Source organism: Dasypus novemcinctus, chromosome 9, assembly GCF_030445035.2.
Source record: "Dasypus novemcinctus isolate mDasNov1 chromosome 9, mDasNov1.1.hap2, whole genome shotgun sequence".
NCBI classification, from domain to species: Eukaryota; Metazoa; Chordata; class Mammalia; order Cingulata; family Dasypodidae; genus Dasypus; species Dasypus novemcinctus.
In genome coordinates this window covers 108,268,023-108,406,925 of record NC_080681.1, presented here as the reverse complement: position 1 = coordinate 108,406,925, position 138,903 = coordinate 108,268,023, and the positions used below count along the sequence as shown (strand labels likewise).

The following is a 138,903-nucleotide window of genomic DNA, read 5'->3' as shown; positions in this document are numbered from 1 at the left end:
TGACTGATTTTATTTGTTTTTTACTTCATTTACCTGTAAGCGAAGTATAGGCTCCAAGTCTCCTGTGTCCCCTGAGGCTGGAGCTTGACTTTGGAGAGGGCAAAAGAAACCTGGAAGCCTGATGAAGAGGCTGAGGTGGGTTAAGAGCTTTTCTGTTCCCAACTCTTCTGCATGTGGTGGGAAAGTAGAGGAAGAGAAAAAGACTTGAAATAAATGTGGCATAGAGAAAGAGCAGCCGCGTGAGGTTGGCTGTGCCGGCCGGCTTCTAGCCTTTCTCTTGATTAAGCGAGTCATATTGGAAATGTTGGATGGCTGCTCTCTTGGGTTTTCAGGCGCTTGCCTTTGAACTGAATTTTCCTGAGCTAACTGGTGTGGAGTTGGCGCCTCCCTTCCTGCCGGCTTCCTGGTGCTGGAGTAAGCAGAGGGCACCCTCTTGTGCTGAGAAAGGGTACTTTTGCTATTGGCCAACCTTGCTCCCTTCCTAGGGAAATTTTATTTTCCTGTGACTTCTGTAACTGTCTTCTTGCTCTTAACATGAGATATGGTGGAAAGAATGCTTGTGGCAGTGATTTTGCATTCAGAGCCACTTTGCTGGTGATGCCATATCACTCATTCAGAACCCAGGCTGAAAGGGCCTGTTTGTATGCTAGGCCCTGGGAAAACAGTAGTGAGCAAGGTAGACAGAGCCCCTGTCCTCATAGAACTTCTAATCTCTTAGGGCTCACAAGCAGCTAAATAAGCAATAGCAATAAACATGACAAGGCAGAGTGCAAGGGGAGCATATCACATAGTCTAGTGAGAATCAGAGTAGTCCAGAAACAAGTGATGCCTTGAGCTTATGTAAGTATTATCCAGATAAGAGAAAGAAGAAATCTTCCAGTTCTCTGTATTAATTTCTCAATTTAAGCACTTTTTTTCCCCTTAGGGATAGCTTTTCTTCACCCCATACTATCAGCTGCCTGTGAGGCTCTTGTCCCCCTTCTGATTTCCCAGACTGGTGTTTGAAAATTCTGTAGGTACCATTGCTACTTCTTTTAGCCCAAGGAATTGGGGGAGAAAAAAAAAAAAAGGCCTTAAAATGCATTCCTTGTCTCAGAATTTCTTTGCAACTGTTTATACATTGCTGTCATTACAAAAAGAGATGGGTTTTCTTCATCCTTAGCTGTCAACCCTGTCTTTGTCTTAAGTTTGTTTTAGCAACATGAGCTGACTGAGTGGTGGTTTTCTTTTCCTTCTTCACTGAATTTAATAGACCAGTTGAACACACTTCAGAGAACTAAGCTGCATTGTAGTCAGTATATGGCTTCCAGTACAGTTCTCTTCCTCCCTTTAGGGACTCTGGTTGGGGACCTAGTTATTTATTCTGGGCAAGAAGAGGGCACAAACCAAATAATAGCAGGCACATCATAGATTTGTGAGGTGCTCTTTCCCAGTTTAGTTTCTTTCACCATCATGACAACTTGGTGAGATAGGCAAAGTGTTCTGTGCATAATGAACTGAGGCTCAAAGGGACTAAACGAGAACTTGTAAAAGACAGAAGCAGGACTTGAACCAAGGTCTTTGGTTCCTGCACAGGGGCACTCAGCAGGCTCTTAAAGATTTTCTGCATGCTTGGCTTTCTAGCTTCATGCCTATCTGTTTGGAACTCTTGCTGGGAAAACACAGTGCTTCAAAGTGATACCAAGTGGTCCCATCAACCTTCAAGGTGCTTTCCCCTCATCTGGGCAGTTAGGTGATTAAGCCTGCCACAGAAATGCTGAAAGGGGAGGTTCCTGTGAAGAACGCTTTCAAGAATTTGCCTTTGGCCTATGTGTGACTTTTCCTCATTGGGTTTTGTAGCTTAGAAGCCTGCAAGAGCTGAGTTCTGGTAGCAACACCCCTGGATTCCTGGTGGTGAGAACATGTGGTCCCGGGACCCATGCCGGAAAGAGGTGCTGAGATTTGCATTCAGCTGCCGCGTCCTGACTCTGGTGCTGCAGGTCAGTCTCTGATCCTTGTCCCTAACGTGCCACTGCTGCACGACTGGGCTAGACACCAAGAGTTGTTCCCACCTCCTTCCCATCTCCCAGAGGAACACAGCCTGTGCCCCTCCCTGTGGTTGGAGCCATAGAGACATAGACTTTATAACTGAAAAGCAGGCAGAAATCCCACAAATGAGCTATTAATCCCTAATTTTACACATGAAGCTACAGAGGCCCAAAAAGGTTAAGTGACTTTCCCAAAATCACATAGTAAGTTAAAGAAGGGCCAGAATTAGGCCCCAGGTTTCCTAGCTCCTGAGCTAGTGATCTTTCCAGCAGTCCAGGATGTTCTGTAACCTGAGATGCCCTGAGGGCTTGACAGCCCAAAACATTGCCCTGGGTCCCCTTGCAGAAGACCAAGCACTGTGTCAGTTGAGTGGGAAAGAGGTGGCACTGTTCATGTCCTGAGAGGTCCGGGTGTTCGTGGAATCAGTCTTGTCTCCTCTTCTCATCGGCGTTCCCCCCGCCCTGTGCTGCCTCACCCACACACAACCCTCAGGATGCATTTGCCCCTTTATAACTGCCTTTCCCCTCCAAGGCTGTCCTTGATAGATATTTTAATCAGTTTCCCATAGATGTGAGTTATATCTGATGCTTAGCAGTGCCTAGTGCCTAATAGGCCTCAGTCTGTGTTCATAAATGAAGGACTGTTGTGTGTATATCAACACCCTGGAGATGTTACATTAGCAGAATTTTATATGCCTTTTATTGTCAGCACTACTCTTTCTAGAGGAGAGGTTCTTAACCTTTTTTTGTTCCACAAACCCCTTTGCCAGTCAGGTGAAAACCACGGGCCCCTTCTCAGAATGTAGTGGCAGATAGTTTTATGACATTCAACATCGGAAGTGAGAGAAAATAAAGATAATCAAGTTGATTTTTCTTTTTTCACTTCAAGTTCACAGACCCCCTGCAATCTTTCCCTGGACTCCTTGGGAGTCTGTGGACCCCCTGGTTAAGAACCCCAACTCTTGAGGTTCCTTTGGGGAAACCTTTCCTCTCTCCTTCCCCACTACAAGAAGGCATAGCAGGCTCTGCTGAGTCCCAGGTTTAGTAAAAAGTGCCTTGGAGCACTTGGAGGCGGGGGCTGTTACCTGTGACTGTCACACCTTTCCCATTGGTTTCCACTATTTGAAGTGATCTGATAAAGAAACCAACCAAAATGAGAAAGAACCTCAAAAATGAGGCTATGCTCCTGTTGTCAGGCTGGGGAACCTGACTCAAGGATGGCTCTGACCAATATCAGTTGAGTTTTTGACATACTCTAAAGAACAATACTGTTAGTTGTCATCTGGACAGGAAACCAGAGGGTGATTTTGGAATTAGTATATTTCCCTAGACATTGTACTCAACCACCAAAATTTTATTAAGGTCCTAATATTTTCCAAGAACCGTGCTAGATGGTGAGTATAAAAAAAGTTGTAGTCCCTTTTCCCTTAAGGAGCTTACAATCTAGTGGGGCCAAAAGATATTTAACAATAAGTGCTATTTCATTCTCTCTCCCTTTCCCACCTCCTCCACACCCAGTTTTAAAGTTCATGCCTTTAGATTATATCTCTAGTTCCCCTTCTGTTGCCATCATTTACATACAGAGGCACAGGACATTCTTTGTCATTCCTTGAAGGTTTTTGTTCCTGGTTCACTGTCGCTCTTTCCTGATTTACTTCTGTTGTTTTCTTGGTGATTTCAAAATGAAGATGAGACATCCTAATTTCTCAGTTCCTTGTCCTGCTTCCTTCTAATGATCTTGACCTCCCCACTTTCATAGTCATACCCCAGACCCCCATCCCTACCAAATTATCTCAATTTTAAGCCTCCCATTCTCTAACCACCTCCTGTCTTTCCAGCTCACTCCGGCTGGTTAGAAGAGCTAACACATCTTCAGTCCATTGATCCATTGTTCATTGATCCTACCACTATTTCACAGTCCCTCACCCTCATCCTGGCTTCAGTTTCCCCTTTTTACCCAGCTCAGATTCCACGGTCCGTCGCAGTCATCATTCCCAGATATACCCACTCAACTCTCTGCCCCCCTCTCCTTATGTCTTATTTGCAAGGCAAAAGCCTAGCCTTGTTAACTCCAGCTCTCTGCTTACTCCACATCTGCACCTGCACAGAGAGAAATGCACAACTGTGCTAACTGGTCTCTCTCTCTCTCTTTTTTAAAAAAATATAGCATACATTTGTTTTTTCCATACCCCTGTTAACACAGTACCTTCTTTGGCATTGATGCAAGAATATTATAATACTGCTCTTAATACAGTCCATAAGTTACATTAATTTTATTTTTCCCGTGCATCTCCATTTCTTACCACCTTGAAATAGTGATACACATTGTTCTCGTTCATAGAAGAACATTCTTGTATTTGTACTATTTTTTCTAATAGGGGTTTGCAGCTAGAATTTTGAATGCCAAAGTTCTATTTATTAAGTAAAAAAAAATTTCAATCTATTTGTACTATTAACCACAGTCCTCATCACCTCCAGGTTCACCAAGCTCTTCAGTCCCTAGATTATTCTCTAGCTTTCTTTGAATTGCTGACTGGTCTCTCTATTCAAGATCACTAACCCCAATGAAGCCTTAGTGCTACCTGGCAGTCTTAGTGCATTTCTCCCAAACTTTCCTATTTATCAGAATCACCTGGAGAGCATTTAAAAATCCCAGTGCCTAGGCTGCTCCCCAGGACAGCAGTTAAAATCTTCAGCCCTGGGGGAGAGGTCCAGGCATCAGTATTTTTTAAAACTGCTGGGTGACTCCAGTGTGCATACTGTTTTGAACCAGGGTCCTAGGTGACTTGTTTTACACATTTTCTTTTCTTTTTTTTTAAGATTTTTTTTTTTTAAAGATTTATTTATTTATTTAATCCTCCCCCCCCTCCCCTGGTTGTCTGTTCTTGGTGTCTATTTGCTGCGTCTTGGTTCTTTGTCCGCTTCTGTTGTCGTCAGCGGCACGGGAAGTGTGGGCGGCGCCTTTCCTGGGCAGGCTGCACTTTCTTTTCACGCTGGGCGGCTTTCCTCACGGGCGCACTCCTTGCGCGTGGGGCTCCCCCACGCGGGGGACACCCTTGCGTGGCACGGCACTCCTTGCGCGCATCAGCGCTGCGCATGGCCAGCTCCACACGGGTCAAGGAGGTCCAGGGCTTGAACCGCGGACCTCCCATATGGTAGACGGACGCCCTAACCACTGGGCCAAAGTCCGTTTCCCTTAAGATTTTTAAAATCTATTTCTCTCCCCTTCCCCCGTCTGCCCCAGTTGTCTGTTCTCTCTGTCCATTTGCTGTGTGTTCTTTGGTGTCTGTTTCTATTCTTGTCAGTGGCACCCGGAATCTGTGTCTCTTTTTTGCTGCGTCATCTTGCTGCGTCAGCTCTCCATGTGTGCAGTGCCACTCCTGGGCAGGCTGCGCTTTTTTCGCATGGGGCAGCTCTCCTTACAGGGCACACTCCTTGCGCATGGGGCTCCCCTACGCTGGGGACACCCCTGCATGGCAGGGCACTCCTTGCGCACATCAGCACTGCACATGGGTCAGCTCCACACCGGTCAGGGGGCCCTGGGTTTGAACCGTGGACCTCCCATATGGTAGGCGGATGCTCAATCTGTTAAGCCAAGTCCGCTTCCCATTTTACACATGTTCTTCTTTCCTTTTCCCCCATCCTCACTCTCAACTGATGACTTGCTTTCCTGAGTGAAAGCTCACAAAAACAGAAGCAGTAAGAAGACACTTCCACTTGCTCCCCCCATCCTCCACCTCCACCATCCTGCACAACAGCTGCACCTCTGTGCATTGCCCCTGGCGACTGGGCGAACTCCCCCACCTGTGTCAGCTGCCATCCTGTTCACCTGCTCCAGCAATTCTCCTCTTTCTTCTACTTCCTCCAGGGTTTCCTTTCCACTGGATTATTCCCACTGGCATACAAACATTTATCTCCCACCTTAACAAAAAGAAAAAAACTTTACCTTAACTTTACATCCTTATTCATCTACAACCCCATTCCTCTGCTCCTCCTCAACATGGTTGTCTGTACGCACTGTCTCAAGTTTCTCTTCTCCATTCTCTATTGAACCCACTCTAAGCAGGCTTCTCTCTCCTCCCCTGCACTGAAATAGCTGTTGGCAAGGTCACCAGTGACCACCGCATTGTTAAATCCAATGCCTATTTTCGGTCCCCATTTTACTTGACCTACCAGCAGCATTTAGCAGAGCTCATCACTCCCTTTCTTCACCTGGTTCTGAGACACCATGTTCTCCTGTTTTCCCCTCACTCACTGACTGTTCCTTCTTTATCTTCATTGCTGGATCTTCACCTTCCCTTTTTTTTTTTTAAGATTTATTTTTTAAATTTATTTTTCTCCCCTTCCCCCCTCCCAGTTGTCTGCTCTCTGTGCCCATTTGCTGTGTGTTCTTCTGTGTCTGCTTGTCTTCTTGTCAGTGGCACCGGGAATCTGTGTCTCTTCTTGTTGTGTCATCTTGCCGCGTCAGCTCTCCGTGTGTGTGGTGCCACTCCTGGGCAGGCTGCACTTTTTTTGCACAAGGCGGCTCTCTTTGAGGGGCACACTCCTTGCGCACCCCTGCATGGCATGGTACTCCTTGCACGCGTCAGCACTGCACGTGGGCCAGTTCAGCACATGGGTCAGGAGGCCCTGGGCTTGAACCCTGGACCTTCCATGTGGTAGGTGGATGCTCTATCAGTTGAGCCAAATCCGCTTCCCTTCACCCTCATTCTAACTTCCAGATCTTGACGTGTCCAGGGCTCAGTCCTCAGACTTTTCTTTTTCTCTATCTGTACTTTCTCATAGGTAATTTCTTTTTTTTCTTTCTAAGATTTTATTTATTTATTTATTTCTCCCTTCATTGTTTTGTAGTCGCTGTCTGCTCTTTGTGTCTGCTCATCTTCTTTTTAGGAGGCACTGGCAACTGAATTTGGGACCTCCCATGTGGGAGGGAGATGCCCAATGGCTTGAGCCACCTCAGCTCCATCTCCGCTCCACCTCTGCTCCTGCTTTTTGTGTCTCTTATTGTGTTTCCTTGTTGCGTTGTCTTGTGTCAGCTCACTATCTTAATTGTCTTCTTTAGGAGGCACCAGAAACTGAATCTAGGACCTCCCATGTGGTAGGCAAGCGTCCAACTGCTTGAGCCACATCCACTTTCCTCTCCTAGGTAATTTCACCCAGTCTCAGTCTCACATTTTAAATGCCATCCATGCACTTATGATTCCTAAATTTCTATCTCCAGCCCTAGTCTCTCTTCTGACCCACGATGCATATAAAATCACTGCCTTGTTGATCTCTGGTTTTTGATTCCAACTCAAAGTTAAGTAGTCTGAAACTATATTCTTAATTTCCCCCAACAAGCCTATTCTTCCTCATTTTATTAAATGGTAATTCTTTTCTCCCTGTTGCTCAATAATAATCCTATTTCTCCCTCTCCATAGGCCCTGTTCAATGCCATCATCCCTGATTACCGTGCAGAAGCCTTTTCGCCTCCTCACCTGGCCCCTTCGGGCTATGTGGACCAACTTGTAGAACGTCTTCTGGGTGGCCTGTCTCGTTGGGACGCTGAACACTTCCTGTTCATTGCCGAGCATGGCTACCTGTATGAGCACAGCTTTGCCTTCTTTCCTGGTTTCCCACTGGCCCTGCTGGTGGGGACAGAACTGCTGAGACCCCTGTGGGGGTTACTGAGCTTCCGAAGCTGCCTGCTAATTTCAGTAGCACTGCTTAACTCCTTGTTCTTTGTGCTGGCAGCACTCGCACTTCATGACCTGGGCTGTCTGGTGTTGCACTGTCCCCGCCAGGCCTTTTATGCGGCGCTGCTCTTCTGCCTCAGTCCTGCCAATGTCTTCCTAGCAGCTGGTTACTCAGAAGCTCTGTTTGCCCTCCTGACTTTCAGTGCCATGGGACAACTAGAGCGAGGCCAAAACTGGACTAGTGGACTCCTCTTTGCCTTTGCCTCCGGTGTACGTTCCAATGGGCTGGTCAACGTTGGCTTTCTTGTGTATGCCCAGTGCCAAAGCTTTTTCTCTTCTATCACGGTGGAGAGTCCCCGGAGACAGGTTGTTAAGCTGATGGCCTCTGTGTTCTTGTCAGTGCTCACACTTGGCCTTCCCTTTGCCCTCTTTCAGTATTATGCCTACACCCAGTTCTGTCTGCCAGGCTCAGCCCACACCATCCCTGAACCCTTGCTGCAGCTGGCTGTGGACAAGGGCTATCGAACTGCAGATGGAAATGTGCCGCCTTGGTGCTCCTGGGCCCTTCCCCTAATATACAACTATATTCAGGATATCTACTGGAATGTTGGCTTTTTGAGATACTATATGCTCAAACAGGTGCCCAATTTCCTGCTGGCTGTACCAGTGGCTATACTAGTTGTCTGGGCGACTTGGACATATGTGACCACCCACCCTTGGCTCTGCCTTACACTTGGGTTGCAAAGGAGCAAGAAAAACAAGACCCTAGAGAAGCCTGATTCTGGTTTCCTCAGTCCTCAGGTGTTTGTATACCTGGTCCACGCTGCAGCGCTGCTACTGTTTGGAAGTCTGTGCATGCACGTTCAGGTGAGGTGGATTCCTGGGTGGGATTAGGATGTGACTATGGAAAAACCCTTTGGCAAGGGAACAAGGAAGACAGAAAACTTCTCTCATTTGAGTGACCCATATCTAATTTATTCATTCAGCAGCTCTTTGGGGGCTTTCTTTATGCCAGGCCCTGGGTCAGACCACTTGGAGTAGAACATGTATGAAATTAAAATTGTGCACTCATGGCATAAATGGGTGGACAGATGTTTAACAGATAAAATTGTAGTACAGTGGCATAGAAGAGGATTACTGTTTTAAAATAAGGGTTTGTGGAAGCTTGGAGGAATAAGTAGCTAACTGACTGGCGCTAACTAATGTGATGCTGAAGAAGGCATCACATTTAAGTTGGGTCTTGAAGAGTAAGCAGGAATTTTCCACAAAACTAAAGGAAGAACATTCTAGGCAAATGGAATAATGTGTGTAAAGACTTGAGGGTTATGAAATGCCCTGTTTCAGCTGAGATAATAGGAATAAGCAGGGAGTATCTCTGGGACCTTCCCTAGTACACCATGACATCTAGAATTTCTACTTGAATATTGACTTCTTGTGACTCTCTGAGATCAGGTAGGTGCACAATTTTCAGAGGCCATATCTAGTGTTTGGGGTGGTAGGAATAGAGAGGGATGAAAGATAGTGATCATACATCTCTTTTTTTGTTCCTGGCTCTGGCTCCAGTTTCGGTATAACCCAAGAAAGTAATTTTGCCCCCAAGCTGACCTCTCCTTCGCAGTTTCTGCCTGTTGAAGGTGCGCACTGACTGTTTCTAAAGTTATCTGTGTACATAAGAGGCACGGGAAGTAAAAGGTAGCATTCTCTATTTGTAGCTAGGTTAGCTAGTAGAGTGAGTGCCAGCAAAGCTTAGAGCTTCCAAGAGGTTCGATGCGAGAGGCTGTTTGGAGACCTGGCTCTGAACTCCCCTAGGCGGGAGTCAGTTGGACCATGGGATCCCCTGCCTCCGTCCCCTATGCTTTACTGTTGCTATGGGATGAGGGAACCACCTCAGATTCCTACCACCTACATGACAGCCCAGAGTTTAAGGACCAGGCAAGCCCTGGGCTAACATGGGGCCCCACAGACTTTTTAATATTGATTTGGTCCATTATTTAGTAGTGTGTAGCTATGTTTATCTGTAACATTGAGGATGCCTGACTGGTGTCACATACATTTTTTAATTTTTTTATTTTTGAGGTACTGGGACCATGGATTGAACCCAGGACTTCATATGTGGGAAGTTGGCGCTCAACCACTGAGCCACATCAGCTCCCCTAAGTTGTTTTTTTTTGTTTGTTTGTTTACTTGTTGTGTGGTTTTGCTTTTAGGAGGTACCGGGAACCAAACCCAGTACTGCCCATATGGGAAGCAGGCGCTCATCTGCTTGAGCCACATCCGCTCACTCCCTCACATCTTTGTAAAGCAGATTCTAAGCTCTGCTGAATTCCTTTTCTAGTGTAATAATCGTGTCATGGGGAACAAGGCCCCCAGCTGGTCCAATTTGAGTCAGTGACATCCTACTTAATGTGTGGGTCTTTCCCTCTCCTATGATTTCCAGGTTCTCACCAGGTTTCTGGGCTCCTCCACACCTATTGTTTACTGGTTTTCAGCTCACCTGCTTCAGCATCGAGAGCCACTGCTGAGATCCCTAGAGACTGTGACTCAGAAGCATCTTGCAGGAGACTCCCCACCAGGACAGAAGGGCCCCAGAAATCCTATCGTGGAACTTTTTTACAACTGGAAAACCTGTTCTCCAGTCACACGAAACATTCTAGGCTACTTCCTGACTTACTGGCTCCTGGGACTACTCCTTCATTGCAACTTCCTGCCTTGGACATGACCTGGAATCTCAAGGGACAGGCTTGCAGTCGACTTAACCAGGGGTCTGAAAATACAAGTGCACACTGGGACAGCCTGTGCTGCCTGGGAGTATTACTCGGTCCGTTAGAGTCTCTCTCTTTTCCTCTTTTTCTCTGTCTTTGAAGGTTAGCTAGGGATGGGAGATATGTGAGCAGCTAGAGAGCCCCTTCTGGTCCTGGCTAGGACAGATTTTATAGTAACTATTTTCTCTACAAGTGAAAATATCTTTTTCCAAGTTTAAAGTATGCTTGGATCTGTCTAGTCATCCAAACATACTAGATATAGTCTTGGACCTACCGCTGACTCACATGTAAAATTAAATTATTCAAATGTAAATTTCACCAAAGACTCTAGCTGACAGGCTGATCATCATCCACATAGGATGGTGGCAGCCTGAACCGTGTAGCAGTAGTCATAAAGTGGGACCATCTTTTCTAAATGGGACATGGTTTCTGATGATTTTTTTCATGATTTGGCAGTTTAGCTATTTGATAACTATTACTAAGATGCAAATTAAACACCATTCAGTTATACATGCAGTGAGTTACCTTTTGAAAAATAATACAAATTACATGGGAAAAAAGATTTTTCCAGGAAAATATTAGGGTAAAAAGAATGCTGCATGAAGAGCAGGAGGCATGGATTCTAATCTCTGAGGAAAACCCCATTTATCGGCTGTATGATCTTGGGCAATTAATCAGAGCTTTAGTAACCTCTTCTGGAACAAGGACTAACAATACTGTTCTTACTGTGAGTGGGATGGAGGCCATATCATCTCTTGTAGGTCCCTTTCGGCTCTGAGTTCTTAACAGCTGCCTTGAACAGAATCATCCCAGTCTAAACACTTACGTAGGGACTCAAACATGATTTCAGGAGAAAATCTGTCAAGTTCTCCTGCTTTCAGTAATTAATAGAAACTCCACTTGGGTGCGACTGAAAGGTAACATAAGTTATCTTTCCTTTGAATGAGGGAAAGCAGTGACACCTGGCAAATAAGACTTCTGCCCTGCCTGAGTAAACCTACATCTGGGAAGCAGATGTGGCTCAAGCAGTTGGGCACCTGACTACCACATGAATGGTCCTGGGTTTGTTTCCTGGTGCCTCCTAAAAAAGATGAAGAGAAAGCAGATAGCGAGCGCAAACAATGAGGGGGGCAGGAGAGAAATAAATAAATCTTAAACCTACATCTGGCTAATTTTCCTGCCATTGTTGTGTGTCTGTGTCTGCTTGAGTGGCAGACATAAGTTCGAGAACATGGCAGCATGAATTGGTAAATCATAGGTAAGGCCAAAGTTGAATGAAATAGTATCTTTTGTTTTCTGGCCTCCATTTGGTTATGAGACCATCACTATAGCGGTGGTAAGGTAAAAAAAATAGCTGAGCTATTTTTGCTCATTCCTTGGGCCAGGTAGGAAGCTCTGCATCATCACCACTCAATCTCCTTTTAAGCCCAAAATTCCAGCAAGCAAAACTCTCCAAAATAGGTAATCATAAGCAGTTTCTGGAGGGCCCTGAGAATTGAAATTTTGACCCACTCTCTGTGAGAGAAAGCTAAACTTGCTAGCTGAAGGGAAGCTCTTGGCTGAACCCCAGCACCCTCTGGTTGTAGCTGCTGGTCAGCCTGGCCAGTAAGCATTTCCCATCCATTGCCCCCAGCACTAAGCACAACTGAGCAAATTTGGTCCAGAGTCAAAAGCTTCTGAAAACATACACATAAATTGGGACAGCCTTCTGCCTTCTGCCAAGACACCCAAGTGCCCTTCTTGGCAAAACACTCTCACCCCTGTCCTAGTGTCCCTCCATTTGGCAGAACCTGTTCTCTCCTTGACAACAGCTGCAAATCCAGGGACTTCCACCCTTTGTTCAGGAAGAGCTGGGGTCCTGTTTCAGCTCTTTATTGCTGAGGTAGGAGCACTAGATTCTTTGCTCTCATGGAATCTCCTCTTTACCTCCATTTGGGGGATTATAGGGACTGCTTGTTCCCCTCCTGGAAGAGGTGACTCAAAGCACACAGGGTAGGATGTGATTTCACTGCAGTGGCAGTCTCAGCTTAACCTTCACACTACATCTTATCACCCCAGAAATGAGTGATTTCAAGGACCAGAAAACCTATAAGTGGAATTCCTATCTTCTTGACTAATACCAAGGAACTAAATCATTCCAATTCTCTGCAAAGCTGTCATGGTTACAGCTGATAATCAAGGAGATAACTGAGGACCACAGCTAGGTGGAAGCACCGGGTATGACCTGCAGACGGACAGACAGTTTTGTGTCTGACCTTGGAGGGATCTAGTTGCTGTTCTCTAAAAATCTAAGGAGTGGGCTAGTTTTATGGCCAGCAGCTGTCCTTTTACCATCCTATTACAATCTTTAATAGGCTGGAAAGAGACTTGAAGGGCCCAAGGCAGGAAGCTTCCTGTTTACCCTGAGGTCTAACAATGCTGCAGCTGGGTTGAGCATCTACAATTTCAGAGAAGAGTCATTTCCTTCTGAAACCGTACTAAATCAGAAACCAGACACTTCATGTACCTAGAGGTAGATGCTTTTTGTTCTTTAATGAAGGTGGGAGGAGAAGAAGTGTTTGACAAGTCTTTACCAGTCCCCATTGAAAAACTAACTTCTTTTCCTGAATAGACCCTCTCTTTCTCTCTTTCTCTCTCTCGCTCTCTTTTTTTTTTTCTTTTTTGAGGTGCCTGGGGCAAGGGATTGAACCCGGGACCTCATATGTGTGTAGCCAGGACTCAAGCACAGAGCAACATCGGCTTCCCTGAGTTAGTTTTATCATTTGTTTTGCTTGTTGTTTGTTTTGGTTTTTTTTAGGAGGCACTGGGAACTGAACCCAGGACCTCCCATGTGGTAGGCAGGCACTCAACTGCTTGAGCCACATCTGCTCCAGACCCTCTTTTATCTAAAAATGTGATGTGTCTAGTAGGCTCAAGGGATTTGAAATTGATCAATTAACTCAGCAACTGTTTATTAATGCCTATTTCAGGGGCATTAGCTGATGACTCAGCTATAATGCCTGTCCTTAAGTAACTGTCTAATAGAGTAGCTAGCAGATATACAGAAATATTCATCAAGGTAGGAAGTAGTAAATGCTAGGGGGCAAAGGGATACTTAAGCTTTTTGCTCTGTCTCTTTGTTCTTGAACTTTTTATGATGAGGCTGAATTAAGATTTTACTTGTCAGGGGGTGGGTGTAGCTCAGTGGTCTGAGCACAAGCTTCCAATGTACGAGGTGCTGAACGAGGTGCTGGGTTCAATCCCTGGTACCTCCAAAAAAAAAAAAAGGGTTTGTGCACTTTGAAATTAGTAAATGAGCTGCAGAACAAGTACTCTAAATTCATACAAGATTCCTTCCTGCTTAGGATGCCTGAGAAAATTGTGTAGCAATGGCATTTGAGCTGGACTTTGAAGGCTAGGTAGGATTTGAAAGTCAAAGGCAGAGAATGAATATAGGAGGTAGATTAGGGAGAGCTTGCTCTGAGTGGAGCTGGGGTATTACCATTGTTGAGATCGAGGCCTTGAAATCAGCCCCAAGCCCAGCTCAGCCATATATACTAGCTTGAGGCAGATATTGAATCTCTAAGCCTCAGTTTACTCATCTGTAAAATGTGACTAATACTATCTACCTCATAGATTTGTTGTGAGAATTAGTTCCCACATGGAAAGTGTTTAGAAGGGTGCTAACAAAGGAATAAGAGTTGCATTTTGGGGAAGCAGATTTGGCCCAATGGATAGGGTGTCCGTCTACTACATGGGAGGTCCAAGGTTCAAACCCTGGGCCTCCTGACCCGTGTGATGAGCTGGCACACGTGCAGTGCTGATGCGCGCAAGGAGTGCCGTGCCACGCAGGGGTGTCCCCCGCGTAGGGGAGCCTCACGCGCAAGGAGTGTGCTCCATAAGGAGAGTCACCCCGCATGAAAAAAAGTGCAGCCTGCCCAGGAATGGCGCCGCACACACGGAGAGCTCACGCAGCAAGATGACACAACAACAACAAAAAAGAGACACAGATTCCGGGTGCCGCTGACAAGAATACAGGTGGACACAGACGAACATACAGCGAACGGACACAGAGCAGACAGTGGGGGGTGGGGGCAGGGAAGGGGAGAGAAAAAAAAATAAATCTTAAAAAAAAAAAAGTTGCATTTTGGACTTGTTGAATTTACAATGCCATCAGCATATTCATGTGCCAGATGTTTGGAAACGTGGGGCTGGAGATGAGAGGAGCTGGAGAGCCATCCACACACACATGATAATTACAGCAGCCATGATATTGCCTGGGATTGTCAAAAGAAAGAAGAGAGAAGAAGGAAAGGCTGTGAGACTCTGGGCAAGTGACTCAACCTCTCTAAACCTGTTTTCTCATCTATAAAATGGGGTTTATGTCACCTTGCACATAGAGTAGTTATGAAGATTAAAATGACAGACTGTAGGTAAAGCACTTAGAACAGTGCCTAAGCACACAGCACTTTAAAAAAAATCATTAAAGTATGAGAAACAAATAGTATCATTGGGAAAGAGAGTTTCAAGAAGAAAAATAGTTATCAGGATCATATGCTGCTAAGATTAAGGAAATAATGACAAAAGCTATTGAATTTAGGGATTAGGGATATCATTCAGAGTAGGTTAATTGTCATAACAACTCCCAAAACTCAGTGGCTGAATGAAAGATACTTTCTTGCCTACAGCATAGTCTACTGCAAGTTTGAGGGAGACCTGCTCCACCCAGTTACTTGGGATCCAGTCTTCTTCCATCCTGTGACTCTGTCCTACTCCAGGTCCTTGGAGTTGTCTGCTTTGGAGAGGTTTTTAGGAGTGAGGTCTGAAAGATGCACATCATTTTCACATATATTCCATTGGCTAGAACTCAGTTGCATGGCCTCATCTGCAAGGGTGGCTGGGGTGTAGGCTTGCCAGATAAAATACAGGATTCCTAGTTCAATTTGAATTTCACGTGAACAACAAATAACTTTTCAGTATAATTATGTACCAAATATTGCATGGGACGTATTTATACTAAGAAATTTCTCATTCTTTATCTGAAATTCTAATCGAACTGGGCATCCTGTGTTTTTATTTGCTAAATCTGGAACCCTATTGGGAACTGAAGTCTGGCTGTGGGTTCAGGAAGAAAAGAACACAGATATTTGTGTGTCACAGACTTCCTCAGTCTGATTTTCTGAGCCAAATAACCTGTTTCTGCTCTTCTCACACAGACAACACACTTACTCCTTCCCTAGGGAGATAACTCCAAATCCCATCTAGTTACTACATCCAGCTCCAAGTCTCTCAGTCAGCTCCAAATATAGTTCCTTGTGCTGACTTACGAACAACAACAACGAATTATGTGCACCTCACAAATACATTCAATATACAATGTTAGAGACACAAACTCCCGTTCAGAAAAAGAAAGCAGTCCAAAGCAGCTTTGGACTCCCGCTTGTTTTGGGTTTCCCTGGGGATGGGGACTTTCCCTAATTAGACCCTGATTTTGTTTGTTCTAGGAGGGACTCCTTTGTCCATTTTTTCCTGGCTACCTGGTTCTGTCCCCTGGAAAGTTCTTCCTTGTTGATTATCCTTCATGACCACATCTAAGATGGGCTTTGGGGAGTATGACCTTGGAGAATGCTCAGCTTTCACAGTTCATTTCCTGCTAGTGCAAGCATGGGGACCTAAAAGTTATTTTTAAGTTTCAACCAAAGTCTTTTTTAGATTGGGCTCATTGTTTCTTTGGCAATACATTTACTCCAAAACATTTCTAGGTCTCTGCTCTATTTCTCTCTAGTCAGATCCACGTGACAGTAACCACACTCAAGTTCTTTCCTGAACATAATTCTCAAGCTATTGTACCTATTTGCTTTTACCCTCCCCCCCTTGCCTCACTCTTAAGAGTGGCAATCTTGAAGCCATCTAAAATAACAGTTGGGAGGCCACACGCTTAACCTGACATTGGCCTCAGAGACGATCACATCTTTCAACTTATACTGTTCAAGAACTTTTTCAATCTTTTCTTCGATGTCCAGAGGCAGACAGCTTTTCCAACCCTGAAGGGTCCCTGACCTCTGGACTTTATTTCCCTTCCATCTCTGCTTGAAAGACAAGCTAATTCTCAACTAAGTTCATCTCTTTCTTGTAATAGTTTATAAAGGTACCTGTAACTGGGACTCTATACAAATCTCACCTGTGCTTTGTCAGCTAGCTTCATGTTTGGCTCTGCCAACAGGGGCCACTAGAGGGAGACAGTGAGGCCAGAGGAGGAAGAAGGCACTCCTTCCTGTTTTCTTCCTCTTTGAGGATCAGCCCAGCAATCCTCCTTCACCCCAGCAGCAGCCGCAGCAGCTCCTTCCTGTAGCAGCAACTGAATCCACTGTGCAGTTTTCCAACAATTGTAGAACCAGTTTCATTGTATCTCACTCAGCGACACCGGTACTAGCTGGCAGCACCCCCTCCTTAGAGGTCTGGGTCCCTCCTCCAACCTCAAAGACACCAGCACCAAGCAGAAGTTGGAGTTTCAGCCCGTCATCTACGTTTCTAAATTGTAGTAGTTCCAGCCTCTTCACTTTGTCCTCCCAGCCCTAGGCACTATAGATGTTTCCCGCTTTTGCTATCAAGATCCCTCAGAGTTCTCTTTTTACCCTTTCAGTTACCTAGTTTACAACTTTATACCCAATTAAACATTCTAACCATTCTTTATATTAAATTCTCTCTGTCCAAATAATGGATATGACTTCTGACTCAATGGCTGGATTCTCACTGATAGAGAAATGGTATGAGGAGTAGTCCCTGGAAACAGACCCCCAAAGATGGGATTTGGGAATGGATTTGGTTGTGTCATTGAGCATGAACGTGCTGAGTTCCCTGCCAATGAGATACATGATGTTACTAATCCATGGCATGCGATGGATCATGATTAATCAAATTACCACCTGTCATTATTTGTGGTGAAATGCCAACTAAAGCAAGGGCTCCAATGACTGTGGCACTTAACAGTTGTGACAGTGACAGTGACTATAGGAGATGGTAGAATGGGATGGATTCTTCTGAGCCCCTCAGAGCCCTTGCAGAAAGAAAAAAAAATGACAAGCTCAGGTCTTTAAGTTCTTTTAAAGATTTTATTTATTTATTTATTTCTCCCCACCCCCTTGTTGTTTACACTTGCTGTGTCTGTTGATCTTCTTTCTTTTCTTTTTTTAGGAGGCACACAGGAACTGCATCTGGGAACTCTGATGTAGGAGGGAGGCATCTAATCGCTTAAGCCACCTCCACTCCCTGATCACCCGTGTCTCTCAAGTTTTTTCTTCTTGTGTTTCTCGTTGCGTCATCTTGTTGCATCAGCTTGCCATGCCTGCCTGTCATGTCAATTCACTGTCTTGCTTGTCTTTGGGAACTACTGCTCCCTGCTTTGTTGTGCCTCTCATTATGTTTTTCCTCTTGAGTCTCTTGTTGTGTCATCTTGTTGTGTCGGCTTGCTGTGACTGCCTGTCACATCAGCTCACTGTCTTTTTTTGAAGGCACTGGGAACCAAACCATGGACCTCCCATGTGGTAGGCGGGAGGTCACTCACTTGAGCCACATCCACTTCCCCAGGTCTTTAAGTTCTTATCTCAAGTTATGGTCAGAGAACTATAGAGTTTCCAGGAAAGCCATAGAATAATTTCTTATTTCTTATAGCTGATTTGTTATACTGTGATTGAAACACAAAGTGTATGCATGCTGCAGAATTACATCAATTGAATTCACAGTTTTATCAAGTCTGTCTTAGTTGGATTTAAACAAAGAAAAATCTCAGATCCCATGTCAGTCTGGACTTCCCTCGCCAGTGGAAGCCGCATACCCACTTGTGTCTGAGGAGGCTAGTCTTTCCTTGCTTGAAAACTCTGTAATAGACTTCCTTGGGCCAGTTGCCATTTTCCTCAAGATCCATGCCAACTACCACTTGTTGCCATTAAACTCATAACTAGGATCAAATCTCAGCATGTTCCCAGGGGACAAGTACAGAATCTGATTCAGAAGGATATAACCTATAAACCAAAATAACTACAAGATTTTGCTAACATAAATCTGGGGAATATGTGTGAGAGTGGATTCTAAGAGTGTTAGAATTTATTGATGTGGGTGCACTTGAGTGACCTGAGTTACTCATCCAGTTTCCAGACCCAGAGCCCCTTGACTGAAGGAGAAGGCAGATCCCCTTAAAGAATGATCTGCAACATTGCCATGATGTATATGGTAAATCATCCTTCAAACATTCCCCATAAGGATGTGACTGTTTACTAGACTGACTCTGCAGGGGGAACAGGAAATATCCAGACCTTCAGGGGATTACCAGACACTAGCTCTGAAGTCAGGCTAATTCTTGGGGATGGAGCCCCACTGGTCTACCAGTGACAGTAGAGGCTTTTGGTGGCCTTTCTGGTCACATGCTAGGGTTATTTTCCTAGTGTCTGAATTTATAATTGGAACAAACATGCTTAGCAATTAGCATGGATCGTTTGGCAATCTGACCAATGGAGTAAGTGTCATTATGGTAGGAAGGGCCAAGTGGATGCCCCTGGAACTTCTTTGTCTATGAGGATAGTAAATCAGAAGTAAACTTCATCCATAGCAGAATGGCAGAGATTAGTGTTATCATCAACAACTTGAAAAATGCTGTCTTAGTTTGTCAGGGCTGCTGAAACAAAGCACAACAGACTAGGTTGGCTTAAACAACAGGAAGTTATTTTCTCTCAGTTTTGGAGGCTAGATATCCAAAAACAAGGTGTCAGCAGGATCATCCTTTCTCTGAAGTCTGTAGCATTCTGGTGGTGGCTTGCTGGCTATCCATAACTCATTCTCTACCTCTGTCACATGGCCACCTGTCTCCTCCTGACTGTGTACAAATTTCCCTTGCTTGTAAGGACCCCAGTCGTAGTGGAGTTGAAACCCCCTCTGATTCAGTTTGGCCTCACTTTAACTGATACTGTCTTCAAAGATCCTATTTACAAATGGGTGCACATCCACAGGACTGGAGGTAAGGACTTGAGCATGTCTTTGTGGGGGATATGATATAATCCATAAGAGATATAAAGGTGATGTCACCTATCATTTCCCTATTTAACCTGCCACTTTGACATGATCTTGGAGAAAGACCATGAAGTATTGTAGCTTTAAGCAAATAGGAACTCTAATTGCAGCTTCTGTTCCAGATGCAGTATCTTTAAAATCAACACAGCTCCTGCCATGTGGTAGGTGGCTACTGACCTGGCACATGTCTTTTGTCTCCAAACCAATTTGTAAGAACTACCAGAAGCAGTTTGATTTTACCCAGCATGACCCAAAGTATGCCTTCACAGTCTTGCCTTAGGTGACATCATCTCTTCAGCTCTCTCTCACAATATAGTCCACAGATATCTTCATCATCTTGACATTGCACATAACACAACATCATTTTTAAAATTTTCCATCATAGCAACTTCTATACAATACAAAATTTGCCATTTTCACAACTTTTGTGTACAATTCAGTGATATTGATTACAGCCACAATATTATGCTACCATCACAGCCATCCACTGTCAAAACTTTTTTTGTCTTCCCAAATAGAAAATCTGTACCCATTAAGCAATATAACTTCCCATCCTACCCTCAGGCTGGTAACCTAGAATCTACCTTCTGTCTCTGTGAATTTGCATGTTTTAGGTATTTAATATATGCAGACTCATATATTTTCTTCTGTGTCTGGCTTATTTCACTCAACATGATGTCTTCGAGGTTCATCCATGTTATAGCATGTCTCTGTGTTTCATTCCTTTTTATGACTGAATAATATTCCATTGTTGAGATATACCATGTTTATCCATTTATCTGTTGGTGGAGGTTTGGGTGCTTCCACCTTTTGGCTATTATGAATAATGCTGCCAAGAACATTGGTGTATAAATATTTGTTCAAATTCCTGCTTTCAGTTCCTTGGGGTATATACCTAGAGTGGAATTGTTGGGTCACATGATAGTTCTGTGTTTAACTTTTTGAGTAACTACCAAACTGTTTTCCACAGCAGCTGCACCATTTTACATTCCCACCAGCAATGCATGAGGGTTCTAATTTCTCCACATCTTTGCCAATATTTGTAATTTTTTGTTTTTAAAATAATAACCATCCCAGTGGATTTGAGGTAGTATCTCATTGTGTGTGTTTTAAGATTTATTTATTTTTATCCCTACCCCCTCATTGTTTGTGCCCTCTGTCTGTTCTCTCTGTCTATTTGTTGTGTGCTCTGTCTGCTCGTTTTCTCTTTAGGAGGCACCGAGAACCAAACCTGGGACCTTCCATGTGGGAGAGGTGCTCAGTCACTTGAGCCACCTCAGCTCCCTGGTTTGTTGTGTCTCTCATTGTCTTTCCTCTTTGTGTCTCTTTGTATGTCATCTTGTTGCGTCAGCTTGCCATGCCTGCCTGTCGCGCCAGCTCGCTGTCTTGCTCATCTTCTCCAAGAGGCACCAGGAACCAAATCCGGGAGCGCAGTCGCTTGAGCCACATCCACTTTCCTCATTATGGTTTTGATTTTCTTTTCCCTCATGGTTAATGATGTAGAGCATCTTTTCATGTGCTTATTGGACAATTAATCCATTTCCATATATTTTTGTTTTTATTATATCAGCACCCCACTCCTGGTATAAATTTCCCTATTATTCAGGGTCACCTAACTGCTGTAGTAAACAATCTCCCAAGCTCAGTGGCTTATACAATAAAAGTTTATTTCTTGCGCACATCAGCATTCAACATGAATTAGTCATAGGAGGGGTCTCTGTTTTGCATAATCATTAAGAGACCTAGGCTCTTTAGATTTTGTAACTCCACCTTCTTCTAGGTTCTGTCTCCTCCATTCTATTGGCAGATGGGAAGGAGAGCAAGGGCCTGCCTGGGAATAGCACCATCACTTCTGCTCATATTTCATTAGCCAGAACTTAGTCACATGACTTATCAGTAAGGGAAGCTGGGAACTGTGCGTATTGGTGAGAATGAACAGTTTATGCCATGCTAATTGGGTCACTAGTGACATTTAAGATAGAAGTTTTAGGGGCATGCTCTAGATAAATATCAAATTGTAAAAAGTTAAGAAATTAATTGGTGACAAGAAATGAGTAGCTACTCATTAATTTGACCCTACTGAGAAAAATAAAACTGAAGCTAGAATGGGGCGGTAGCTACCCATGGAAAGCTGTTTTTGTTGTTGGTTTTATATGTTTGTTTTTTGTTTAATGGATGGAGGACTGAGAATATGTTTGCAGTCTCAATTTACAGGAAGAGAAATGGGGCGTAGGTGGAGGTTAACCATGGACAGCAGGAGATCCACGTTTTTAAGATGAAAAGAAAGGGTATCTGTAAATAGAGAGAAATTATGACGTGGAGAGGTGGGGAGTTGAAAAGAAATAAAGTAGGATGCCTTGGTCTCTGCAAAGTGATAAGGACCAGGGAAAAGTTAAGCTTTAAAAGGGAACGCCATTGAGGTGAGCCAGCAGAAATTTGTCCTGGAACCAGTATGTCCCAGTTTTGTGACTGTTTCCACAGCCATGGAGCAAGAGGAGAGGAAGCTCACAATGTGGTTTGCTCCACAGTGGGGCTCATCAAGTCCAGAGCCTTTGGCACCAAGGGCACAGCTGGGCTGCCTTTGGCCTATGTACCAAATAGTGACATTGAGGTCACAGTCAGTGGCTTTCTACTCCTCCCCATTGTGCATTGTGACTTTCTTTCTCTCTCCTAACCTAGTCTCCAGCTCTCCCTTTTCCTCTCCTTTTCCTTAGGTTGTCAATAGTCCCAGTGTGATGGGCAGGCCCAAAAGGACCCCTCATGATTCCCTGCTTCCTGGTATTCACACCTTGAGTATCCCTCTCCCCTTGAGTGTAAGTGCAACCTGTGACTTTCTTCTGATCTATAGATTATGGTAGAGGTGATGGGATGTCACCTGTTTTACATCTATGTTATGGATTGAATCATGTCCCCCACAAAGACATGGTCTCAAGCCCTACCTCCAGTCCCGTGGCTCTTTGAAGACAGTATTACTTAAGGCAGGGTAAAACTGCATCAGAGGGGGTCTTAATCCAGTATGACTGGAGTCCTTGTAAGCAGAAGACATTTGTGCACAGTCAGGAGTAGGAGACAGAAGGAGACAGACGGCCATGTGATAGAGGTAGAGACTGAGTTATGGATGGCAGGCAAGCCACCACCAGAATACTACAGACTTGAGAGAAAGTATGATCGTGCTGACACATTAATTTTGGACTTCTACCTGCAAAACCTCGAGAAAATAATTTCCTGTTGTTTAAGTTAATCCTGAGTCTATGGGATTTGTCATAGCAACAGTGGCAAACTAAAACAATACATAATACATCACCTTATGTAAGTGCTGGTCTTGGCAGACTGGAGCTAGGGACTCTCCTTGTGGGCTTAATGAAGTAAGAAGCATGTTGAAGCCCACATGGCAAGGCAACACAAGCAACCTTTAGGTACCCAGGAGAAAGCCCAAGCCCTCAGCCACACAGTTACAAGAAAAGAAATTCTGCCAACAATCAGAATCCACAGCTTGCAAGTAGATTCTTCAACAGTCCAGTGTGCAGATGAGAATGCAGCTTGATTGACAGGCTTGCTTGCAGCCTCCGGAGACCCTGGGCAAAGGATCCAGTTAAGACTCGCTGTCAGCCCTAACCCATGGAAACTCTGAGATAACAATGTGTGTTGTTTTAAGCTGCTAAATGTGTAGTAACTTGTGATACAGTGATAGAAAACGAGCAAACCCAGAATTCCTGAAAAACGTTGGGGTCCTCAGGCATGAACCCTACATTAGACCATACCTAGGAAACTCCGGTCTGAATCACGTTGCTGAACTGTTCTAGGACACAGAGCTTCCAGACAGCAGCTGAGGGGCGCTGGCTTTAATGCAGATTGTGGCCCCACCTGCCCCGCAACACGCCTGGCCCTGGAATAGTCGTTTGGCAGGAGCCGACTCCCGGCGCCTGGCACCGTGCCTGGCACACAGTGGAGGCCCAACAAATGGTTTGATTGAAAAAGAGCAGAAGGAGCCCCCGAGGGCGCGCCTCTGCTGCCCCCTCCCTGCGCACGAGGGGAAAGGGCGGCTGAGGGAGCGGCAGGGACTTGCCAGGCTCCTGCCGCGACGGCGGAGAGTCCCGGGCCGAGGCGCAGGCTCGCGGGCGGTGGGCGCCGGGCCAGGGAGCGGGCGGGAGGCGGCGGCGGGGGCCGCGGGGGCGGCGGGCCGGGCTGGCTGTCCCGGGCCCGGGCGGAGGGGGCGCTGCGGCGGGAGGCCGGCGCGGCGGCGGCGGCGGGGCGGGGACCGAGCGGCGGCGGCGCCGCTCCCAGCGAGCGAGCGCCGCGCGCGCCGCTGCCGCCGCCTCCTGCGCTGCTCGGCCGGGTCCCGGTGCGGCCCGGGCGGCCCGCGGGGCGCGGAGCCGAGGCCCGCGGCCGGCCGCATGAAGGACTGCGAGTACCAGCAGATCAGCCCCGGGGCCGCCCCGCCGCCCGCCTCCCCCGGGGCCCGCCGCCCCGGCGCCGCCGCGCCCCCCGGCCCGGGCCCCGGGCCCGCGCCGCCCGCCGCCCCCGCCCCGCCGCGCTGGAGCGGCAGCGGCAGCGGCAGCCTCGGCCGCCGCCCGCGGCGCAAGTGGGAGGTGTTCCCGGGCCGCAACCGCTTCTACTGCGGCGGCCGCCTCATGCTGGCCGGCCACGGCGGCGTCTTCGCGCTCACGCTGCTGCTCATCCTCACCACCACCGTCCTCTTCTTCGTCTTCGAGTGAGTTCGCCGGGCGCGCGCGCCGCCCGGTCCCCGCTCCCCTGCCGGGCATCCCCCGGCTTCCCAGGCGCGCTCCCCTCCCCGGCTCTGCCCTCAGGCCCTGGGCTCTCCGGGCATCTCCACCTCTTCATCAGCCCTCCCAGGTCCTCGAGACCCGTCCCCGGCTCCCCGTCCTTCCTGCCCGTGTGGCTACTCCGTCTCGGCCTCCGCTCCACCCTCCAGCCCGCCCATCCTGCCCTGCCCTGGCACCCTGCCTTTGCCTGCCCCTGCCAGGAACACCAGCCTGCCGTGGCCCTCCGCAGCCCCGGTCCTCTGTCTCTCAGCACGCGCCTCCAGGCCTCCCTGGCCCCTTGGAAAGTTCCTCTCTTCCTTACCTGTCCCCTGGACCATCTCTTGCCCGCTCCTGAAGTTCTTTCTGACCCCCTAAGGCATCTTTCAGGCAACTTCCAGATGTCTCCCTGTCTTTTGGCTGTGTGCACCCCACTGTACATTTCCCCTCAGGGCGCCCTTTGTCACCTCTCTTCTCTCAGACCCGCCTCTCCTAGCTGGTTGCTTTCCCCTGTCATTCTCACCAGGCGCTCGGACATCTTTGGGTCTCTCCGGCCTCCCCTTCCCTCCCCATCACCTACCTAGATTTCTCTAGGTTTCCTGCCCCTCCCTCCTGGTCCCCCCAAACCTCTCAGGCCCCTGCTCCCCACCTCCTAACCTCCTGACTTTCTTTTCTGTCTCAACATTCTGGAGCGTCCCTCTGACCTGGTCCACATCAGAACAGCTGTAAGGCCTTGTAATTTTTCAAGGAAGAGTCCAGAGTGCTTTCGCGTGATAGGTTTCTGACCTCTTTGTAAGCCAGGATTGGCCCGTTTGGGGGACATTTGCTCCTTTTTAGGATGGAGGAGTGGATGCCTAGCACTTGACCCGGGAATCAGGAGTTCCCCACCCCAGCCTCAGTCTCTGTCTTGAGCCCCCGCTACATAGTTCCCTATTCACGTAGACACATGTGCTTATGCCCACCTCACACCGCCTGAGCCCTGTCTCTCCTCCAGCTCTTCTCATCCTTGTGGTCATCTTCCTTCCTTGTACGTCATGGCTAAGAATGTAGTCTCTGAAGCCATCAGAATTGGTTCAAATCCCAGCTCTGCCACACACTAATGGTGTGAGTGCCCCAACTTCCTTATCCGTAAAATGAGGTTTATAAGAGCACCCTCCGAAGGTTGTCATGAGGGTGGCGTGAGGTCATTCATAGAAAGCTTTTAGCCCAGTAACGAGCACTTACTGCCAGCTGCTGTTGTGACTTTCGTCTCCACCAGAAAACACTTCCCAAGGGCTCATGGCCCTGGGGAGGCTGCCACAAATACCCCAAGCCCCCAGGTACCCTCTCCAGCTGCCGGAGCATGTCTCTAAACCTTGAATTTTCTCTTGAAGCAGGGTGAGGACTTCCACAAATTAGCTTCTCTTTTTTGCCCTTTCACCAAGCACTCTGCCCTTCCTTTCTGAGTCAGGGTGAAGAGTTCAGGGATGACTTAACTGGCAGAAGCTCCGGAGCCCCCACTCTGCCGGCATGTCCCTGGGCTGAGTTTCAGATCCGCCTCACCCGCTGGCCCATGCGGGTGCTTTGGAAGTGCCTTCCTCAGAATTCCCTGGCTCTGAGTGAGGAGGTGCAGGGCTGCCCTCTCAGGCCCTCACACCCAGGGCTGGAACTGAGGCAAGAGGAAGTGGTGCTTGCTGTGGTCAGGCCACAGTGTGCAGGGCCCTCTGGGCTGAGTGGTATCTTCACTGATGACTGATTTGTCCCAGAGAGGGAGGAAGCAAGGATTTCTGGGCTCTAGGAGAGCTTGTGAGTCATCTTGCCTTTTGTCCCTGCACTTCCTCGTTTGGGGTGGTGAATTTGGCAGGAGGGTTCGGGTTTGGGCCGAGTGCACACCTGGGCCTGGACTGGGGTGAAACCTCAGTAGGGCCTTGGTGTGGTGGGAACAGTGTTGCTAAGAGCAGGCAGGTGGGAAACACACTCCCCCACTGCTCTGGGAAAAGGTGGAGGTGGTTCTTGAAGGCCTTTCCTGCCATAAATGGCTTTATTTCATCGTTTGATTTAGTGGATGATTATACAAGCCTCACTGTAGGGTTCTCAGCTTCAACCCTACTTATTACCCCCACGCAGGCAGCAGAGTGCCTCTTTAATTCTACGTTAGATGCGGATCCTCCCTGACTCCCAGCTCCCTCTGGATAAGAGCCAAAGCCCTGATAATGGAATTCCTCTGACCCTTGTTCCCTCTCTGTCCCCATCTCCTCCCATTCGCTCCCTGCCCACTCCCCTCCAAGCACATTGGCCTCCTTGCACACTCTACCTCGGGGCCTTTGCATTGCTTGGAATACTCTTCCCAATAGGTAGCTTCATGGCTTACTCCCTCATTTTCTTAGGCCTTCCCTGACCATCCCTATAAAAGAGCAAACCACCCCCTCCCTCCTGTCCCTTCTATCCTGATTTATTGTCCTCAAGAGAGCACTTGCCGCTTATTGGTTTGCTTCTTGCCTCTCTCCCTGGGAGCAGGGCTTTGTTTTTTTTAACTGTTGTGTCCTCAGTGCCTAGAACAGTGCGTGGCATGTAGTCTAAGTGCTCAATACAATAAATATTTGTTGAATGAATAAATGAGTGGATCGCATTTGCTGGGAGCTGGAAACCCTGCTGTTGGCTGGCTATGTGACCTTAGCTCTGGCTGTGGGCCTCAGAGTCCCGTCTAAAATCAGGGTATAGGACTCAGTAAACCCTGAGATTTCTATAAATCTCAGATTTCAAGTGTCCTCCATCTCCCAAGAAGTCTGACTGTACGTGACATGAACTGGTTGCGCTGCTGTGTGGGTGACACCGAGGGCCTGGCCCGTTCTGTGTTCTGTTTGAGGTTTAGGCCCAAGAAGAACTCAGATGTGTGGGTTCAGAATGTGGCTTGCTTGGAGCCCTTGGCCTTGGAAGTATTTGCTCCTCGGGGGGGGGGGGGTGCCTCTGGAGGCCAGAAATTGGGTCAGTGGAGGCACCAGAACCTCACTTAGATGCCCACAGGACCCTTCATGGACCGAGGCTGGTTTGCTTCCTGCTACTGAGCTTTGCTTCAGGCCTCCCAGCAGCTGCTCATCTCCCACACCGCAGCCACCCACCCATTCAGGTGCCTCTCTGGCTCTGGAAAGGATGGCAGTTAGCAATATAAAAGTCAGACCTGGCATGAATCCCTACCCCCCCACTCCATGAGCTGCGAGACCTCGGGCAGGTGACTCAAGCTCTCTGAGCCTCAGTTTTCTCATCTGTAAAGTGAGGACCATACTTCTAAGGGTTCTGGTGAGCATTTGAGGAGAATGTGCATGTGAAATGCTTAGCAGAGTATCTGGCGCATAGTAAGCTCTCAGAAGATAGTAGCTATTCCTTTTCTGTTTCTTGGCACTAGGAGAAAACCATATAGTCATTCAGCGATTATTTGTTGGGCACCCTCTTGGTGCTGGGTGCTTTACAGCATCCTGGAAGTACAGCGGTGAACCAGAGAGCAGAGTCTCTACCCTTGGAGGAGCTTATGGTCTAGTAGGGAGACATAGCTGGCAGTTAAATGGACAAGTAATTAAAAGTTAGAATATGTGTTATGCAGGAAATAAGAAGGACTGCAGTAAGGAATGGCTTTGTACAGAGTTGTTGAGAAAGGCCCTTCTGAGGAGAGAAGAGCATCCCAAAGAGAAGGAATAGCAAGTGCAAAGGCCCTGAGGTAGAAGAGAACCAGGCTTGTTCCAAGAACTGTCATGAGGCGCATATGAGGAGCAAAGGAGAATTGTGGGGAATGAGATTGGAGAAGCCTTTGGTGGGATCCACGTCATTGTAGGGAGTTTGGGTTTCATTCATAATATAATAGGAAGCAGGAAAATGACAAGATCTGATTGATAGTTCCAGAAGATGACTGGCTTCTGAGTGGACAGTGGTATGGCAACAGAGAAGAGTGGCTGTAGGGAGTTCCGATAGGTTCCCTCCGTCATGAAGGCATGCCCCCACCAGTGTCCAGGACTTCTAGAATGTTCTAGCCCTAAGATGGAGAAGGAGGCTTGTGTGGGACCCTGTGGTAGGCAGCCTGCCTGATGGAAGAGGAGTCATGGCCATGCAGCAGGCACAGGCTCTTTGAGCCACCTAGGGCCAGAGGGCCTGACAGAACTGCCTTGGGGCCATAAGCCCTTGGGTGAAAATGGCAGTGGCTGGATCATGCTCTTTTCCCCTCCTCCCTTCACCTGGCTGGCCCCTATTCATTCTTCAGGTTTTAGCTTAAGCATTATCTCCTTTAGCAAGCCTTTTTTGACTGTTCTACTGTCTCCCCCTCCCCAATTATAGCGTATTTGGTCGGTTCACAATCTGCTTCCCTCCAGCAATTCTAGCACTTATCACCCTGTGTGGCAATTCCCTGTTCACGTGTCTGTTTTCCCCACTAGGCCAGAAGCCCCTGGCGGTGTGTGTGTGTGTGGGGGGGTCTTACTCATTGTGCTTACTCCCACTGCTTATTGAATTGAAGGAGTTGCCTACCACAGAGAAGTCCTCTGTAGATACGTGCCAGGCCAGTTAATTGGTAGTGTCTGCCTGAAACCGTGTTTAGGATTCTGAGGGGGTGTGGGGATGGGCTAAATGCAGGGGTTAAGAGTTCTGGTCACATCTGCGCTGGCGCAGGGGGAAGGGGAAAGGCTGTTAGTGATGTCTTGTCAAGGCACTTGTAGGGCAAGTGGCTGCACTCACCAAGGGGCTGTAGCTCTGCCTAGTCTAGAAGGTGGTGTGGCTGCCAGGAGGAAGATGGGCTGTGCTGTCACCCTGCGCCCCAGTGAGCCTTTGGTGTATCTGCTGGTCTCTCCCTCCCTCTCCTGTTCTTGGGGTATCTGCTGATACCTCTCTCCTTCTCTCATTCCAGCTGTCCCTTCCTGGCCCGCCAGCTGACACTTGCCATCCCCATCATCGCCGCCGTCCTCTTCTTCTTCGTCATGAGCTGTTTGCTGCAGACAAGTTTCACTGACCCTGGGATCCTGCCCCGGGCCACTGTCTGTGAAGCAGCTGCTTTGGAGAAACAGATCGGTGAGACCCCCTGCTCCCAGCCGAAGCTGCGCCCCCCAGCTCCGCATGTCCTGACTCAGAAAGAGGCCTGATGTTTCTCTTCCTACACTGTACTAGGAACAGGGGCTACAGCGGTGAGCAAGGCAGGCTGGTGCCGGTCCTGGAGCGAAGGGAGACATGATGAACAAGTGAGCGGGCAGTAAGCAAGAAATGCTAGCGGGTGGGGCCGTGATGGAAGCAGCCGCACTGAGTGCCCCCTGGCGGCCGTGCACTGGGTCGAGTTCTTTATATGCATGGTCTCATTTAATTCCCCAGCAGTCCTACGAGGAGGAATGTACTGTCGTTGTTCTCATTTTATAGATTAATTAAATTGAAGCACAGAGAAGTTAAGGTCACATAGTAAGTGGAAGAGCGACCCCAGGTAGTCTGACCAGAGCTCCGTCTCTTTAACACTCCACTATACACTTATTCATTCACTCTTCAAGCACTTCTTGAGTCCCTACTATGTGCCAGGCACTTTTCTTAATGCTGGTGAACAAAATTGCTATAATCCCTGCCTTCCTTGCAGTGAGAAGAGAAAGACAGTAAATCAAAGACCCGATACTAGATATCTAGGAGGTCAGACAGAGAAGAGTAAAGCCGGGAAGGAGGACGAGAAGGGCTGGGGGTGGGGAGGTGTGTGACTCAAAACAGGATGGTCGGGGAAGGCTTGACGGAGATGACATCTGCGCCAAGAAGCAAAGACCTGAAGACATGATGGATTGAGCCACATGGGTATGGGGGAAGAGCCCATAGGTGCATAGTGGGGCAGGCTTAGAGTCGGGTGGTCAGGGGAGGCCTCTAGGAGGAGGTGGCCCTTGAGAGGAGCTAGTACTATGGGGCTCTTGGAAGAGTGCTCCTGGCAGAGGGAACAGTAGAGGCACAAGCCCTGAGTGGGAAAGGAGCTGGTGTGTTTGAAGAATGGCAGGAAGGCTGGTGTAGTCAGAGAGGACTTGTGCTCCCAGGTACCTCAGGTGGCCCTTGACTCCTCCCACCCTGCTGGGGGCTGGGCACTGGACCCAGGGCCTTGAGCTCTGCTTGCTCCACCCTAGCTCCTTCCTGCTGAGAAGTGATGTAGGTATTTGCAACACCTCGGGGCTTTCTGCCCGCGGTTGGCTCCTTCCCCTAACAGGGTGGCTTTCACACGGGCATTTAAACACCCAGCTGGCATTGAGGAGACCTGGTGGCCGGTAAATGCCAGAGCCCCGCTGCATCCTTCACAGGAAACCGTTTCGCTAATGCCCTGGAGCTCAGAGGGTAGGCGGGGGGAGAGGACGTTCTGTAACTCTGCCGGGGGTCCTTTGGCTCTTTCCGCAGCCCGGCCTGGCCTTTCTTGCTATCTTCACCTTGCCCCCATCCAGCTTCCTTCCCCTTGCACTCCTGGACCACTTGCCCTCCCAGATTCTTCTCCTTCAGGATCGCACGGGCTGACCTAGCAGCAGCCCCGTCCTCCTCCCCACCAGGGCAGAGCTAATTGCGAGGCAGGATTACTGTCCAGCTCCGCCTGGGCTGAGGTCTGGCTGCCTGGAATCCTCTGGCTCCCGTGAGCTGTTTGGAGAGCAATGACAACAGTAATCCCCCAGGCGTGCTGAGTGCATCCCATCCGCTATCCTTGCAGATCCTCACAACAACCCGGTGAGGACAGCCCTGCTAACCAGTTATGCCAGCAAAGAACCTGTGGCACATGATTGCTTGGCCTGCACATGGAGGCACAGAGACAGAGCATGTGTCTTTAGACTCCCACCCCCCTGGCTTTCTCATCTGAGGCAGAAAGGGGGACACAGCCCGGATCTGTACATGGCTCCTCCCTCATCTTCAATCTCAACTATAATGTCCCTGACTATGAGAAGGCACCGTGGCACCAGGTTGGGCCAGGCCCTCCATCACACATCTCCCTCCTTTTTCGGTCCTGAGCTGCTCGGAGGTTGTGGAGTTGTTGGGGCAGGTCTGTGCAGCTGCTGCCTTTCTGCTGGACTGGGAGGGCAGGGACTGAGTGTGGCTCGGTCCCCTTGTCTGCCACCTGGAGGGCTCAGTGACTGTTGGCCAAATGGATGAATGAAGGGACTGAAGAAAGGCTGAGCCTCTTCGAAGGCCCTTCTTGCTGTCCCATGGTGACTTGTTGAGAGGCCATTGGAATTTCTCTCAATTAAGCATTTTGGGTTTGTTCATTTGATCGATATGTATGTGAAAATTCTGTAGCTAACCTCTGATAGCAGGGGGAGGGCCAAAAATGAATGTGATATGAACCCTGCCCCCCGTGGTTTCTGGTCTGGTTTAGTCCAAGGTGAATGAGACCAGGCCTTGGAAATGGATCGCAGGAATCAGGGTTATCTTCTGTCCAGAGGACTTGGGGAAGTTTCAGAGTGAAGTGCACTTGAAATTGAGCCTTAAAATGTGGGTGGAATTCAAGCACAGAGAGACATCTGTAGGGAGCCTTCCAGGCAGATGGAGCAGAAGCAGGAAAGGCCAGAGGAGGAGGGACAGCTGCGGGACCACCGTGCAGGCATTTTGGCTGAAACACAGGGTGCAATTCAGAGAAGTAGGGGAATTACAGTTGGAAGGATGGGGTGGAGTCGGTCGTCTTGTAGGGCCCTAAAAAAGCCAGGGTCCAAGACTTCCCTTATAAAAGAGTTGCTGAGCCTGAAAAAGGGCATCTTTGGGGTGTGGCCAAGAGACCTTTAACCAGGGTGAAATGTAGTTTTTTGAAAAGGACTAAGGTCGTTGAGCTTTTTGAGAAGGTTGGGAGCTGACTCTGAAATGAGCAATGTTCATATAAATGTGAGGCTGGGCGAGCATGAAAACCTGAAGGTGTGGACCTGGGCTTCTCACCACCACCCCACATGCCAGCAGCACTGGCCCAGCAGGGTTCTGGCCCAGCCTCCCAGCTTGCAAGGACTGTCTGAGGTAGGATGACCAACCTGTCCCCGTGTGCCCAGGACTATCCTAGGTGTAGCACCAAAAGTCCTGCATCCTGGGAAACCCCTCAGTCCCAGGCAAATTGTGATGGTTGGTCACCCTCGTCTGAGGTCCTGACCTGTCAAGTGGGGGGCCGTGCATCTGGCAAGACCACATGGTCCAGGTGCTCTGTGCAGTTGGAAAAGAGTTAGGACACAAGAACATTGCCCCAAGCAACATTGCTTGGTAGAGACAAGCATCTGAATCCAAGTGACAGATGCCCACCTAGACATGGCTGGTTACAGCTTATAGGACAGACAAAAGGCTGCCATGCAGTGGGCCCAAAGCCCACTGTCTGCCTCCAGGTGGTCTCCCCCAGGTCCTTGACCTCCGAAAGCCCACTACCCCAGAGCAGACCTGCCTCATTTTCCACCTGGATTCACTCGGGGCTCTGCTGACCAGTCCCTCAATGCCTGGTCTCCCCTTTCAGTCAGAATTGTCTTTCCAAGACCCACATTTGACCCTGGCCCTTCCTGACTCAGAGTTCATACATCTGCCTCTTGCCTTCAGCATCATTTCCTGAATGTCAGTCATTGGACTGTCGTGATTTTTGCTGTTCTTGCATCTCACTTTGTACTGTTATTTCTTTACTATTTTCTACTTCAAATGGCTCATTTTTAAAATGTATTCTAAAAGGAAAATTGTCATCACCCCTGTAAAAGAAAAGCCGGGGTCACTTGCTCAGAATAGAAGATAATCATAAAAACATAACAATGTTACTGAATTCTTGGTGGTTACAGTTGCCTGGAGAAATCAATAACTTTGAGTGAGGCCATTGGTAAGTGTTAGGTTTTAAAAGTTGAGACTTTCTCCTTGATGGAGTCAAAAGTGTGAAAGAGAATTGAAAAGGGAATAACTTTCTCACCACGTGATTCAGTGTTGCTTAATGTCCCAGCCAGGAAACATCATCTTCCACAACTTCCCGAAAACCCTAAGCCTGCCCACGAGGGTGGAGCCCTGCACCCACTCACCTGCCACCCAAACAAGGCAAGCTCGTGACCAGGCAGGAGAGACGCTGGGCAGTTGGAACCCCAGCCCACCCTTCCCACCTCAACTCCTACCACTTCCTAGCACCCCCCAGCCACATGTAACACCCCCTTCCCCAGGCACACTGTACATGGACATGCCACCAGCCTTTGCCTTGCTCTCTCTGCCCCCAGCCCTTCACCCCTTAGAGCCTGGGACTCCCTTTTTTCTGATCCAGCTTAATGGCTGCTGCTTCTGTAGCTTTCTTCAACTCTTCCTCCTGCCCCTACCCCACCTCTTCCTCTCGGTATTCTCAAGGTATTGAGTAATATGCCAGTTAGTCCATTAACTGGCCTGCTGCGAGTTAGACCTTGACATCATGCTGTCAGTGGTTTGCATCTCACAAGGTTCGCATTATTATTACCCATTGTAGAGGTGAGGAAACTGAGGCTTAGAGAGGTTGACAGGTTCCTCAAAGTCAAAACAGGTGATCAAGCCAGGTTTCAGAAAGATCAGGCTGGCCCCAGAGTTACCTCACTGTGTGGACTTGTGAACTCAAAGTGCCTATTCCACTACTCTGTAATTATCAGCTACTCAATCTGCTTCTGCCCTTAGGCTGAGTGCTTCCTGTGTCCCCAGGCCTAGAACCAAGTCTAGTATGTGGTAGGGACTCTGAAAGCCTTTGGAATGAGCAGGAATAGTCAGGTGAGGGTAGTGACCCAGAACGGGCAGGCCTGCCTCTCTTTCTTGCACATGTAGCGACAACGGAAGGGCAGATGGCAGTCAGGGCCCAGCAGAAGGGTCAGAAATCCGGGGCTTTTCCTCAGTAACTCGTGGCCAGCCCTTGGGGGCTTCTGTGCCAGCAAATGCCGACTGCAGATTGCCTGCCCTGCTCCTCTCCGGGGGCTCTCCACTGGGGTGAGGATCCTACCACGTGGCCCTTGCGTCAGGAGGAAGGCGCGGGGAATTCCTTTGCTTCTTACAGCTACTCGGTCAGGGTGAGGTTTTCCCCTCCTTTCATCACTTCCCCAGGGGCTTTAGTTTCCTATCTGGGAGGCCACAGAAGGACCTTGGTAGCTGTGAGGGCACCTGTCACTTCTTGGGGAAGAGTCTGACGTAGCAGGAAGCCATGAAGTAGCAGTTAGCTTTAGGGGAGGGATGGCATCTCTGACTATCACTCCCCTCCTTTCCATCATTTCCTTAACAAATATTTTCTGAGCCTCTGTGTGTACCAGGCAGGCGCCGGATGAACAAAGCAGACAGATTGGACTCATCTATGTACCTGCCGCTTATTTCCCCCCGACCTGCCACCCAGGCCTTGTATAATTCCTTGTGTGTAGTAGATGTTCACGTTTGAAAGAGTGAACAAATGAATGCCTTGGAAAACAAGGGTTCTAATTTCAGCTTTGCCTCCTACTGTTGGAGTGAACTCCGTTTCCCAATCTGTAAAATGTGGGCCCTTAGCCCCTTATCTAGCCCAGAGGATTCTTTTGTGCATCAAGTGAGACAAGGAATGTCAGTACAATTCGAAAATCGTTTTGGTTGTTTGAAACCTAAGAGGCTTGAGCCTTTTGGTCAGGAATGGCAAATGAACGGGTCTGGGTGCTAACAAACTACCATGGGGAGTGGCTGCCAGGAGGAGTGGGTTGAGGAGGATTCTGAGGCCAAGTCGGGGGCTCTGATTGGCAACACTGTTCTGAGGGTAAGCAACAGAACGAGGCAGCTGCTCATCATCCCCCACCCCCCTGCTGTCAGCATCCTCACTCGGGCAAGACCCTTCTCCCTCCCGCCTCCCTGGCTCCAGCCAGCCTGAGGACAGTGGGTATGCAGAGCACAGTTTTCTCTTTTGCTGAGTTCTAGAGAGGAGGAAGTCTGGCTGCCGGAGGCCAGAGCAGGCCATGGGGGTGTCCTCCCTGCCTTGGGGAAGAGGCTTGGGCTCACCTCTCACCTGGGAGGGCCTGTGGTGAGGCCCTCCAGTAACTTCTGTCTCAAAGCTAAGGAAGGCCCATGGGTGCTGGCTGCCCTTCACTCACAGATGGGTTATATTCCAAAGATTTCTTTGTAAATCAGTTGTTTAGAATACAGTGTTTCATAGAAACAACAATAATAATAATGGCTAATATTTATTAAGCTCTAACCAGGTGCTAGACACTTGGCTAAATCCACTGGTGAATGACCTTACTCATGCTCCCAGCAATCCTATGAAGTAGGTTTGATGATGTCCCATTTTACTTTTTAGTAGATGAAAGCACAGAGAAGTTAAGCGACTTGACTCACACCACACAGCTAGGAAGTGGTTGGGCCAAGGTTCATACCCACAACTCCATTTGAATCCAAAGACTGTGTCCAAGTGGGAGGAAATAGCAGGGAACCAGGAGCTGAGATCCTGGAGGCTATGGGGCAGGATGTGGTAGTGGAAGCTCAATCACTTGAGCCACGTCTGCTTCCTCCGAGTATTTGTTACTATTCATCTACTTTTACAGGTGAGACAGCAGGCTCATAGAGAGGTTAAGTAACTTCTTCAAGGATACCTATTCATAAATGGAAGAGTTGGGATCTCAACCCCAGACCTGCCTGAGTCTGGAACATGTTTTCTCTCCTCTTTGACATGCTGCCTCTTAGTTCACAGGTTCTAGACTGCCTGTTTATTACACTGTCCCTGCTTGCAAGGGCTGTACATCTAGTTGGAGAGACAAGGTCTATACAAACACAGAAGTCCAGTCTCAACATGACACTAAGCAGTGGATGCGTACAGGGCAGCAGAACCCACCGAGGCTGAAGTGGTCAGGGCAGGCGAAGGAGAGGGGTGGGGCTCGGGCATGTCCCAGTGAGCTGAGGAGAGGCCAGGACATGCTGGGAGCAAGGGCAGGAAGATCGAGCCTCCAGAGACTCCTGGAGGAAGAGTAGAGGGAGTCGAGCCAGGGAAGGGAGGTTGGACCAACTGTGGAGGGCCCTCGGTACCTGGACAAAAGGTTTGTCCTGGGAGTGGATGTGGTTCAAGCGGTTGAATACCTGCTTCCCACATGGGGGGTCCTGGGTTTGGTGTCTGGTGCCTCCTAAAAACAACAACAAGCAAACAACTGAAAAAAACCAACTCAGGGGAACTGATGTGGCTCAGTGGTTAAGGGCTGGCTTCCCACATACGAGGTCCAGGGTTCAATTCCCAGTCCTGCTACCTCACCGAAAACAAAAAAGTTTATCCTTCTCTCTCTTTTTTTTTTTTTTTTTTTTTTTTTAGGGGAAGGCGTTAAAGAGTTTTGAGCTGGAAAGTTACTTGGAGGGGATGTTTAGAGGAATGTGGCGTCGTGTGGAAGGGTTGAAAGGCAGAGGGGCTGGAGGCAGGGAATCTTCTGGGGAAGTCTTTGGTAATATAGGCCTTGCCTGGGTCTGGGCACTGGAGTAGGGGGTGAAGTATCTGAAGAAAGAACCTGACCAGACCTGGTGACTGGCCAGGCAGGGAAGATGGAGGGAGGGGTCTGCAAAGAGATTCCAGACTGGGCTCTCCTGTCTGCCACTCACTGACTGTGTGACCTTAGGCAATCCCGTAGCCTCTGTTTTCTCGTTTGTAAACCAAAGGGTTAGAATAGATGTGGTCAGCAAATGTACATTTACTGACTTCGTATGTATGCCAGGGACAGTGTTATATGCTTCCCGAGGCTCCTTACAGCTCTTGGATTGTGCCATTTTCAGAAATAAAAATAAATAACATCCATTATGACACTTTAAAATTTGCAAGCCTCAAGCCCAGGCTTTGGAACCTGGGTTCACATTGTAGTTCTGCCACTTATTAGCTGGGTGTTCTTGGGCCAGTCCCTTAACCTCTCTGAGCAAGTTTCCTTAACTGTAACATGGAGCTGATGATGGTCTTTCCCCATGGGGCTGTTACCAGGATTAAATGAAATAATGTGTGCACAGTGCTCAGTACGTAGTAGGCCCTCGGTGAAGTGTTCCCTTTCCCATGTTTCTTCCCTTATTTCTTTCAGTAATTCTATGAGCTCCTAATAACAGCACACACTAAGCATTTACTTTGTGCCATTTCAGATACAGTAACTCATTTAGTCCTCACCACAACCCTATGAGGTGGGTACTATTATTATCCCTGTTTTAGTAATCGAGGAAACAAAGGGCACAGATAAGTTCAACAATTTCCCCCATCACACATCTAGCAAATGGAATCATCAGGAGAAACCCAGCTCTTAAGAGGTGGAGCCAGGACTTACGTAGCATTTGAGCTGTAACTCCCGTTTTATAGATGAGAAGAACATGGGCTCAGAGGAGTTCATTGCCTTCATGCTCACATGTGCCCAGTCCTATAGTGGTCTAAGCAGAGTTCAGAGTGTGTCTTCCTTTTACCATGCTGCCAGTTTTCAGGAGGAGAGGCTTAGTCGCTTAGTTCTGCCCTAAGACGCTGTGATTGTGGTGATGGAGAAACAGCCTAGTAAAAGGCCCACTTGCTGGTTGGAAATGTGAGGCTGGAGTCTGTCTGCTTCCCTGGTGTGTGTCAAGCACCTAGAATAGTACCTGGCACATGGGAGACTCTCAGTAAATAACCATTGGAGGAAAGTAGCCAGACTGCTATTATCTGGAGAGGTGATCCCATGGGGCAATGACTGGGGACCTGACAGGCTGCCCTGTGTGACTGTCAGACTTCTGTCCAAAAAAGAGTGCTGCTCTGGAGACTTTGGTCCTCTGTGTCCTGCGGTACTGAGGGGCTCCATGGGTGGAAGCAAGGGCTTTGGCATGACAAATCTGGGTTCAGATTCCTGCTCTGCTAAAATACCAGCTGTGTGATCTTGGACAAGTTACTTAAACTGTTGCTGTTTTCTTTTTTCTTACTTTGTTTCCTGAAGCATAATATATTTCTAGAAGTGTACAGATCATAAGTGTTCTGTTGGATGAATGTTTACAAACTAAACACACACAGGTAATTAGCACCCAAATTAAAATACAGTACACAGCTGGTCTCCCCTCCACCCCCTGGTGCCCCTCTCTGGTCACTATCACCCCTCCCAGGGTAGCCATGATACTAACTTACAATGCTAAAGATTCGTTTCTGTGTCTTTTTTTTTTTTTTGAGGATTTTGTGTTCTTTCATGTCTGGTGTCTTAACTTTACATAGTGTTTATGGGATTCATTCATACTGCTGCGTGTAGTTGAGGATCGTTCATTCTCATCACTGTATACAATTCCACTGTGTGAAGTTACTATAGGTGGACATTTGGGTAGTTCCAGACCTGTGCTGTTATGAGAATCACTGCTGTGAACATTCTTGTACATACCTTTTAAAAATAATTTATATATATATATATATATATATATATATAAGTTTTATATTTATATATATATATATATATATTAGGAGAAGTAGGCTTACAGAAAACTCGTGTGTAACCTACAGAGTTCCCATTTTGTAGATGTCTTTTGGCGCACATCATATCATGCACATTTCTGTTGGGTGTATACTTAGGAGTCGAGTGCTGGGTATACATTTGCTCAGTTTTGGTAGTTATCATCAAGCAGTTTTCCCTAGTGGTCATGTGAGAGTTCCAGTCACTGTCTATCTTTGCCAGTGCTTGGTACTTTTATTTTTTTCATTTTAGCCATTCTGGTTGGTATGAAGAGGTGTCTCATTGTGGTTTTATTTTGCATTTCCCTGATGGCTAATGAAGTTGCATACCTTTTCATGTGTTTATTGGGCATTTGGACAGCTTCTTCTATGAAATGTCTGCTCAGGTCTTTTGTTCATTCTTCTATTCAGTTGTCTGACTTCTTACTGAATTATAGGAACTGTGTATATCTCTGGATACATGTCCTTTGTGAGATAAACATATTGTAACACATCTGGGATCACTTTGTTATAATCCAGTGTTTCAAATTGTTCTTCAAAGTTAGTCCTTTCGTATTTTGTTTAAGAAATCTTTTTCTACTCCAAAGTCTTGAAAACATTCTTCTATTTTTTTTCTTTCTAAAATTTTATTGTTATACCTTTTGCATTTAGAACTGCAATCCCCGGGGAATTGAATTTTTTGCTTGGTGTAATGTAGGGGTGCAGCTGCATTTTCCCCCCATATGTATATCCAATGACCCAGCACCATTTGTGTGTGTGTGTGAAAAGACCATTTTCAGTGCACTGTAGTGTGGCCTCTGTCATAAACCACATGATCCATGTACATGTGGATCTGTTTCTGAACTCTCTTGTGTATATATCATCGGTCAGTGTTTCTACTCTTGCACCAAAAACATGTTGTCTTAAGTACTATAGCTTTATCTTAGGTCTTGATATCTGGTAGTGTAAGTCCCCCAGCTTTTGTTTGTTTGTTTAAAGATTTATTTATTTTTATTTATTTCTCTCTCCTTACCCCTCCCCCATTATCTGCTTTCTCTGTCCATTCACTGTGTGTTCTTCTGTGTTTGCTTGGATTCTTGTCAATGGCACTGGGATTCTGCATCTCTTTTTGTTGTGTCATCTTGCTGCATCAGCTCTCTTGTGTGTGTGGTGCCACTCCTGGGCAGGCTGGGCTTTTTTCGTGTAGGGTGGCTCTCCTTGTCAGGCACACTCCTTGCACGTGGGACTCCCCTATGTGAGTGACATCCCTGTGTGGCACGGCACCCCTTGTGCGCATCAGCACTGCGTGGGGGCCAGCTCACCACACGGTCAGGAGGCCCTGGGTTTGAACCCTGGACCTCCCCTATGGTAGGCAGACACTCTATCAGTTGAGCCAAATCCGTGTCCCTAAGCCCTCCAGCTTTGTTCAAGAGTACCTTGGCTATTCTTGGCCCTTGTTATTTTCATATGTATCTTAGAATTTCCACCAGAAGCACCTACTAGAATTTTTTACATGGATTGTGTTGAATCTGTAGATTAATTTAAGGAGAATAAATCCCTTTACAATATTGAGTCTTCCAATTTAAGAACATGATATATACCTGCATTTTTAAAAAGGTTTTTATTGTGAAAAATTTCAAATATACAGAAAAGTAGGAATAAATTAGTATAATTCAGTTCCGTACTTTCACTATCCAGATTCAACAGTTGTTAATAGTGTGTCTCATTTGTTTTATCTATCATCCATCTGTCCATCCATCTATCTATATGTTTTTTGTTCTTATTAAACCATTCCATAGTAAATTACAGACATTTACTTAAACGTGCACCTTTAAAAATCTAAGGACAGTCTCCTACATAATCACAATTCTGTTACACACCTAGGAAAATTACTAATTCCCTAATTTCTAGTCTATTGTTAAATTTCCCCATTTGCTTCCCAAATATCTTTTGTTGCTGTATGTGGATGTGCTTTCCAAAATAAGACCCAGTCAAGGATCATGCATTGCATTTGTTTGTTATGTCTTCTAAATCTCTTTCTAATTTAGAACCATCTCCCCTCTCTTTTTATAAGCGGCATTGACTTCTTTTAGAGATCAGGCCATCGATCTCGTACATGTCCCACATTATAGATCTGTCTGTCTTCAAGGTATTGTTTACTTTGTTCCTCTACCCACTGAAGCTCCTGTGAATTGGAACTTAGGTCTAAACTTGAGTAGATTCAGAAAACCCTCATTAAGCCTTCCTGAGATTTTCCTCTCTGAAAGCCCTTCTTCGAGTTGTGTGAGGACAGCAAGTATGAGAGGAAGTAGTAAGGCTTATTAAGCACAGTGTCTGGCACAGAGTTAGTGCTCAGTGTACAGTGGCTCCTCTAACTAGTTGTCCTGACTTAGGCCTGTGTTTGCTCCCAGGAAGCCTCCCTCCCAGGCTTCTCCTGTCCCAGCCATTCAATAGTGGCTTTCCCCCAGCCAGGGCTCCTGGCTCTGGGCTGCCTTGGACAGCCTCCATCTTTCTCTCCTCCTCCTCAGACAACACAGGCAGTTCCACCTATCGGCCGCCCCCTCGGACCCGGGAGGTGATGGTCAACGGGCAGATGGTGAAGCTGAAGTACTGCTTCACCTGCAAGATGTTTCGGCCACCCCGGACCTCACACTGCAGTGTCTGCGATAACTGTGTGGGTGAGTGGGAGGCAGCAGGGAGGGATGTAGAGACCCCTGAGAGAGACTGCGCCCTGGGGGTGGGGGTGGGACATGGGAGGAGATGGTGTCTGAAATATCCAGGGCTGGGCAGGAAGGTCTGGTTACTCCAGAATTGCTGTGACTGAGGAAGGACGGGAGGGCACTCCACATGAGTCCTGGCTTCCACTCAGGGTTGGTGGAGTCCTTCCTCTAGCTCTAAAGTGTGGGGTGGACACAGAGAGTCCCTGAACCCCTCTTCTCAAGCCTTGGCCTGGTCTCCTGCTTTCCAGGTTTCCAGGCTGGAACAATAATATTCCAGATGTGTTAGGACTGGAAAGAGAATGATCTACCCTCCAGTGGCCCAGAACTACCAACTATTCTGAAGGACTTTGATCTGATTTCCAGAGTTTGGGAGGGACAAGAATCTGGGAATGGAGGGGTTTAAGCTGATGAGGTATAGAGAATGTAACCAAGGTTGGGATCTAGGCTCCTGACCCACAACTACAGGGGTTGCTGGGAAACCAGAGTCTGTTTCCTCCCCTCTTTCTGTTCTCCAGAGGCCACACGGCTCTGATGAGGAGCGAAGGTGGGCCTCTGGGAGGGTGTTGAAAGTGAAACGCGGGAAACGGACTTTGGCCCAGTGGTTAGGGCGTCCGTCTACCATATGGGAGGTCCGCGGTTCAAACCCCGGGCCTCCTTGACCCGTGTGGAGCTGGCCATGCGCAGCGCTGATGTGCGCAAGGAGTGCCGTGCCACACAGGGGTGTCCCCCGCGTGGGGGAGCACCACGCGCAGGAAGTGCGCCCGTGAGGGGAGCCGCCCAGCGTGAAAGGAAAGAGCAGCCTGCCCAGGAATGGCGCCGCCCACACTTCCCGTGCCGCTGACGACAACAGAAGCGGACAAAGAAACAAGACGCAGCAAACAGACACCAAGAACAGACAACCAGGGGAGGGGGGGAAATTAAATAAATAAATCTTTAAAAAAAAAAAAAAAAAAAAGAAAGTGAAACGCTGTGAGCCGTGGTGACTATGCACTTCCCAGGACAGTGAGCGCATGATGCTAGCTCAGCACTCCCTGTGCAAGAGATGAGTGGGGAACACCCCAGGACAGCAGGCGGTGAAGTGACTCAGTGGGTGTCATTCATCCCCAAGAACTTGCCCCACCCACCCTCTGTGAAGGGCATTAGCCCTGGCATGAGGCCTGCAACAGGCCTGTGACCCACATTCCCACAAGGGACTTTTCCTGCCCCGGGGACATAGTGCCAGTGTGAGCTCAGCCCTCTCCATGAATTACCTAGCGGTCCAGCCCCTCCCTGGGCTTCAGTTACAGGGCAAGTGATGGGGCCATTGTCCGCATGTGGCTTGGGTAGCAGGTCAGGCAACATGTACTTTTTGTGCGTCTTCTCTGAACCAGGCACTGTGCTGGGCCCCGGGGGTTTAGCACAGTGTGAGGTCAACACACATCCTTCCTTACAGAGCTTCCAATCCAGCAGGGATAAGGGTCTCCCTAGTACTTAGAAGTCAGCATGGAAGTTAACAGGGGCCAAGTGCCACAGAAGAGAAGGCCCAGGGGCCACAGGAGCAGATAAGTGGGGACCCCCACCTAGGCTGGGGCTTAGGGGAGACTTTCTTAAGGCATTGAGACTTGAAGGAGAAAGTACCATTTACCAGGTAGAGAGAAAGGAGGAGAGTGCATGGGCCAGCGGGGACAGGACCACTACGCACGGGACCTAAAGAGGCCGAACCCAAGGGCCTGAGAGTCAGCCTCAGCCATAATAGGTGCGGCCTCTGGACAGCCAGCTACTTACCTGGTTGTGGGCCAGACAGGCCCTAACCTATCTTCCCTTGCCCTTTTCCAGAACGGTTTGACCATCACTGCCCCTGGGTGGGCAACTGTGTGGGGAGACGGAACTACCGCTTCTTCTATGCGTTTATTCTCTCCCTCTCGTTCCTGACGGCCTTCATCTTCGCCTGTGTGGTCACCCACCTGACGTTGCGTAAGTTGAGGGGGAGATGGGGGGATGGAAAGGGCAGGCTGGCAAGCTCAGCCAGGCAAGGGGCTGTGGTCACCGCCCTCTGATCTGTACCCTCTCCTGTTTCTTCCTCCCCAGGCTCTCAGGGAAGCACCTTTCTCTCCACTCTGAAGGAGACACCAGCGAGATATCCTTTACTGGCTAGTGGACGCCTGGTAGAACATGAGGCCCCTTCACTGGGGCGGGTACCCACACCTCATCCCATAAATAGAGGGGAATGGGGTAGAGCACATGTTCATTCTCTAGAATCCAATATGGCAGCTGCTGCAGCTCACGGCCAGGCTAGAGCCCACCCTAAAAGGGGTTTGTGCGGCTGGAGTAGCCGAGAACTCTCATGGGACACAGTTGCTTCTTCAGGGGTCTTCAGGAGGGCTTGTCCCTTAAGATACCAAGCCCCCTGGACCACATCATGCCTGCGACTCTGTGTGTGGAATCTTCAGTTCCCTATGCCACCCATCAGTCTGGTCTCATCCTGTTCTTGGGGTGGCTCCCACTCCTTCCTGAGGCCCAGGGGCTGATCCTGCTGAGAAGTGATGACTGGGCAGCAGGAAGGGCTTGGCTGCAAAACTGACTCCCTTTCTGGGGAAATATCTACACAGAAGGAGAGGTGAGAAAGGCTGAGCAAGGTGAGCTCACAGGCCCAGGGGAGGCTCCCTGTCCTACCCACCCCCCCAGCTTTGTTCCCCCATGTGGCTCCTTGACTAACCCCTCACCGTGCTGGAGTTGGTGATCTGCTTCTTCTCCATCTGGTCCATCCTGGGCCTCTCAGGGTTTCACACTTACCTCGTCGCCTCCAACTTGACAACCAATGAAGATGTGAGTAAGGCTGGAGCAGACCCAAGAGGCAGGGCTGAGTGAGCCTGCAGTGGCCATGGTGCTGCCCTGCCCTGGGGACTGCTAGGGAAACATGGGCAAAGACCTAAGGCAGCCAGATGTCTCCTTCCAGTTCTCATGGCATGGCCCTGGTGACCTAATGCTGGCTTCTGAGGCCCCTGAGAGCCTGGGGCCCTGGCTGCAGGCTCCCAAGACCCCAGGTAGCTTCTTTCCACAATCCCTCAAGAGCTAGTATTCACACCATCACATTTGTTATGTGTGGCTAGCACCCTTACTGTCTACAGAGTTCTTTCAGTTCCTGTCATCTCTTTGGATCTTCTTGCCAACATGAATGGAGGTCTTTTTCCATTTGATGATTGAGTGACTTGCCCCCTTGGTTCACACAGCTGGGAAGGACAGAGCCAGGGTTGGTGCACAGAAGTTTCTTTTCCACTGTGTTGCACTTGTAGGCAGAAACATGACCATCCTCGGGGTATTCCTGGGCCCCCCTGAAACATCTGTATTGAGGGGGGCAGCTAGGATAGAACTGTGGGGTTCCATGGACCAGCCCTAACTGCTGCCATGCAGCAGTCCACCATCAAGTGTTGTTTGAACACCCACTGTGTACCCAGCCCTGGGCCAGACCAGACCTCTTCCCATACTCTTAAACAGTAAAAACAATTGAGAGCATCTTCCAGGGGCCACCATCTGATCAGAGACCCAGCCTCCAGTAGAAAATCCATTCCTTGACCTCAGCCTTTCCTTCTGGGAAACAAAACTTAACACACCTGACAGTGTGTCATATGCTGGGTGATTGATACAGAGCAGAAATGACATCAACCAGTGTCTCCCAGAGTGGTTTCTTGGATGCTGATTCTGCAGAATAATTTCAGGGACTAAGCAAAAAAGGGGTGTTGTGGCCAAATAAGTTTGGAGAACTCTGGGTTCGTACCAAGCAGGTATTCTTCCTGCAAAGCTCCTCAGTGCCTTCACAGGGTTAGGGATATGCAAGATCTCATTTAACTCCTCAACAGTGCCATCAGGGAGTTGCCATTTTTGTCATTTTCAAATGAGGATTGAGACTCAGAAGTGACGGTCTGCCCACAGTCATACAGCTAATCAGTGGCAGCACCTGGTTTCCCAGCCAGGTCAGCCTGAGCCTGGGGCCCTTGTCCTGCCCTCCCTCTTAGGTAGCTGGCCAGAGGAAGGAGAATTTACCCAAAAAGTTTTTTTTGGAGACTTCTCTTTGGCTCAGCTCTGTCTTCTGTCCTGATTGGGGGCCTCCTTATCTCTGCTAGGTGACCCCCTACATCCTGCAGTCCCCCACATCCTCACTGAATGGCCTGGGTTAAAGACATGGCCCTCTAATACGGAACCGGAATTGATATCAGAATTCACCAATTTTTCTCAGTCTCTAAACCTCCCTCTTAGAAAAGCAAAAGAAAGGGAGGTTCCTGACCCAAGCGTCCTTCCTGTTGCAGATCAAAGGCTTGTGGTCCAGCAAGAGGGGCGGCGAGGCCTCCATCAACCCCTACAGCCATAAAAGTGTTATCACCAACTGCTGTGCTGTGCTCTGCGGCCCCCTACCTCCCAGGTAAGCAAGGAGAGAGGCCTGGCCGGGGAAGGGGGGGGGCCCTGGGAGTCCATCTCTCAGAGAGGTTCTGGGTGTCGGCAGGCCTCTCCCCACACCACAGACTCCCTGTGTTGATGATTCTCTGCTGAACGCATTCAGGGCATTTGTCGTGTAACAGAATTCTCTGATGAGTTGTAATTTTTAGTCACACTGTGCTTGTTCCTTATAGGAAAAAAATTAAATGGAAAATATAAAAAAGAGGAGTACTAGAGATTACATGTAATCTTTCCCTCCAGGGATAACCAGTTAACGTTTTGGCCAGGCTTGAGCCACACTGCCCTTCTGGTGCCGCCAGCCCCGACTGGGTGGGGCCTCCATCTTTCCTTCTGGCCAAAGAGAACCCTGGTAGCTCCCCACTGCTGTGACACGCCCTCTCCTTCCTGACACTAGGGTGCGCCAGAGGGCCAGAACGGGAGTTGCAAGACTTCCCCATGCACTTACCCCTCTATACTCCACCACCCATTCCTGAGGGAAGGGTGCAGTGGAAACCTCACTATCCCCAAATGTCCTTCCACCCTTGCTTTCCCCCTCATCCGCAGCCTGGTAGCCAGACAGACAGGTGGGCCAATCTGAATTAACAGGGAATAAATTCTCTGGCCAAGAGCTAGGTGACCAGGGAGAGCCAAGGGGCTTCCAGAAGGGAAGAGTGAAAAAGCAGTTTTCTTTTACTCAGCCTTTCTGGGACTGGGGCTTTCATTGGGCAGAAGATGGACTCTGCCTTCCACCCCCAGCTGTTCCTATAGCTGCTTTGGTGTTGGGCAGAGCCCTCATGTGACCCCCTGTTGTGTTTTGGAAGCCTGATTGACCGGAGGGGATTTGTCCAGCCCGACACCGTGTTGCCCTCACCCATTAGAAGCGATGAGCCAGCCTGCGGAGCCAAGCCCGACGCCAGCATGGTAGGAGGCCACCCCTGAACAGGGTTCAGTCCTTGCCGCCTGCTGGCCTGTCTGCCCCTCTGCACTCACCTGCTGTCCTCCACACCTGCCGGGACCCTCCCCGTTCCATCTGAGGGAAGCAGAGCTGCCAAAGAGTCAAGTCTCTTCGTATTTATTTCCCACCCCTGCGTGGCTTTCCCCAGACTATTCCGTGGCTGTACCCCCTGCTCCCCAAACCCAGATCTTCATAGCCTTGGGCCCTAGGTCCTGCCAGCTGACCCTCCAGCAGGTATGACAGGTGAGGCTAGAGCCTCTGGAGGCCACCACAGAGGCCATGCCAAGTCTCTGCCTGTGCCAGGTTGAGCCATGTGTGAATGAGGGTGTGAACTGAACATGAGCCCTCCCAGTTAAGGAAGCTGCAGAGCCAGGGTTTTTGGAGTGAATTGCAGACTGATGAACAGTCAGCTCTGAGCAGCAGGCTATGAGAGAGAAAGCCTTTGTGGGCTGCTTTGATTTGTGGGCTCCTTCATTCTTTTGGTGATAATTGTGTTTGTGTGTGTGTGCGCGTGCGTGTGTTTGTGTGTTTATTTTTTTTATTGAGTTAGCCAATAGGATAGAGCTGGGGTTCCGGTTAGAGAGGGCCAAATTGGGAGTGGGGCAGCCTGTGTCAGCGGAAGCCAAACCAGCCAGCCAGGCCCCCAAACCCTCAGCTCCTGGCAGATTCCTGGCAGCACACTAGGAATGGATCTTCTTCCTTTCCCCCTCTCTACCCTTGGAGAACTCTCCGAGGCATCTCAGCCTGGCCCCCCACCTCTCTCTCAAGTCAGGTCTGGGGATGGGTAGATTATATTCGTGTTGGCAATACTTGAAACGGGTTTGTTAATGCTGGGTATTTTGCACAATTTTATAGGCCTCTTTTCTATATAGCATTTTTTTTTAAATAGAAGAAAAAAAAAAGAAGAAGAAAAAAACAAAGTCAGTCACATTGCTATCTGTATAGTGCCAGGATAGGGGTCAGCAGAACTCAAGCTGGTTTTAATACCTTTATTACAAGATACCTTCTGACTGTGGGTAAGCAAGTGTGTGTATGCGTGTGTGTGTATTTGTATGTGTCTATGCCGTGCCTGAATGTGGCTGGCTCCCACTTTTCCACATCCCCTGGGCTGCCCCTGCCTCCCTATGCCCCTTGGGTGTCAGCCGCCAGCAGGCAGTGAGCCATAGGGACTAGAAAAGTATGTGCATTGGTCACAGAGGACCCCTGGGCTCAGCCCCCACCTTCCTATCTCTCCTTTCTCCATGGACTTCAGACAACCAGAGGCTGGGGGGCTCTGCCACCCACTACCTCTCCACTTCTGCCACCCATCCTCAGTTTAGGCTTCCAACTGGGACCTGCCCAGACTGGCTGAGGCAGGGCGTGGTGGGTGGGGCAATGGCTGCATGGGGAGCAGCTGTCATCCCACAAACCACACCCCCCCCCCAGCTCTGAAGATGGGATCCAGTGCCAGGGGCTAGAGGACAGCATGTCTCTTCTGATTGGGGGACACCATCCAGAGAAAAGGAAGGAAGGAGCGGGGTGGGCCAAGAGGATAGTGAACGTTGGCCTGAACCTGGGCCAGAAACTCAAAAGGGCTGGACGTCCCTCTGCTGGGAGCTGTAGTTTTTCATTCAACAAGACAATATCATCCCTGTGTTGCCTTCCTTGGCCCTTCAAGTAGGTGAAGCCCTTGGAAATTGACATTGGAAGCCCCTGGATCTTGCCCTTCCTTGAGCTAGTGAGTCAGAGCTGGGATGTGGCAGCCACAGAGGGACCCCTTGGGGAGAAACAGCTTTGCCCCAGCCTCAGGGCCTGGGCTTTCTACAGTGGCCCTGGGAGGTGGGGAGGAAGCGGGCCAGAGGAGGGACCCCACCTGCCTTTTATTTAAGCCAGTATTCTTTGTTCCTGCCTGTAATAAAACTTTTGTTTTTTAAGAGTTGATTTGCTTTGGTTTGGTTTTTGTTTGCTTTTCCTTTGCTGAGGCCCCAGTTGGCAGCCCTGTTTCCTATCAGTCAAACTTGGGTCTTTCCTGGGGAGACGGAGAGAAAGTGGGCAGCCCAGCAATCTGGCCAAAGTTCTCCTCGCCTGGTGGAGATTTATCTGTTGGAGGCAGAGCAGAGAGGGCTGCGGCTCTGTTCCCATGGGCATGTGAAAAGAGCCATCCTTCCACCTTCCCCTACCTCAGAAGCTTGGAGACCCTCAAGTTATTCTTCCCTGCTGTCTTTCCACCTGGATTCCTAAGTGACTGCCCAGCTTAGAAAATTTTTATGAGACAGGGGATTCCAGTTTGAGAGCCTGAGCCTCGCTGGCCACCACCCCCCGCCTGGGCAGCAGGGCCCTGCCAGACAACTCATAACACTGGCCCACCTCTCTGGTATCTCCCCCAGGAGGACACCTGTCAGGATTTTGCCATCTCCTGCACAGCCTGAGGGGAGCTAACAGGCCTCTTTGCAGAGGGTTAGCTGGTAAGACTGTATCTCCCCTGTTGGCCAGCACTGCCCGCTCCCCTCACCCACCATCTCATTCTCATCGCATGCCTCACCAGCCCCAAAGAGCTCATTCATCTGTCTGGTGTGTGGCGTGGTGTGTGTGCTGGCGGTGGTAGGGCCCCCAGACTTCCCCCTAAGCAGAATGAGCGGGGTGGGGGGCATGGCTAAGAGCCCAGCCCTGTTGCTGACTAAGGAAGTAGCCTCATGCAGAACAGCTCTCCAACTGGAGCAGGAGGTGAAGGTTGAGGTTTTGGAGAGGGTGGTGTATCTGCTCTGAGATGCTCAGGCCTGCTCTGGTGGCATCCTGGTGTGCAGGGGCCCTCTGTCACTAACACTCTTGCGTCCCAGCTGTGCTTTTTCTCACCTGCCCGTTTTTCTCCTGCTTTGTCGTCCACTGCCCCAACCCTGACCTTTCCTTGGGGGAGAGGCAGATGCTGTGACAGCACCTGTTCCTGCTACCAGGGCCCCCTGCTGTTAGCCCCCCACTCCTGCTAACCCTCTCTCTTCTCCTCCTTTGCTGTCCTGCCGGGATCTCCAGTGTGTGCGGGGGCTTAAGGACCTCCTGAGGACTGCTGCTCTCTGCCTCTCCAGGGGTGGCCTGGGGGGAGCCAGGCACCCGGCACCTCCACCTGCCTAAGCTGTGGCCCATCTGCCACCATCTGTGCCTACAGGGTCTGCCCCTCAGCCTGCCCCACGTGTGCTCTCTTGCCCTGCCCCATAGGGGGTGGGGGCTGGCCTCTTTGCCCCCTGCCCACACTCTGTGCTGGCCAGAGTATAGAAAGCCATAATGCAGCTGTCAGCACAATAACGTAATACTATGCTGAAACTCTCTCTCCCCACATCCCCTCACTTACCCTTCCCCAGGTTGTAAGGTGTCAAGAGTCTTTAGGAATCTTGCCTTACAGCATCCCCCACCCTGACCCCCCCCCCAAAAAAAAAGGGAAAAAATCAACAAACCAGGCATTGCCATAGTCAAGCTGAGCAGGTTTCTTCAGGAGCCACCGGGGGTGTTGATGGGTGACAACGCTGCTGAACAAGTTTGGTGACTGTTTTAAGCACAACTGGCTTGACACTGTTCCCACGGCCCCCTCCACCCCCACCACCTGGAGTAGGTAAGGATCCAAGGAGGGTGCGTGTACCCTTAGCTCCAGGCCCTGAAGGACTGAACTAGCTCTGCACTGCCCCGTGTTTTCAGAGGAATTAGAGGAAACTGGGCCGGGCCTAGGAAATCAGTTAAGCCCAGGGCTGGGGGCTGCCTGTCTGCTGTCCTGTACCTTTTTTAACCAAAATAAAGATTTCCCCTGTTCTTGATATACTCTCAACTGTCTGGTGCCTCCTTTACTTTGGGGCCTGGGGGTGGGGTCTGTGGTGGGTGTGCAGGAGGAACATCTGGCTGATCCTCACTGCCGGCTTTGTTCTATCTGGTATGGACTTTTTTTTTTTTTAAAGAGAGAGGTACAAGGAAGCCAAAGAGACAGGGGAAGAGTGGCCAGCATCCTCTTCACTCTGTCCTTCCAGAACTCCTGGTCTCAGTTCCAAAGACCCCTGAGCCCATGCTGAGACAGAGGGTATAACCTGTTTGGGGCTTAGGGCAACAATCTTATGGAACCTACCCTCTCTCCAGCTGCTGCCTCACATCGAGACACACACACACAAACACAAACACACAGTGCAAGAACTAGGAAAAAATCACAACTGCCATTTACCAAGGGCTTGCCAAGTACTGGGCCTGTTTTCTCACCTTAACCTATGAGGAAGGTGAGGTCAGCCCTGTTTTACTGAGACTCAGGAAAGTTACAGGACCTGCCCAAGATCACCTTGCTGGTAAAGGAGCAAGTCCAGGATTGGAATGGCTAGGACTATTCCAGAAGAATGGGCCTGTCAGAGCGAGCAGGAAGGGGGCTTAGGGGTGATCTGGGCCAGTCTCCTCATTTGTACTGATGGGGAAACTGGGGCTCAGAGGCAGGAAGGGACTTGCCCAAAGCCTTATAAAAGCTGGGATGTGTCCCGACACCCGGACCTCATAATGTTCTCTTTCTACAAATCTCATATTGTCTCCTAGACTAGATTGGTTTAGGAGATGAGGAATGCTCTAAATGGCAAAACAGCTGAGTCACTTAAAATTTATCTTTTGTGTGATCTATGTATCTTTTAAAAATAAATAAAAAATATATTTAAAAAAATAAAAAAAATAATTTTAAACAAATTTTTAAAAATTATCCCCTCCTAAAGGCAGCTATTGTAGTGAGCTCTTTAACAGCTGGAGAACTAGACTCTTGTTCACTACCAACCAGGGGAAGCAGGTGCCACAGCCTCCTCTTGTCACCTATTTAGTTTGATCATTCCAAGACTGAAAAGTTTCCTAGAAAGTTCTTTCTGAATCTAACCAGAGTCCTTCCTGCTGCAATCAGAGCCCTGGTCTCTGTTCTTAGTGGAAGTAGATAGCAACTGGAATTAGATAGCTGATAAGAACAGAACCTGTTCTTACCAGCTAAGGATTGGTTGTCTTTGGGCCCAAAAGCTTGAGCCTGCTGGTAGGATGGATGCTGCAGGGAGGGGTGGGGAGGTTAGCAGGCGGGAGGGAGAAAGCACCCTTGAGCTGCAGCCCCAACTCCTGTCCTGCTGACTCAGGTGGCTGACTGGAGCCCTGTGCTCTGCCAGGGCCTGCTGCCTCCTGCCTGCCTGGGCTCTGGACTTGGGAAACAGAGGCCTGGAGGCAAAGGGAGGTGCCTGAGACAGGAACTGAGTCAGGATGGAAGGGAGAGAACGGACAAGAGGTTTCTAGCAAACTGTCTCCCAGATTCACACCTGAGCTTTCGCAGGGGAGGGACAAGTGTGAAGGGCCTCTTGCTCTTGCTCTGGGGCTGTGCTGAGGGCATGGAGCTTGTGGCTTGGATCACCACCAGGTCCCCTGGCTTAGGTGGTGGGAAGGAAGGCTCTCTCCCTGATGTCCTGGGATCTCCAGCTTTCCCCCCAGGACTTGGGAAAGTCCAGCGGAATGACTAGTGCATAGAAAGTTCCTTGAGGGCCCAGGGCCTGCCTCGATCAGAGGAATGTCCTAGATGGTGTGGGAGGAGGCAGGGCTGAGTACATTTTTTTTTTTTTAAGATTTATTTTTATTTATTTATTTATTTATTTAATTCCCCTCCCCTCCCCCGGTTGTCTGTTTTCTGTGTCTTTTTGCTGTGTCTTGTTTCTTTGTCCGCTTCTGTTGTCGTCAGCAGCACGGGAAGTGTGGGCGGTGCCATTCCTCAGCAGGCTGCTCCCTCCTTCGCGCTGGGCGGCTCTCCTTATGGGTGCACTCCTTGCGCGTGGGGCTCCCCTACGCGGGGGACACCCCTGCGTGGCACAGCACTCCTTGCGTGCATCAGCACTGCGCATGGCCAGCTCCACACGGGTCAAAGAGGCCCGGGGCTTGAACCCCGGACCTACCATGAGGTAGACGGACGCCCTAACCACTGGGCCAAAGTCTGTTTCCCGGGGCTGAGTACATTTGACCATTCATTCATCTGGAAAGGGAAGACTGTGGGCAAACCCTGCCTCCTTCTCTTCCCGACGGATACCCAGCTGGGCAGGGTCTGATCTTTGATTTAAGGCCTGGTTTGGGAAGCAGTTGTGGCTCAACTGATAGAGCATCCACCTACCATATGGAGGGTTCAGGGTTCGATACCCTGGGCCTCCTGACCCGTGTGGAGCTGGCCCATGCGCAGTGCTGCCACGCCCAAGGAGTGCTGTGCCATGCAGGGGTGCGCCACATGCAAGGAGTGTACCCCGCAAGGAGAGCCTCCCCATGTGAAAAAAGTGCGTCCTACCCAGGAGTGGTGCTGCACACAGGGAGAGCTGACACAGCAAGATGATGCAACAAAAAAAGTGACAGTTTCCCGGTGCCACCTGACAAGCATGCAAGTGGACACAGAAGAACACACAGTGACTGGACACAGAGAACAGACAAGGGGCAAAAGGGGAGAGAAATAAATAAAACAAATCTTAAAAAAAAAAAAAAAAGCCTGGTTTATAGCCCTTCCTCATTTGATAGAACCCAGCTCCATGTTAGTGCTTTGTGTGTATTTGTTTATAATAAAGTTGGTAGGTTGTGGGTTTTTATCACATAATAATAATAGTTACAATTGTTATCATTCACTCTTAAGTGCTTTCCATTAAGTCATTTAATCCCCCCAAGTCCCATTTTAAATTTACAGAAATGGGGGCTTATAGAAGTTAAGTAAGCTGACCAAGGCCACAACAGTTTGTAAGAAGTGAACCCAGGCAGTCTGATTCCAAAGATACTAGGCTATTCTGTCTCTCAGAGAAAGTGATATATATTCACCACTGAAAATTTGAAAAGAATAGGAAAATCAAAAGAAAAAACAACAACACAGTCTCACTACCTGAAGGTACCCGCTGTAAGCTGACATTTTAGTGTATTTCCTTTCCATCATATTCTGTGTCAGTGCTCCAATTTGAGCGAAGCCTTTGGGATGTCAGGCCTAAAATCCCTTCTGCTTCCTTGGAAAACCTAGGCCTAGGCATATGAGCCTAGACTTGCCCCACTCTTCCTTGTGGCAAAGGGGCAGAGCCCATCTTTGGGCTACCTTCAGGAGGGCAGGATGGATGTTCAGACACCAAGAGGAGCCAGGGGAGGCACAGGCCTGTGAAGCAGTCCCAGCTCAAGAATTAGGCGGGCTGAATCCCAGCCAGAGCAGGCCCTCGCCTGAGTCCCATCTGAGCTTTGGCTAGGGGTGGGGCAGATAAGCAGGAACCCACCCTAACAGGCTCAATGCCAACACCCTTAGGTGAAACTCTGGACTGACTGGAGGGAAGAGCCCAGTGAGCAGGGACAGACAGTTGACAAGAGAGAAGTCTTCATCTCTTGGGGCTTTGCCAGGGGTCAGAGGTGAGACAATGGGCAAAGGGAAGGGATAGGGAAACTTCTGAAAGGCAGGCTGGGGAAGGAGCACTCAGCTGGGATTGCTGCCCCATAAAATAAAATGGTATGTGTCACTGCCACCTCCATTTAGTCAGTCCTGTCTCTCTCCCTACATTGCTGGCGTCCCCCCTGGGGGACCAAACTGGGCTGAGTATCCAGGTGGCCTGCTTCCCAGCCTCTGACAGAGAGCAAGCTGAGTCAGGCAGAAAGTGGGACAGCCAGGGAGCAGGGCCTCCACCCTCAGTGTACCCCACTGATACATGATGGCAGGAGCTTGGAGGGGGCAGGTGGCCTGGCATGGAGAGCCAGAGAGTAAGTCCTCAAACAAGTGGCAACAGGCCACTGACTTGAAAGGGAAATTTGTGCTGTGATGGGGAAGGTGTCTGACAAACCTACTGAGTGACTAATCCCAAAGGCTGGGCTGGAGCGTCAGTGGCTGCTTGTTAAACATCTCATTAAGTGGCACCCTGAAGCTGCCACCTCTGCAATCTGGATATTCAGAGGGACTAGGGACTCTGAGGGGGAGTGAGGACCAGAGCTTGGGACCCTCTTCAGGAAGACTCAGGAAGAAGCATGGAGCTCACTTCTAAATACAGTCTGGATCTCAAAGATCAGAAGAAGCCTTGATGGGAGAGAAACCAAAGGAAACAGGATGCAGAGGGAAGAGTCTTAGGGACTTACTAGCTGTGTAAACTTGAGCAAATCTCACTCCTTTCTCAGCCTCAGTGTTTCCATCTCTAAAGTGGGAACAGCGCTGCTCACCTTACAGAGACATGGTAGGCATTAAATTAGATCATGGATGTGAAGTGCTTGGGACACTGTACAGCCCTACCTAAACATGAGTTATCTCACCCGAACCAAGGCAGGAAGCATACCCGACAGGATTAGGAATCCATCCTCCCGCACCTGGTTATATGGGCACTACCTGGGCTGAAACAGCCAGATGGCTGGTGCCATCCCTCCTCCCCTGGAAGAAGGCTGTGAAGGAGGGTCTGATGTGAGAAACCCCGGTGGCTAACATGAGGACCCATGTAATGGCAGTCCTGAACAAGAGGGGGCAGCCAGGAGCCCTAAAAGGTGACTGTGCAGGTGGGGCCCACGCCCAGATTTCTCCTGCTGACTGTCCTGATGACTCACTCCCACATGCCAGCCCTTTTACCTTTAAGGAAGAGCGGGAATGGGTGTGGGTAGAAGAGAGGGAGGCTAGTCCTGGGCCCTAGTCCCTCCCCCTACCACTCCCCACCCTCCTCTGGGGCAGGCCACCCAGCCAAAAGGCAGGCAGAGAGCCGGAAAGGCTCAGAGCTGAGTCCAGCACTGGTCCTGAGGCAGCTAGTTAGTCCATCGCCCATCCATCTGTCCCTAGAGCCATGGAGCGAGCCAGTCTGATCCAGAAGGCCAAGTTGGCAGAGCAGGCCGAACGCTATGAGGACATGGCAGCCTTCATGAAGGGCGCCGTGGAAAAGGGTGAGGAGTTATCCTGTGAAGAGCGCAACCTGCTCTCTGTGGCCTACAAGAATGTGGTGGGTGGCCAGAGGGCCGCCTGGAGGGTCCTGTCCAGCATTGAGCAGAAAAGCAATGAGGAAGGCTCAGAAGAGAAGGGCCCCGAGGTGCGAGAGTACCGGGACAAGGTGGAGACTGAGCTCCAGGGCGTCTGCAACACCGTGCTGGGCCTGCTGGACACCCATCTCATCAAGGAGGCCGGTGATGCCGAGAGCCGGGTCTTCTACCTGAAGATGAAGGGCGACTACTACCGCTATCTGGCTGAGGTGGCCACGGGTGATAACAAGAAGCGCATCATCGACTCAGCCCGGTCAGCTTACCAGGAGGCCATGGACATCAGCAAGAAGGAGATGCCACCCACCCACCCCATCCGCCTGGGTCTCGCCCTGAACTTTTCCGTCTTTCACTATGAGATTGCCAACAGCCCCGAGGAGGCCATCTCGCTGGCCAAGACCACCTTCGACGAGGCCATGGCTGACCTGCACACCCTCAGCGAGGACTCCTACAAAGACAGCACCCTCATCATGCAGCTGCTGCGAGACAACCTGACGCTGTGGACGGCCGACAACACCGGAGAAGAGGGGGTGGAGGCTCCTGAGGAGCCCCAGAGCTGAGTGGAGCCTGCTCCCCACCCCGCCCTGCCCTGCCCTTTCCAGCCCCACCCTCAGCAGAGAGGACTAGTATGGGGTGGGAGGCCCGACCCTTCTCCCTGACTGCCCTGCGCTCAGCTCAGGAAGGCTCCATGGAGAGGGCCCAGCAGAGCTGAGACCACCTGGAGCCAAAGCATCTCAGCTGTCGGGTGCTCGTGACCACTGACCACCCCACCGGCCCCGGCTCTCTGTATCCCCTCCCGCTGGCTCTGCGTGTGACCTGGGCCTCTTCTTTCCCCCTCCTGCCCCCCTCCTGCCCCTGCTGCCTCTGGATCTTCAGAATTGAGGAATGTCCCACCCTTGTGGCTGAGAGGCGACTGTGTGGGGGAGGCTGGGAATGAGCGTGTGTGTGACTGTGTGTGTGAGAGCGAGAGCAAGATAGAGAATGAAAGCGTGTCTGCTGGGTGTGACCATGTTTCCTCTCAATAAAGTTCCCCTGTGACACTCCTCTTGTCTTTTGCAGTTATTGTCGGTGGGCTGGGCTGGTACTGGTGTGTTATTTATGGAGACCCTGGCTTTGGAGCTCAGGTTTAGGGTCCTGACTCCCATGGGGCTGGCTTAGTGACCCGCAGGCAGGACTTTGGTGGGGAGGTGACTCAAGATGCAAGGCGGAGGGTCCAGCTCTCTCCGTAAGGGTGGCTCCAAACAAACCGGGCTGAGCCCCCTGCAAGGTCAAGGGAGCGCAAAGACGGCAGAGGCTCTTCCACCTGGCTGAGCGGGGGTAAGGGGTGCCTCAGTTCTGGAGAGTTCGGATCTGAGGGGGCAGGAAACCAGAGAGGGCTAAGGCTGAGGTCTGAGGACAACGTCCCTGTAGTGAGCGCCACGAGTACCCCAAATTTGAAAGCAGGCAATAGTCCCATCAAGTGCCCAGATCTGGGCGGGGGAAGGGAGTGTGATGTGAGGCAGGGGTATGACGCCACCATTAAAAGTTCAGATTTGAGGAGAAAGGGACAAAACGAAACGAGCTTGGCGGGGAGGAGGAGCAGAGTGGGTATGAGGGGCCGCGGAAAACCCGCCTCCGCCCCCGCCCCGGCAGTCAGTGCCAGCAGCCTCCGCTCCTCGCCGCAGCAAGCTGGAGCCTGCGGCGGTCTCACTCAGTCCCGCCCCGCCGAACTGGGGGCTGGAGGCGGGGCCGGGGGCCTAGACTGTCCAATCGCAGGAGGGGGGGGTGCTCAGGGTACCGCCCCCAGGGCGCGACCGGCCAATGGGGAGTGTGCAGTGGATCGCGCACTGGGCGACTTCCTGCCGCCCGCGGGGCTCAGCCATTGCCCCAACTCGCTGACTGACCGAGAAGCCGCTGCCACACCGAGCACTGAGGGGTGACTCTTTCCCAGTTTCACTCAGACAAGTTGCCACCCGCCCGTACCGAGAGCTCGGCTTTCTCAGATCATCGGGACGGGGCGGGGCCGGGCGGAAAGGGCAGTCCCGCCCTTTGAGTCATCTGTTCAGCTCGCGGTGCCTGGGCCAGGCCGGGGCGGGCAGGGTCGGCTGAGAAAAGGCCACCAAGACGCCCCCACCACACCCCAAAGTCCAGGTAGCCCTGCACTGGTCGCCAGGAGGCTTGGCTTGTGCCCCTGATGGGTTGTCAGACCTTGGACAGGCCACTGTACTTCTCTTGGGTCTCAGTTTCCTCTTCTGTATTTTAAGGGGCTTGCGCTAATTACGCAATAAAAGTGGAAAATGTGGGCTCTGGAGTAAAACTTCTTAACCTTTCCTTTGTGTCCTTATCTGTAAGGGGAGGGGATTAAGTAACAGTACCAATGGGGGGAGTTTTTGCTTGGTGGGTAGAGTTTGTAAGTTTTGGAAATTTAAAAAAGAATATCATTTAGATGGCGATCATTGCTATGTGCACAAATACATCCAATGCAAAAACAACAGAGCCCACAGTGTTGCTATGAAGTTTAATGAAAGCACAAGCAAAATAGCTGAGTACGTGCTCAACAAACATTAATCTTACCCCTTCCAACAATCTAGGACTTATCCAGCATTTCTGTGCCAAAGTAGAATAATCAGTCAGGCCCAGCTCCAAGGAGCAGCTTTACTGCTAAAGCTGACTTGCCTGCTCCCTGGGCCATCTGATAATGCTGGCCTGACATCAGGTATTCACCCCTTAGCTGGCGAGATTGGGGGAACTGAGCCCAGCCTCATCAGGTTTCCCAGAATCCAAATTTGGCCACATCCATGGGATTTAAAACTGAAGGGTTCTTATCAAGAGTGACTAATTCTATAGCAGAAGCTGGCAGGACCACTCCCATGCCTTCTAGGACCCCTGCTTTCTCCCCTTCTTTCCTGGAGATGTGTCGAGTTTCAAGGTTCCAAGTCAGGCAGAGACTCTGGGCTTAGGGTTTAGGGCAAGTGACTCCCCCTCAGCTCTGAAGGTGACCGGTTTTTCTCACCTGACAGGTCTAGTGACTTTCTCTTAATGGGGTGGGTCCTGGGAAAGGAACTTCTTTTTTCCTCCCCCTCAGCATCAGACTTTTGCCTATTGGCTCTAGAACACTCTGCCGTGGTTACCTTATGTAGGGAAAGAAATGAGCTCCCCTAAAATACCAGGTTGGTGTGAAGATAAATTTTAAAGGCAGGTGCTGTGGACTGGAGGATCATTGAATCAGATTGGGCTAGATGTGAGCTAGTTTAGGCACCAGCTTCTGACCTTGAGGGTCCCAGACCTTTTGTCCATAACATACTAGAAAAAGTATTCTCTCCAACCTTTCTTGCTGTTAGCCAGACTGAGGTCTAACTGAACATTCTTGCCATCTTTTCCTGACCTAGATTTGACATTTTAAAAATTTCAGTCTCATTGCTTATGAGTACAGGTTTTCTTTGGGGGTGATTAAATATTCTGGATTTAAATAGTGGTGAAAGTTGCACAATTTGAATATACTAAAAACCACTAAGTTGTACACTTATATAGTATACAGATGAATTTCATGGTATGTGAATTACATCTCAATTTTTAAAAAATCAGTCTCATACGATTTAAAAATTTTGATCAAAAAGTCAAAGCAGATAAGATTGCCAAGTTCCACTGGAAATTTCATGGCAGCCCCACTGTCCTCTCTAATTGAGCATGTTCTTTTAACCGTTTTCAAATTTCAGGTTAAAAATTCAACTACTCACTTTTCCACTCCCTTTAATACATACATGGAGCTTTAGATATGCTATCTATTCTACCAACCCCTCCCCTTTTATGTATATGCATTTATTCAATTATGCTTTCATATCTTCTTGGTTCTGCCTCTGGGTTTACCACTGCATCCTAGGTTTCTAATCTCCTCAATTAGAGAGCTCCCTAAGAATGCTGATTTTGTCCCATTCTTCCTCCTTTCTTCTCACAGTGATTGCAGCAAGGTACTCAGAATTTAAGCTTAACCATCCTTCTAAATACCTGGAAACCAGGTTTGGTGCCAGACCTTCTGTTGTGGAAATGTAAATTCAGCTGATCCTGGGCTGAAGCAGGGTTGTCTGGTCAAAGATTCAAGGAACCCCAGCCTTATCCTTTAGCACTACCAGATTATCTCCCAGGAAACAGAAGCCAGGGCTTGCAAAGATCTTCTCTTCCCAAGATTCATTGAGTGGTATGGGAAATTTTGCAACCTAAAATTCTCCAGAAAAGGTACCTACTCTTTTCTCTCATATACAGTTACTTCAGAGAGAAAACTCCAGACTGTCCCTGCAGATTATTGAAGGAGGTGGTAGAGGCAAAGACTGCCTTCTCAGAATCAACCAGGCACCGAGATCAGGCAAGCCACCACTGTAAACTCCTTCCAAAAAGGTTAAACTGTCCCGCCAACAGCCTCACCACTACCACCAGCACCACCACCACTACCACACACGAGTTCAACGTCTGCTGCATTCTCGGAAAACCTCCTGATTTTAAATGTTTACACAAGATTGCTCTTCTAACAGTGCCCCATTCCTGCTGCTTTTTAGAGAACCAAGTACAGCGATTATAGCAGTTGGCATTACTACTATAACTCAGGCAGTTTCATACCTTAATCCTCAGAGCAACAGGTCTTATCATCTTTATTTTGCAAATGAAGAGACTGAGACACAGAGTGGCTAAATAACCCAATAATAACAACAAAGGTTATACTTACATGCCCATGGAGTGGAACTGGGTCTAACTTCAAGGTCCATGAGTTTTTTGTTTTTTTTTTGTTTTTTTTTTTCATTTTTAAATTGGGTTGTCTTTTTATTATTGAGTTGGGTGATTTCTTTTTTTTTTTTTTTATTCATTTTTAAAAAATATTACATTCAAAAAATATGAAGTCCCCATTCACCCCCCACCCCACCCCACCCCACCACTCCCCCCACAGCAACACTCTCCTCCATCATCATGACACATCCATTGCATTTGGTGAATACATCTCTGGGTATCACTGCACCTCATGGTCAAAGGTCCACATCATAGCCCACACTCTCCCACGTTCCATCCAGTGGGCCATGGGAGGATCTACAATGTCCAGCAATTGTCCCTGCAGTACCACCCAGGACAACTCCAAGTCCCGAAAATGCCTCCACATCTCATCTCTTCCTCCCATTCCCCACACCCAGCAGCCACCATGGCCACTTTTTCCACACCAATGCCACATTTTCTTCGATTACTAACCACAATAGTTCATGAATAGAATATCAGTAAGTCCACTCTAATCCTTACTGTATTCCTCCATCCTGTGGACCTTGGATTGGCTGTGTCCATTCCACATCAATGTCAAGAGGGGGCTTAGATTCCACATGGATGCTGGATGCAATCCTCCTGCTTTCAGTTGTAGGCACTCTTGGCTCCCTGGTGTGGTGGTTGACCTTCTTCACCTCCATGTTAGCTGAGTGGGGTAAGTCCAATAAATCAGAGTGTAGGAGCTGAAGTCTGTTGAGGCTCAGGGCCTGGCTATCATATTGTCAGTCCAGAGATTCAGATCCCCTAGATATATCTTAAACCCCAGCACCAACTACAATTCTGGTAAAGTAACAGGAAAGGCTTGTAAAAAGAGATCACATCTGAGTCCAGCTCCATCATGCAGAAACACCAACTCCAAAGAAGGGCCAACTGACATGGCAGTGAACTCCATCTGTCGGTCTCTTTAGCCCTCAGAAGAACCAATACCTGGGGTTGTATCTACTTTATCTGTCTCTGAGACTCTGCTCAGGTGTGCATAAGGGCAACCCCTCTGATAACCTCCAGACTCTTTTTCAGAGACTCATAGCCATATAAACTCATATGTCCTTTCCATTTCCCCCTTCATTTAGGTCAAAAAGCATTTTTAACTCCTGTTATTATATGTAGACAGGGATATTCTGCTGGTCCTAGTTGACCCTTTTATTCAAGGTGATTTTCTAGTTATGTCATCAGATGGTACTTGGTAGTGATCCCTCGGTGCCAGGGAGGCTCATCCCCAGGAGTCATGTCCCACGCTGGGGGGAAGGCAGTGCATTTACATGCTGAGTTTGGCTTCGAGACTGGCCACATTTGAGTAACATGGAGGCTCTTAGGAGGGAACTTTTAGGCACACTGCTGCTCTAGGCCTTGTTCTTATTTCAGGCGCACAGGCTCACAAGCATAGTCATTAGTATCAGGGGCTCACTGTTGGACCCTCATTCCTTCCTGGTCCTTGCCGTTGCACCCAGAGGACTGCCGCTGCTCGCCTAGGGACCGCGACAGAGCCCCCCTGGCCAGGAACCCAGCACCCCCCAGCTGTTGTTTTTAATTGTTTCCACTATGAATATATCCAAACATTTCCATGTACCCCGGACACATGCCCTGTATAACTCCCTGTCAACCATATGTCCCCTGTCAATAACATCCCATACCAGTATTCCTCCACTGCCATTGTTGAACCACTCTGTGATCCAAAACTTCCTGAAAAGTGAAGCCCAATATAATGCCAGGTTCCCTTAATAATAAAATGGAATATAGCAATGAGTTTAAAGGTTAGATATAGAATACATATTAGTTTGGAGAAATTCTACATCCTATCTTTTTCTTTTCTTTTTTCTAATTATTAAGCTTATCTTCACAAGAGTTTTAGATCACAGTAATTCATATATACAATATACAGTACTTCCACATATCCAATATAAAACCTTTTCCCTTCCACAGCAATAATCTTTTAACATATTCATACCATATTTACTGAAATTGATGTACAGATATTGAGACAATAGCTTTCAAACAAGGTAACATTTGTGTTTACATTGTGTTTTATATTTTCAGCTATACAATTTTCTAAATTTTTAGTTATTCTACGTTTTACATTATGATTTACATTATTAGTCTATCGGCTCCTATATGTTTTTGGTGTAATATTACAGGTTTTATATTCATCCTTGCGTACTAATGTGAAAGGGGCCCATGAGTTTTAAACTACAGCAGTTGTTTATGAAGTGTGTTCAGAAGGTTCCCCAGAAGCTGCCATGGGGTGGGAGTGCAGTGATCAGGGTTTCCCATTTCCACACACTTTGGCTAAAATAGCCACGCATGTCTGTTTTGTATATTGGAGTTTCATGAACTAAAAATACATTTGAAAATAACCACCTTCTGCTATGCTGTCCTGTTCCTCTCTTTGACTTTCTAAGAATCAAGAACGCCTTGTTCTTACTCCATTCTCAGTCTAACTCCACCCTAGGCCCCAGCAGAAAGAAATTGCCTTAAATGAGAAAAGATTGTGTAGTGGACCAATTTCTTGGCTCATTCACCAAGTTTAGGTTCCCTTAACTTGCTTCCATCCTTTGCCCCTTTAGATTTTTTACCCTGCTCACAAGGACGCCCACCTCCATTTCTTGTTCTGTATGTGTGTGGTTTGTGTATGTGTGTGGGTAGGTTTCTGTAGGGTAGGCCCCTCTCCCCTCAGAACTCCCCTAAACCCCACCTACTCAATGAGTCAGGAGCCTGGAATGTCTGTGGGGGCAGCAGACAGGTATGTCACCCTGGGGGTGTCAGAGGTTGATTCATCTCTCATCTCCACCCAATCTTCTTACTGCACTCTGGGATGTTTAACTCTTTACTTGTCTGGTGATAAAAGAGGGCAATTCCAGACTCTGAAAACCATGGAGTCTTCAATCTGTGGCTAGGAACAACATTTAAGGCATCATATTAAGGTATTTAATATTTGTTAAAAGGGAAGGAAGTGAGGGAAGGAGAAAGAAATATATTTTCCTCCTTTCTTCCTCCAGAGTAAAACTAACCTGAAATTTCCTTGTGCTACTGTAAAGGGAACTTTTAGCTCAGAAGAGATTGTAACCTCTGGTAAGACTTTGAGTTAGGGGGAAATCTTAAACCATGTCTCCAATCTCCTTTCTTTGCTGTTTCTATGATTCTACAAAGCAATGTGGAGGCTCCAGTATTAAATAAAGGAAGAGCTTAGAGGTGACAATCAGTATGAAGGTGAGCACTAAAGGATATTTCTTGAAACTATAATTGTACAGCAAGCACACTGCTGTAGATTTTATATTTACTTGGGGTGGCTTTGAAGAGGTCTCTTATTTCCCTCCTCTGTCCCAGAGCTTTAGAATAAGGAGAAAAAAGAAAACCTTGCTGTGTATTTTAGCCTAGACTCTTTTACTGAGTCAAGTCTTTTTTCACCTCATTTGGGTCCTAAATCCCCAGCTCATTCTCTCTCCCTCAGTCTAAGCCTTCCTGGATACCTGGGCTCCTGGGGCCATCTCCTTGGCTAGAAGAGGCATGAATTTGAAGTCTCTCTCCTTCCTAAAGGACAGAGAAAGAGGAAGTGGGGAGATCAGTCAGGGGCAAGAGAGAAGAAAGGGGGAAAAGAAGGGAGCTGCTCAGCTTGCTGGAGAATTTCCCTCTAGGATTACGGGGTAGTTGGGCCTCCCTACTGCTTTCAAAATCGAGGTGGGTCTTGGGTATTGCTGGGATGAATCTGAAGTCACCCCCTTTCCCTTCTCAGGAGTTAAGAAGGGACAGAGAACCCCTAAAACCTACCTTCCTTTCCTCCTTTCCCACAGACTTTAATGGGATCAGCCTTCCTAGTCTCAGCCAAATGGGGTTGAGCATTTTGCTAATTCAGAAACAGCTGACAGCAGAATGAATGTGTTATCCTCATGCCTAAGCCTGTGTTGGAAGTCTTTCTAGTTACCTGTGGCTCTGACAAGGTAGAAGCGCTGTATCTCAAATGTTAGGGGTCTCCAATTCAGAGCCAAGAAATGCCTGTATCTTAATGGCAGTGGTTAACAGAGATGACCAGTAAGGTTGATTGTAAGGCACCTAGAGCCACTTAGGGTTTCCTCTTTCCAGAAGTTTAAAATTGCCAAGTGTGGTCTGGGAGTGAGATTGAGTACTTTCACACACTGGCAGGGACAGTACAAAGTAGCATTTTTCTGGAAAGCATTTTGGCAAAATGAATCTAGAACCTGGAAAATACAGTTATTCTGATCTAGGACTTTATAATAAGGAAAAAATCAGAGACTCACACAAAGATTGGGTACAAAGATGGTAATCACAGCACTATTCACATTAGCAAAAAATTGTCAATGACTTAAAGGCTAATCATGGAAGTCTAGAGAGGGAAATAATGCCATAGCCATACCACAGAATATACCACAGATAAACATTAAAAGGTCTCTATATTTTTAATTACATGAAATACTTTTAATGGAAAAAAGCAAGTCATAATTATGAAATATCCCACTTATATATAAATACTATATCATCTCTGTATTGACAGAAAAATAAGACAAAGAAAATACACAAAATATATTGATACCTTTAAATAGAAAATTTATTTTAGATTATAAATATAATACTGATTATTTCTGTTATGGAATTATAGGTGACTTATTTTTTTCTTTTCATTTAACAGGTCTTTTACTTTTCTAAAGTTTTATCAGGCAAGGAAAAAACCCTTAAGAATGGCTACTATGTGCCAGCCATGTTGGAGGATGGTCTTTCTCTTAGCCTACATGTTTCAACCTGAATAGGCCTCACCTGGAATCTAGGTGTCTCCTCCTTTCTACATTGTGCTGTCTCCTCCCCATCTTGTCAGTGTGTGCACAGGGGAATAGAAATTCATTTTATTATCACTGGGACATGAGCAGAAGCTACTTTACTGGGGAATAAAACACGCTTGCTGTCATGTCAAAGGCCTGGCAATAAAGTTTCGGATTGTTTCCCTACTTCTCCACTCCATGATTGCAGAGAATAAATGCTAAGGATGCTTGGATATGAGGCCATAAAGCTCTAAGGGACGCCTTTCGGCCCCCACGCTTGGAGGCCTTTGAGGAGATCTGGGGCCTCCATGATGGGGCAAGCATCAAAACCTATGACCACAACTATTGGTTGTTTGAAAAAACGAAGCACCCACCCTCACACTGTAGCTGATGAGGGATTTGTCTAGTAGCCTGGGTGTCAGGATTCAAGACCCCATAGCTGTGCCTCCTGGCCTCAGTTTCCCTGGCCTACTTTGTTGATACTCCCCATCTACTGTGTGGGGTGTTAAAATGGGTGAGGTGCTTTGAACTCCTCAGATGAAAGAGACTGGGGAGGCAGTACCCAGTTATTATCCCTCATACAACCAGGCGTGGAAGCTGAGGTCAGCTGCTTTCATACTATTCCAGCTACAGAAGCCTCCTCAGAGCCCATTACTCTTCTATCCTCTGCTCTGGCTGCCAAAGATGGAAAGCAAAGTTTAGAGTCATCCCCATCTCAATATTACTTCAGAAGAGATGTTGTTAAACTGAATCCTCCAACTGCCCAAACCACCGGTAACATACCTTCCCCCTTGATTTATGACTCAGTAATACTTTATGGGTACCTAAATTCCTTCTCCTGGTTGGCTACAAATCTTGTGGGATATCAAAGGAGGGAAACTAGCAATTAAGAAGTCAGCAAAGTAGGCTAAAAGAAAGCCAGGTGACAGAAGTTCAAACTCATGTTTCTGTGTCCTAATTGTAAAGTGGGACTTAGTAAAATTCCCCATTTATTCTATCTCTAGGGTTTGCTGTGAGAATCACGAGGGCCATGTGTGTGGAAGCACTTCGTAAACTGCCAAACTCTTCACATGCGTTAACAGGCCCGAATATCTGTAAAGAAAACTGGCACAAGAGCCCCTCCCTGGCCATCTGTCGCTGGCTGCCTCCAGTCTACACCGCAAAAGTGAATCTGGGCTGCCACCTATCGGCTAAAAGTACGAACTGCATTTAACCAGGTGCAAGAATACTTAGATTTACTCACTTTGTTACTACTTTCATTTTTTAATTTTTATTTATTTTTAAAGATTTATTTATTTCTCTCCCCTCCCCCCATCCACCCTGGTTGTCTGTTCTCTGTGTCTGTTTGCTGTGTCTTCTTTGTCCGCTTCTGTTGTCAGCGGTACGGGAATCTGTGTTTCTTCTCGTTGTGTCATTTTGTTGTGTCAGCTCTCTGTGTGTGTGGCACCATTCCTGGGCAGGCTGCACTTTCTTTTGTGCTGGGCGGCTCTCCTTACAGGACGCACTCCTTGCGCGTGGGGCTCCCCTATGCAGGGGACACCCCTGTCTGGCCCAGCACTCCTTGCACGCATCAGCACTGTGCATGGGCCACCTCCACACGGGTCAAGGAGGCCCGGGGTTTGAACCGCGGACCTCCCATGTGGCAGATGGACGCCCTAATCACTGGGCCAAGTCTGCCACCCTTCATTTTTTTAAATTACAAAATTTTTATTGTGGCAAAATATGTCACAAAATGTGTTGCTTTAACTATTTTTAAGCTGTATGATTCAGTAATACTATGTTCACAATGTGCAATAATTTCATTTTTAAAGTAAACTTTCAATCACTAAAATGGAAAACTAGTAACAACTGCCAAAAATAGAATAAAATTGTAAAATAAATACAACGAAAATAAAATGTTATTAAGGTCTAGCTAGAAAGTGTTGCCTGTGAAAGCTCAAGCCTGGAGTCAGCTCTCTGTTAAAACTGGAGATTAAGAAAAGCACTCAATTGGAAACTGAGTGCCAATCCTCTCGTATGGGCCTGTGTTTTAGGGCAAATGCTGCCCTATATGAAATAACAGGACTCTTCTAAAGAAAGGTGACATTCCTTTGTTCTGCTCCAACCCCCTGGGCCTGGATGGTTGAAGAATTTGGAAGCCACAGAAAGTTAAAAATAAGCTATTGTATTGTAGCACATTCCAGTGGAGCCCGAGTAGGACCAGTGCTCGATGTTCCTGGTGGCGGAGCCCAGAGCTCATGAGCACCACTGCGGGGTGGGTGCTCTGCTTGGTGTTTAAAGAACTGAGTATCCCCTCGCCAGCCTCCCAGCTCCAGCTGGGATTTGCTCTTAGCTGGTCTGTCTGCTGCCCGTAAGATCCAACACTTTCCCTAGGGCTGCAGTTCTGAGTCCTGCCCTCCAGGGCCCAGCTTTTTGCTATAGCTGCATGGTTTCCTGCTCCACTGACTGGTCCGAGGATGCCAGATACTTCTCCTGGATGCCCAGGGTACTGAGGGAGGGTATGTCAAGGCTGATAGCATAGGCAGAGAATGGGGAACTGGTCTGGGTAGGATCTGACCTCCATGGACGCCCACCCCCCCAACCATGTCTGGCAGATTCTTCCCATATCCTTTCCTTCCTGATTAATTGTATCTTCAGGCCACAGGTAACAGGTACCAATTGGGCCTAAGAAGCACCCCAAAGCATGCTGATCCAAATGCTTCTAAATTTGCCTCCTACCCACATGGCTGAGGATCCAAGGACCATAGATTGCTAACCCTCCAGCTCTGCGGCATGGCACATACCCTGAAACCAGACTGTAGGGGCTCAAATCTTATTTTGTCACTTCATTTTTTTCTCATCTGTAAAATATTCCCTGAAGAGTTACCGTGAGGATTAAATAGACAATGAATAAGAAGTAGCATCTAACAAACAGTAGGTATTCAACAAATGTTTGTGAATTCTCTTTTCTGCCAAGGGAGGGAACTTACAGGACTCAAAAAAAGTAACAAATTTCTGCTTGGGCTACAGGGTTACCTTCTATCTCTCTAGGACAGCAGGAAAGTGGGACAGGAAGGACAAAAAAACCCACAAACTCATAAAGGAAAAGACAGTGAGTGAGTCTAACTGACGGAGCCTGTAACCTGTGAGCCTGGCTGGCTTGAGGGCTGGTGTGGGGTCTGAGTAAGAAATTGGGGTTGATCAAATATCATAATTTAGGACACCTTAATAGTTTTCAAATCCACATCCTTCTTTCTATACTCACTGCAAGTGTTTCACCCCTTCTATCTAAAAAGAATCCAAGAATTCTCATGCCCACAATCAGTCCTTAAATGCATTTTCCACACTCAGAAGGGTTTTTCTAAAATGTACAATTGATCATGTCATGCTCTGTTCAACATAAGCTATGCTGCCCACCCATAAGCTAAAGTCCACAAACTCCTTAGAAAGACACTCAAGCTATCCAGAGCCAGCCCTGCCTACCTCCCCTGCACATCTGCATCTCCCTGGCCTTTTTCATACTCAGTACACCAGGCAGAGTGAACCCTCTGTATTCCATCCAAATGCCCAACAGCCTCTCATTTCTGGACCTCTGTATTGTTGCTCCTTCTGGTCAACTTCCACCCTCATTCTCAGGTTCAATGAACAATGAAGCCTTCTGAGGGCCAAGCCTTTGAAAAATGAGTGACTGTCCCCAGGGAGCCCAAATTGTCAGTATGAAATCAGTCACCTATAAGGCTGGTGACTGCAACTCCTATAGTCATCTCTGAGCTACAGGTCTCATCCTCTTGGCTATGGCCAGGAAGAGGGTGAGGCTAGAGAGCAAGGATACGAAGAGAAATGGAAGTCAGCTCCCATTGCGGCAGACATCATGGCCTCCAGGCTTCGCTGCTCTTGGACCCCGAAGCAGTAGCCATTGGCTTTATCCACAGCCTGTAGGACTCGCTGGATGCTATCTTTGTCCTGGGTAGGAAGGACAGAAAGAACTCTGTAAGTGAAAACAGATGTGTGAGGAACTTAAGTCATACCAAACTGCTTGAGTACCCCTATATCTTCCCAGCAGCCTGGCCAAATCCCATCCTCCCTGATGACCAACCTACTGTGATTACCAACCCACCCTGATTAGAAGAGATAAGCTTCTCACAGGCATACCCACAGTCCCTTAGGTTTATCCCTACCACAGTTCTGACCTTACCATCTTATAAATGCCTCTTAACTCATCTGTCTCCCTACTCGACTGTGTACCCTTTGAGGTTAAGGACCCATTTACTGAGTTATCTCCAGTATCTGGCACAGTACTTAGCTACATAAATCTTCCCATTCCACCCCCTCTCAAGCACATCATTTAATGGGATTAATCACATTCACAATATTCTAATACCCTCACCACCATCAGGAGAACTTTCCCTTCACCTTACACTCATTTTGCATTAACTACCCATTGCCCCTGACCCCACCCCTGGTAACCTATACTCTACCTCCTATCTTATGAGTTGGTATATTCTGATATTATCTTTGTAGTTACCATGGGGCTTAAATTTAACATTCTGTTTAACAGTCTCGTCTGCTTTGATACCAACTTAACTTCAATAGCACACATAAACTATGTTCCTATACCTCTCTGTCCCCTCACCTTTATATAGTTCTTATCATAAATTACATATACATACATAGTGATCCAAAACAACAGATTTATCATTACATTTTATGTGCCTGCCTTTTAGATTCTGAAGGAAGTAAAGAGTAGAGCTACAAATTAAAATACAATAGTAGAAGAATGTGTGTAGCTCAGAGGCTGAGTGTCTGCTTCACATGTATGAGATTCTGGTTCAAATCCCAGTACGTAAAAAAAAATACAATAACACTTGTATTTATAATTAGTGGTAATAATTTGATGATGTTTTTTCATAATCTGTAAAAAACGTTCCACAACAATGTAAGGTATCAGTGGAAGAGTGATGTATGGGAATTCTGCACATTACACATTATGCATGTTTGCATGATTGTTTTGTAAGCTCATAAGTTCTCTAATAAAAATACATAAATATACAAAAAATACAAAAGTACCAGTATTTTTATTTACCCATGTCATTATCTTTATCAGAGATCTTTATTTCTTCCTACGGCTTCAGTCAATTATCTAGCTTTCCTTTCCTTTCAACTTGCAGAACCCCCTTTAGCATTTCCTGCAGGGCTGGTCTATTGGCGATCAAGTTCCTAAAATTTTATTTATCTGAGAATGCCTTAATTCCTCCCTCATTTTTTTTTTAAGACTTTTTTACTTATTTCTCTCCCCTTCCCCCCCCTGCTCCAGTTGTCTGTCCTCTGTGTCCATTCACTGTGTGTTCTTCTGTGTCTGCTTCTATTGTTGTCAGTAGTACTGGCAATCTGTGTCACTTCTTGCTGCGTCAGCTCTCCGTGTGTGCAGCCTGGGCAGGCTGAACTTCCTTTCACACAGGGCGGTTCTCCTTATGGGGCGCACTCCTTGCATGTGGGGCTCCCCTATGTGGCGGACACCCCTGCGTGGCACGGCACTCCTTGCACGTATCAGCACTGTGCATGGGCCAGCCCCACATGGATCAAGGAAGCCCTGGGTTTGAACCACAGACCTTCCATGTGGTAGGGGGACGCTCTAACTGTTGAGCCAAGTCCACTTCCCATCATTTTTTTTTAGGAGATACCAGGGAATGAACCCAGGGTCTTGTACATGCAAAGCAGGTGCTCAACCACTGATCTACACATGCTCTCCTTTTCCCTAATTTTCTTTTCAAAGATTTATCCACCCCCCACACCTCATTGTCTGCTCTCTGTGTACATTTGCTGTGCATTCTTCTGTGTCTGTTTGTCTTCTATTTAGGCAGCACCAGAAACCGATTCTGGGACGTTCCATTTGGGAGAGAGGTGCTCGATCTCTTGTACCACCTCAGCATCCTGGTCCGTTGCATCTCTTTATTGTCTCTCCTCTGTGTTTCTTTTTGTCTCATCTTGCTGTGCCAGTTCTCTGCTTGGGCCAGCTCACCATGTGGGCCAGCACTCTGCTCAAGCCAGCTCATGACGTGGGCCAGCACGTTGCTCAGGCCAGCTCACCATGCAGGCCAGCTCACCACATGGGCCAGCTTGCTTTCACCAGGAGGCACCAGGAATCAAACCCTGGACTTCCTATTTGGTAGACAGGAGCTCAATTGTTTGAGCCACATCTGCTTCCCCTTTTCCCTCATTTCTGAAAGGTAGTTTTGTTGGCACAGAATTCATGGTTACCAATTTTCTGCTTTCAGTACTTTAAAAATGTCTTTCCACTGCCTTCTTGCCTCCATGGTTTAAACTGGCACTTAAGGGAAGCAGATGTGGCTCAAGCGATATAGCGCCTGCCTAGCACATGGGCGTTCCCAGGTGTGGTTTCCAGTACCTCTGAAAGCAGACAAGAAAGACAGTGAGCTAGTGTGACAGGCTGGTGTGGTGAACTGATGCAACAAGGAGACACAAAAAGAAAACACAATGAGAGACACAACAAAGCAGGAAGTGGAGGTGGCGCAAGCAATTGAGTGCCTCTCTCCCACTTGGGAGGTCCTAGGTTCGGTTCCTGGTGTCTCCTAAAGAGATGAGCAGACACAGAGAGCAGAGAGCGAGTGACAACAGGGGAAGGATGAGATAAATAAAAAATAAATCTTAAAAAAGATATTGGAACTTAATCTTATTGAAGCTCCCTTGTATGTGACATGTTGCTTTTCTCTTGCGGCTTTCAGAATTTCCTCCTTATCTATGGCATTTGACATATGGCATTTAGTTATAACATGGCATGGAATGGGCTATTTAGGTTCGCCAACATTCTGCATGTTTATTCATGTCTTTCGTTACATTTGGTAAGTTCTCAGTCACTATTTTTTTGAGTATTCTCTCTGTCTCTTTCTTTTCCTTCTAGGATATCCCTAATGTGTATATTGGTACACTTGATGGCATCCCACAGATTCCTCAAGCTCTTTTCACTTTTCTTCAGTCTTTCCTCTTTCTGCTCCTCAGACTGGATGATATCAATTGTCTTATTTTCAAGTTCACTGATTTCTTTCTTCTGCCAACTCCAAAGTACTGTTGAATTCCTCTAGGAATATATTAAATTTCTGTTACTTTGGTCTTCAGCCCTGTTTGGTTCCTTTTCATAATTTCCATTTCTCTATTGATTATTCTATGTCCATCTATTGTTCTACTGATTTCTTAAGTTCTTTAGCCATGTTTTCTTTTAGCTTTCTGAGCATACTTAGGAACATTTTTTAAAAGTCTTTGTCTGGAATATCCCAGGTCTGATACTCCTCATTGATTTTTTTTTTTTTTAAGATTTTATTTGTTTATTTCTCTCCCACTCCACCCCCCCGGTTGTCTGTTCTCTGTGTCTATTTGCTATGTTTTCTTCTTTATCTGCTTCTGTTGTCAGCGGCATGGGAATCTGTGTTTCTTTTTGTTGCGTCATCTTGTTGTGTCAGCTCTCCGTGTGTGCGGCGCCATTCCTGGGCAGGCTGCACTTTCTTTTGCGCTGGGCAGCTCTCCTTACGGGGTGCATTCCCTGCGTGTGGGGCTCCCCTACGCGGGGGACAGCCCTGCGTGGAATGGCACTCCTTGCACACATCAGCGCTGCACATGGGCCAGCTCCACATGGGTCAAGGAGGCCCAGGGTTTGAACTGCGGGCCTCCCATGTGGTAGACGGACGCCCTAACCACTGGGCCAAATCCACCGCCCTCATTGATGTTTTAATCTTCTCTTTTAACTGAGCCATCACTTCTTGTTTCTTTGTATGTTTTGTTAAATTTTGTTGAAACCTGGTCACTTTGATAATTTAGTTAGTTTTTGCTAGAGTTTAGACTCTGATGTGTCTGTTCCTTAAGTCTGTATCCAGCTAATATTATGAATGCCAGGAGCTAATGAAAACAAAAACAAAAAACAGGTATCCCAGTCTTTCTCAGACTGTCCTGTTTAAGTCCTCTTCCCCAGAGTTTATCCATAAAGAGAGTGTGGAGAGTAGCTCCAGGCCAAAGTATAGGGGCCTCCCTGATCCTTTTTGTGTATGCCATTTGTTCTGTGCATGTATACACGGACCTAGGAATTCCCCCATACATGGTTCTGCATGTCATATCTTCCCCAGGAAAAGTATCCTCACAGTCCCAGGCACTGCACTGTATGTCCTTATAGCCAGCAATCCTTTGCCCCTGGCAGCATGACTTGACTAATCTCCCAGAGTGTTCAGTAGGAGAGTATGTAAGTTGCCTTTTACAAACACACAGGGAAGATCTGGGATAGTGAGTCCCTCAGGCCACCACCAGAGATTGGGCCAGACATCCATGCTCCCATTATGTGCACAAGGGTTACTCTGCGCCCTCCAGAACCAGAACTGGGGATTCGTACTAGGAATATGGGCTAGCTCTGCACTGAGTGGGTGGGGGATGGGAGATGGGCCAGATGTTACAGCAATAAGATGGTGGGAAGGACAGATCCAGATAATGTGTGTAGAATCCTTAGCACAAGGCCTGGGGCACAGAAAAAGCCTTCAATAAGTTGTAGTCGATATGACTGATGTTAGAGGATTCAATCTATTCTTTTCAGAAGAGACAAATTACCTCAAGGCTAATCACTGTAAGGATTCTAATATGTACCTGGGTCTCCCTGGTTTTTATCTTTGCAAGGTACATGGTCAATGGCACAGGGGTTGAGTATCAATCTGAAAAGTCAATGGGAGGTTACCCATTTTGAAAGAGACTTAGAGACATCGCTGTTCAGGTCCCTTGCATTTCTGAATTCATCCATTTTCACAATGAAGAGGGACTGTGTGTAAAGAGGATCTAGTGGAACAGAACAGACAGGACAGAAGTCTGGTCCACCCCCTTTACTGAAAACCTGCTTACCACAGCCCCAGGTCGTAAAGCCAAAGGGGCCCAACACAGAACAAAGACCTTTGTTGGTACCCTTGGCTTGGTGCCGTCCCAGGCTCTGTTAGGACCTAAAGCCAAGAAGAGGCCTCCTAGTCCCCAGTACCTGGATGTTGAGAGGGATGAAGGAGACCAGACTGTAGTCTTCTATGAGCTGCACCAGTTTCTCATTGAGCTGGCGGTAGTGACAGAAGAAGGGGTCGGAAGCTAGGTGGTCAAGCAAGTAGGAGAGGTCCAGGACCTCGGTGTAGTAGTCCAGGTTGAAGGCTAAGGAGAGAGATCAGAGTTCAGAAGCAGCTGGCATAGGGTCAAAGATCTGAGGATAGGGACCATACTTTCTTTCTTCCTTTGCCTTCATTTACTCATTCATTCAACAAATATTTGTTGAGGCAGTAAAATGAGGTGAATAAGAGAATACTTATTTATGGCTGTTGGCTCTGCTGTGTACTAGCTATATGGGCAGGTATCCACCTCAGGGCGTACTGATTAAATGCGATAAACCCCAGTGCCTGGTACAGAGTAGTACTTCATCAATGATAGTAAATGATGACAACAAACATGTACCAAGAATTGTGTTGGCACTGGAACACAGGCGGTAAACATGGCTCCCTCCTCAAGGAGCTCACAGTCAAGATGGGATCTCCCGGCCTGGCACACACACTTTAAGGACTTCATAAATGCTGGACCAATTGAATGAATGCTACATTTTAATACCCAGGATGGTCTCTGGGGTAAATCACTTCCCTTTCTGGGCTCGTTTCTTCTTAACATTAAATGAAGAGACCAGACTGGAAGATTCTGAGATCCCTGATTCAGTTCTATGAACACAAAACAAAGAAAGTGGGCTCCTGGCAGCGGACTTGGCCCAGTGGTTAGGGCGTCCATCTACCACATGGGAGGTCCGCGGTTCAAACCCCGGGCCTCCTTAACCCGTGTGCAGCTGGCCCATGCGCAGTGCTGATGTGCTCAAGGAGTGCCCTGCCACGCAGGGGCGTCCCCCGCGTAGGGGAGCCCCACTCGCAAGGAGTGCGCCCCGTAAGGAGAGCCGCCCAGCGCGAAAGAAAGTGCAGCCTGCCCAGGAATGGTGCCGCACACATGAGACCTGACACAAGATGACGCAACAAAAAGAAACACAGATTCCCGTGCCGCTGACAACAGAAGCGGACAAAGAAGACACAGCAAACAGACACAGAGAACAGACAACCGGGGGGAAGGGAGAGAAATAAATAAATAAATCTTAAAAAAAAGAAAAAAGAGGGAAACGGACTTTGGCCCAGTGGTTAGGGCGTCCGTCTACCATATGGGAGGTCCGCGGTTCAAATCCCGGGCCTCCTTGACCTGTGTGGAGCTGGCCATGCGCGCAAGGAGTGCCGTGCCACGCAAGGGTGTCCCCCGCGTGCGGGAGCCCCACGCGCAAGGAGTGCACCCGTGAGGAGAGCCGCCCAGCGTGAAAAGAAAGTGCAGCCTGCCCAGGAGTGGCGCCGCCCACACTTCCCGTGCCGCTGACGACAACAGAAGCGGACAAAGAAACAAGACGCAGCAAATAGACACCAAGAACAGACAACCAGGGGAGGGGGGGAAATTAAATAAATAAATAAATCTTACCAAAAAAAAAAAAATTTAAAAAAAAAAAAAGAAAAAAAAAAAAGAAAAAAGAAATCCTATTGAAAAAAATAAAAAAGAAAGTGGACTCCCTCCACTGGCACTATTTCTGCCCAGAACATGCAAGCATTTAGGCTGCTTGGCAGATATGTCCCAAAGTGAGCTGGGAGCATCAGGCTATTGGAGATCAATCAACTCACTCCCTGTGTTCTGCCTCCAAGTTCAATAAGAAATGGGATGATCAGAAGTTGATTTCTCTGTTGGAAAACAAAGGATGTCCTAGGCATTCCAACAAAAACTTTGTAGATTGCCTGACAGGTACACTGGCACTGAGAAATGACAAAATGCAGCCAGATATACTTGGATTTGGATTGCATTTCAGCTAACTTATTAACTGTGGGAATGACTTTGGACAATTGTCTCTGGGTCTCAGTTTCTTCATCTGGTTTGCAAATCAGTTTTTTGTGAGGATAACCAGGGAGAGTCAGAACTAGAGAGACACCATATAGCCATCTGGGTTGGAGACTGTAAAAGGGAGAGGGGCTCGGGAGGAATGCAAACTTGGGCACAGATAAAATGGGGTTTTGGGGCTTGCCAAGAGATGGACCTAGACACTGGGCTGCAGTGCTCCCTCCACAGTGCTGACATGCCTCCATGTCCTGACTGGCAGCCAGTGGGCCTCCCTGGACAAGGCCCCTGACTTGTCTTTTCCCAAAAACCTCCCTCCCTGCTTTTTACCTACTCTTCTCTACATTCCTTTGTGCCTGGAGATGCTAGCTCGGGTTCTGTTGCTCCCAGCTCTAGAGAGCACTAATTTGGCAAGAAATAAAAAAATGCTGGCTCTTGGGCCCCTGGGCCACTACCCTGCCTTATAACAGTCAGCATTTCCCTCAGTCTTCCCCCTCTCAACAAATGGCACTCACACCTTTCCACTGGCTTGGTCAGAAACTTAAGCGTCATCCTTAATTCCTCTGTCTCCTTTTATCCACAATGTCCAAGCCCAGGCAATTTCTCATCAATTCTACGTCTTGGGTAAGTTTTGAATCTATCCACTTCTCTCCATGTCCACTACCAACATAGGGCTATTGCAAAAACCTCCTAGCTTACCTTTGCTTTCACTCTTACCCCTTTTAATTTATTCTTCACAAAGCAGCCAAAATGATCTTTTCAGATCATGCCACTCCTTACTTAATATTCATCAATGGCTTTCCTCTGTGCATACAGTGTACAGAGTCTGGCCTCTGCTGACCTCTCTGACACTTATTTCCTACCACTTTCCTGTACCACTATCTAGCTAATTTGGACTCTTCCCCACCCTCATCCCCCCTTTTCCTTGAACACAGAAAGCTCTTTCCTACCTCAGGGCCTCTCCCCCTACTAGTCCCTCTTCAAGTCCTCCCTGGGCTTACTCCTTTTTGTCATTCAGGTCTCTAAAGGCAGATGTCATTACCTTAGGAGAACCCTCATTCCCAGCCACTCACTGTCAAAGCACCTTGTTTTAGTTCCTTCATAATGCACATCACCATATGCAGCTCTCTATATGGCAGAGTGACACAAAATAAATGGGTCAGGGGCCAGGACCTGCCTGTGGCTCCTATCATCAGGGTTCCTGGAGGTAGTATCCTTCAGCCAAAATCTCTGCTTCACTCCTACCCAGCCGCTGCCTGCTTCTTGCCTCACAGGTTCAGGAGCCCTTACCCAGCTTCCCATAGTGCTCAATGAGGTCCATCTTGGAGAGGAGGTTGACATGGGGCAGCTCCACGTGCAGCATGGTGGCCAGGGAGGTGCACAAAACTGAAATGAACTTGGCTGGGTCTGTGCAGTAGTGAGAATCCACCAGATGGACAGCAGTCAGCTGGGAGGCGAGAAAGAGACAAAGTGAGAGAGGCCTGGGGAGGACAGGAATATCAGGGCCTAGGTCATCCCATCAGATGGTGCAAACTTTCCCCATTAGTCTCCTGCTTCTGTTTCATGCTAATAGCCACCCTAGCCTCCAGAGGAGGAGCATTTTTTTCTTACAAGATGTCTAGCACTGGACCTCCCAGTGGGCAACTGGTTCACTTTCCACCACATCTTTGCACTTATTTGTCCACCAATTCACAACCACACCATGCCACTTTCCACATAACCTCTTCTATAATTCTAATAACCTCTAGTTGGGTATAACACATTTATATTAATGAGAAAACGGAGTTTCAGAGAGATGAACTCATTTATCCAGGTACAACAATCAGTGGCAAGGCCAGAATTCTAACTCAAACACGTTTTACTCCAAAGTGACGTGGCCCCTACTTCACCGAGTGACGTGGGGGCGTGGCACCTGACCTCCCTCCCTGAACCTTGACTCCTCCATCTGCACAATGGGTCTGCCCAACCCAAACGCACCCTGAGGTCCCACCGCGCCATCTGGGAGAAGATGCTGCGCAGGGCGCCGTGGTGCGTGCAGAGCTCCACCTGGCCGGGGCAATCGAAGAGAAAGTAATGACCGCGGAGGGGCTCGAGCTTGGCACGCAGCCAGTCCAGATTGGCCTCGAGGTATTCCATGCAGTAGAGCAAGCCGCCGTTGGGCCCCAGCCGCAGCGCGTCCATCACGTCCGCCAGCCCCACTAGCTCGCCCACGTCCACGGCGCACTCGTACGGCAGACCCTCATTGGCCGGATCTAGGTTCACCACGGCCACGCGTCGGCCCAGCGCGCGCAGGAACTCACTCATGCCCAGGCAGTACGTGGTCTTCCCGGATCCTGGCGGACCGATCACCGCCTGCCCGAAGGCCGTGGCCGTGGCGGCGCCCGCCATGGATGGAACTCAGACCAGTGAAGAGCAGGGAAGCCCAGCGGGAAAACCCGGCCCGAGAGGCCCGGCCGGCGAACGGATCCTCAACTGTACTTCGCAGAGGGCCGGCGGGGAGGCCCGGAGACGGCCTAAAGCAGAATGGCGGGAGCCAAAGCCGTGCAAGGGACCAAACAGCCCGGCACTAATCAAGACCAACGCTCTTCCGGACGACGTCGGAAACAGTGAAGGCCAGACAGGAAGTCCCGCCCTCACGGCGGCCTCCCGGGACGGAGCCGAGAGGCGGGGCCGCGCAGCCGCCTTCCTGCGCCACCGAGGGAGAGGCGGGGTGGCGAAAGGGGGGTGGCGAAAGGGAGAGCGTTATCTTGGGATTTCGCCCACCTTCCTCCAGGACCAAATGTAAAGAGAAACAGATAACTCCAGTCGTAAACTTCTTTATTCTCCCCACACGTCGCAGACCTGGACCTTCTCGCACCGAGTCTCCGCTGCCCCATCCTAGGCAAGGAGGAGCAGAAGACAGATGGCAGTGGAGGGCTGGCTCCAAGACCATTTCTCCTGTACCCTACAACTCTCCTTTTCCTTCTCTTTCATGGTGACCCCTTTCAGACTTCCCAAGGAAGGGTATACCGTTAACCTCAGTCAATACAGCTTTTCAAAGTACTTAAAGAGGCAAGACCAAATAGAGGGACTTGAGACTAGAACACCAATGAGGAGAAAGTCACTAAGCCCTAATATCAAAGGGGTGTGTAGAGGACTTTTTGTAAAAATGACCTTGAGGTAGAAAATAAGAAGGCAAGTTCAGAAGAAAGCACCCTGAAATGGGGAGCAGATTCTGTTTACGGCTCCTGGACTCCTTTCTGCTTCCGAATAAGGCCGGGGCAGAAAGCTGCATCCTGCCAAGTGATCCCCCTGTCACTCAGGCTCTGAGGGGGTGTCCAAGGCACGGCTGGAACCCCTCACAAAGGCCATATGTGTTCGAAACTTCATGCTAGTGGGTGGCTGGCGGCGGAGCAGTGACTCCCCCTGGTCCTGGGGTAGGGGCTCATCATAGATGGTGGAAATGAGCCCCAAGCCAGTTCCACGCGACTTCTTCAATTGACCAAATGGCTGTAGCTTCTCTCCATGGTACCTGGATAAAGAAAACACTTTCACTGAAGGCTGCTCACTTTCAAACCTCCAAAAAAAAAAAAACAAAAAAAAAAACCGAGCTTAGGAAGGGACAGGGATGTAGCTGTTAAATAATATCTGGTTTCCCTCAAAGGCAGAGCCTTTAAATCTCCATCTTTGCTCTTCAGGCACCTCATCCATCCACTGACAGTCAGTGCCAACAACCAGGAAGTGACTCCCTAATGGCAATCACATCAAATCAAATCCACACTCCTTGGACTGGGGGAGTCATGCCAAGAGGTATCAAAAAAACCTGTCAAGACCTGAAGATTGGTCTTTTAAAAAAAAAAGGTGCAGACAGACTTTTTCCTTTGACCTCTGCTTCCAAGTTCATCCCCTAGTCTTCAGTACTCATCCCAAACCCAGTGGGAAGGGGAAGACCAGGGAACAGCGGAAAGACTGGCATGGGTCCCCAGGGAAGCCCATTAGCAACACTTACCCCAATCCACGCTTGCATCTCGGGTGCTGGCCATCACTATCCAGGGCCTCGGGCACCCCTGAGCACCTGCTGCCCAGGCCCCAGCCCTCAGCCCAGCCCTGCTGCTCCATCACCTTCCGCCCAATGCCCTGCAGAGAGAAGAAACAAAACTCAGAGATGGGCTTCCTGTGGTGGGGGGTGGGAAGTAGGAATCGGGTTTGGGAAGGGAAAAGGCGGGTCTGATAGTCTTAGGCATCATGCTTACCTTGGTGTGGCGCTCAAAGGTGCCCACCTGCCGTTGGATCACAGAGCCGTCCTCCTGGCCATCACGGAGTCTCTGTTCCAGGCGCATCTGGACAGAGTCTCGGGCATCCTTGTCTCCACCATCTGAGGAGGAAGGTCCCTCCCAGCAGAATGGGGGGGGGAAGGGATCAGTTTTCTAGGACCCCCTCACATGATTTATTTATTCATTTTTATGGAGCTCTGTTATATTAACTTATCTCTCTCAGATTGTGAGTTCACCGTGAGTAGGAACCATATCTCTACCATTTTACAAATAAGGTAATTGTGGAACAGAGAAGTCAGAGAGCCAACAAATGATAGGCTGGTCAGACAGCTGGCGGGTCAGTTTTGATTCCAGAATCTAAATTCTTAACCAGAGCCTGAGCTCTTGACCATTTCTACCAGGTCCTACCCATCAGACCCAGAGCTCCCTGAGGGCTATCCCACATGTCCTTCCTCTTCCACAAAGATTATGGGAAAAGGTTCTGCCCACATAAACACTCAATGTACTCAATTAGAGATGTTTTAAGAGGGGAATCCACCATGTGGGCTACCTCAAGGGAACTGTCCCTTCCCTGCCCGTCTCAGCCTCTGCCAAGCAGGTCTGGCAAAGTTATCACTGCAAGGCTAGGTCCAATTCCACCTCCCAGCACTGCAACCCTGGTCCATTACCTCTGTCGTAGTACACACTCATGTCTACGTCCCAGTCATCAGCTGTCTGTTCATCAAAGTCTGCAGAGACAAAAAAAAAAGCATCCAACGGAGTGGGCTAAGGATATTCAGTTCTGTTGAGAGCGAAATCTAGAATTACACACATGTTCCTGAACTTGGGACTTTTGTTTGTATTTTTCAATCTCTCCTTTGAGAATCCTGAGGTAATGCAGCAGGGATCACCCCTGCCCTGGCTTGGGGGCTAACATTACCTCCTTCCTCCTCCTGCCAGAACTGAGCATCAGTGTAAAACACCAGGCCAGAGCCGCCCTTCTCCCACTTGAGCTCAATCTCTTCCTCAAAGAGCCGTTCAGTTGTACGCTCCTGCCTGGTCACATCCTCATGCAGTGCTTCATGCCGCTCCCACTCCTCACACCGGTCTTCGTCCTGGAGAAGGTGAGGAGAGGTGACTTACCTGTCTAGCTTCCTGACCTCATGCCCAGAAGGAGGGCAGCTCAGCGCATAGGAGGCACACGAGACCAGGCTTGTGACACGATGCCTTCAGATTTCTCTGAGGAGTGGCACGTATTTGGCACTTGAGGCTTGCTCAACACATCTCTCCATGCCTTGATTGACTGTTCCTCAATATACTTTGCTCTTCTTCTCCTCCATGAGCCTGGCTCATTTTCATCTGTGTTTTTGGCCTTGTTCCCTCGGCCTGAAATATCTGCCCTCCTCTCCATAACCTTATCTTCTCTACTTAGTTAAATCCTCCTCATCCTTCAAGTCCTACAACCTACATAAAGGCCCCCTACACTTGGGCGCTCAGCCCTTGCACCTGTCTGACCTTCTCAAGGCTAATCCATACATACTGTTTAGCCCTTTACACATTATTTTACAAGGAAAGAAGAGACAAAAACTAACACTTGTTGTCTACAGTGTATCAGGCCATCACATTACTCAGCTCCTTTCATCATCCCTACAACCCTGTGAGAAAAGTACCCTGACTCCTATTCTACAAACAAGAAAACCTAGGTTCCGAGGAGTAGTGATGTGCCCAAGAAAGTACCCCAAGAGTGGCAGAGTCAGTATTCAAACGCAGGTTGCCATACAGCTCTCCAGAAGCTGGTTCTCTCTCTTCAGGGAGATTAGGCTTTTTGAGGTACTAGGGCCAAGGATTGAACCTGGGACCTCGTATGCGGGAAGCCAGCACTCAACCATGGAGCCACATCAGCTCCCTCAGGACGTAGGTCTTAATATGTCTTTGGAACCTTAGAAAAGCCTCTACCTAACAAATGCTTGATTGGGCCTGTAGAATGATGGAATGACTCCCTGTTTGAAACCCTGATACCCCTGTACCAGTTAAACTCCCAGGAGGCCTTAGAAATCACTGCTACATAGCAGGTAGTGGAGAAAAATCAGGACAGTACCACACTAAGAATGTGGTCCTTATATATTAGCCACTCTGGCTGGGAACTTTGAAGACATGTGTGAATTAGTTTTTTTTCAGAGCATGCATTAAAAAAAAAAATCCCCAACAAACTGCACCTCACCTGATTTAATGAATGGACAACCAAGTTTGGAGCAAGAGATAGAAGAAATGTCTATTAGACTGATAACCAAATTGAGTGGAGGCTAGTATTCAACCCACAGTCTCAAGGTCCAAAAACAGAAGTGACTTTTCAGTTACACAAGAAAGCACACAGAGGTTAGAGAAGCAGTGAGAGGTACTGGGTTTCTACTCCAGCTCTACTTCTACTCCTTTAGATGGCCTCAGATAAGTCATTGCACATCTCTTGGTAGGTAGGTTTTTATCTATGAAAACGGACCGTTTTTACATTCTGTCTGAGGGAATGAAAGAGGACTCCTTTGAGAATCTTCTGACAAAAGCAGTGGACCCTCTCTTCCTAAAGAAATGCATATATGCCCCTCAAAATGCAGGTTTACGTTCAATGTCATGGAGTTCTCATGTTCCTTGGAACTCTCCTGAGGACCCCAAGTTAAGAACACTTGTAATATACAATTGAAGGGAGGTAATATTAATGCCTGGGCCTCTCTAAGCTGCCAGCAAGGACAGAGTGGCCTCCCTGTACTCACATCATCTGAGTGAGACTCTTCTTCTTCCTCCTCTTCCTCTTCTGGCTCTCCACAGGGACTGGCTGTTGTACCTGCCAGGCAGTCTCCCTGGGGTATTTCTTCACCCTCAGCTGTGTACACAAGGTCTTCCTGCTCCACAGCCTCTGAGTCCTCATACTCAAAAGGCACGTTGCCATAGCGCCGGGAGGACCCAGTCTTGGGGAACTGGAGCTGCAGCTGGGTAATGATCCTGGGGGGTAGGCGGCAGGCCCGGATCAACTCCAAAAATACACGCAAGGGAGTCCCCACATTTCCATTGGGCATCAGCACAGGTGGGTTCAGTTCCGGTAGTTGTCTCAGGTCAGCCAGGGTGAAGGCTTCACTGTCAGCTTTTTGACTCTGTAGCTCCTTTCGGGTCTTGAAGGGAAAGGAGGCCAATCCTTGGGAAAGAAGGAGAAGAATGTATTAAAACTCAGATGCCACCAGCAACACTTGGGGCAGAACTCAGTCAAGCTTTAAATCCTTTAGCCTAATGACATTCTTCTCTTCCCAAGTTCTCTACAATTCCCTCCTCCCTTCCCTGACCAGACCCACCTAGCAATTTCTTCACATTTCTCAACACCTCAGCCAAGGACACATATTTCTTCAAGAGCTGGCTCCTGCTAACCTTTCCAGCCTCAACTGCTACCAAACCCACCCTCTCCATACCCTCATAGTTTGTACTCTCTGTACTGAGTGATTTACCATTCTCTGAAAGTTTCAGGGGCTTTATATTTTGGTGTCTTCACAAATGCAATTTACCTTGAATATCATTCTTCCTTACAAACTCCTATTTATCTTTCCAGACCCAACTGAAAATCCACATTTCCTGATCCTTTTAGGAAATTGGTTTCTCCCTCCGATATCGTCTCACAGCACTAGCGATAAGGAGCATAGGCTCAGTCTGTCTGGGTTTGCACTATGGCTCTGCCCTTTATTAGCTCTGTTACCTTGGGCAAGTAACATAACTTCTGCATCTCTCTGTTTCCTCACCTATAAAATGAGAAAAACAATAGTTCTTACATCACAACTTTGTTGTGAGAAGTCAGTGAGGAAATAAAGGGCTTACAGGAGTGCCTAGTACATAGGCAGACCTCAGTGAATGTTAACAATTAGAATGATATAACTGACAATTACCTTTATACAAGTGTGTCTTCCTTTGTGGACTGAGCACAGACTGTGTCAAACTCTTCTCTGCATACCAGGCTAGAGACACACTGTTTAGCAGTATAAGCATTTGTTGAATGAACGAAATGGAGGACTCTGTTTCCTGTTTCCCCATCAAAACGATTCACGTGATCAAAAGGAGCTGTCCAGAAAAATGAGATAGTCTCTTCATTTGCACCTTACCAAGTCTGAGGACAGGTTAGGGAACAGGAAGAGAGTGCAAGAGTGAAAAACAAAGAGATAGAAACCCGATTTCCATTTTTTCTTTCTGTGTCAGTGCAAACACAGCTCCTCAGGTTGGGAAAAAGGTCTCAATAGGGAACCAATAAATTGGAAAACGTAAGATCATCTGAATAGACCTCTCTCCGATGTTTATTTTTTGCTATGTTAACCTAATGTACAAGTTGAGCCTGACGCTGTGACCAGAAATGACCTAAACTCCTAATGAGTTGGAACCAGAGGTCTGACTTTGCCTCACCATTCCCCAGGGTAGATGCTTCTGTTCCAAGGCCCGTCGGCCCAGTCTATTATCTTTCTCACTCTTACCTGAAGTCTCGGTAGGTAACCGAAGTCTGCGGATAAGACAGCGACCCGGGAGCCAAGTCCCCTGAGAATCCAGCCACCGGCGGCCCGAGTACATGCGAAGAAACTTCTGGGCCTGAGACGCCCCCCGTACCGAGACGACGCAGCAGCAAGTGCGAGTCTGTACCGAAGCAGATTTCCGGGCGGAGAGACAGCGGGTGCTGGCGGCCGAAGTCTGGGCGAGAACCTGGCCCTCAGAGGCAGGACTGGTAGGAGCCAGGGCAGAGTCGGCAGCAGCCTGGGAAGGGGCCCGCTCAGGCCGATGCCGGTAGTGGAAACAGAGAAAGCCACCACCGCGTTGCTCCCGGAACTGGCTAAAGTAGCTCCGTAACTGGGCCGAGCGCAGCGCCGAAGGGATACCGCTCACTACCAGGTAAACGGCCTCCTCCTCCTCTACGTCGCTGGGAGTCGCCATCTTGGGTAGTCACATGATCAACTTGATTCACTCTCGCGATAACATGGCGATTGCGCGCTGTGGCTTCCTTGCTTAGCAACATTGCGAGACCACAGGTTAGTTTGCCCGAGTTCTTTGGAATTGGAACGTGGAAGTGGGGAGTTTCACGGAGAGAAGCTGGCGGTGATGGAAAAACTTATTTTAGAAATGAGACTGTAAAATTCTTTCGTAAGAAGCCTATGGGAGGGGCCTTTTAAAAAATTAACAGCTGTTTAGGGATTTCCAAACCTAATCTCAGTTCTTTCTCAGTTCCGTCGTTTGGATATTTATTGTTCCAAAACATATTAATTAACTCCCACATGTCAGTTAGAAAAAGACAAAATCCCAGTGACACTTCACAGAAGAGGAATTGACCGAACAGTTCCACTTCTAAGTGTATACCTTGTAAATTGGTTTTATGAATGTTCGTAGCTGCAGAGGTTGTAAGAGCAAAAACTTGGCATTTATACTAATAATCTCAGGTATACGAGTTAAGTGAAAAAAGCAAGTAGCAAAACACAGAATCATTCCATTTATATAAAGTTAAAAAAATGCAAACAAAATATATGTGTATGTATTTTAAGAATACATGAATGAACATGCTGTAAAACCATGAAGAAAAACAATGATTACCCCAAAATTTAAGGTAGTGATTATCTCTGGGGAGAGGTGATAGGTTTAAAGAAGGAACTTAAAAGTTAATGGCAATACAGTTCTGTGAAACTATGAGGGTTCATTGTACTTTCTTTATACTTTATATATATATTGTAAAATATTTGTTTTAGTTAATAAAAACAACTTAAAAAGGAAAATACAATCCATTTTTCAAAAAGCAATAAAGGAAATGGCTACTTTTTGATAATTACAAATATTCAACTATACAGTGAATTACAAAATAACAAAATCAGTTCTAATGAGTGGTTGGGTAGTTGTGAGTTGTGGACAGGGACAACACTGGGTTTTTTAAGTGTTGCACATCTGCTGGCAGGAGTGTAAATTGGTACAACTTTGGAAAACTGGTAAGATCTACTAAAGTTGAGTACATTCTGTGACTCAGTAATTTCAGTTCTTACTGTATAACAACAAACCTGCATATATCTGGGCACCAAAAGTCATGTGCAGGAATGATTCCAGCAGTTTTATTTATAATGGCCAAAAAGGGAAACAACCCAAATGTTGATCCTTAGTATAATGGATAAATAAAATGTGGTATAATGGAATACTGTAGAGCAATGAAAGTGAATAGGCTACCGCTACACTCAACAACAGGATGAATCTTACAGACATAATGTGGAGTAAAAGAAGTCAAACATAAAAGGGTATATGCTGCATGATTCCATTTATATAGAGTTCAAAAGAGGGAATTTTATTTATGTTGTTAGAAGTCAGGGATAGGGTACCCTTTGGGGAGGAAGGAGAGGGTATGTTGGGAAGAAGTTCTTCTGGGGTGTTGCTAATGCTCTTTCTTAAGCTGGGTCATGGTTTTGGGGATGAGTTCATTTTGTGATGATTCACCATGTACACTTATTATGTACTTTTTTTGTATCTTATACAGAAAATATTTAGTTGAAATTAAACTAAAATGTTAAAAACCTGGAAATTGAAGAGTAAGTACTTTAGACTAACAGTGTAGGACAGAATAAAGATATTTGCTCTGGAAAAGCTGTTAGATGACACAAGAAGTTATTCACTTATGAAAATAAGCAATTGCCATTTGTAGGACTAAATTTCCAGGACCTAGCAAGATACCCATTACAAAGCAGACTTTCAGTAAATCCTCATTGACAAAACAAATGTCAAGTCATTAACATGTGCTGCTGGTTGTGACCAGGGACTCTAAAGGGAAAGGGGAGCCATTTCCCTGGGGGAATACAGAAGCCTGACTTTTCAGCAGCAGCCTAAACCTAGGTAAGCAAGATTTGATTTTTCATTCTCATTCCACTTTATAAGTGGGGTAGGGGAAGGAATCTAGATAGTTATTTATTCCTCAGTTGTCCAACTGTTTTTTTGGTATGTGTTTATGTTGATATCCCTTTAAAATGTTGATTGCATTGCAATAAGATACATTATAATGTAAAATTTGCCTTTTTAACCATTTTTAAGTGTACAATTCAGTAGCATTAATTATATTCTCAATGTTGTGCAGCTATTACTACTATCCAAAACATTTTCATCACTCCTAAAAGAAACTCCATACTCATTAATAACTCCCCATTCTCTCCTCTCTTTGGCCCCTGATAACTTCTAATTTTTCTGTCTCTATGAATTTGCCTATTATAGGTATTTCATATAAATGGAATCATAATATATTTGTCCTTTTGTGTCTGGTTTATTTCAATCAACATAATGTCTTCAAGGTTCATCCATGTAGCATGTATCAAAACTTCATCCATTTTTATGGCTGAATAATGTTCCATTGCATGAGTATACCACATTTTGTTTGTTGATGGACTGTTGAGTTGTTTACCCTTTTTGGCTATAGGGAATAATCCTGGGGGAGCAGATGTGGCTCAAGCAGTTGAGCACCCACCTCCCACACGGGAGGTCCCAGGTTTGGTTCCTGGTGCCTCCAAAAGAAAAACAAACAACAAGCAAAAACAACAAGCAGACAAAGAGAAAAAACAATGAGCAGACATGCAAAAACAAAACGAGCGAACAACAAGCAAGCAAAGAGCAAAACAGATGAGGGAGCCAACTCACGGGAGCCAATGTGGCTCAGTGGTTGAGTTCTAGCCTCCTGCATAAAGGTCCTGGTACCTAAAAAAAAAGGTGTGCCTATTAAAAATAATAACAATGCTACAGTGAATAATGGCATACAAGTATCTGAGTCCCTACTTTCAGTTCTTTTGGGTATATACATACTGAGTCATATGGAAGTTCTAGGTTTAATTTTTCTTTTTTAGCTTTATTTATTTATTTAATTTCCCCCTTTTCTCCTTCCCTCCCTGCCCCCACCCTGCTGCTTTTGCTGTCTGTATCCATTCACTGTGTGATCTTCTCTATTTCTCTTTTTGAACTTCTCGTCTCATTTTATCTCTAGGATTCACTGGGATTCGATCCGGGGGCCTCTGATGTGGAGAGAGGTTCCCTGTCAATTGCACACCTCAGTTCCTGCTCTCTTCTGTATTTCACTTCAGCTCTCCCCTTCTTCTCTCTTTTATTGTGTCATCATCTTGCTGCATGACTCACTTGCAGGTACACTGGCTCATTGCACAGGCCTGGCTTGTCTCATGGGCAATGGGCATGCTTTCTCTTCTGCTTTTTCACCAGGAGGCCCCAGGGATCAAACCCAGGTCCTCCCATATGATAGGCAGAAGCCCTATCACTTGAGGCACATCTGCTTCCCTCTAGGTTTAATTTTTTGAGGAACCACCAAACTTTTCCACAGTGCCTGCACCGTTTTGTAATCCCACCATCAATTCACAAGGGTTGCAATTTCTCTACATTCTTGGCAATACTTTTTTTTTTTAGGAGGTACCAGGGATTGAACCTGGGACCTTGTACATGCAAGGTAGGTGCTCAACCATCACACTAAACACACTCTACTCATTTTTTTTTTAACAATAGCCATCCTAGTACGTGTGAAATGCTATCTCCTTTTGGTCTTGATTTGCATTTTCCTAATGGCTAATGGTATAGAGCATCTTTCCATGTGCTTACTGGTCATTTGAATATCTTCTTTGGAAAAATGTCTATTTAAGCCCTTTTCTCATTTTTTTCCCAGCTAGTTTGTTTTATTGACACCATGTAGCTCAGTTCTTAATCGCATACTCCCAGAGAAGGAACAGCTGCTCCTTCCGCTGCTGTTTCTTGGTCTTCAGGTTTGCTTCATGCTTGTTGAGCCTGTGGCACATGGCACAAGTTTTCTTGGGCTGTAGATTTAGGGACTTGGACTTCTTGCCCTTGGAGAGCTTACTGAGTTTCTTTTTCTGAGTCTGGTAAATGACAGTGAGAACTTGGGCAATGGATTTATGGGTGACTCAGATATTGTCGAGCTCCACCATTATGCCACCTGTCACTTTGGTGATGCATACCTGGAACAGTTCCACCTTCAGGTCATCCAGCTGTTTCAACGTCTCCTTCTAGCAGTTAAGGTCCCTAGCCTTGATCTTGGCTATCACTACACAAGCCATTGCCACCACTACTTACTCAGAGGGAAAGAGTGCTCATTTTTAAATTGGGTTGTTTGTGTTTTTGTTGTTGAGTTGTAGACATTCTTTATGTATTCTGAATAGTAAACCCTTACTAGAGCTATGATTTGCAAATATTTTCTCTCATTCTATAGGTTGTTTTTTTTTTTTTTAAGTTCTCTCCCTTCCCCCCCACAGTTGTTGTTCTCTGTGTCCATTTGCTGTGTGTTCTTGTCAGCGGCACCTGGAATCTGTGTCTCTTTTTATTGCGTCATCTTGCTGTGTCAGCTCTCTGTGTATGTGGCGCCACTCCTGGCCAGGCTGAACTTTCTTTCGCACTGGGTGACTCTGCTTACGGGGTGCACTCCTTGCACGTGGGGCTCCCCTGTGCGGGGGACACCCCTGTGTGGCATGACATTCCTTGCGTGCATCAGCACTGCACGTGGGCCAGCTCCACACAGGTCAGGGAGGCCTGGGTTTGAACCGTGGACCTCCCATGTGGTAGGCAGATGCTCTATACATTGAGCCAAGTCAGCTTCCCTGTAGGTTGTTTTTTTACTTTCTTGATAAAGTCCTTTGACACCCCAAAATTTTAAATTTTGAAGTCCAATTTGTTTATTTTTTCTTTTGTTGTTAATGCTTTCAGTGTCATAGCTACAATCCATTGCCAAATCCATGCTCATGAAGATTTACCTGTATGTTTTCTTCTAAGAGTTTTATGGTTTTAGCTTTTATACTTAGGTTGTTGATCCATTTTTGAGTTAATTATTATGTATGGTGCCCAATGTCATTCTCTTACATGTGGAAATCCAGGTGTCCCAGACATCTCTGACTTTCAGAGATCCAAGATAGCATGGTGTTTAAGAGCACTGGCCCTGAAACCAGACCACCTGAGTTCAAATCCTAGCTTTCTCATTTATTAGCTGTGCAACCTTGAGCAAATTACTTAACCTCTCTGTGCCTCAGTTTCTTCATCTAGAAAATGGAGATGATGGTAGTATTAACAGCGCAGAATTGTGAGAATGAAACAACATAATCTGTATAACTGTTTAGAACGGAGCTCTCAATAAATGTTAGCTGGTTCCTGTTTAGTAATTACTCAGAATGAGCAGCCAGCAGGCTGAGATTTCCTCTGGGCATCCCCTGCCAGGAATGAAAGAATCCCTTTATTAACCCTGATTCCCCTGAAACCTTAGCCTTGTCATGTCCAGTAAAAACCCCTTGCTCTCTGACACCTCTGTGCCTTTGAACCTATGATCTCTGTGTCTAGAATGCCCACCCCTTGATTTGCCTGGCAAACGCCTAGTCATTCTCTTTAGTTCGAACCAGTCATCCCCTGGGTGAAGCATTTTTCCCACCTCCAGGCAAATTTAATCACTCCTCTTCTGAGCTCCTGGTGCCTGATCATGCTGTGTTACAATTACTTACGTGTCTTTGCCATAGACAGGAAGTTCCATGAGGGTAGGGACTGTAGGCTTTTTAAAAAAGTATATTTATCTATTCCCCCCACCTTTGTGGCTTGTTTTGCTGTCTGTTCTTTGTGTCCATTTGCTGCGCATTTTTCTGAATCTGCTTGTCTCCCTTTGTTGCCTCATCTTGCTGCATCAGCTTTCTGGCACGCGGGCCAGCCTGCCTTCACAAAGAGGCCCTGGGACGTGAACCCAGGGCCTCCCACATTGTAGACAGGAGCCCAACTCATTGAGCCACAGCCGCTTCCCTAGGGACTATAGGTGTTTTTCATACTGTGCCCCTGGCACCTAGCACAGGGTCTGGTGCAAGTGAAATTCAAGAGATGTTGAATGATAGAAAGAACGGATGGATGGATAGTGAGTGCTGGCTCTGTGGTCTGGGGTATGTGACTGTCCCAAGAACAGGGTGTGACAGTGCAGGACATACCTTATCAGCTGCCTGACGACCTGCTTAATAAGCAGTCAATGATTTGACTAATGAAGGTAGAGGTAATGATGGCAATAAAATGGTACCCTAGGCTGACCTGAAGCCATAGTCACTCTCCTGCTTCCAATGAGTCATCCCTGCCTGGGCTGAGGACTGGATCCTGCCTGAGAGGTACATGGTCAGTAAACAGTGACTGAGTTGGCTCCAGACAGCCTGGCCTCTGCCATGACTCACTCCGGCCGGGGCTGGTGGCGATAGCCTGGCCTTCAGAGTCATTCAGACTTGAGTTTGAATTTCAAAGCAGAATTTCAGCCCGAACCCTTGAGTGAGCTAGATTTCCTGCCAGAGCATTTTTCCTCCTCTACTGTCCCTGAGAGATGAGATACAGGTTCTACCCCCAGACTGCTGGTAAGTGGGGTACACTTCCCTACCTTTGGAGAAAGCATTATTGCCCCTATTACATGGCTCCTCAATGATCACTTTAGTCTGGCTCTATTTATTTTTATGTTCTAACAGAAGGTCTGGGATAGGGCACACCAAGTGATACAAGACATGCAGACAAGAAACACAGTGCAGTGAAGCTCTGCAACCCTGTGGAAGGGTAGGGAAGAAATTTGGAAAGGAGCAAGATAGAGTTAAAAGAGAAGCTATGGGGAAGTGGACTTGGCCCAGTGGTTAGGGCGTCTGTCTACCACATGGGAGGTCTGCGGTTCAAACCCCAGGCCTCCTTGACCTGTGTGGAGCTGGCCATGCGCAGTGCTGAGGTGTGCAAGGAGTGCCATGCCATGCAGGGGTGTCCCTGCGTGGGGGAGCCCCACGTGCAAGGAGTGCGCCCCATAAGGAGAGCCACCCAGTGCGAAAGAAAATGCAGCCTGCCTAAGAATGGCGCTGCCCACACCGGAGAGCTGACACAACAAGATGACGAAAGTAAAAGAGACACAGATTCCGTGCTGCTGACAACGACAGAAGCGGACAAAGAAGACACAGCAAATAGACACAGAGAACAAACAACTGTGGTGGGGGGGAAGGGGAGAGAAATAAATAAATAAATAAAAATCTAAAAAAAAAAGAGAGAAGCTATGTGGATAATGAAAATATTACATATGGTGAGGGAAGGAGGCAGGGTGGGGGTGGAAAGGAATGCTTCATAGGGGTTATTTAAGGTCAAGAGGCCCAATAGTTGACAAATGGGGGCAGTTAGTGAAGGGGCATAAAAGATGTAGGGTGACCTCAAGTGCCTGAATCTGGTGGATTTGGTTCCATGAACTTGAAAATTCTGTTTAAGAAACTTGAACCAAGTACCTTCTTTGTGTTCAATCTGAATAAGGCAATAGAAGAGAAGAAAGTAATTAGATCTCAGCCCTTACTCTTGCCTGGGTCAAGGTTTATGCTCTTTAAGAAGGATGCCTCTGCACAGTTAGATGGGGCGGGGTGTACCAGGACAGGGAGCGGTGCCTGGAGGTCGAGGTCTGGGTTTAGGGGTGTCTGCCAGGGACTGGGGGTGGGGGCGTGGGGGGAGGTGCTTTGTTCTGGGCTTTAAAGGAGTTTCAGCTTGGGGATTTGTTTAGTTCCTGGCTGAAGATGGGGTGCTTTTCAGGTGGACTTGTTAAGCAGGGCCTGGCCTAGCTGAGAGGAGGGTGGGTGTTGGGGGTCACCATGGAGAAAGGGACTGATTGGTTAGATGAAGCCCCGAATGTCAGGGTAAGTAATCTGGCCTGGATTTGCAGGCCCTGGAGAGACCCTGAAGATGTACAGCTGCAGGTCTTCCTACCTTGGGACCCCCGCCTCCCTCGACCGTAACAGAAGCAGGAGGAAGAGCATCCCCAGTGTGGGAGGGGGTGTCCATGTTGCACCCTCGGGGCAGGCGCGATGGTGTGACTGTGACCTGGGTGCGTCTGTCGAGTGAATGTGTCCGGGCCTGCTGCGTGTCGCTGAGGGGAGCTGGGCTGTGCGTTTCCGTGCTGGGCCTGGGTGGTGGGCCTGGTTCCTGCTCTCTCTGGGTCTGAGTGTGTGTGTATCAGGGCTGCAGGTCTGAGCTGTATGCATCTTTGTCGTGGGTCTGTTGTGTGCTTCTGTCTCCTCCTGGGTGTCTGAGTTGGGAGGGGGTGGTAAGGGACAATGGGGCCCTTGCTGCTGCCTCTGGGTGGCCGTTTTGGGCACGTGGTCTGTTCGGCTGTGGTCCTATCCTGGGGGCCAAAGGGAGAGGCCTGAGCTGACAACTCCTAGACTCTTGCCCCTGAGGGAATGACCTTTGATTGAACAATCATTAACTTGACCCCCGTGAGAAGAATCCAAACTGTGGTGGTGAAGGGGGTGGGGCCTGGTCCGGGAGGCCTATTGCCGGAGAAAGGAGGCGCCCTAGGAGGCGGTCCAGCCGGCAGGGGTGTTGTCATCGTTCCCGCTTGCCCACCCAGCGGGTCAGTCACCTTGACTCGGGGGTGACATTTGAACTATTTAACAAACAGTGGGGCACAGGTATTGCCCAATCAGAGCAGTCATGGCCCTGGTGCTGAATGGAGCAGTCCAGGATGCTAGGGCTGTGCCAGATTTCGTACCTCTAGTGGCTGGACGATGGGAATGTCTGGGAGGAGGATCCCAGGACAGAGGCTGTGACAGAAGGGCCGTGGAAGGGGACTCGCGGGGCTCAGGGAGGTGGCTCTTCACACCTGCCATGGAGGCATGTCAGATCCTTAACAACCAGTGGAGCTGCAGCTCTGAGGCCAGCTAAGCCTCACCCTGCCTTGGCCTCCAAACAGCCTTCCAGGCAGCCCTGGGTGACCTTGCTCCCTTCTGTTGGGAGAACAAAGGAGCACCCTCTTCGGTCAGCTGCAGGAATTGTGTGTGTGTGTGTGTGAATTATTCCAAACTGCAGAAATTCCAGTGAGCTTGTCTGTTTCAGTTTGGGAATGAGCTGCTTTGTTTTCCTGATTGACAGTGATCAGCCTCTCACAGAGGCGAGTGAGAGCCTGTAGAGGATGGGGGTGGGGGCCGGTGTCTGTGGGGGTTGGAAATAGGGGGAGAAACCCCCCTCCCCACCCAAGGATAAAGGCAAGGAGGTGAGGAGTTGGGGAACTGATACTGTCCCCTGGATTCAGACCCAGAAGCAAAATGCAGCTCATCCTCAGAAATGAAGCCATTATCCCACTCTGAAAAATTAATACCCCAATTCTCTGAGGACTGGCTCCTGCACCCTTGATGGGTCCTTCCCCTTGGGCTCCCTCTGATAGGGGCAGGGAGGGCCCTGGAGGTGAGATAGTCCCTTCCATATGCACAAACCACAGTGTCAGGCTCCAAAAGTGTCACACCTTTTATTACAAAAAACAATAACTTAAGTGAGTTCTGTACAAAGTCAGTAGGACTTCTGGCCCCATAAGCAGCCTAAGCCTCCTTCCCTGTCCCAGGAGGAGACAGGAGTCTTGGCCCAGAGGCTCCAGGGATCACCAAGAGCCGGCCAGTTGGCTGGAGCACCGTGTCCAAACCAAGGAAGTCCAAGTTAGAGCCAGGCCGAGTGGGGGGCTCCACAGCTTCTCTGGCTGAGCCAGGCCCAGCTGGGGCCCAGAGAGCCAATGGCTGGCTGTACAGGCTTAGGCCCTCTAGGGGGGTCAGCTCACCCCTGGGGACAGGCGGGCCAAGGCAGGCCGAGTCAGTGTGGCCAGCCTCTGCGTGGCCTACACTAGATCTCTGCTGGGCTGGAGCCGGTCACCTCACCAAAAGCATGTCCTCCAGGAGGCTGGTGATGTCAGTGTCTCCAATGATGGGGCGAAAGAAGAGGTCTCCGAGCAGGCTGGGCGGAATGGACTTGAGGATAGAGGCCGTGAGGAGGATCTGGGCCAAGCGGACTTGACCTGCAGGGCACTGGGGCCCCAGGACCTCACACAGTGCCTGATGAGCCTCCTGCTGCAGGTACCCAATGTGAGGGGAGGCGTGGAGGCCTGGCACGTCTGTGGGCAGAGGAGGGGAGAAGGCTGGTGAGCACCCCACTCCCAGCCACCAAGGGGCGAGTCCCAAAGCTGCCAGCAGACATCCCTTTGCCTCTTTGTTACCTCTTGCACTGATTCATTTAACTTTGTGTTCATCCACCCCTTTATGGGGAGGCAGCAGAGAGGGACGGTTAAGAGCCGGGCTGCCTGGGTTTCAGTCCCACTTATTAAGTGCATGACCATGGGCAAGTTACTTAATCTCTGTGCCTCAGTTTCCTCATCTGTAAATGGGGATAAGAGTACCTGCCTCATAAACTTGTTATGAAGTTTCAAGGAACTAGTATATGTAAATCCCATAGAATAGGGCCTAAAATACAGTTAAGTATGAGTGTTCACTAGATTATTATAAATAATTTACTATGTCATTGTGATAACTTCTTATAATCAATCACTATAATCTAAGCATTCCGTGAGGGCCTTTGGTGGGGGAAGTCTCATCTCAGGTGCTCTCCAGATTACAAAGAATATGATCTCCATCTGCTGCTCTCCTGGGTGAATTTCACAAAGACTCCTTTCTTCTCCTCCCTCACACCCGCTCTGTTCGCTCCTTCTCTGTGGTCTTTCCAAACCCATGGAGTTCTTCCTTCAGAACCTCGCCACACAGCTGCCCTTGCACGTGCTCATCCTCCCCCTCCCACTAAGGGTCAGGGCACGTTTCTTGGGTAAAGCAGCAAGGACCAGTCTCTGGCATGAGTAGCCCTGAGTTTCCTTCCCTGCTTTGCCCCTACCTGGCTGTGTGGCCTCTTCTGTGAGATGGGCACTTAATGATAATGAGGACCCAATGAGGTAATGGATGTCCAGCCCTTGGAAGGTGCTCTCCCTGGATGGGTCCTGTCCCCCCTCCAGCCTTGGCCCCCCTCTGGGAGTGTCTGGGAGCTCACCAGGGTTGAAGAGGATGGTCCCTTTCAGGTAGGCATACTCCTTGGGGCCCAGCTTCAGGCTCCAGAAAGACTCCAGGCAGTACTGAAGCCACTGCACCGCGGCCAGGGAGGGCTGGGGCCTGTCGGGCAGCTGGCCACTGCCACCACTGCCACCGGGCTCCTCCAGCAGGATCTTCTTGAGTATGCTGGGCATTGGGACCTCAGCCACCTCGAAGGTCACAGCATCTTGGGCCAACCCCAGCAGGAAGAGGGGGCCCCAGGAGCCCTGCAGCAGCCGCTGCTGATCCTGGAGGGGCAGCTGGTGGAAGGATGGCAGGTTCCTGAGGAAGGCCATGGTCTTGGCCAGAACGTCCAGGGCCTCCCGGCAGGTGCGATGTGGAGTGCACAGGCGAACCGGCCGATGCTGCCTGCACAGGCAGCGGCTACGGGGCGGGGGGACAGGGGGCCTGGTCGCGAGGCTGGGGCTCAGAAGTGCGTACAGGATGGCTGGGCGGCCTGCAGCACCCTGACAGGGGCAGGCCCCTGGCTGGCTGGAACTCATGGTTGGGAATCCGCTCCTCCTTCCTCTTGGCTCTTTCGCCCTCTGCTCTGTGCTGTGGTTGCTATTTATATTTCTCGGGAGTGGGGGGCGGGGGGGGAACGGCCCCACAACCTTGACTCCAGGAGTCATGTTCATTGAGGAAAAAAAACAACAACATACTGATCTTGGCCGGACCGGCTGGGAAGTGGAGGGGGAGGAGGGCAGTGGAAGCTCCACGTGGCGCTGATATGGCTTCAGTCAATGAAAGGGCCGGTGCAGGGCACAGGCCACCTGCCCGCTGGCCCGCTGCCCCTTATCGAATGACTCAAGCGGATAAAAAGGGTCATTAACCCAGGCTGTACCAGGGCACCAAGGCCTCAGGTGCACAATCAGCAGGTGGCCGTGGCAGGTGTCCCTACTGGTGCCTGCTCCTTTGAGCACACAAAACCAGGGCTTTTGCTAAGCTGGGAAGCCAGCCCCAGAGCTGGGCGAGCCTTGAATGCAAGACCCAACCAGGAAGTGCCTTATCACCGGCTTGTTTGTCTAACCTTGGGCCCTGTGCCTGGTGTCAGTGAGGAACAGCCACCAGGAAGGGAGCCAGGACCCTGGGAAGCTGGGAAGACTGCAGCCCCTAGGCAAGCTAGAACCCCTTCCTCTGACTGCACTTCTGGGGACCCTGCAGAAATGAGGTCTTTCAGACTCCCCCCACCCCCCGGTTAGATTCCTAAAGCTCCTGAAAGGCCATGTCTGCTGAGAAGTCCTCTTGGATTGGTAATGAAATATGGTTGCTGTTTATTGAGCACCTGCTATGTTCCAGGCACTTTCCACTTCAATAGTTACAACTTCCCTATAAGGCAAGATTCTTACTTTGCGAGACTCAAATTAGTGGGGTCACGCAGCTAGGAAGGGACAGAACCCAGACCAGGCTCTGAAATCCTTGCTGTACCTGCACCTGCAGACCCGATGGTGCAGCCAGAGCTGTGCTGCCCGAGGTGCTCAGAGCTGGTGGCTCCTGGCCCCTGCCCAGCTGCTGCCTGGTCTATAAGTGGTGGCCACTTGTGGACGTCCTGGGTGTCTGTCTCTGATGGTGGGACATGGGGTGTGAGATGGGGTAGGGAGGTCCTTGACCGTGTCACGTCCCTGGACCTTGGCCAGGCAGCCTGGCAGACCTCGTGCTGCCACAGCACAGGGCAGTATGGTGACCCAGAAAGGGAGTGATAGGCTGTGGCCCCAGGCAGCCCTGGCCTCTGCTCCTGGCTCCATCACATTCTGGCTGTGTGGCCTCGGACTGATCTTCGAACCTCTGTGGGTCTCGGGAGACTCTTTTGGGCCAATAATATCTGCCTGTGGAGCTGTTGTGAGGACAAAGTGAGATTCTGGATGTCAAGTTCCAAGCAGTTTTGACAAACAATTGGGGGACGGTGTTCCCCCTTTCCCTCTGCTAGAGGAACTAAGCAGCAGCAGACAGGCACACATCTTTCATTTGACTGTGAATAAGCTTAATTCCTTACATGTGTGAAGTTCCTTTCACTTCCTCTTACCTCATTGGAGCCTCACACCATCCCCTGACCCACTGAAGGACACTCTGGAGTCAGACTGTCTGGGTTCAAATCCTGGCTTCATCACTGCCTCACCGAGAGATCTTGGTCAAGTTACTCCATCCCTCTGTTGCGCCTCAGTTTCCTCATTTTTTTTTTTTTAAGATTTCCCCCCCTTCCCCTCCCGCTCCCGCTGCCCTGCTGTTTTTGCTGTCTGTGTCCATTCGCTGTGTGATCTTCTGTAACTTTTTCTTTTTGTCTTCTCTTTTTCACTTTTTCTCCTCTAGGATTCATTGGGATTCAATCCTGGGGACCTCTGATGTGGAGAGAGATTCCTTGTCAGCTGTGCCACCTCAGTTCCTGGTCTCTATTGTACTTCACCTTGACTCTCCCCTTCCTCTCTTGTTGCTCCATCATCTTGCTGCGTGTCTCATTTGCGTGGGCACTCGGCTTGCCGTATGGGCACTTAGCTCATCGTGTGCACTCAGCTCTCCGTGCAGGCACACTTTCTCTTCTTTTTCACCAGGAGGCCCCAGCGATCAAATCAGATCCTCCCATATGGTAGGCGGAAGTCCTATCACTTGAGACACATCCACTTCCCAATTTCCTCATTTTTAAAGTTGTGGCAAGAATGTTCAGGAGAGAATACTGGTTTTATGGGGATTGAAGCTTATCAACAGTTTGGAGGGGCTTCTTTAAGAAAAGAAAGGAAAATCAGGTATGAAAACAAATTACTACAAATTACAAATTAAAATAAGCTGACAGAAAGCACAGTCATCACAAACCCAGGAGAGTAATAAAATATTTTTATTCATCAATTTTATGACATTTGCCTACAGTTTTAGCTGCATACTCTGCCTACCTCTTCACATGTCAATGATTTATTCTTGTTTTGAAACAATCACAAACTTTCAGAAAAGTTGCAAGTACAGTAGAGGGAAGCTTTTTTCCCCTTTTGCTATTGGAGAGTAGGTTGCCAACCTTTTGCCCCACAACCCCTGACGACTTTAGTGTGTAATGCCTACAAACAAGGACATTTTCCTGCAGAACTCCAATATAACTGTGAAAAGCAGAAAATGAACATTGTGCATTTTACCATCCAATCTCAAGCTCCATTTAAGTTTCACCAAATGCTTCGGTGAAATTGTGGTAGTGAAAGGACGTGGTCTAAAATGTCACCTTACATTGACTTCTCAGGTCTCTTTACTCTCTGTCAGTCTATAATGGTCCCTTAATCTTTCCTTGCCTTTTATGAACTTGACACCTTTGAAGGGTTGCAGTTATTTTGTAGCACTCACCCAGTTTGGGTTTGGCGGAAGTTTCCTGGTGATGGGACTCAGGCTATGCACTTTTGGCAGAAACATCACAGAAGTGATGCTGTGTTCTTGATACAACTATCAGGTAGTGCACAATTTCCATTTGTCCCACAGTTTATTGTTGCCCCTTGAACAAGGCAGTATCTGCCAGGTTAATTCTCCCTTCACCCGCTGTGTAATGGATGAGTATTTTGTGAGGAGGTATTTTGAAACGATGCAGATATTCCTCTTCATACTTTCCATGTATGTATTTATTTATTTTGGGGTGTACCTATGGTCTTCTGTTTTATTCAATGGGTTGTAATCTGCTATTATCATTATTTTTTTTAAATTTAATTTAATTTTTTTATTTTTTTTAAAGATTTATTGTTATTTTTAATTCCCCTCCCCTCCCCCGGTTGTCTGTTTTCTGTGTCTTTTTGCTGCGTCTTGTTTCTTTGTCCGCTTCTGTTGTAGTCAGCGGCACGGGAAGTGTGGGCGGCACCATTCCTCAGCAGGCTGCTCCCTCCTTCGCGCTGGGCGGCTCTCCTTATGGGTGCACTCCTTGCACATGGGGCTCCCCTACGCGGGGGGGCACCCCTGCGTGGCTCGGCACTCCTTGCGCGCATCAGCACTGCGCATGGGCCAGCTCCACACGGGTCAAGGAGGCCCGGGGTTTGAACCACGGACCTCCCATGTGGTAGACGGACGCCCTAACCACTGGGCCAAAGTCCGTTTCCCTATCATTATTTTTTATGGTCAAATTATCCCAGATTAGGCCAATGGGTATCCCTTCTAGCTGGATTCTATGTCTCCTTTTGACTTGTCCCCATCATTCTTGGAGCACTTTTTTTGTTTTTTGATATAATAAGACATTGCTTCTCCAGCCCCAGCCCTGGAGTCAGCCAATATCCCAAGGAACTCTGGTTCAGTCTTTTTATGGAGAATTGTGTTTAGAAACCATGATCGGGACACTAGAATCACATTTAGAAATCAAGATCTAAGGATTGCTACTAGGATGGGTGCTGTTCTGGGCCCTCTTGGGGTTAAGGAATGTACACAGCACACACACAGACACACACGACATTTACATTTGTTTCTATATCTATTTGTACATATTAAAAACGTGAGTTCAGACCAATATCTTCAATTACAATCCAATATTATAAGGTTGGCTCTAGTTCTTGTCATTTCAACATCTATACCTCCCTTCTCCCACACTGAGAAAACTTAATTAATTGATTTATTTGATCAAACTGCTGTTTGTACTGATCTCCCATCTCTGCCACCACTCCCTTTCCTGGGGGATGCTTTGCTCACCCCACTTGGGTTCTGAAACCTTGCGCCAGGCTGCTCCCTCTCCTGCAGGGATGCGTTCTTCACTGTGCTGAGGATTTGTCACCCATTCCAGGTCTTTCCTCCCCGTAGATCCCTCCTCACCCTGCTGGGGGCTCTGACACCCATTCTAGGCTAAGCTGGCCCTCACCACCTTCTGATACCTTCTTCTACCTAGTTCTGCTCACCTGATTTTTTAGGACTGAATTTTTCAGGAAGGGAAAGGAAAAGGAAGAGATGTCAATGATTTTTGAAAATAAGCTTCTAGGGAAGGGGGTGTGTCTCAATCAGCTGGGCTCCCATCTACCATATGGGAGGCCCTGGGTTCACATCCCGGGACCTCCTTGTGAAGGCAGGCTTACCCGCATGCCATGGAGAGCCAGCTCAGCAAGGTGACCCAAAAAAAGGGATACAAAAACACAGAAGAGCACGCAGTGAATGGACACAGAGAGCAAAAACAATAAGCAAGCCACAAGCTGTGTGTGTGTGTGTGTATAAACAAATTAAAAAAAAAAAGTTTCCGTAGAAAGAAAAGGGAGATGATTGCATCTTTCCTCTTGCATGGTCCATGAAAAAACTTGATTTTTCATTTTTCATAGGCTACATGAAACATGCCATTTCATACATAGATGTTTTTGTTACTTGTAGTCCTACTTACAGGTTTGTACTAAATCTTTTATAAATTCTATTTTGCATAACTCCCATCAGAAAAGCAAAACATGCATGGAGAATTTATAATTGTATATGCTGCATATTCCTTTACAGGAGATAACTTTCGTTGTGACTAGGCGTCAATCAGAAATGACAAGGAAGGGGCAAGGAGAGTGCCAGAGGGAGGCCAGTTGGCTGTGGGCCAGTGCGCAGCACAGCACCAAGCGGAGCCCGTGGGCCCATAAAGAGGCCCCAGGGACTATGAGCTCCAGGGTCAAGCAAAATCCAGAGACCACATTTAAAGCAGATGTTGAAGTGGCCTGTCCTGGGACAGGTGGCACTCTTTCAGACATTTGGAGCTATCCATTCCCCTCTAAACATGGCCTTAACTGCATCTCATAAGTTTTGATCCTGAGGTGCAGGGGCAATTCCCGGAGGACTACAGTGACCAGGAAGTTCTACACACTTTGACCAAATTTTGTTTCCCCTTCTACGTGCACTGCCTTAGTTAGCCAAGTTGGTGGGAACTTCACGTTTGTGCTCGCTGACATTGACAGCAAATGAAGATTCAGGTTCTCCCGCTTATCTTCAGGAGCGAAGGGCTGCCTCCATGTCTTGAACTATCTCCCCTGGTTCGAAGTATTTTATAAGCTACTTAACATCTTGGCAGATGACACAAAAAAAGGACAGGAGAGTCAGTGGAATGGCTTCTCGAAACTCTGCACAAACTTGCTGCCCCTGACCTGCAGTATCTGTTCATCTCAGCATGCATTCTTATTTTACTGTGCCTGATACCAGACAACTTCCCAGCATACCTGAGAATGTTTCACCTATTGATTTTCCTAAGGAAGATGAAGTTTAGGTCTTTTACCACCAATGACCCTTATCCTCTCACTCACATATTTCCCCTCCCCCATCCTTCATACAATTTTTAATTAAATCAATAGTTGATGCTTACATTTTAATGAGTATCCTGAGTCAAGTAATAGATTATGATTACATTTCCTTTCTTACACAACTATGGGTCGTAGAAGACTTCCTGGACTTCACATCTTCCTTGATTTTATTCCTTTATTCAGTGGTTTCCTGAGAAAATATGTTTGGAGATAATATTTTCAGACCTTGCATGAAAATGACTTTATTCTACTCTTATACTTAATTGATAGTTTGATTGGGCACAGAATTCTAGCCTGGATATCACTTTCCCTTCAGAATTTTGAAGGTAAATTCTGACCTCTAGTATTCCTGTTTCAACTTAGAAATCTTAGCCAGGGAAGCGGACTTGGCCGGAGAGCCACCCAGCGCAAAAGAAAGTGCAGCCTGCCCAGGAATGCTGCCGCACACATGGAGAGCTGACACAGCAGGATGATGCAACAACAACAACAACAAAGAAATACAGATTCCCGGTGCCCCGATAGAGATGGAAGCAGTCTCAGAAGAAGGCAGCAAATGGACACAGAGAGCAGACAACTCGGGGGTGGAAGGGGAAGGAGAGAGAAATGAATAAATAAATAAATAAAATCTTAAAAAAAAAAAAAGAAATCTTAGCCAATCTGATTCCTGAATTATTTTTAGAGTACCTTATTTGTCCCTCATATCCTGAGACTGCCATGATGTCCCTTGTTATGGGTCTGCTTTCCTCTATTGTGCTGGGCACTTGGTGGACCCATTCAGTTTGGAAACGCATGTCCTTTAGTGCTGGCAAATTTTCTCAAATTATTTCTTTGACAACTTTATATTTTCTGTCTTTTCTTTTTCTGAGGTATCTATGCTAGGATGTTAAATCTCTTATGTTGATCTTCTAATTTTCTTATCTTTTCTATTTTCTATTTCTTTTATTTTCTTCAATTTTTAAAAAAGATAAATAGATCACACAAAATGTTACATTAAAAAACATAAGAGGTTCCCATATACCCCACTCCCCACCCACCCACCCCACCCCTGCTTCTCCCACATCAACATCCCCTTTCAAAGGTAAGGCACAGTCACTGCATTTGGTGAATGCACCCTGGAGCACTGCCACACCGCATGGACCACAGTTTACATTGAAGTTCACACTCTCCCCCAGTCCACCCAGTGGTTTATGGCCATAGGAGTTGCTGAGGGCAGGGAGAGGGAGGAAGAGGTGTGATATGGGGCATTTTTCGGACTTGGAGTTGTCCTGAATGATATGACAGGGACAGATGCAGGACATTGTACATCCTGTCATTTCTTTTTTAAATCCTTCCTTCTACTTCAACAGCTAATCTTTGCATCCTTTTTTGATTTTCTTATTTCTGTCACCATATTGTTAATACCCAAGGGTTTTGTTGTTGTTCTATAAGTTGTTCCATTTTTAATGCCAACTTATTCTTGTTTCATGGATGTAATCATTTTATCTCTCTGGGGTTACTATGTACAGATTTTTTTTTAAAGGTCCTTCTCCTTGCACTGTCATTTTCCTAACTTCCTCTCTTTATTTATTTTGATCTATGGCGAATGGTAGATGCTTTTCTCAGCTGACTGCCCAGTCTCATTTAAGAGTGAGGTGTTCAGATCCTGACTGGAAGCTCTGTGTGTTTATGAATGGAACTTCTCCTGGGTGGGCTTTATTGTAGGTGATGGATCAGGCTGTTTTAGGTGGGGAGGGTTTCTCAATGTTGGTATCAGAATCATTTCTTTTGGACCAGTCAGTTTTCTCAGGAATGAACCTTTCAGTCTCTTGCCTGGGTAATGATAGCTGCACTACAAGTATTCTGGAAGCTGAGTGTGTGCGTGGAGGGGAGGCATGGAGGTTATGGGGTGTCAGCATTTACTGTGCATACTTTCATTGAATTCCCCAGTTTTCAGTTTAATGCTTTATCCCCTGTTTGCAGCTATACCTGGTGTCCCCAAGCCTTTTCTGTTTCAGTCCCTCTAGAAAGTAAACATTCATTCTTCTGGTGGATGCAGGAAGGCCAGTGGACTAGTTCAGTGAGCTAGGAAAGGAGAATCTTAGGATTGTATTACTCTTGTTTTTTTTTTTTTTTAATTTACTTTATTTATTTCTCTCCCCCCTCCCCTCGTCATTTGTACTCACTGTCTGCTCTCTGTGTCTGTTTGCTGTGTGCTCATCTTCATTTTTAGGAAGCACCCAAAACTGAACCTGGGACCCTCCCATGTGGGAGGGAGGCACCTGATTACTTGAGCCCCTTCCACTCCCTGTTTGTTGCGTCTCTCACTGTGTTTCCTTGTTCTGTCTCTTCATTGCATTACCTTGTTGCATCAGCTTGCCTCACCAGCCCGTTGCGTCAGCTCGCTGTCTTGCTCGTCTTCTTTAGGAGGTGCTGGGGACTGAACCCAGGACCTCCCATGTGGTGGCGGGTGCCCAACCGCTTGAGCCACATCCACTTCCCCTTATTTTTATTTGTACCTTCCGTCTAGCCTTCAGAACTCCTTGGTGTCTCCAATTCTTGAGCCTTTTTGGAGTTTGTACAAGTAGGGCTTGATGTTTGCTGCCCTATGCACCCACCCCAGCCTTAGGTGTCAGCCTTTTCTGGTCTGCCAACTCAGTCACCTTTAGTTTCTCAACCTCAGCACTAGGAACCGTTTGGGCCAGAAAATTCTTTGTTGTATAGGGCTGTCCTGTGTGCTGTACGATGTTTAACAGCATCCTGGGCCTCCACCCACTAGATGACTAGATACACCTCCAGCCAGTTGAAAGAACCAAAATGGTCTCCAGATATTGCCAGTGTCCTCTGGGGGACAAAATGGCTTTAGGTTGAAAACAACTGCTTTAGTTCATCTGCTTTGTGGCTTCCAAAATTTTTATATTCCTTTTGCAGTTCTGTCTCCTCTCCTTTTTTTGGTTCCTTTTAAGTTGTTTTCCTGTGATGTTTTTGAGGGGAGATGGCATCAGAAAGGAGAAAAGATCAATGTTTATGTTTAATTCACCATATATTACTGGATATGTTCCATTTATGATTTCCCTTCTAATAAGCATTTAGTTTCTAATGTTTTGCTATTATAAATATTATGGGAAGTGGATTTGGCTCAACTGATAGAGCGTCCACTTACCATATGGGAGGTCCAGGGTTCAAACCCAGGGCCTCCTGACCCCTGTGATGAGCTGGCCCACGTGCAGTGCTGATGCACGCAAGGAGTGCCCTGCCACGCAGGGGTGTCCCCCGCGTAGAGGAGGCCCACGCACAAGGATTGCATCCCGCAAGGAGAGTCGCCCCATGTGAAAAAAGCGCGGCTTGCCCAGGAGTGGCACCGCACACACGGAGAGCTGACACAGCAAGATGATGCAACAAAAAAAGACACAGATTCCCGGTGCTGCTGACAAGAATGCAAGTGGACGCAGAAGAACACATAGCAAATGGACAGAGAGAGCAGACAATGGGGGAGAGGGGGAGAGAAATAAAAAATAAATCTTAAAAAATATATATTATAATAAAATTATTGCCTAGGTTAAAAAAATAGGAAATGACAATTTATACATGTGATGATTGAAAGAATTTTGCATGGATTTGCTTCTTATGCCACATGTAAACTTGTTTTTCCTCCACCACCCACATACTTCCAGGTGTCATAAGAATCATTCATATTGGGATATGACCTTGGCCCCACAAATCCTCATGATGAGCAGTGAGTGGCTGGAGTAATCCTGGAAGCCCTTCCTACACCAGGACAGCTTGCAGTGTCCTGTTTGAAGTGACTGCAAACCTTTTAACTATATTCCACCAATCCAAACTAAACATATTTCCAACTCAACTTCCTCTTAGTGGGATCCCAAAATTCCTGTGGCCTCACCAGCATCCCCTGACTCAAGGGGAAATGGGATAGAGGGGAAGTTAAGGTGGGAAGAAACAGTGGTCTCAACTGATTATCATTAAAAAAAATAGGAAGTCCTGTACCTTGTTGGTGGGAATGTAAATGGTGTAGCTGCTGTGGAAACAGTTTGGCAATTCCTCAGAAAATTAAATGTATAACTACCATGTGATGGGGAACTGGGTGTAGCTCAGCGGTTTGAGTGCCTGCTTCCCTGTACAAGATCCTGGTCCTGGACTTGATCTTTGGTACCTCATTAAAAAAAAAAAAAAAGAACTACCATGTGACCTGGAAATTCCACTCTAGTTACATACCCCAAAATTTTGAAAGCAGAGACTCAGACAGATATTTGTACATGAACATTCATTGTAGCATTATTCACAATAGCCAAAAAGTAGAAGCAGCCCAAGTGTCCATTAACAGATAAATGGATAAACAAAAAGTGGTATATCCATACAATAGAATATAAGGCAGACATAAAAAGAAGTGAAGTGGGAGCAGCTGTGGCTCAAGCATTAAGTGCCTGCTTCCCACATGGGAGGTCCCTGGTTTGGTCCCCCATGCCTCCTAAAAGCAAAACAAGAAGCAAATAAACAAAAAAACCCAACTCAGGGGAGCCAGTGTGATTCAGTGGTTGAGCACCAGCTTCCCACATCCAGGGTTCAATCCTCGGTTCTGGTACCTCAAAAAAAAAAAAAAAAGAAGAAGTGCTGGCCCATGCCACATCATGGATGAAACATGACAATATCATACTGAGTGAAAAAAGTCAGACACAACAGGACAAATTTTGTGCAATTTCTCTTATAGGAAATACTTATAATAAGGAAATTCAGTGAGACAGAAAGCAGAATAGTGGTTACCAAGGGTGGCAATGAGAGAGGGGAAGGGGAGTTATTATTAATGAGTATGAGTTTTAGTTTAGGATGATGAAAATAGTCTTGAAATAGTGATGAAGTTTACACAGTATTCTCAATGTTACTTAATGTCACAGAATTGTCCACTTAAAATAGTAAATGATTTTTATTTTATATGTATTTTTACCACAATTTAAAAAAATAAAAAGTCTTATTTTGGCAAATAAAAGAGAAAAATATATATATATATATATTCCATAATTTCTGACATCTGTCATGCAATTCCAACTCTAGCTGCCTGGAGCTAGGTCAGACTCCACAGATTAAGGGTATAATTATCCATGAGATTGCCCTTCTGACATCAACCACAAGTTCAGGGTTCCTGGGTCACCTGCATTTCTAAACTGGCTACCAATTTTGGGGTTCCTGCCGCCTCCTCAGGTTCAATAACTTGCTAGTTGTAACTGTTTGATATGGTTATGAATTCCAAAATTAAATATTGGATTATGTTTGTAATCTGGTCTGTACCTGGGTGTGATAAATTATGATTAGGGCTTTGATTGGGCCACGTCATTAGGGCACTGAGTCCCCACCCATTAGTGGGAGGGGACTCAGATAAAAGACATGGCAAAGGACAGAGTTGAGGGTTTTTGATGTTGGAGTTTGATGCTGAAGCCTTAAGCTGGAGCCCCAGGAAGTAAGCTCACAGAGGAAAAAGAAGCAAGCCCCAGGAAGAGAGGAACCCTGAATCCAGAGAGAAGCTGAGAAAGGGAGGAACCCAGGAAGCCTGAACCCTTACAGACATCGGCAGCCATCTTGCTCCAATGCGTGAAAATAGACTTTGGTGAGGGAAGTAACTTTATCAGGCTTTATGACCTGGTATCTGTAAGCTCCTACCCCAAATAAATACCCTTTATGAAAACCAAACAATTTCTGGTATTTTGCATCAGCACCCCTTTGGTTGACTAAAACAGAATTGGTACCAGTGACAAGTTACAGAAAAGAGGACTGTAATGGTCAAGAATCTTTCTTCCTTGTTTCATTATGATGATGATTATATATGTACAAAAAATGAATTTGTCTTCACCCCAAATTTTCCCTTATCATATAACAAGTTGTATCAGTTTCATGTCATAATATTTGAGGATGTCAAGTTTAAGAGTGAATATCACCCAAGAACTTGCACCCTATTCAGTATGGAATTAATGTGTTTCTGGTTGTATGCAGGAGAGTTGAACATTGTTAGGCAGAAATATATATATACATGTTGTGGAAATGATTTTGTGTTTGTCTGTTCAATGCCAGTGTGTGTGAAAAAGAAAAAGAGAAAGAGAAAGAGAAGGGCGAGTGCCCAGAGCAGGGCGGGTGACCAAAGCAGGACGAGTGCCCAGAAAGAAAGAGAAAGTAAGAGAAAGGAAGGAAAAAGAAAAAGATATAGAGAGAAAAAGAAAGGAAAAAAGAAAAAGAGAGAGAAAAAGGAAGAAAGAAAGAAATAAAAAAAGGAAAGGGAATCAGATTTAGCCCAACAGATAGGGTGTCTGCCTAACCATATGGGAGGTCCGAGGTTCAAACCCAGGACCTCCTGACCCATGTGGTGAGCCGGCCCATGCGCAGTGCTGATGCCCGCAAGGAATGCTGTGCCACGCAGGGGTGACCCCTCGTAGGGGAGCCCCACGCGCAAGGAGTGCGCCCTGTGAGGAGAGCCACCCACTTCAAAAAAACTGCAGCCTGCCCAGGAATGTTGCTGCACACACGGAGAGCTGACACAACAAGATGCTGCAACAAAAAAGAGACACAGATTCCAGGTGCCGCTGACAAGACTACAAGCGGACACAGAAGAGCACACAGCAAATGGACACAGAGAGCAGACAACTGGGTGGGGAAGGGCAGGGAAGGGGATAGAAATACATAAAAATAAATCTTAAAAAAAAAGAAAAAGGAAGAAAGATGGAAGGAAAAAGAAAAAGAGAAAGAAAAAGGAAGGAAGAAAGAAAGATGTAAAAGTTAAGCGAATATTGAAAAAGGTAAAAAGTTTGTGGGAATGCTAACTGAAATGTTATAAGGTGTATTTTGTCCTAATATAAAGTGGGATGTAAAAATTAAGCGAATATTGAAAAAGGTAAAAGGTTTATGGGAATGCTAACTGAAATTTTTTTTTTAAAGATTTATTTTTTATTTCTTTCCCCTGCCCCCCCAGTTGTCTGTTCTCTGTGTCTATTTTCTGCTTGTTCTTTGTCCGATTCTGTTGTCAGCGGCACAGGAATCTGTGTTTCTTCTTGCTGTGTCAGCTCTCCGTGTGTGCGGCGCCATCCTTGGGCAGGCTGCACTTTCTTTCGCGCTGGGCGGCTCTCCTTAGGGGTGCACTCCTTGCGCGTGGGGCTCCCCTACGCGGGGGACACCCCTGCGTGGCACGGCACTCCTTGCGCGCATCAGCACTGCACATGGGCCAGCTCCACACGGGTCAAGGAGGCCCGGGGTTTGAACCGGACCTCAAATGTGGTAGGCAGATGTCCTAACCACTGGGCCAAGTCCGCTTCCCCTAACTGAAATTTAAGGTGTAATTTGTCTTAAAATAAAATGGATATGGGGAAGCGGACTTGGCTCAGTGGTTAGGGCCTCTGTATACCACATGGGAGGTCTGCAGTTCAAACCCCGGGCCTCCTTGACCCCTGTGGAGCTGGCCCACAAGGAGTGCGGTGCCACGCAGGGGTGTCCCCGCCTAGGGGAGCCCCATGCGCAAGGAGTGTGCCCTGTAAGGAGAGCCACCCAGCGTGAAAGAAAGTTCAACTTGCCCATGAATGGCGCCGCACACATGGAGAGCTGATGCAGCAAGATGATGCAACAAAAAAAGAGACACAGATTCCCATCCACTGACAACAGAAGCGGACAAAGAACACGCAGCAAATAGACACAGAGAACAGACAACTGGGGAGGGGAAATGGGAGAGAAATAAATAAATAAATAAATAAATCTTTGTAAAAGTAAAACAAATCTGAATGAATACAAAAAGTGCAAAAACTGTGTGAAAAGGTCAACATTGGACTTTTGCAGTTCTTCAAGGCTTTCTGTCCTGGCCTGATTGCAGTGAATCGGGCTGCATAGAAGAAACCTGTGGCAGTGACCCTACTAAGAAACATTAGAGACAATGGTATTTTAAGGACCTGGAATAGGCCAACAATTGGGACAAGCTGTAAGGTCCCTGCTACTCTTTGCTGTAATTGATAAAGTACAATGCTTTCCCATCTTAATGGAATTTGTAATATTGTTGGAAAACTAAAAATCTTTTATCTCTCACTGAGATGTGTTAATTAGGAAAGGTCCTTTGTGGGAGTAGGAGGACCTCCAGCAGGCTGCTTTAAAAAATAAAAAAAAAGCGGGAGAAGGTGCATATTGCCTTAGCCTGTGAATTGGATGTGGCCCCGGGTCCAGTAGATGCTGGGAGCACTATACAAACTGGGGAAAATGAGATTGTTTTTAATCTGGCCTGTATAGCCTTGCCGGTTGGGAATATTAAGCCCACGAGAAATGAAAGTCTATTTATTAAATGTCTGCTACTTGGAAGTCTCATCGTTTGTTGTTGCAGTTATGGATTATGTATAAAATACTTGAATACTAATCAGAACTTTAATAATGTAACATATTGTGAACTTAAGTGATTTGATGAACTGTAAGTGATATATAAATGTACCTTGATGTCCCTTGTTTTATGTTTAAACAATCCTGGAACTGAGTATATTGAGAAAAAAATTTAATGAGTATTGTTCAAACCTAAAAGTGAAAATATCATACAGGAAGCTTTGTTAATCAGTGAAACGTCATTTGTGTAGACTTTGCAAACACAAAAAAGGGGGAAATGTTGTAGGAAACTGGCTTACCTGTTTCTTACTGTAAACGGTACACCTGTTCTATGTTGCAGTTGTTAGATGTTTCCGTTGGTCCCTATTATAGATGATGTTGCAGTTCTAATAGCAAACCGCTGCTTAGTAGTTTCCAATAAATATGAGGTGGAAACTAGGGTCGAGGCTCTCAGTTCCAGAAGCTGTGAGTCACCTGGTCCCATCTTTATCTCCTCTCTGTTTCTCTCTCTCTGTTCTTTATTTTGTAAAGTTCTGCATTGCCTTCCCTTCAAGCCAATCTATTCCTGAGCTGATCACAGCATATGCATGTTTGTTCTTGTTTTTACTTAGAGACTAAGTATGGTTTAAGGTAATGTGTATGGTTGCCAAGTTGACAAGAGGTGGACTGTGATGGTTAGGCTAATGTGTCAACTCGGCCAGGTAATTGTGCCCAGTTGTTTGGTCAAGCAAGCACTGGGCTAACTGTAATGCAAGGGCATTTATGGACTTCAGTCATCATTGACTTTACTGCAGTGGTAAATCATAGATAGCTGGTTACAGTTATATCAATCAGGGGGATCGCCATCAGCAATGAGTGATGCTTTATCCAATCAGTTGAATGCCTTAAAAGGGGAAGTGATTCCAGCATTGAGTGAGAATTTCCCAGCTCTTCTTTGGACAGCCACCGTCTCCCAGAACTCGTCAAGAACTTTCACTGGAGCCCTGGTTGCAGCCTGCCTAGGGAACCTGGACTTGTGCATCCCCATGGTCACGTGGGAGACTTACTATTGACAGATAGCTCTTGTGGATTCTGTTTCCCTAGAGAACCCTGACTAATACACTAATATAAATTGTAGAACTCAGGAAAGCTCTGTAAGTGAGGTCTGGGAAGGTTTCAAATGCAAAGCTCCAGGTCCCCTCCATGTGCAGTCACAACTTGTCACCTTCCCAGCATATCCACATGTACCGCCAATCAGGACACTCACTCAAACTTCAGTGTCTAGGCATTTTGTTGGAGTCTCATGACTTTCAAACTCCACCCTGAGTCATCTCATTAGCATAAAGGATCATATGTGATCTGGGACCCACTATGAATAACAAAAGATACGCCTATCACATGAGCTTCTAAGATTTATAGGTTACCCCCCAAGAGGAAGAGCAAAGGTCAGATCCCTTTTTGGAGGCCAAATTCCTTGCCATATAACATCTGACTCTATGAAGGATGGCTGGGGTCTTTCCCAGAAGCTTGGATCAAGCCTGCAAGTGGGAGGCCCTGAAGTTCAAGCTTCATCAGCTTCACAGAAAACCCATCTCTGAGGCTGCCTTTCCTAGGTGTGCCATGAAGTGCCTGGCACAAACTCTGTGCTTCAGAAATGATGTCAGTTGTTGTTGTTCTTGCTATCACCCTTGTTTTCTAGACAAGGAAGTTAAGGAGGAAGAGGAGGCCCAGAGAAGGGAGAAGGCCCCTCTACAGAAGTTGTGGCAAAGCTGGTCTGGAAGCTGGACCCCCAGCTCTAATTCTTGTTTTTTTTTGTTTGTTTGTTTGTTTTTTCTGCTGCAGTGAACTGTGAACTGTGTTTTCTGAGCCCTGTGTGCAGCCTGAAGGTCTGGGTATTGGCCTGTTGGTCCTGGAAGGTGGGGAAATCCTCAGTTGGGATCTCCATAGCCCAGAACTTGACCAGGGCCATTCACTGAGAGGTGTGGACCATCCCTGGGGGAGATGGTGCATCAGCCACCCTCTGCCCGGGCCCTGCCCTCAATCTGACGGGGAAGACACAGTCCTGCCTTTGGGAGCCCCAGATTGGATTGGTGAGACACAGACAAACCCGCAGGAGTCCCCATTCTAGGGTTTTAGTAGCTCTGAGTCTAATGGGAGGCCAGGACACCCACATGGGTGGTGAGAGTGAATGCTAAAATAGAGTGGGTGTAGCTCAGTGGTTGAGCACCTGCTTCCCATGTACGAGGTCCCAGGTTCAATCGGCAGTACTTCCTGAAAATATATAATTCTAAAAAATAAAATGGAGTGGACAGAACTGAGAAGAAACTTGAATTAGGAAGGATTTCTGAAGGAAAAGTCCATGATGATACTCTCCCATATGTACAGCACATTGTGATTTACAAAGTATTTTCACAACAATTATCTCAGTTAATGCCCATGCAGCAATGGGATGCAGATGCTACTATTCACACAGGAACCTCAATCCTTTGCCTCCTAATAATTATAATAACTGTCACTTATTGAGTGCCTACTATGTGCCAGGTCCTGGGCTGGGCATTATCTGTAAAATTAAAGAGCATCCAGTGGGATAATGTATTTGAAATTCCTTTACAATTCTATGACTAGAATGCACGTTTGCTCTTTTGTGGAAGGCCGCAGACTGGTTCAGGGTCGGGGGTGGGAGGGCATCTGGGAGATCCTGGGCTGAAACGGGCAGGGGGAAGGTTTGGAATTGGGAGTCAGAGAGCCAGCACTAGGCACCTTTTCATTCCCTGGACATGTCATGCACCTCCATGTCTTGAAGCTTTTGCGCCTGCTCCTCCCCCTGCCTGGGATACCTTCCGGTCCCCTGGTCCCCTGCTTGCTTGGTAAGCTCCTGGTCTAGCTCTAATGCTACTGCTCAAGCACAACCTTCTCGTCTTTCCTTCTCCACCTCTTCAGCAGAATAAACTGCTCCTCCCTGAGTTCCCAGTTCACCTAGTCCACACACACCCTAGCAGAGCACTTAGCACATGGTGCTGCCACCCATTTACCTGCTGTTGGTAGCATTCAAGTGTTGATGGGGGATTTGGCTCAACTGATAGAGCGTCCGCCTACCACATGGGAGGTCCAGGGTTCAAACCCAGGGCCTCCTGACCCACATGATGAGCTGGCCCATGCACAGTGCTAATGCGCGCAAGGAGTGCCGTGCCATGCAGGGGTGTCCCCCTCATAGGGGAGCCCCACATGCAAGGAGTGCGCCCTGTAAAGAGAGCCGCCCATTGCGAAAAAAGTGCAGCCAGCCCAGGAGTGGCACTGCACACAAAGAGAGCTGACACAGCAAGATGTCTCAACAAAAAAGAGACACACATTCCTCGAGCTGCTGACAAGAATACGAGTGGACACAGAAGAACACACAGTGAATGGACACAGACAGCAGACAACTGGGGGTGGGGGAGGAAGGGGAGAGAAAAAATAAATCTTAAAAAAAAAAAGTGTTGATGGGGTCAGATGGTGCTAGGGGAGGCTGACAATCACCAAGGGGCCTTCCTGGGCAATATTTATTATCTCAGTGAACTCACCATGGTCCAAGAGCAGGCCTTGGTTTCTCAGGAAGGAGTCACATAACCACACACCCAGGACTGATTTATTAAATCAGAATCCAATTCAGGGAGGCAGAATTCTAAGGTGAGGTGGGTAAGTGTGTGGGCTGCACAGTTTGTATGCCATGAAGGCCGTTTGGGTAGAGGATGTGATGAAGGCCGGGTGGGTTGGAGGTGGGTGGCGGGTCTTTGGGCAAGACCCTTCTACTTTCTGGACCTCAATCGCCCCCTGGAAGGATTGGACGAGATAACTAAGTGCACTTTCAGCGCCACCGTGCTACAAGGCAGAGGAGCAAAGTTTCTTCCTTTTTAACTTCCCACCCATGAGATTTGAGCCCAGGCCTTTCTGGAAGGCTCCAAAGCATTTGGTGACCATAGCAACTGACGCCAAGCTCCCGAACCCTCTGCTCCGCCCACCACCTATTAGAAGCCTCGTTGATTGGCTCAGCAAGCCGACCAATGACCGGCGAAGCGGGATGTCTGCCGCGCGGCCAATGGCCACCGGGCCGGGAGGGAGGCGGGAGGGGAAGAACAGAAGGCGGGCCTGGGCTGCGGGGCGCACGAGCGTGTTTCCGGCTCCGCTGCGGAAGGTGGAGGACGCGAGCCGTTGGCCGGACGCGTCCCGAAGGAGCAAGGAGCGCTTGGGGCGCGAGTGCGGAGCGTGGGGAGCGGACGGAGGCCGACGCAATGGGTGGGGATCAGGAGGAGGAACGGTTCGACGGCATGTTGCTGGCCATGGCGCAGCAGCACGAGGGCGGCGTGCAGGAGGTAACGGCCCTGCGCGGCGTCGGCCCGGCTTGCTTCAGCGTCGCCCGCCCCTTCGGGCGGCCTGAAGCCCGCTCCTTCCTCCCGCCTCTGGCTTCGAGGGCTGAGATCTACCCCTGCGCCTCGCGGGCTTCCGCGATTCCCCCACATTCTCAGCGCGCACCGGCTTCCGGTCTGGCCTCGCCGCTGGCAAGTCCCGTTCCTCGCCTGTCAGTCCTGGGCCCCCGGCGACCCTTTTTAGCGCTCAGCGCAGCAACTTCCGCGTCCCTAAACTGCCCCCTGGAAATCCACCTCCCAGAGTCTTGGACTCCCCCCTTTGGTTTCACACAGGGTTCCGGCCCCGTTTTCCCCCTGATGGCCGCCCCCGAAGGCATTGTGATTTGCATCTACCTAGACTTGGAGAGAGCAGATGAGTGTCTGCAGTGTGTGTGTGTGTATGAGAGAGAAAGACATGTTAGCACGTGGCCTTTTTAGGCCTTGAATGGGAGAAATGCTCACAGTTGGTTTCTACCACCTACTTGCTTGGGACCTTTCCACCTCATCAAGCCTCAGTTTCCTTTTCTCTGAGAAAGGGCTCTGTGAATCCCTGTTTTCCTGAATCATTGTACAAGAGTGGTTCCTTGAAGTGAAGGACAGTGAGAAGTTTTCAGTGATCAGACTTGTTCAATCAGGATTTGCTCAGTGATTGTGTGCCACACATAGAAATTTGTCCTTACAAGGTGCCTTTCCAAAAGCATAATTTCTGCTGAGGGGCCAGTCTATGAACTTTAAGGGTAACTAGTTCATAGACTGGTCCCTCAGCATAAATGGAGTTGGTGTTTTGGGGCAGAAACATAGAAAGTTAGACATAGAAAAGCCTGTCAAGAGTAGTCCGGAACAATTATTCTATAGATGAAGAAACCAAGAGATGGGTGGGGACTTGCTCCAGGTCACCCAATAGCCTGGACCAGACTCCTTAGGCCAGTGGCTTTCCAGAGGCCTTTGTTGATTCTCTTTTTCATTAAGGACAGGTTTTCACTGAGCTGTCCATTTCAGTTATTTCACCCAAATGTCTGTGGTGTCCAAGGGTTCCCAAACCCTTTGCAAGTATAAAAAGGCTCTTAAATGAGATTTAGGAGTGAGTTCAATTTAGAGTGAGTTGAAAAAGTGTCTAGAAGCAGGAATGAAAATTGTTGAGGTAAATTCTAGCATCAGATTTAGAGCCACATGGGCAAATAAAAGGACTTGAATGTGCTAGCTTCAGGTAACTACTAGATCTGTTCATTAGCAAGAACTGGATTGAGCATGTACTCTGAGGAAGATGTGCCAGGCATTGGGGATGGAGCCAGAATAAGCCAAGGTGAGTGGCTCCTGCTCAGGAGGAGTTTACGCTGTGGCAGCGGCCTGTTGCTCTGTGCTGTCAGTGCTAAGGGCCTTCTCTCCGTTACCTCAGTTGATTCTCACAAGGTCCCTAGAAATAGGTCCTGCTGCTATTCCTACTTTACAGAGTTAAGAAACTTCCCCAAGGTCACAGTTAATATCAGTTTGACACTAAGCGCATGCTCTTAACCACTTGGCTAGAATGGTATCCTAGCCAGAGTTAGTTGTCTTGACCTCCTTTGAGGTGGCTTCCTTTCCTCTCCTCCTCCTGGCTCTCCCCTGGTAGCTCAGACACGTTTTTCTTTCTGGAGATGAAAGCCGATTCCAGGCATTTCAAGACCTGGATGCAGAGGTTTGAATGTTCCACATCCTTAGGCTGCTTCTCGCACCTCAAGGAACGTGAAATACGTACGTGCATAAGCACAGGAGATGAGAACTCTGCGTTTCAGATGGTCTAGCTAAGGTTAGGTTAGGCTTGACTTCCTGGCAGGAACGACTAAGGGGACCTGTTGGAAGACTCAGAGGGGAGAACAGTTGAGTCCCAGGTGCCCTCTTGAATTGAGGAAATTGGCTCCTGTGTAGTTGAGGGGGTTCCCAGTATATCACCCCCACAGCTTCAGTCTTCTGCTTCTGTCTTGCAGCTTGTGAACACCTTCTTCAGCTTCCTTCGACGCAAAACAGACTTTTTCATTGGAGGAGAAGAGGGGATGGCAGAGAAGGTGAGTATTTGGGGCCTCTCTTCCTTGGGCAGTCTTGAGAAAAGCTCACCTGGCCTTCCTTTGGCATAATAGTAACCTTCAGCAGAAGCAAAATTACAGGGAGTGGGAGAAGGGAACCAAACTGTCCTTTGAAGCCCCACTATTTGCCAGTTGCTTTATCTACACCGTTTCACATGATCCTTCAGCAGTTCTTCAAGAGGGGCAGGTGTTACTATCCCCATTTTACAGAGGAGGAAGTTAGCTCATGGATGTCTTACAACTTATCCAAAGCCTTGAGCTGACTGACTTGTGGGAGAACCGGGGTCAGAACTAGAGTCTATTCTAAAACCTGCCTTCTGCCCCTGACATCTTTCTTTTTTTTTTTTTTTTTTTTTTTTTTTTTTTTTTTTTTTTTTTTTTTTAATTTTTTTATTTTTTATTGAATTTGTAATAATATTACATTAAAAATATATATGTGAGGTCCCATTCAACCCCACCCCCCCACCCCCCCTCTCCCCCCCCCCCAACAACACTCGTTCCCATCATCATGACACATCCATTGGATTTGGTAAGTACATCTTTGGGCACCTCTGCACCTCATATACATTGGTTCACATCATGGCCCATACTCTCCTCTATTCCATCATGTAGGCCCTGTGAGGATTTACAATGTCCGGTGATTACCTCTGAAGCACCATCCAGGGCAGCTCCATGTCCCTAAGACGCCTCCACCTCTCATCTCTTCCTGCCTTTCCCCATACCCTTTGTCCATTATGTCCACTTTTCCCAATCCAATGCCACCTCTTCTATGTGGACACTGGATTGGTTGTGCCTGACATCTTTCTTTGTCCCATTTTTGTTGAGGGGATTTTAACTAATTACCTAGCAATGGAATCAGAAATGTTAGAAATTGAGGCTTAGAAGACAAGAGAATTCGAATTAGCCAACCAGTCCCAGTCAACCCAGATGCTGTGACCTGTGCAAAGAGGCTGAGGGACTCCGGTGGTACAGGCCGTGGAAGCTGTGTCTGGTTCCACACAGGGCCTGCTGAGGTTTATGCTGGAGGCCCACAGCCCAGGGGACAGGGACAGGCCTAGCCTGAGGTGGTGAGGACAGCGGAATGGCATCTCAGGTGGGTCTTTGGCGGTGACCCCTGGTGGGGCCCATAGGAAGAGGAGGAGGTTGCTGGGGGGTGGGGGGGCTGGCTTGTGGGCGAGGGGGAGGAGACACCAAGTCGGCCCTGGTGACTATAACAGTGGTTCCCAGCAGTGTTCCGGGTGGTCGCCCGGTGCAGGGCCTTTTGGCTCTGGGCCTTGGAAGACAGCCTGCCTACACTGTGCTGCCCCCGCCCCCCACCGCATTTCCACAGCTGTTACCTGTTGGTCTTCATTTCTCCAGGTGCCCTGGGTCAGGGGCGGCTTGGGAGGTGGTGAAAGGGTTAGAGTCCTTTGTGCTGCCTCTTTTCAGTGATTTTCCAACTTGTTGGTAGGGGTGGGGATGGGGTAGGTGTGGGGGAATGAAAATTCCTTGGGTGGAGGGGGATTCCATAGGGCCCCCTAGTTGAGAATCTGTGCCAGAGTTAGCCACTGTTGTTTACGGTCTGGAGCAGATCATGTCCTGCAGATGTGTTGGAGGGTGCCTGCCCTCCCCCCTAGGATGGTCAGTTTCAGGACCTCTGGACTAGCTTCTCTGTTCACCTCTTAATTAAACCTCTCGGCGAGGTCTCCCTGGCCAGGCTGGGAACCACTCCACTGAACCATCACTCAGCCTAGGTCAGGAAAGTGTGTGTCAGGTATTCCCACCCGCACCCAGGTAAGTCTTCCAGAGCAGGCCCACCCCTGCTCACCCCTCCCCCATCCTGCTGGGCTGTGGTTCCCAGAGCTGTGTCCAGTGACAGATGCTTGACTCTGTGACATTCTACCAGTTGGCACCTCTGGGTCGGCTGCCACAGTCCTGGGGATCTCCGTTGGTGAAGCTGGCTGGAGGGGCCTTCGGGAGGAGAATGGGTGGAAGGGCAGGGGCCGCTGTGATTGGCCCTGACTCTGCCTGATGGCACAGCCCTGCCCTCACCTAACCCCTCACCCGACCTCAGGAGCTAGGAAGGGTTACGATGGATAGGCTGTGACATGACTCACTGTTGCTGGGAGAGGGAGAACCTGCTTCCGCCTCCCCTTGTCCTCTCGTTGGCAGATGGCTTGAGCTCAAGTTCTCCTTGATTAGGGACTTGTGATCAAGGCTTTGTGGAGGAGCAGCCTATGCTGGCATACTCGTCTCATGACAGAGTCTTTCTGTCGCCAGCGGAATGGCCTGCAGGTGGCTCATTCCTCTCATCCCCCATTTCGCTAACCCATTGGTGTTTTTTTCGGGGGGGTGTATGTGTGCTTTTAACGCCTTTAGCCCTGCAGAGTGTGGCCCTGGTGCAGTGTGGTATGGGGCTGGGAGATTGGAGTGGTGGGAGGAACTGGCATTAAATGAATGCAAAGCCACTGGGCATTTGGCAGAGCCGTGGGTCTAGGACCTGTGGGTTTCTCCTGTGACCCTGTGCTTGGCTCTTGCACCCTATAGTCTGCCATGTGACCTGTAGTGGGGACGAGGACATTCTAGGCAAAGAGCAGCCTATGCCAGGGCTGCTTTTAGAAAATATAAAATAGAGGCACAGAGAGGGAACCTCAGGGTCACACACAGGTAGAAGTTGACAGGGTACTGAAATCTAGGTGTGACTTTGAGGTGTGTATGAGAATTAGCCAGCAGGGCTTGTTAAGTACAAATTGCTGGTAGACTTGACATTAGAATACAGGTTTTGGGGGTGGGGTGGGGAATGAGGCATTAATACTTAATTGGTAGAGTTTCATTTTGGAGTGATGGAAACATTTTGGTGATGGATGGTGCTGATAGTGGCCCAACATTGTGAATGTAATTGGCACCACTGAATGGTATACTTGAAAGTAGTTAAAATGGAAACTTTTATGTTGTATATTTGTTACCGCAATAACATTTTTTTAAAAAACATAGAACTGTGAACACAAAGAGTGAACCCTAATGTTAACTATGGGCTTCAGTTAATAAGATAATTCTTATTATAATAACATTGGCCTATCAGTTGCAACAAATGTACTGCACTAACGTAAAACGCTAACAGGGAAGAGTGTATGAGGGGATGGTATATGGGAACTCTGTACTTTCTGCATGATTTTTCTGTAAACCTACAATTGCTTTAAGAATATGTATATATACAAATTGCAGGCTGCACCCTCAGAATTTCTGGTTCTAGGGGAGGGCCTGAGGTGTGCTTCTGAGGAGGTGGGCCGAGGGGGGCGCACCACACTTGGGGAGTTAACTGGCGTGCGTGGTGGGGTGCAGCTGTCCCTCCCATTTTGCTTTCCCACAGAGGGTGTTTCTCCCCACCCCACCAGCTGACGTTTGGTTAGGCCCAGCCAGGCAAGGGGTGTTGGGAAGCCAGCATATAGCTGTGATGTGGCAAGGACCATGCCAGGCTCATGATGGGTGCTTGTCATACTGAGTCTTCATGACAGATAACAAGACTGAGGCTTTGAGGGCCAAAACTGTGCACTTGTCCAGGCCACACAGCTAGATCAGGACAGGTGACAATGGTACTGGGTCAGCCCTTGGGCGGCAGGGAGGCCAGCTAGTAGGATGTGGGGTGGAAACATCCTGGGAAGGCAAGGCAGGAGAGGAAGGATTTGAAATGGATAGCTTGCCAGCTGGAGGAGGACGAGACTAGCCTCTTCCCTCAAGAAAGATCTCTGGCTTCCTGCTAATGTGGCAGTTTTGGGCATGGCGCTGTGAGCCCTGATGGCTGGCTCTGTGGAGACAGGGCACGTGCAGGTAAGGGAGGTCATTCAGAGAGCGTATCCACGTGGGCCTGATTGCTCAGGGGCTGGGGCTTAGTATTGCTCGACAGCTTCACTCTATTCTGGGGACTTCCACAGCACTTACCATTTGGTGCTTTTGGTCTCTACAACCACCCTGTGGGGTAGGACGGTCATCCTCACAGATGAGGAGTCTGACGCTCTTAGAGTTAAATAGTTTGCAAAAGGTACAATAGCTAGCATGTGACAAGGCCTGGATTAGAACCCAGATTATGTGACTTCATTGTCCAGGCTGTACTTTTTAAAAATAGCCATTGTTTTTTGAGCCAGGCACTTTGCAAGTATCCTTATTACAACTCTGTGTTAGGTATATTATCCGTAGGTGTACACTCCCCATTTTACAGGTGAGGAAACTGAGGTTCTGAGTGAAGTGCCTTGCCCAGCATCCAGCAGGTAGAAACTGTTCCCTGCCCTGATGCCTCATTGCTTCTCTTCCTTCCCCAGCTCATCACACAGACCTTCAACTTCCATAACCAGCTGGCACAGAAGACCCGGCGGGAGAAGAGGGCCCGGCAGGAGACAGAACAGCGCGAGAAGGCAGAGCGGGCCGCCCGCCTGGCCAAGGAAGCAAAGTCAGAGACCCCCGGGCCCCAGATCAAGGAGCTGACTGATGAGGAAGCAGAGAGGCTGCAGCTAGAGATTGACCAAGTGAGTTTGGACTTCTCTTTCCCACCCCCTGGGCCCCCGTTAACTGGGAAGAAGGGGGCTCTTTTGCCAACTCTTCTCTTTGCCACAGAAGAAGGACGCAGAGACTCAGGAGGCCCAGCTCAAGAACGGCAGCCTTGGTTCATCGGGGAAGCAGGTGAGGTTGGCAGAGGTGCTTGGGCCCAGCCAGGCCTGGGAACTTCCGAAGACTCTCCAGCCCTTCCCTTTGCTCTTGAAGGTGGGGATCCTCCCTGTACCTAAAGATCCCACTCAGAGACATTGAACCAAATAATCCAGGTTTAAAAAAATACATAAAACAACACAAAAATCTACTGGCCTTAAGCCTTGGGCTGGAAAGCCAAAGAGCCAGCAAGGGCAGTGCCTGTAGAGGCAGCATCCAGGGGCCTGGGGTAGGTGGACCAAGCCTGGTCCTCTGTAATGGCCTTTCTGACCAGTCTGGAGCATGTGTTCTCACGGCTTCTCCCACTTACTCTTTTTTGAGGTACTGGGGCCTGCAAGCTCATGTGGGAAGCCGGCACTCAACCACTGAGCCACATCAACTACCCTGAATTGGTTTCTTCACTTTGTTGGGTTTTTTTTGTTTGTTTGTTTTTGTTTTTAGGAGGCACTGGGAACTGAACCTGGAACCTTTCATGTGGGAAGCACATGCTCGCCTTCTTGAGCCACATCCACTCCCCTTCCCGCTTACTCTTGAGCAGCTTCCCACGGCCTCTTCAGGGCATTCATTTGGCTTTCCCGAGGTTCCGCTCTGAGACTAGGGAGTCCTCAGACACAGCAGAAGGAAACTGATAATTTTGAGAACTCTGTTCCAGGCCACCTGACTAAAAGTGAGGTGCCTTCAGTTCCAGTCTGTGCCGGGCTCTCTTCCCAACTCCCCAGGCTTGGACTAGCTGGCTGCCATGGGTCCATCTCTGTCACTGTCCCCTAGCCTTGTGCTTTGTCACAAGATAAAAACAGTCTGATCACCTCTCAGGCAGAGAACAGAACCAGCAGGTCAAGGCTTGGGGATCTGTCCCTCCCTGGAGTATGCAGGGACCAGGTGTGTTTTGTTTTGTGTCTATATGCTTGGTGCCAGCCTGGGCCTGGCTCAGGTGGGTACCCAGCCTGTCTGTCAAGTACTGAGCACCCTTGACTATGAGCAGGAGGCTGAGGAAGACGAGGAGGAGGAGGATGAGAAGGACAAAGGAAAGCTAAAGCCCAACCTTGGCAATGGGGCAGACCTGCCCAACTACCGCTGGACCCAGACCCTGTCGGAGCTGGACGTGAGTGGCAGTGCCAGGGACGGGTTAAGGAGCCAGCCTGGGGTCCTGGCAGCCTCCGAGGCCTCTTGTGACTGCCCCTGTCTCATGCAGCTGGCAGTGCCCTTCCATGTGAGCTTCCGGCTGAAGGGAAAGGATGTGGTGGTGGACATCCAGCGGCGGCACCTCCGGCTGGGGCTCAAGGGGCAGCCACCAATCATTGATGCGGAGCTCTACAATGAAGTGAAGGTGGAGGAGAGCTCGTGGCTCATTGAGGATGGCAAGGTGGTGACTGTGCATCTGGAGAAGGTGCGGGGGCCCAGCTCCACCTGGGTGATGATGGAAGAGGGGGGGAGGGTGCTTCACTCAGGGGTCATGCTGGCTGCTTGGTGGAGACATCTCGTTTTATCCCCACAGTAGACTTTTGTAGTAGATCTGTCCACATTTTTCAGTCACGAAAAGGGCAGCTCAGAGATTTGCCCAGAGTCCTACCTCTAGGAATGGGTAGAGTTAGGATCAAAACAGGCTTTGGTACCAAAGCCTCTTGCTGTCTATTAGGTTGGTATATCTATTCAATTTGCCATACATCGGAACGCCTGTATGTGCTAGGCAATGTTCTAGTGCTGGAAAGAGAACAGTGAACAAAACAGAAAAATCCATGCCCTCAGAAGCTTACATTCTCTACCTCTGCCTTAACAAGGAAACAGGACTCAGATACCAGTAAATAAAGGTGTTCTCTATAAAAGGTCAAGGGTCCAAGGAAAGTGTCCCCTGGTTCAGAGGCTCCCGGCTCACCTGACTGGCCTGGGCTGCTCCCTCCCATCCACCCCTCCATGCCCTTGCCCTTGTCCTTCCTTCTGATGGGAATATCCTTCCCTGTTTGTTTTTGTTGTTTGTTTGCTGTTTTTATCAAGTACAGTGCTTTCCCTCAGGCCCAGCCCAAGGTTCATTCTCTAGTTTCTCTCTCCATCCTGGATGAATATCTCATTTTGTACTTTATTCTTGCCCTTCCCTTGTCATGCTGCTTTGTAACTGTGTGTCTCTCTCCCACTGCCCCTGGGGAGGGCAGAGGCTGGCTCTTACTTGTCTTGGCCCCTGGTGCCCAGCACAGGCCTGCATGGGTCACTGGTGCAGGGTGGGGTTGGTTCCCAGAGCACAGAGTGGTCAGGCTTCTCCACCTTACAGATCAACAAGATGGAGTGGTGGAGCCGCTTGGTGGCTGGTGACCCCGAGATTAATACCAAGAAGATCAACCCTGAGAATTCCAAGGTGAGCCCTGACTGGTTTAAGGAGAATCAGCAGGGAGGTGAGGGGCCTGGGTGGCCCCAGAGCTTCACCCATCCCTGTCATCACCCACCCCCAGCTGTCAGACCTGGACAGTGAGACCCGCAGCATGGTGGAGAAGATGATGTATGACCAGAGACAAAAGTCCATGGGGCTGCCCACCTCCGATGAGCAGAAGAAACAGGAGATTTTGAAGAAGTGAGTGGTTTGGAAATGGAGTCTGGGAGGCCTGGGGGTCCGGACCTGGGTAACATGAGCTGCCGTGCGCCCTCCCAGGATGTTGCTGTCAAGTTTATGGCTTTATAGCCTTGGCCTACCTACCCTCATTGCCTGTTGAGAGTCATCTTAGGGGCAAGATGAACTCAGGGTAGGAAGGCAGAGTAACAGGCGGTCTTTGCTGCCTACAGGAGAACAGTGCCAGTGCTGGCATCTCAGGTGGGCTTCAGAGACCCTGGAGTCCCACCCCCAGCTCTGCCCAGCCTGGACTAGTTGCCATCCAAGGTTGCTTGGGATTCTAAAGAGATTAGACCTGACTTGAGGGGCTGAAAGAAAGGGACTAGCTTTGGGGAAGAGGGAGGGCCTGTTTTACCCTCTTCTCTTTCTCCTCCCCAGGTTCATGGATCAGCATCCAGAGATGGATTTTTCCAAGGCCAAATTCAACTAGACCCTGTTTGCCTCCCTGAGCTCTCCAGGCTCAGCCCCAGCCATCATCCTTCCTTTCCCACCCTTCTCTGGGACTTGGGGCCTCAGGCTGGGACAGGTGTGGAACTGGCCCGGGCACGCCAGTCCCAGGGCCTCATGGGAGATGGGCTGGGGCCTTGGGGGTCTTGTGCTCCCCAGTTGGCCTACTGTTACACATTAAAGCTATTTACCCAACTCTGTCTGTGTCCTGTCTTCCCTCTGGCCTTTGCGGGGGGCCGCCCCTTGTGGCTGCTCTAAGGAGCTGAGGGCTTGGTGTCTTGCCCTTCTGATCTGGGGCAAGTCCTTGCCCTTTTCTGGACCTCAGTGTCTCATTACTTAAAGGTAGGATTAAAACAAAGCTTTGAGTCTGTATGATTCTGAGCAAAGGTGAGTTTTTCTGGCTATAGGAGCCAGACCAGAGTCTCAAAGTGCACCATGACCCGGCAAAGTTTAAGACCTGGATTTGTTCATTCCTTTTCATCTCTAAAGGAACTTTCCACTGCAGAGGGTCTGTCCTCAGCCCTGGATGAAGGGTTTTCAAAACTATGCACTATTTTTTCCCAGGGATTGCCCACGTCGGGGGAGGGAAGGTAGGAGGCTGCTCTGCCTTGGGCCTGCTCTACGTGTGGTGCAGGCATCTAGCCGGGAGGACAGGGCAGAGTCCAATGGGCACCACTGTTTGTGTCTGGCCTGGACCTCTGCAGATTTGAGACCTCAGAGCCAGCTACCAGGCCAGGGCTGAGGAGGTGCTCACCTCTGCTCCAGTGCTGCCTTGCTTGTCCAGAGAAGGGAGGTCAGCAAAAATGTCTAGGCTGACTTTCCCAGGGTGCTATACTCTGGATGGTGGGTGACCCATGCATTTCTGGAACATAGCCTGTCTTGTTTTGGAATAACAATAGCTTGTTAAGGGCTTTGAAGAAGTGTATGATACACTAGCTTTGTCTTTCTCAAACTTGATAAACCTTTCTTTTTTGATAATGCTAGTAATGGTTTCTAAAGCTAAGTTTGCAAAATACTGCTCTAGGGCTTGGACGGAAGGTCTGTCCTCACTCTTGGACTCCACGGTGATAGCCTTGGATCCCAGTGCCTTGTCATTCTTTTCATTCTAGTAAAGGCATTGACCTGGATGGGACAGCAGAGCCTAAGGAATGGGGCTGGTTTTATTGTTGGAGCTGGAGTTACGTCTTGGCTCTGTAGTCACAGCGCCAAAGAACTGACCTGTGTCTGATAGGAAACTGGATAAGCATGTGCAGTTTATCACTTTCCAAAGGTTGCTTATGAGGACACTAAGAAGGGCATGGGGGGCTATGGGGGGATGGGCACGGCAGCTCCTGAACATCTTCCAACTTTCTCTTCAGTCAAGAATGGGCTGGTGGGAAACTGATGTGGTTCAAGCAGTTGGGCTCCTGTTTACCATATAGGAAGTCCAGGGTTTGATGTCCAGGGCCTCCTGGTGAACGCAAGCTGGCCTGCTTGGTGAGCTGGCCCACATGGCGTGCTGGCCCATGTGGGATTGCCCGCCTGCCCCCCCCCATGCAGGAATGCCATCTGACGCAAAGAGCTGGTGCAGCAAGATGACACAACGAGACACAGAGGAGATAATAAGAGATGCAGCAGAACAGGGAGCTGAGGTGGTGCAAGTAAATGATCACCTCTTTCCCACTCCAGAAGGTCCCAGGATCGGTTCCCAGAGCTGCCTAATGAGAGTACAAGCAGACACAGAAAGAACACACAGCGAGTGGACCCAGAGAGCATACAAAGGGGGGAGGGGAGATATTTAAATAAGTTAATAAAAGGCTGGTGACGGGTCTGCATGGGGCAGAGGGGGCACTGCAGTCTGCTGCACTGCAGAGCTGCAGAAGGCCTTGTTCTCAGTGTGAGCTTTGTCAAACTGGATGACTGCCACAGGGTTCCAGCCATGCAGCAACCCCTGTGGTGCAATTTTGTTGAAAACGAACTACTACAGTCCCTATGTGGAAGAAGGGGAAGTCAGGAAAGATCTTGGCGCACCTCTGGATGCCCACGTCAGGGAGAATATTCAGAGGGTATGTAAATAGGGACCAATTAAGTGTGTGCTGTGAGGAATACAAGGCCAGAGTCAAGTTAAAGAGCTAGAGAATCTGGGGAAGAGAACAATATGTCCTGGAGGAGAAAAGTGCCCTCAGATCCCAGAAAAGTATGAGCAAAAGTTGTTTCATGGAGATAACTTGTAATCCATCGAGACAGGTGTTCTCGAGGAGTCAGGCCACAGTGTTCAGGCGAGTGACTTACCCACAAACCCATGTGCACACATGACATCCTGCCACATCTCATGCTAATGTTACTTTACTGTTATGTGTGCTTTGAAGACTTGGAGAATTATGAAAAAAAGAAAGCTGGTGGTGGCCCGCCCTGGCCTCCCTGCTGAAGGAGCCCTCCCGTGCATGAGGCGCAGCTAACCAGGACCTACCCCTGAACCCAGCTGGGTTCTGGGCCCCAAATAAGGGGCCCTACTGTTGGCCCCAGGAGGTCCACTTATCAGCCTGGGGCAAGACTGCCAGGAGTCCAGCGTCCGGACCCAGAGCCCTGCTTGCATGACCCACAGTTCCTTGGCCTCTCTGAGCCCCTACCCCTCTGTGGAAGGATAATGGCCCCACTCCAGGGTTGATGGGAAGGCCAAGAAGAGTGAAAACCACACACTGCTTTGTCAGACTAGGGAGAGGTGTGAAGGAGCAGCAGCACCAAAGCTGGGCTGGGGCTGCCCAAGGCTCAGAGACTTGGGGAAATGTAAGGATGGCTCGGAGCAGGCCAGCTACAGGCAGTGGACCTGTTGGGGCAGCAGTGGGGTCCAGCTAGGCCTGCCTAGAACTCAACAGGGACAGAAGACATCAGCGGAGGCCTTCTCAGGTACAGACACCGCTTGGTTCTCTCACCCCTGGAGCTCAGTGAGCCTGAGGGGAGCATTTTTATTCCCAGTTTACATAAGTGGCAACTCAGCAAGTGGCAGAGTGGAGATCCTTCTGACTCGAGCCCCATGGCCCGGAGCCAGGCTGGGCGCCTCTATCCTAACTCCTGCTCCAGGCAGCAGTCAGGTAATTGGGACAGACGGACAGGGTCAAACCGAGACGACTGGTAGACAACTGTTATCTTTGTACTTGCAACCGTGGTCACATAGGCATATAGGACACCAACCAAGAGCCAGACAAAAGATGAGCTCTCCTAACCTGGAGTGGGCGCTGCCCACCTCCCAACCCAGTCCATTTAAGACAAGCTTCTTATAGCTCTCAGGGCCTCCTAAGAAGGCAGAAGTTCGCATAATGGGTTAAGGTGGCGTAATACCGGTGTAGAGTCAGGATTCAGTCTCAGAGAAGGTAACTCTCAAAGCCATTGCTTTCCATGACCCAGGCTGTCCGAAGGCCATGGGCAGAAAGGAACAGGCTCAGGCAGGGGTCAGGCCAGCTGGGCATGCAGGGGTCATTGTGAACACATGGCCCAGTGAAATGCACATGGTCCCCGTGCCAGTCAGCCAAGGCAGGAGGAGCCATAGCGGGCACTGCTCCTGGGCTCATTGCCCAGCCTCTCACAAAGGGAGTCCCGGTCCCCCTTTCCATTCTGTAGGCTGTGCTTCTCTAGAAGGGTCTGCAGCTGCTGGGCCCAGTGGGGTTAGCAGTACACCTGGAGCAGGGGTGCCCCTGATGAGTCTGTGTCCGTGCCCTGGAAGGATGAGTCATGGCTGGCTGGGTACCCTGGATGGGGGAGGGGAGGGAGAAACAAGAGACTCAGAGAAGGAAAGGAGGTCACCAGGTCCCACCGCCCGAGGAAGCCTGCTGAGAAGTACAGCAGGGGTGAGCCTGGGTCAGCCTAATCCTGCTGGGTGACCCACTGTTCCTGGACGTCTCTGAGCCCCAGCCTCCCGCTCTACAAAAGGGGAATGACCCCAGTCCCAGGACGTGGTGGTGAAGGCCAAGGAGAAGGTAGAAACCCCACTGGGTGCCTCTTCAGCACCGGGCCAGCCGCCCTTCCGCCCTCTAGTTTCTTCCCCAGCAGCCTAAACTTACGGTTGGGGCTGGATCACTTCTGGTTTGCCTGGTCTGGGCACCTGCCCCCCTGAATCCCTCCCAACTGAACTGCTTTAAGTCAGCGTGCAGGCTTGGGATGGGTCTGTGGCCACTCAGCCCCCCGGCCTCTTTCTGCTTCCATCCTCACCCACCCCAGGAGGAAGCTGGGAGAGGGGCATGTGGGAGGCCTCTAGGGCAGACCCGGGCCTTGCCGCATGCCTCCTCAGGTCAGGACCAGACCTGGGGCTCCATAAGGCCTCAGCTTCCTGGCGATGGCATCTGCCGTCGTCTCCTGGGAGATCTGCACCGTCAGTTCTAGGAAGGGAATGTGGGCAATGGTCAGTATCACGTCCTCTCAAGCCCCCTCCTCCTTCTGCCGCCAGCCCACGGAGGGAGGGGCCACTCACCCCTGGGCAGGGGAAATAATATTTGAAACACAGACACATGGATTCACAAGGGGTATGTGTGTGTGTGTGTGCACATGTTTGTGCAGAGGTGGGTGGGTGGATGGAGATTTTAGTTTGGCCAGGTCAGGCCAGGGGTCCAAATTCACACAGGTCCCTGGATCCTGTTAACCAGGCTAGGCCTGAAAACGACTGCGGCAGGTGGTAGCAGGGAGAGGAGGAGCCTGCTGGGTGCGCTTGTTGAGTGGGGAGAGCACCTTTCCTTTCTGGGGACAGCAGCAATGGGCAGAGGGCTCCTGGGGCTCGATGCTCCTCACACTTTCCCAGTCCTGGCCAAACTGGGAAGGGCGAAGGTAGGAGTGGGGGAAGGATGCAGAGTTGAGAGAAAGGAAAGGAGGAGGAGGCAGATGAGGGACTGGCTGGGAGGTGGGCCCACAGTGGGCAGAGACCCTCGTCCAACCTCCCCTTGGCCAGAGCCTCCTCCACTCTGCTCCTCGGCCCCTTTGGGCCCCACGTACCATCCTGGCTGAGGCCTGAGCCCACCATAGTCTCATGGCCACTGTCAGGGGCAGCAGCAGCAGGGGCAGCAGCCCGCGTTGAGCGCCCCTCCGTGGGCTGTGGGCGGGCGCGGCTCTTGCGGGTACTGATGCGAATGATGCCGCGCACCAGGCGGCCCTCAGCGTCCTGCTCATCCAGGTGGTAGTCCTGCGTGATGCTGCTGATGAGGTCTGAGATCTTGCTGGTCTTCTCCAGGAACACAGTGTCTGAAGTGCACTTGGCCAGCTCGTCGATCTGGTGCACGCTGAACAGCTCTGTCAGCTTCTTGAAGATGAGCACGTCGATCTCTCGGCTCGACATGGAGCCGCTGCCCATCTCAGGCAGGTCCAGGTCCGACTCATGGAAAGAGTAGTACTCCTCAGAGCCCCGGGGACTGCTGGCAAGGGTGCTAGGCAGGCTGTGCCGCATGGGTGGGGGCTCAGCCAGTGGCTCCTTGCAGCAGGAGTCTGCATCAGGGGCTGGGGAGGTGGTGCTGCGGTAGGGGTACACGGGAATGCCTTTGAGCTTGACGTCAGGGTAGCTGAAGCTGCTGCCCATGGTCGACTTGAGCCGCTGGCCATCCCGCCGGCCGGGGGGTGCGCGGTCAGGGCTGGGGGGCATCCCATTGTGGTCCTTGGCCCAGCTGGCTTCGACGGCCCCCTCCGTGGAGTCCCTGGTGGATAAGCAGGGGCTGCTGCCCTGCACACAGTTGCCGCAGCGCTGGAGGCAATCCCGGCAGTAGCGGAAGCAGAAGGCAGCCCGGCACCAGTCCCACACCCAGGATCGCCAGAGCGCGCAGCAGGTGGAGGGCTCGGCGGCCGCCTCGGCAGAGCCAGAGATGAACGTGAGGCTCTCGGGCCCGTGGTGGCCAGGGTCCTTGGGGTCTGGCTTGCGGGTGCGACGGCTTGGAGGGCGCTGGGGTGACTCATCATAGGCTTCCAGGCATAGCTCTGTTGCCTGCTCCCAGGGTCCCAAGCGCGGCGGCCCAGATGATGGGCGGGGGTGTCCAGGGCGGGGCATGGCTCACTGCATGGTTTGCTGCAGCCAGGTACCTGTGGGGGAGGCCACGAAGGGGTCAGGGTCAGAGGTCAGGGACAATCTTCTGGGCTGACCTTCTAAGGAGCTTCAGACTTCTAGTTTTGGGGAGGTCTGTGATATGAATGGGCCCAATATGCCCATAAACCTTCATTTTTTGTGCCCCTCCTTCCCCAAAGAGGAAGTTCTCTCTGGGGTCTAACTCAGATTTCAAAATCTCCTGGGAGTCCACTTTCTGGAGAACAGTCTCCTCCAGTTCATCTGGCTGTTGGTGAGTCCACTGCAGAAACTCTGAGGCTGCTCAGCAAATGCCTTTCTGTGTGACTTGCTACGGAACTTGATCATTACCACCTTCCCTTCCTCTTTCAAATGAGACACAGGAATGTGACAGGTTCCCTGTCAATAAATGGCTCAGACTTGCCCTCCTCATAACATTTAATGCCAAGTACTATTTTGCTTCCTTTGATAAGGCAAGAAAGCTGAACCACAAAATAAACCTTTCCCTTTTTGGCTTGGTTACTAGGAAACCCAGTGCTAAGACTTCATTCATCCCATACTTAGTCTGGCCCTGTGTTGGGCACTGCAGAACCAAAGATGAATGAACTATAGAACCTGCTCCTGGGAAGTGGACTTGGCCCAGTGGTTAGGGCGTCCGTCTACCACATGGGAGGTCCGCGGTTCAAACCCCGGGCCTCCTTGACCTGTGTGGAGCCGGCCCCTGCGCAGTGCTGATGCGCGCAAGGAGTGCCCTGCCATGCAGGGGTGTCTGCCGTGTAGGGGAGCCCCAAACGCAAGGAGTGCGCCCCATAAGGAGAGCCACCCAGTGTGAAAGAAAGTGCAGCCTGCCCAAGAATGGTGCCGCACACACGGAGAGCTGACACAGCAAGATGACACAACAAAAACACAGATTCCCATGCAGCTGACAACAACAGAAGTGGACAAAGAAGATGCAGCAAATAGACACAGAGAACAGACAACTGGGGCGGGAGGGGGGAAGGGGAGAGAAATAAATAAAATAAATAAGTCTTAAAAAAAAGAGAAAAGAAACTGCTCTTAATGCTTCATACATGGTTTTGTAGGGGAAAATGGATGCTTAAAACCCCTAAGGGAAGCGGATGTGGCTCAAGCAATTGGGCTCCCATCTACCATTTGGGAGGTCCAGGGTTTAATTCCCAGGGCCTCCTGATGAAGGCAACCTGGCCTGCATGGTGAGCTGGCCTGAGCAGAGAGCTGGCCTATGCAGAGTGCTGGCCCTGATGGAGTGCTGGCCTGAGTGGAGAGCTGGTGCGGCAAGATGATGCAACAAAAAGAGACAAGGGGGAAGACAATGAGAGATGCAGCAGACCAGGGAGCTGAGGTGGCACAAGAGATTGAATGCCTCTCTTCTACTCCAGAAGGTCCCAGGATCAGTTCCCAGTGCCACCTAAAGAGAAGACAAGCAGATACAGAAGAACACACAGCAAATGGACAGAGCACAGAAAATGGGGGTGAGGGTGGGTGGGGTGGGGGAATAAATAAAATAAACAAGTCTTAAAAAAAAAACAAAAACCCTAGGATGGAACATGTGGAATATATGAGGAATTGTGGGAGTAAATAACTTTGCCTGAAGGAGTCAAGAAAGATTATGTGGTGGTGCATTGGGGAAGGAACTTGAACACTTGTTGGGGATACTGGGTGGTAACTATTCTTAGCCTGGATTTTCTGAGACCATGATCCCTTACTCTTTTATCCCTGATTTAATGACACTGGGGCCCTGGAACCTGGGACTTGGAGCCAGGATATCTGTGTTCCACTCCCAAATCTAGCCCTAAATAGGCTGAGTGCATTGGGCAAATCAGTACCACTTCCCTAAACCAGGCCAGCATCATCTCATCCAAATACCACCAAGGCCCCCATTCTGGCCATCTCCATTCCCTTCTACTTGCGACACCCATGAGAACCTAACAACAACAACAACAACACAAATCTGGAGAAAGATGGAAGATGCGACCTTAATCAAGAGATCAAAGTTTACATCACCAATAATGGGACAAACTGACATCATGTGTCTCCTGATTGGATGCACTAAGAAAGCTACAACATCACTTATGAAGTCTTCCTGCCAAAAATGCTTAACATTCTGTGTGTGAATATAATCTTGAGGAAACACCCAACAAACCTAAGTTGAGGGACATGGCTAAATGCAACATGTGATCCTGGATTGAGAGAAAATATGGAAACTGGGTAATTGGTGAGATTTGAAAATAGACTGTATAATATTTAATAGTATAATACCAAAGTAAAAATTCCTGAACTTGATTACTGTGTTTACATAAGATAATGTTCTCATTCTTAGGAAATATATAGTGATGCATTAAAGGTAAAGGGACTGAGTATATACCCAGAAGAACTGAGAGCAGTGACACAGACAGACATCTGCACACCAATGTTCATAGTGGCGTTATTCACAATTACCAAAAGTTGGAAACAATTCAGGTACCCATCAACTGATGACTGGATAAGCAAACTGGTGTATTCACATGATGGAATATTATGCAGCTGTAAGAAGAAATGAAGTAAAGCATATGACAACATGGATGAACCTGGAGGACATTACGTTGAGTGAAGCAAGTCAGACACAAAAGGACAAATCCTGTATGCGTTGCCATGAATTAAATACATAGTGTAACATATTGTATGATTCCATTTATATAAAATGTAGATATAAATCAACTTATAAAGATGAAATTTGTGGTTATGTAGGGCTAGGGAAGGCATGCTAAGGGGTGTGGTGTTTTTCTTTTTGGAGTAATGAAATTATTCTAAATTATTTTGTGATGATAAATGCACAACATTGTGATTATACTAAAAGCCATTGATTGTACACTTCAGATAAATAGTATGGTATGTGAATATATCTCAATAAAACTGCTAAATAAATAAATAAATACATACATACATAAATAATTGTGCAGGAATAGCCAAAAGCAGCTATGCACAGCAGGGGAACTGTAGTTTGAGAGGAGAAGAATTTTCTTGTTTGTTTGTCTATTTTTTATTATGACTGAAATAATGAAAATGCTCTAATAATGATTGAAGTGGTGAATGCACAACTATGTGACTATACCAAATACCATTAATTGTACATTTTGGATGAAAAAAAAATAAGGGTGTATGTATATGTATAGAGAGAAAGTTAACCACTGGTGAACTGGGATGAGGATATGGGAGCTCTTTAACTATTCCTGCAACTCCTCAACCCACCCCCTGCCTCACACAGCACTCCTTCTCCAAGGACCCTCGGGAACCGCTAGTCAGATGGGAGCGCCTCCGCAGCCTTCTGCTGGGCTGTCGGCTGGGTTCTTTGAGGATAAGCCTATCCCCTAAGGACTAGGACTCTGAGGGGCAGGAACTGTGCCTGATTCCTTTCTGCCTCAGTGCCTGGAACAGGGTACAATAGGTGCTTCAGGGGACTGACACATTCTGTGTGACCTCAGGGGTAGAACCACAACTATGGGAAAGGGGATTTGGGGGAGGAAAAAGGTCTTCGCTCCAGGGTGACCAGAGTGGAACCCAGCAGCCTTGGGGGGTGGAGGTGGAAGTAGAGGGTGAGAGCTTGGCTCCAAAGGTATACAAACTGAAATTATAATAGGAGACTTTAAAGTCCCTCCCAACCCAGAGTAGCAAGTGGTTAAAAACCTTTAAAGCCTTTAAAAGTTTAAGCATGTGGGGTGGGTATGGATTCATTCATTCACTCAGTTAACAAATATTTACTGACGGCCTGCTGTGTGCTAGACACTGTTCTAAAATCTCTGGATGTAGTGGTAAAACAGACACTATCTCCTACCCTTAAGAGCTAGTATGCTAGTGAAGGGTTGATTGACAGTGCCCATTATTCTAAGTGCTTTAGATGTATTAACCCATTTAATCCTCACAACCCTATTTATAGATAGTACTATTACTAGTATTACTATAGCGAGGCACAGAAAAATGAAATGGCTTGTCCAAAACCACACCGCCATTTGTACCCAAGCAGCATGGCTGGACCCTTATCCACTAACCTCTCCTGTCTCTCAGAGGAGGACGAAAGAATGATGATGGTTAGAGGCTGAGATAGGAGAGCCGGCAGTCAGAGCTGCCTGTGCCCGAGGTTGGCCCATATCTGCATTGTTTCAACCACACTGAGTTTTTTGTGGGGCTTGGGTTGTCGAGTTTCAAGGGGTTACTGATGATGAACCTCAATGCCACCTCCCCCACCCCAGGCTGGAGGACTCACTATTTACTCTTCAATAAATCAACCCATCAAATAATTATCCATTTGCCAGCACTGTGCTAAATGCTGACGAATCAGCAGGGAAAGGGCCAGAAACGGGTTCCAGCCCAAGAAGAGTTCTGCCTTATTTACCCCCTCACAATTGCCCGATGAGTAAGTACCATTATCTTCACTTGAAAAATTAGTTATCAGAGAGGGGCAGGCCTCAGTTTCCCCCTCCCTTTTACACCCCCAGGCCTCCTGAAGTCAAACTCAGCCCATTTCCAGGCTATATCTCTATCTCGCTGCTGTTGCTGCCCCTTATCCCCAAAATCCTAGGAACACTGGTCACCTGGTTTAGTGAGGAGTGAGCCCCAGCTCCTATTGTGGCCTGGGGCAAGGCTTTTAGCCTCAGTTTCCTCTTCTGTAAAAAAGGGAGAGATTCTTATCTTGATGGGCCGCAGGGTTTCTACTAGCTACAGCGTGCTGGGGCCTTAGCAAGGTACCTGACACCTGGGAGGGTTCCGTCTTTGCGCACCCTAAGGCACCTCACGGATCTTCCCAGGAGCCAAGGGCCCCGGATTTCTCACTGATGCCCCCCACCTTCTCCCCCGCTCCAAGTCCCTGTGCACGCGCACACACAAAGGGGTCTGGTTGTGCACCGTCCCCTCCTCCAGGTCCCCAGGGCAGGCCCAGCCGCGCCAGCCTCTGCCCCACCCCCGTGCCCAGCCGAGCCTCACATACCGGGCCGGGAGGGGCACCCAGCCCTGCTCACGAAACAGCAGTCAGCTCCGGCTCCAGGCACCCGTGCACCCTCCAGTCTCCTGCCCCGAAGTCGCCCCCCGCGACTTCCCCATCCGCGGCTTAGTCCCCGGAGCAAGAAAGAATCAGACCCGGGCACTGCCTCCCCGGGCAAGCACGGCCCCGACCCAGCACTGCCCTCGGGGCGGGCACCACCCTCTCCAGCTGCAAGGGCCCTCCCAGCTCGCTCCTGCGCTGACACTGCTCCTCGGGGCGATCGCCGCCCCCTCCCCGCTCCCGGCACTGACCCGAGGCGCGCCCCAAGCCAGCGCAGCCCTAAGGGCGCACCCGGCTCCCCCGCACCCCGCTCGCCCGCCCAGCCCCGGCGCCCGCTCAGGCCGCTCCTCGGCCCGGCCCGGGCACCCCGGAAGTGGGAAGGTGGCTCCGAAGAACAAGTCCCGGGACCCTGCCGCGCCCAGGCGCTGCTTCGGGGGTCTCCCGACGCTGGCCCCGCCCTGGTCAGCGCCCCCTCTAGCCCGCGCCAGGCTTACCTGTCCCGCCAGGTGAGCCGCCGCCGGCCCGGCCCCTCCCCCCGCCCCCCTCGCCGCTCACCTGGAGCCCAGGTGAGTGTCTCGCGGGAGCGCCGCACGGACCGCCGCTGGGGACACACTTCCTGCCGCCGCGAAGCGCCGCCGCCGCCGCGCACCTGGGCGGAGGCCCCGCCCCTGGGAGCCGGGCGGGCGTCGCGCCTCGTCGGGCCTGCGGCCTGCGGACGCCCGGGGTCCCGCTCGGCCCAGCCCGGGTCCGTGGGGCGGGCAGGGCGGGGCAGCTGAGCGCCCGCTCCTCTCCTGGTAAAGGGACAGGTGGTCCTAGCAGGCTCAGCACCAAGGAGGGCGTGCCCGGCCTTGAAGGCCATGTTGGTGCTCTTTAAGGGTGGCCTCCTGGGAGGCCTTCCTTGACCCCCAAGTCCAGTCTGACTGTCAAATAAAAACTCCTTACCAGCACCCCGCTGTTTTTGTTGTTTTTTAAGTATGGGGGAGGGGGGGCGGGTCTGGGCTTGTTTCCTGTGTTCCTGGTGCCCTGCACAGGGCCTGGCCCCATGCTGGGTGCTCGCAAATATTCTCCAGTGAATGACTGTCCGGGTTCCTGTTTCTTCCCTGAGGCAGAACTGGAGCCTGAGGCCTCTTCCTGCTGGTCAGTTCACTTTCTCCTCTTAGGAGAAATCCTCAGGTGAAAACAAGTTCCTCCACGCTGGGTCCTAGGGTCCTAGGGGCTTCGGAGGGGTGAGGCTGTGCCCTGAGGGACACATCCCTGATCAGCAGAGGTGGCCAAAGTGGGCCAGGATCACTGCGTCCCATGGGGGTCTCTGCTAGAGGAACAGCGCTGGGTGGCAAAGAGGTCAGGGCTCACTGTCCTCAGTTCCTGATCCCCAACTTAACAATAAAAGTAGTGCCAAGTAAGTTTTAGGAAGTACCTCCAGGGTCCATGCTACACCGCTTACTAGCAGAGTATTATTTAATCTGCAAGGTAGGTCGGGTAGTGTCATTCTCATTTTATAGGCATGGAAACCAAGGCTTAGGGAAAGGAAGTTATTTGCTCAGTCAGACCATGTGACTTTGGGCAAGTCATTTCCTCTCTTTAAAAGGCTTTCTCATCTGGGGAGATAATGGTACCTGTCTCCAACTGGAAGGATTAAAAAAGATACTGAATGCAATGTGAAATAAGGGATGTAGGAAAGATAAGGAAAGTGAGGATGAGTCGGGTGACTCTCAGGGCCATACAGCCTCACGCCTCTGAACTCCTGGGACCCAGACTGGAGGAACTCTTCTAATGGAGGAGAAAGTGAACTGACCAGCAGGAAGAGGCCCCAGGCTCCAGCGTTGCCTAGTCCCTTTCCTGTCCAGGCTGTACCAAAGACTCACCACTTCCTACCCTTGCGCCCCTTTTGAGCCTCCCCAAGATGGACACACAGATTAGGACAGAGCCCTTTGCCCCATTTGGGTTGCCAAGCCCTCCCTTGCCCAGCCTGGGTGGGAGACTTCTTGGAAGATGATGCCCACGGCAGTTGGGGGCTTCCCTTCCTCTCTCACCTCTCATCCCACAGCTGCCCCACCACATACCTGCACACCAGTCACCCTCGAGAGCAGCCCCTCCTGCCACATCTCGTCCACGTTCCCACCTGGGGCAAGTGGCGCATTGCGTTCTCATTTGGGGTTCAGAAAATGAATCACCTTTTTTGTGAAGGTTGAACATTCATGTACTCTAAGAGCCAGCAAGTCCGTTCCTAGGGCACAACAAGGAGACTTGCACAAAAATGTTAATAAAAGCATTGCTCACAATTAACACAAAATAAAGTTCAAAAACAACTATATCTACAATGTGTAGGTAAATATTAGATTAAAACATAAGAAATTGCTGTTATCTGACCTGTTTTGACCAGCCAAAGTGGCAAGTTGATATGTGAAAAGATTTATATGTGAAAAGAACTATAGAAAAAAAAAATCAGAATAGTGGTTTACCCTTTGAGGGAAGTAGGTCTAGGGGAGTGGCCCACAGTAGACTTAATTTTTAATAATGTCTGGTTCTTGGATTGGGTGGTAGATTGAAGGGATTTCACTTTATCATTAACAAATTCATGAATGAGTAAATGAATGAATGAAAAAATAGAAATTTATGCTCAAACTGAATAATTAAGGGTGCTGTCACTTGCAAAGTTCCCAAGTTATGCAAAAATGTGATTGAGTCTAGAGTCTTATTTTGTTTTTTTCCCCATTTAGTCATTCTTTTTAAAAAATTAAAGTCTAAGTTATATATAGTAAAATTCATCCTCTTTAGTGTATGTTTCCGTAAATTTTGAAAAGTGCGTAGTTATGTGGGAAGCGGATGTGGCTCAAATGATTGAGCTCCCACCTACCACATGGGAGGTCCCAAGTTTGGTTTCCAGTGCCTTCTGGAGAGGAAGAGCAAGACAGCGAGCTGACGCAACAGGTAGGCATGGCAAGCTGATGTGACAAGATGATGCAACAAGAGACACGAGGAAAACATAATGAGAGATACAGCAAAGCAGGGAGCGGAGGTGGCGCAAGCAATTGGGTG

General features: G+C 48.6%; 8 protein-coding genes across 22 annotated transcripts in view; 4 read left to right on the top strand and 4 right to left on the bottom strand.

Annotated features, from left to right (window-relative positions):
• PIGV (phosphatidylinositol glycan anchor biosynthesis class V) overlaps positions 1–13,749 on the top strand; it is a 14,726-nt gene extending 977 nt beyond the window's left edge. For 3 of the 12 annotated variants that reach the window (XM_058304046.2, XM_058304047.2, XM_058304044.2), the window contains exons 2-5: positions 41–135; positions 1,840–1,979; positions 7,448–8,569; positions 10,140–13,749. In XM_058304046.2, coding sequence (XP_058160029.1) covers positions 1,902–1,979; positions 7,448–8,569; positions 10,140–10,421 — 1,482 coding nt within the window. In that variant the 5' untranslated portion in view covers positions 41–135; positions 1,840–1,901 and the 3' untranslated portion in view covers positions 10,422–13,749. Of the gene's footprint in view, positions 1–39; positions 136–1,839; positions 1,980–7,447; positions 8,570–10,139 lie in introns of those variants that run through there. The other 9 variants (XM_071217622.1, XM_058304049.2, XM_058304050.2 and 6 more) reach the window with 5 other exon arrangements.
• Positions 13,750–23,835: 10,086 nt separating this feature from the next.
• On the top strand, positions 23,836–48,562 carry ZDHHC18 (zinc finger DHHC-type palmitoyltransferase 18). Its single transcript, XM_004478770.4, has 8 exons — positions 23,836–24,217; positions 29,134–29,294; positions 41,088–41,237; positions 43,095–43,232; positions 43,347–43,395; positions 43,982–44,084; positions 45,563–45,675; positions 46,511–48,562. Exons 1-8 carry the CDS (start codon positions 23,901–23,903, stop codon positions 46,626–46,628), a joined length of 1,149 nt encoding a protein of 382 aa, XP_004478827.2. The 5' UTR covers positions 23,836–23,900; the 3' UTR covers positions 46,629–48,562.
• Positions 48,563–55,195: 6,633 nt separating this feature from the next.
• SFN (stratifin) lies at positions 55,196–56,636 on the top strand. Its single transcript, XM_004478769.5, has one exon. It carries the CDS (start codon positions 55,407–55,409, stop codon positions 56,151–56,153), a length of 747 nt encoding a protein of 248 aa, XP_004478826.1. The 5' UTR covers positions 55,196–55,406; the 3' UTR covers positions 56,154–56,636.
• An 8,108-nt stretch (positions 56,637–64,744) lies between these two features.
• Positions 64,745–78,736, bottom strand: GPN2 (GPN-loop GTPase 2). The gene is made up of 5 exons (XM_004478763.4): positions 78,015–78,736; positions 77,328–77,484; positions 74,134–74,294; positions 68,947–69,077; positions 64,745–67,623 (listed from the first exon to the last, which is right to left on the bottom strand). Exons 1-5 carry the CDS (start codon positions 78,423–78,425, stop codon positions 67,551–67,553), a joined length of 933 nt encoding a protein of 310 aa, XP_004478820.1. The 5' UTR covers positions 78,426–78,736; the 3' UTR covers positions 64,745–67,550.
• A 101-nt stretch (positions 78,737–78,837) lies between these two features.
• Positions 78,838–85,239, bottom strand: GPATCH3 (G-patch domain containing 3). Of its 3 annotated transcripts, none has more exons than XM_004478765.4 (8): positions 84,766–85,235; positions 84,190–84,407; positions 83,035–83,453; positions 81,210–81,384; positions 80,959–81,018; positions 80,270–80,391; positions 80,026–80,153; positions 78,838–79,548 (listed from the first exon to the last, which is right to left on the bottom strand). In XM_004478765.4, the coding sequence occupies exons 2-8, from the start codon at positions 84,332–84,334 to the stop codon at positions 79,332–79,334; spliced, it is 1,266 nt and encodes a 421-aa protein (XP_004478822.1). In that variant the 5' UTR covers positions 84,335–84,407; positions 84,766–85,235; the 3' UTR covers positions 78,838–79,331. The 3 variants fall into 3 exon arrangements, with proteins under 3 accessions (XP_004478822.1, XP_004478823.1, XP_004478821.1); XM_004478766.4 differs by having other exon boundaries at positions 84,190–84,361; positions 84,766–85,231; XM_004478764.3 differs by lacking the exon at positions 84,190–84,407 and having other exon boundaries at positions 84,766–85,239.
• Positions 85,240–94,554: 9,315 nt separating this feature from the next.
• NR0B2 (nuclear receptor subfamily 0 group B member 2) lies at positions 94,555–96,691 on the bottom strand. Its single transcript, XM_004478762.4, has 2 exons — positions 96,122–96,691; positions 94,555–95,201 (listed from the first exon to the last, which is right to left on the bottom strand). Exons 1-2 carry the CDS (start codon positions 96,660–96,662, stop codon positions 94,960–94,962), a joined length of 783 nt encoding a protein of 260 aa, XP_004478819.1. The 5' UTR covers positions 96,663–96,691; the 3' UTR covers positions 94,555–94,959.
• Positions 96,692–114,816: 18,125 nt separating this feature from the next.
• On the top strand, positions 114,817–125,020 carry NUDC (nuclear distribution C, dynein complex regulator). The gene is made up of 9 exons (XM_004478761.5): positions 114,817–115,009; positions 117,007–117,084; positions 121,398–121,601; positions 121,690–121,755; positions 122,762–122,881; positions 122,972–123,166; positions 124,043–124,126; positions 124,221–124,339; positions 124,754–125,020. Exons 1-9 carry the CDS (start codon positions 114,929–114,931, stop codon positions 124,803–124,805), a joined length of 999 nt encoding a protein of 332 aa, XP_004478818.1. The 5' UTR covers positions 114,817–114,928; the 3' UTR covers positions 124,806–125,020.
• A 2,701-nt stretch (positions 125,021–127,721) lies between these two features.
• Positions 127,722–136,478, bottom strand: KDF1 (keratinocyte differentiation factor 1). Of its 2 annotated transcripts, none has more exons than XM_004478760.5 (4): positions 136,420–136,478; positions 129,782–130,852; positions 129,100–129,174; positions 127,722–128,547 (listed from the first exon to the last, which is right to left on the bottom strand). In XM_004478760.5, the coding sequence occupies exons 2-4, from the start codon at positions 130,818–130,820 to the stop codon at positions 128,465–128,467; spliced, it is 1,197 nt and encodes a 398-aa protein (XP_004478817.2). In that variant the 5' UTR covers positions 130,821–130,852; positions 136,420–136,478; the 3' UTR covers positions 127,722–128,464. The 2 variants fall into 2 exon arrangements, with proteins under 2 accessions (XP_004478817.2, XP_004478816.2); XM_004478759.5 differs by having other exon boundaries at positions 136,359–136,435.
• Between the last annotated feature and the right edge of the window lie 2,425 nt (positions 136,479–138,903).

Bases quoted from the DNA above. Each gene is read 5' to 3' on its own strand.
- NR0B2 (XM_004478762.4), bottom strand. From the start codon at position 96,662: ATGAGTTCCAGCCAGCCAGGGGCCTGCCCCTGTCAGGGTGCTGCAGGC. The intron at 95,202-96,121 runs GTGAGCTCCCAG...CTCTGCCCACAG, and splicing joins GACCATCCTCTTCAACCCTG to ACGTGCCAGGCCTCCACGCC.
- ZDHHC18 (XM_004478770.4), top strand. From the start codon at position 23,901: ATGAAGGACTGCGAGTACCAGCAGATCAGCCCCGGGGCCGCCCCGCCG. The intron at 24,218-29,133 runs GTGAGTTCGCCG...CTCTCATTCCAG, and splicing joins GTCCTCTTCTTCGTCTTCGA to CTGTCCCTTCCTGGCCCGCC. The intron at 43,396-43,981 runs ATATCCTTTACT...CTAACCCCTCAC, and splicing joins CTGAAGGAGACACCAGCGAG to CGTGCTGGAGTTGGTGATCT.
- SFN (XM_004478769.5), top strand. From the start codon at position 55,407: ATGGAGCGAGCCAGTCTGATCCAGAAGGCCAAGTTGGCAGAGCAGGCC.
- GPN2 (XM_004478763.4), bottom strand. From the start codon at position 78,425: ATGGCGGGCGCCGCCACGGCCACGGCCTTCGGGCAGGCGGTGATCGGT. The intron at 77,485-78,014 runs GTGCGTTTGGGT...CTCGCCTCCCAG, and splicing joins TGGCGCGGTGGGACCTCAGG to CTGACTGCTGTCCATCTGGT. The intron at 67,624-68,946 runs GTATCCTTGCTC...ACCCTCCCTCAG, and splicing joins GCTGACTTCCATTTCTCTTC to TACCCTGGGCATCCAGGAGA.
- KDF1 (XM_004478760.5), bottom strand. From the start codon at position 130,820: ATGCCCCGCCCTGGACACCCCCGCCCATCATCTGGGCCGCCGCGCTTG. The intron at 129,175-129,781 runs GTACGTGGGGCC...TTCCCTTCCTAG, and splicing joins CTCAGGCCTCAGCCAGGATG to AACTGACGGTGCAGATCTCC. The intron at 128,548-129,099 runs GTCTGGTCCTGA...TCCCCCATCCAG, and splicing joins GAGGCCTTATGGAGCCCCAG to GGTACCCAGCCAGCCATGAC.
- GPATCH3 (XM_004478764.3), bottom strand. From the start codon at position 85,216: ATGGCGACTCCCAGCGACGTAGAGGAGGAGGAGGCCGTTTACCTGGTA. The intron at 81,385-83,034 runs GTGAGTACAGGG...CACCTTCTCCAG, and splicing joins AAGAGTCTCACTCAGATGAT to GACGAAGACCGGTGTGAGGA. The intron at 79,549-80,025 runs GTAAGTGTTGCT...TTCTTTATCCAG, and splicing joins AGATGCAAGCGTGGATTGGG to GTACCATGGAGAGAAGCTAC.
- NUDC (XM_004478761.5), top strand. From the start codon at position 114,929: ATGGGTGGGGATCAGGAGGAGGAACGGTTCGACGGCATGTTGCTGGCC. The intron at 117,085-121,397 runs GTGAGTATTTGG...TTCCTTCCCCAG, and splicing joins AAGAGGGGATGGCAGAGAAG to CTCATCACACAGACCTTCAA. The intron at 124,340-124,753 runs GTGAGTGGTTTG...TCTCCTCCCCAG, and splicing joins AAACAGGAGATTTTGAAGAA to GTTCATGGATCAGCATCCAG.